Below are 113,016 nucleotides of genomic sequence, written 5' to 3' on the forward strand. Positions count from 1 at the left end.
GAAGTAAAAGTAAAATAATTTCTTGAAAACTGTATTAACACTGAAATATACTGTATGAATGGACTTTTTTAGAATAAGAAATAGAGGAAAAAGAGTGAATGGACTTAATAACTTTCTGCCACTGTTAAATATGACAAAAAAACATTTTTTAAGTTAAAGTTGATATTGAACATTTTCTATGATTATAGCATTTATCTAAAAAAAAATCCAGGGAAGTTCTGGGGTATTTCCAGATATTTCTGGCATCTATTTGCCTTATTTTTTGACTTACCAATCACCACCAAACCCACGGGAAGTAGGCCAGCCCTTTCATTGTTACACCTGAAATAATGCAAACACAGAACCAGAATTAATCAAGATATACAGATAACATACAGAAACAGAAACATTTCGGGGGACAATAGTCAGGGTTTGTGGAGCAGGTGGACCCAAGATGCAAAAAATAAATAAACAGAGAGATCTCTAAAAGCCTAAGCTGAAAAAACATAGAGCACACTGGGGAAAACAGAGATGGAGAGGAAGCAGAGAAATGACAAGCACAAGAGACGAGGCAAAAATGACAATGAACCAACGGAAGCACAGAGACTTATACACACAGGGAAGGCAGGGGCAATTGAACACAGGTGGAACACATGAGGACTGATTCATCTAATTTCATTTACAAGAAGCAGACTTAGTGATTTCTGGTACATCTTCAGAAATGGCATGCGTGGAGAAGAAAAACATCTAAAAACTCCAACATCACATGTAAAAGGTGTCGGTGGGGTTTTGACATATTCAGACTTATAAGCATCACTAATCGACTAACACGCATCACATGATATATAAAGTTCACCAGTTTGCTTCAACGGCGCCAAAATTTAAGCCACTGACTGATTTTCGCCATTTGCCAATGTTTGTTAAATAATCCTTAAAACAACCTTAAAAATCCTTATAGTTTAATATTTTAAAAAGTTCTCACCTGAACCAGATTAAAGTGGGATCTGGATACGCGGCCTCTTGACGGATGCCAAGATACCAAGTGATTTATCACACGTCAGAACTTTGCATGAGGCCAATATCTTGTTAGGTTACAGAAAATGTCAACATGTAAAGATCTTGCTTGTATCTTGGAATGGATTGTTATCTGGGAAATATCAAAGTGAAGTGTTAGCTTCTGACAATAACGGTTATTAAATGCATTTTTTATGTGTAGAACCATGTTTAGCTCAAGTTCAGACTAAAGTTTTTACTCATATGAAACTCATGGGTCAAATATATTTATCAGTTCTAGAAGAGTGTGAGCAACAGGTGGTTTCATTGAACTCTCAGGGTTTGGATTTTTCTTTTTAGACACTCAAAATCAATTCTGAGGGCCAATTCATGAAAACACTCTGAGTCGCACTCTGTCCTTATTGTCCAAGGACTGTGGACACAAGCTAAAACAATGAAATCACATATGAGTTACTTTGGAGCAGCACCTTTACAATAGGTGAGAATGATTTAAATGTAATGAGTCTGTGTTTGGCAGCTGCAGAATGGGTTTGTGATAAAGCTGCACATATCAAGGGTGGTGAACGGTTTATACCCTGAGGACACACCTGAAAAACCTCCTGCAACACAAAACAGAACAATCAAATATCTACAAGAATTTATTTTAAATGTGGAAATAACTTGATAGTACACAATAAAAGAAGATAAACCTGCTTGTTATGAGATCTGGGGAGAACAGTAGAGATTCAATGTTTCAACATTAGCTAAACAGAACAATGCTGACAGCAGGAAAGATTGTGCGAGAGAAGTTTGAATTTAAGGGAGTGAAAAACAATGAAAGTGATTCACTGACATCGAGTGAGTGCATCCATCGTGCTCATGTGCAGAAAGTCACAACATCAGGAGATGTTTGGAGAGTGTGAACCATCCTCTTTGATAACAGGATGCACACTCAGACAGTTTTTGAAGGAGTAGAGAAAAACATATCAAGTTTTGGGTGAAAGAAAAACACACAGGTTTTAATAAACAGGTCAGTGCCACGATAAAATATTTCCCTGTCAGCTTTGGCTTCTCATTCCACCAGCATTGAAGTGTTTTCAAGGCCTCGGGAACTTTCAGTAATAGATGGGTATGTTGCACATGTCAGCAGATATCAGAGATCAAACTCTTTTTCCAATTTATCTCCTCAGCCCTTTCAACCCCACTTCCAAGCATTGCACACCCACACACTCACTCCCCTCGCCCATATATACTGGTTTTCTTATCCGGTCACATCACTGGAAAGGATACCAGAGATAAATCTGCCTTTAGAAAATCCTACCACACCGCCGTGCAGCCATGACTTCAGCCGGAGGTCTCACAGGACTTTGGGTGGTGGCTTTTCTGACTCTTCATGTTGCAAATTTTGGAGGTAATTTTAGTTTCTTTGAGTATTTACACTTGATGGCTTATTGTCACGCTGCCTGTCTAGATACCAAGTTACCAGCTGATTACTTGTCTCTGCATGAAGGTATTTATCTTGTTAGGTGCCAAGAAAATGTCAATGTTCCAGGATCTTGTTCACGGCTTGAATGAAGGTGCATTCTAGTTTTTTCTGAAGTTACTCATGAGCTGTGGAGCAACGGATTCATATATGACCCATATATCTCGGGTCACGACCTGTCTTTATTGTCCGACACCATGGATACAAGTTAAAGCATTAACAAATGTGGCTGGTAACTTTATACTCAATATATTCTTCCAATTATAATGATGTTAACCTCTGTGTATTTCCGGAGAAACCCAAAATGCCGCTCCCAATAAGGTTGACGTTCCTTTCCCACCCGCCCGTCCCACGGCCCAGAACCTGGCGGCCATTTGCCATCAGGGTCAGGGTCGACCCAGGTACCCGGCAAGCTTCTTCCCAAGATCCGGCTCAAGCCACTTCCGACGCCGTGGAGATGCCATCAACCGTCTGGAGTCGTGGTTCCAGTCGTGCTGCAGTGGCCAAGCGTCAGAGCAGAGTCACCAGATCCTGTGCTGTGCCCAACAAGCTGTGAGTGTTTGTGAGGAAAATGACAGACAGATGTTAAAATACAATTAATGTTTGAGATGGGGAAACCAGACTTGACTGTCAAAATACATACTTTTTTAGGATTGAGTAAAATAAAAAATTGTAGGCTGTTAAACAGAGTATTCCATGTATACAAATATACTGCGTAATCCTGTATATTTTATGTCATAGTCTCCAGAAACTCTCCTAAAACATCTCAACCTTTTATCAAAAAACTGCAACATATTTTTGGCAACTATATCAAACACCCAAGACACAGAGAGCTCCTAGTTTTAAATATTTTTTTGTTGTATAACTCTAAACAACAGAAAAAATAAAGATGGACGTAAATGTATTCTATATATAATGTTTTCACACAGGAATTCACCAAAATGACCAGTTTCCTCCACATACATAAAAGCAATAAAGATTTACCTGGGTGACCAAAGTGTGCTTTTGTGTGTTTATCTTTAGCTGAGGCTCTGAGACAATATTATGGTTTTTTTTCTTGCAGTGGAAACAAGCTCTGTCTCAGTTCTGTGTGGAGGAATATTCCACCATGACTGCGGCATACCTGTGCTGCAGGAGCCAAGGAGACGCTCGGTGGACGTGCTTCGACAGCGAGCTGCCAAACCCAGACTACAGCCCAACACCAGGCTACACTGCTCCCCACGTCCCAGAGGAGCCAGGATTCACCTACAACACAAATACTTGCTAAAGTAAAGATTAAAATAATGTGTTTAATCCATTTGGACAAAAATTACAATAGTATAAAAGAGTTTACAATCTTTTCTGCAGGTTTTTGTTTGAGCTGCTCAGAATAACTCTTAATGGCTAAACTAAAGATTTCACATGCTATTTTATGATTGAACACACAACTCTATACAGTTTGGCAACTTCAAATAAGAGAAATAATAGTGATTTTGAGACACACTTATCTGATTATTTTCAATCCATACATGTAATAAAAAGTTCACAGATGCAATAAAACAAGTGTACAACTCAATAGTCGAGTGTGTGACAGTTTTCCGAATGACAAAGTCACAAATAAACACTTTGAGTTATGTCATTGAAAGTAAATAGAAATGTTGTATCTTTTTTAAAGATTTCTACACTGCACTTCCTGTTTGGCTTCAAAATAAAAGTGGAACACTCAAACACTCTTTTGTGTTTTCCTTCAACATGATTGTAATATTTTTATAATTGGGATGTGTGTCGATGATGTTTGACAAATCTACAACAATAAAGCCCCAAACATGTATACTTCCACCTGTTTCAACACATACATTTAATCATTCTATAATATCTTGAAATTAAATAAATGAATAGATGCTCTATTTGTTTTGATTGGGGGAAGTGTATACAGTTAGTCCTGGAAGATAAGAATATCAACAAGTAGTGATATTGTGAAGGATTTTTAAAACCGGAAGTGCTGTGCTAGCTCCTGCTAACAGAGCTGGGCACAAAACAGCCGCTTCCGCACTGCTTCCTTGTTTATTAGTTTCAGGGAAAAGTGTTTTATCCAAGATAGAATCAAAACTTGTCTTTTCTCTCACAGACAGACGGAGAGAAGTCCCTGGCAGGTTTCCCGGGTGAGTGAACACTTTGGTGTGTGTCGTTGCGGCTCAGTTATCGGGTCAGAAACATCTTGGGTTTAAGTTTAAAACGTTAAAAGTTGGAGTTAGCAGCGAGCTACCTCCCCTCTGTTTGGTTTAATGTCGCAATCCAGACATCCTGGTTGTTGTTGTACGGGGCCTGTTTCAACATGCACCGCAGCTCGCGCCATTCAACAACAACTTCCCTGCCTCCATTAGACAGAACTTTGTGTAACCCGGGTCCGCTCCTCCATCAGCTCGGCAGGTCAACGTGGCTGGAATCAATATTTGTGGCGTGAAGTCATCGGGAGTGGTTTGAGGTGACGGGCTTTAAACTTTGTCTTTCGCAGACCTCCTCCACCCAAACCCCCCGAAGTCCTCTCTCTCTACCGAGGAGCGACTGGAGATCTGAGCTTCACCTGAAACCAGCGTTGAGTCCAGTGACAGCTCTGAATGGCCACAGCTGCAGAGGAGCCTCCAGGGCTGCAGGGCCACACTGGCAGTGAGTACTTTGTTTTTATTCACTCCCTCTATCTACCACCTGTGGAGAACCTGTGGCTTTCTACAGTGAAGAAAACAACAATTCGTACAATGTAGATTATTACACACCAGTGAAAACACCACTGGGTTTATTCTATATTCAATTACTGCCTATAGATCCCTTTCACCTTAATCTTTCACACAAGGTACTTGTACTTTAATACATTTCGTAGAGAAATATTGTACTTTTTACTCCACTACATTCATCCAAGAACTGCTTCAAGTTACTTAATCAACTAGCAAAAACTAATAAAACTAAAATATTTGTCAATGAATGTATCTATGCAAATTGATTAATTGAGCATTGACAGTAAAATGCTAGTAACACATTACTGTCACAATAATCAAACGTCATCACTGTCACAGGCGACCGAGTAAAGAATCTGAAGACTACCTCCAGCACCGACACAGGTACACAAACATTGACTAACTTTGTTAGCTGATCCTGTTGATGTACTTGTTTTCAACCACTCCGGAGCCTATCACATGGCCAGTGAGAGAGATGATTCACTATTCAAAGCTCAACATACAAACCCTGTGTGTTGTTGGGTGGAACCTTGTAAATATACAAATGTTTACATACACCCAGTTACCAGTTTATCAGTTTATTATTCCCTTTTGTTATTATTTAGTTCTCAATTAATTTTTGTTGTTGAAGCTTCAGAGAAATGTTGACTGAATGTAGCGATAGTTTTGGAGGATTAGGTTTGTTGCTCTGTTGTTTAATTATTTCATCTACCCTCACTTTTATAAACAGATATATAAGATACATTTACAACTGAGAGGAAATAAACAGCTGGAAATGGGGCAATTTAATGTAAAAGGTTCAGTTCAGCCCAGAGCAAAGGTTTTAAAGGGGCACAGCAGGAATTTCCACCTTTCCGTTTTGCTTCATGTTTCCCTTTGTGTCTTTTATTATGTTCAATTTTGTGCTTATGTGCAAGTAACTACTGTATTTTGACTAATAATAAAAAATAATGTAAGGTGTCAGGTCTACACAATACTGCCCTGGATTTTATTACAGGATAGTTCAAGCTCCCAAAGATACATCTACCATAAACCAGTAACGTGTTTTTAGAGGCTTTCTACTTGACAAATACCCTCAATACTGAAACTCTACACCCCCCGTTTGTAAAACACTTTTTAAAAGAATGCTAAGATGAGATCATCCTGATGACATCACTGCTAGATGATCAGGGCTACACTTTCAATCGTGAACAAAATCCTCCTGCATTGTCAGTGGCTGAACAAGCTCAACCATTAATAATTAACATAATAGTTGAGAGTAACTTGGAAAGCAGACTGTGTTCCCTAATAAAAGTTATCTATTCACTACCAGGGACATAACTTGATGAAAGAGTTTAGCACATGCTTGTATCAGATTGCACTCTCAGTTTATTACAAGCGTATTATCCTTTCAAGCCTTGTTTGATATCTAATGTGTTTTGTGTATTTCTTGTGTAACTTATATGTTTCCTCCATATTCTCTCTTCAGATTCGACGGGGCCTCGTAAAAATGTGAATCCAGAGGTAAGAAAAACACAGGAAACACACATTGCATTCATCTTAAGCAGTTTGGAATTTACCGATATTTAGCTGACACATCCTCTTTTCCTTCCTCTTTGAAACGTATTGCTGCAAACTCTCTGTGAATTCTTTTTCTCTTGTAATTCTCCAGTCTGCCTTGTTTCTTTTGACAGGGTCCGAGCACGAGCATGACTCAGGCCCAAAAAAAAACAATCGGCCATCGTGGAATTGATCCCACTGGAGAGACCACGTACAAGAAGGTGGGAGATCACCTCGACACTGACTTTAAAACGTGCACTGTGAACGTACATTCAGTGATAGTTACTTTCCTCTGTGACATGCTGAACATTCATTTTCATGTTTTTTTCCCTCTGTCTTCCAGACGACCTCATCGGCCCTGAAAGGTGCTATCCAGTTAGGCATCACGCACACGGTGGGCAGCTTGAGCCAAAAACCTGAGAGAGACGTCCTGCTGCAGGATTTTGAGGTGGTGGAAAGCATCTTCTTCCCTGGGTAAGGAAACGATTATAATGATGAAGTAAGGATACAAGGAATGTTGATAAGACAATTAAAGGCATGTGTCAATTCTTACATCTGGATATCGTGTCTAATTTTCTGGACCTCCTTTTGTATGTGGTGTAACCTTGTGACTCTTTTGTCTTTTATCGGCAGTGAGGGCAGTAACCTAACCCCAGCGCACCACTATGGAGACTTCAGGTTCAAAACATACGCCCCTATCGCTTTCCGCTACTTCAGGGAGTTGTTTGGCATCCGGCCTGATGACTACATGGTATTTTTGATTACTCGGCATGTTTTGTGTTCAACAATGTTCAAAAGGCTAGCGGGGGAGTAAAACTCCACAGAAAGTGAAAGAGCTGTAAAAATAAATGAGTGGCTGAATGAATGACTGGAAAGTAGGAAAGTATGGAAGTGTGACATGACCAAATAAAGGCAGAATACTGATGATTCCTATAGTTTCGTCTCTCTTGTTAAGTCCTTGTTTCGTTATCACACATTTAACCACTGTGCTCTGCTCTGGTTTCAGTATTCTCTGTGTAACGACCCACTGATTGAGCTGTCGAACTCTGGAGCCAGTGGATCTCTGTTTTACGTCTCCAGTGATGATGAATACATCATTAAGACAGTGCAGCACAAAGAGGCTGAGTTCTTGCAGAAACTGCTCCCAGGATACTTTATGGTAAGCGCCATTGAACTATTTGGAAAAGTCATCTTGGGCTTTATGTATTTTGAATGGGAAAAAACACAAAATGACTAATCAAGAAGATTGGTCATGTCGCAACTTGAGTAAAAGCTCATTTCTCTTTCTAGGCAATGAAACTGACACTTGTTTAGTGCTGTTATTATTTCCACTCTTTCCTCTTTCCTCCGTTAGAACCTGAACCAGAACAAGCGCACCTTATTACCAAAGTTCTATGGACTCTACTGTGTCCAGGCAGCAGGTAAAAACATCCGTATTGCAGTCATGAACAATTTACTCCCGAGTGCAGTGAAAATGCACCTCAAGTTCGATCTGAAGGGCTCCACCCATAAGCGACGGGCTTCAGCTAAAGAGAAGGGCAAGGCTGTGCCCACATACAAGGACCTGGACTTCATACAGGACATGCCTGACGCGCTGTTACTGGAGGCAGACAAATACAATGCTGTTTGCAGGACCATTCAGAGAGACTGTCTGGTGAGAACTAATGAAACATGCAACGAGCAAGATATTGTTAAATTCATTTTAGATTAAAACTCCCAGTCATACAACAACAATCCACATTTCAAGTTCACCTGTAATTCGGTCCCCGGTCTGATTCAACTTCTTCTTAATTGCCTTTCAGCTCATGCAGAGTTTCAAAATAATGGACTACAGCCTCCTGGTGGGAGTCCACAATGTAGATCTGGCCTGTCGAGAGCAGCTGAGTGAAGAAGCCGGGGCAGCGGCCATGGATCAGCGGAGGCCACAAGGCCAAAAGTCCCTGTACAGCACTGCTATAGAGGCCATCCAGGCCGAGTCAGGGAGCATGGGATCCCAGGACACTGAGGACCAGTGAGTGTCAGGGATTCTGCAGCCAGAGAATCACCCTGTGAGGCAACAATCAATTTTGAACAGAGCGGTATGACTGAGGACTAAATTGGGTTTCTTTTTTGTTTTATTTTACAGAACTGGAGGAATACCAGCACGGAACTTGAAAGGCGAGAGGTTGCTGGTGTACATTGGTATCATTGACATTCTGCAGTCCTACAGGTAAACAGTAGATATGAAATGGTCTGTCAACAAACTACTCATTCAGTCTCTGACACCGACACAGTGCCCACATAACCCAGCAGTAAAAGCAGCATGATAGCAGTGCAGCTGCAGCTGTCCTCCACCTGGGTGAGACTGAGATAGTGAATGTGATGCAGTGGAAATGCATCACATTCACTATCTGAGCCAACACCTAGGTCTGTTTGTTCTTTAAGTGCAGGTTCGAGGTGGATTTCAGTTGCATGTGTCTCGATGGTGAATGTATTATGTGGAACTGCACGTGTCTGACCACCGAACCTCTGCAAGTAATCTGCTGTTGATTTTCAGATTCGCAAAGATGCTGGAGCACTCATGGAAAGCTCTGGTTCACGATGGGGTAAGATTCCTCTGCCAGCCTCAGTTATAGTGTTTTGAATAAAAAAAAAAAAAGACAGATATCCATTTGTAATCATTCCTTTCCTTCAGGATACTGTGTCAGTGCACAGACCAAGCTTCTATGCAGAGCGATTTCAGAAGTTCATGTGCAGCACAGTCTTCAGGAAGATCCCATGTATGTATATACTCAATGTGTCGATGAGCATGCGTAGATCATGTCAGACTCTCTTAATGAACACTTTTCTCTTGTATCCAGTGAAGTCCTCCCCATCTAAGAAGCGGCGTGCAATGACCCATGTTCCTATGAGAAAACCAGCGGGCTCTGGGCCTTTTCTCACGTCACAAACCAGCAGCAGCAGCAGCCAGCCAGCTTTCTTCCAACGTCAAGGCAGCTCTGACACCAGAGATGAAACCGATGGAGACAATTGTAAATACAGGAAAACATGGGAACAGTGGGGTTTCAACTGCACCCAATGAACTAAAATAATGTGCACTGTTAACCACAGAGATTAGTTATCCACAGAGATTACGCATGTATCAGCCTGTGAACTTCTTCTTTCACAACACAGCACTAACAGTTTCTCCGCCCTCTTGGTACAGTAATGGCGTCAGGTCGTCCTGACCTCCTCCCTAAGGCCTCCCCACCCAGCAATGCTGCTAGCAACGCTGCCGATACCACATTCTCCTCGGGCTCCTCCTCCTTGGAAAACCCTGGTTTCACTCCCACAACCACTCCTGTGACTCCCTCCCAAGACACATGCAGGTCAGTCGGAGTGGATTTAAACAGCATGTTGAGTAAAGCTATGGAACGCAGCACCCCCAAGAGGTAAGAGAGAAAAATGGACATGAAGATTAGTATTTTAGTCAGAGATCCAAAGAAATCACTTGATTTAAAAAATTCAAAATCTTTAAAAAAATATATAGCAATGGTGAAATACATTTTCCAGTTTTAAGAAACAGGATGTGTTCACGCTGCTATTGGCCGCACCTAACCAGAGTGCGAGTGTGTCAGTTGTAGACCTGTTGTAATGCTACACAGACTGGGAGTTATGGCCTTACAGTATGACACATTGGCAAAAACTTTCCTAAACCAGATCCTCAGGAAGTTCAGCATGAATTCAGCAGTGCAACATATTTAAAAAGGGATATCTATTGGCAAATAACAGGAATCATTAAGTGAAAATTTAAACTTAGTTACAATGTCCTTAAGTCTTTCTGGACACCTTTTTGATTCACTCCTCTGTTTCTTGTTTTCAGAGCTCCGTCTTCGTCTCTTGAAGAAAGTGCTGGTACTGAGGGTGATATCGCTCTCAGTGACATTACTCCTAACACAAGCAAATGTTCTGTAGGTTGATTTTCTTGAACTTCTCTGGTTTTTCTGTGACACTTTTTACTAACGCCAGGTGGTTTTCTAACCAGGTTCGTTGCTTTTGGTTTGCAGGTATAAATGCGGGGAGATTGAAATAAATCCTGAACAAGCTTGCAGGATGTTATGAACATGGATGAAATGTTACAACGCCCCTGTGTGGGATTTGAGGTACCTAAACTGGAAAAGGGGGGAACAAATGGGATATTTTTGTTAATACTTTTGCACTTTTCCAAATCTCAACATGGGAGGAGCATGTTAGTATCTGGTCATGTTCTGACACTAATAATTGTTGGTATATTAATGCTCTGGTTATTGAATGCTATTATTCATCTAATGAAATGAGAAATGCCTCAACCAAAGATGGTTCATGGCACAGATATGCTCAACTAAGCAAGTGTACGGTGTAGAGTTTAACTCGAGGGCTTATTTAAGAACATGACTTCCTTATTTAATCCCAGTTATTTCAAAATTCATTATCTAGTTTTGGGAATTGATTCCTCATTTGTACTTACCACATTGTTGCACATCCTCATGCATACCTGACTCTTTATGAGAATAAAGACCAGACTGCTGTTCCTACCATATGTTTGATCCAGGGACTTTAACACAAAACTATATTATCTGGATCGGGAACACAATTTTGAATAAAGGGTTTATTTTTTTAAGCTAATGCTGTTTTCATACATATTAATGTGCGGTTTCTTAAGTGTACTCTTAATGCAAATTGTGCTGGAAAAGATCTGTGATCCTCAACCTGCAGTTTTTAACCGACCTGTTCTTCTGTCGAGACTGTGATTCTTAAATTTCATCTCTCTTGTTCTGATCAAACTGTTATTTTTACTTTAAAGGATATTTTTTAAATACTTCTACACGGTACGATCTGATTTCAGTCTCAGGTTAAGTGTGCAGACGGTTTATGACCAAATGTGACCAACAAACTGATTCTCGGACGACTGTGGACAAAGTAGCACAATAAACAAAGACCTTGTGTCTGTCTCGTGAATTACCAAGTTAGTCAGCTAGGAGCGAACTCCGTCTTCTCATTTAGTGGTTAGCCATAGTAACTAAGGCCTCTGACCAACCCTGGAAAGAGCAGTTAGTAATAATGAGACCGACAACCTCACTAATCAAGTGCCAAAGACAACATGACGACTTTATTACAAATTCGCGTACAATCACTTTGTTTTATTTTCATTATTATGATACCGGCAATGTATGTATTAATAGGAAGTGTTTACAGTAGAACAGCGCCCCACCCTGGCTAACAAATTGTACCAGCAGGGCCTAGCTAGGTAGGGACAGTGCTTAATATTCATCTAACAAACTAACAACTCAGGTGCATATAACAGAGAGACACTGTCATTGATGCACGATACCGGGCATTAAGACAAACCAGCAGCAGTTTCAGATCTGCAGATAAGGAGGACATGCTGATGTGCAGGGAAATAAATAGCTTGAGCATTTCAGAGACAGCTGCCACCTTTAAGCCAGTGAGTTCTGTAGCTACTGTAGTTTTTAATGTCACAACATATATTCCAGGACAACGTAGAAAGATTTACACAAGTGTCCGTGTCAGTTCTCAGTTGTACGAGTTAGCAAGTGTCGTCTTAATCTGAGTTTATATGTCCATAACAACAAGGGTGGTAAGAGATATAACTGTACTTCCTGATATTAGATCTATACATTTGGGTGGCACTGCAGGTTTTTTATTGTTTTTTTCACTATTTACTGTCGCCGGCTGCTAAAAGTAGAAAACAAAACTATGCATTAAGTATAATTATCATGGATTATACACATGTTACATTCCACTCACGGTTGCAGATAGCCTAGAGTTGAAAGCCTATAAATTTCCACACTGATTTATTAAGTATCGCCTTTATTGTTTGACTGTGATTCATACCTGTTCCTCCTTTTTGTATTCAAGTGGTGTGTTTAGTACTTCCTTAAACAGTACTCAGTTTATTTTTATTACAGTGTTTATAGAAAATGTCTTGTTGAATTTCCCACACAGTAACAGAGATTTTCAGCGCGTCTCTTATTAAATTCCCTGTTGTTTATTTGGTGATGCTGCATGTGATTGGCTTGTAATTTAAAAACCTGTGTCATGTGCACAAGCTCACAGTTGGACCGGTGAACGCAGCCGGTTGTGTGAGCGTTGTGAGATGGGTCTTCTTAAATCACAAATGTGTTGTGACAACTTTTTTTTCACTTGACATATGTGGTGATGGCTGCATGACGGTTAAAAGGAAACTGTTTGTCTGCTTTTTTGTAAACTAAAACTGATGGAATTACTGTTGGTGATCTAAAAACTGTTTTGTGCAGTGTTTTAACATGATCTGATGGTTTGGTAACTTTAACCATACTGTGTGTGTTTATGTGAATGAATATACTGTGCAATACTCTACGTGAATTGACAATTTTCCAATCGAGATGTGATAAATAAACATAATTTGGGCATTATCAGTCAACCTTTAAATTGTACGTATGAGTTGTTCTTCCCCTCTGGCTGACACATGAAACAGTCTCAAAACATCGAAAGTTAAACTGTGCCTTATGACTAAACATGCAGCCCATGAACCAAATATGTTCATATTTATCATAGTATTTATTACTACATGTATTTCTCTGGGTTCGAAAATGTGTATTAATGGTGGCGATGAATTGAAAATGCACCTTTTCTTAAGCACAACAACCCTGTGACCGAGGCATTAAATGTAAACACTTTGTGATGATCATGGTTGTTATCTTAACAATTAGGGAATCTTCCTGCATCAGCAATAAATGTGTGCATGTCTGTAAACGGGGACCAGACCAGTGCCTTTTTCACAGAATATGAAATTACACATTTCCTTGCTCTTTTGGTGGTTGTCATGTTTTTGTACAGTTATATATGAAGTTATTAAAGAAAAAGGAAACACATGCAGCCTTTGTTTGACTATTTTTCATCATATAGATCTTCAACTTTCTGTGTTTGGTGATAAAGAAATCCAAATTCATTTTTATTGGTGTATTTACCGCCTTGAAAGGTTGTTTCAGATGAATACAAAAATTGCAGTTTTTATAAATGTGAGATTTTAACTTTCAGACACTTAAATGATCATCATAAGCTTGAATAAACACTTGAAAGAAGACAAGATAAAGGAAGTGGACGATGGGATCATGACACAATTGTTATTTGTAAAGGCATTATGGGAAACCAAAAACATTTACCAATCAGATTTCACCTTGCTCAGCCTTCAACCAATAGCGGGTGAGCTTGCGAGATTACGACAGAGAGCAACAAGAAGTTTCCAAGATGGGGCTGGAAAGTACCATGGTCTGGTAAGAGCTGGATTAAGTTGGCTTTTCCTGTAGTTTTTGATCAGATATCTGTTCACACGACGACGTGGTGTTTATTTATTGTAATTATGTTGTCCGTAGAGCGGGATTTGGAGGAAATATCCCGGAAACTGATCCAATAAATGGACGTTAACTGTTAGCAGGCTAACGCGATGTCGACCGACGGCTGAGTCATTGTTGCTAAAAGTAGCTCACATCTCCTGTCGTAATGAAGATTTAGTCAATTATCCACGTTTTTAAGGCTCATTATTTGCGGCTACGTACGTTCTAGCTGATAATTGAACTGACAATCTTAAATATTTAGTTGTTTACAACGAGCGACAATGGTGACACCGCTTGCTAACGTTAGCTCCACTTGCTAATGTCCTAAAATCTGAACGGCCAGCTCGTTCACCAACTCCCCGGCGAGGAAGCCCCTTCACCGCGGAGCTGGTGACGAAGAGGACGATGCGTCACTATTGAATATAAGCTACTGGGCCGAATAAGGTCAAGGTTGACATGTTTGCTAATGTTAGCCGGTTAGCTCAGTGATGAGTGGAATTTGTGTTTTCTCCTCAGTGTGGACAACAGCGAATACATGAGGAATGGAGACTTCCTGCCGACGAGGCTTCAGGCGCAACAAGATGCGGTCAACATAGTGTGTCACTCCAAAACACGCAGCAACCCCGAGAACAACGTGGGCCTCATAACTATGGCAAAGTACGTTCATATCTTCTCATCACACAAAACGTTCACCAAGTGGCCACTTTCCATACACACACATCTGTAATGGAGAATCTAATAGGCACTCGTTATTTATTACTGTACATCAACAGATAAACAAGTGTGAAATAATTAATTTACTCCAATTAGGCCAGCATAGACTGATTATTTAATAACTGACCTAATGTGACTTTTATTGCATGAATAATAGTGTAGTGACAAATTCCCACAGACCAAGCTGACGTCTCCAGATATTAAGTTTGATCTGAACAACAGTCAGAAAGATAATTTAGCCTAAAATAGCTTAAATTATTATTTGTTGCTGATTTTTTTGTTGTTGTTTTTGTCAATGAAGTAGTAATTGCTGCTGCTCTGAATACATTGTTGTTTTTGTTGTGCATGATGTCAACCACAGGATGTTTCAGTACTGCTGTAACACTGACTCTTGTTTTCATGCAGTAACTGCGAGGTCCTGACCACGCTGACGCCGGACACCGGCCGCATCCTTTCCAAGCTCCACGCCATCCAGCCCAAAGGAAATATCACCTTCTGCACAGGCATCAGAGTGGCTCACGTGTGTAACAATTCCTGAGTTATAATACATTGTTTTAAAACAAGACCAGGACCCAGTAATTATGATACAGCAGAAGACTATGTTGTGAAGCCCTATTCTGATATGTTTGATATATTTTTTCCCCCTGTGTAGCTGGCCCTTAAACACAGACAAGGAAAAAACCACAAGATGAGGATCATTGCCTTTGTTGGGAGTCCTGTGGAGGATAGTGAAAAAGATGTGAGTTTGAAGTCTTGTATCATATTATGTATGAGATAAATGTTGTTTTCCTATTGATGATACATAATAGGTTTTACAATCTGTACCACTAACACTACATGACTGTTAATGTGTTGTTTCTCTCTTTATCTTTGACTGCTTCTCTCCGAACATGTCACTTCTTAAGCTTGTGAAGATGGCAAAGCGCTTGAAAAAAGAGAAGGTGAATGTGGATATTGTCAACTTTGGAGAAGAGGTGAGGAATCCCTTTGTATTTTTGTTAGACAGAGTGATTTTCAGACAGATTTTTTTTATCTTGCATTGAATTAAAAAAAAATTGGGAATCTGACACTTGTATGTATTTATAAAATATGTTTTCCATTGCCCTTACCCTCTTTCTTAAACTGTTTTATTTAGGAGTTGAATACAGAGAAGCTGACAGCTTTCATAAATACTCTTAATGGGAAAGAGGGCACGGGCTCCCATCTGGTCACCGTCCCTCCCGGGCCCAGTCTGGCTGATGCACTGATCTCCTCTCCCATCCTGGCTGGTGAAAGCGGTGCTTTGATGGGTCTTGGTGCCAGTGACTTTGAGTTTGGCGTGGATCCCAGTGCTGATCCAGAGCTGGCACTGGTAAGCAATATAATAACTATTAATATTATGAGTCTATGTTAGGACTTACTGTTTACATAGCAAATACATGTGTTGGCTCCAAAGAACCAGTCTAAGGTTAGAATCCACTGATCTACACATACAAATATAAACAATGTGATGCAGATGATATAGTAGGGCACTTAAATGGTATTAATAAAGAAATACATGCAGTATCTAGACTAAAATCCCATGATTGAAATGTTGACGTCATCTCTTATGCATTTTTCAGGCCCTCCGTGTATCGATGGAGGAGCAGCGACAGAGGCAGGAGGAAGACGCCCGCAGAGCTGCTGTCGCTTCTGCAGCCGATGTCGGCGTGACCACACCCAGTGCAGATGGTAATATGAGAACTGACTTCACCTAAGTGACAATAAGAATTCTAATAATGTTTGGGATTTAATTCAATTATATTTTTAGCCTTAAACTTAATTTAGATTTATTTTCACACAGAGTCAGAGGAGGCCTTGTTGAAGATGTCAGTTTCTCAGCCTGAGACTGGTCCAGCGGTGCTTCCTGACTTCAGCAGCATGACAGAGGAGGAGCAGATCGCATACGCCATGCAGATGTCTCTTGCCGGTGGAGGTGAGTTCCATTTGATTATCTTATGCTGTATGTATATTGTATGCTCTTGATATCACTTTTGGTTGCTCTTATATTTGCTGTTGTGTTTATGAAAATAGTGCAAATAAGATTTTTTTTTAAATCTGTAAGCAGAGTATGGTGAAATGGACACAGGAGCCGCCATGGACACTACAGAATCAGCCAAGGTGAGTCATCATCTATCCATCCATCCATTATTTACACAGCTTATCCTTTGAGGCTCGTGCTTAGATGAAGATGAAAAGCCCCTGGTTGAATCATTCATATAAATAACCACAAGACTGAACATGAAAATGTCAAGAGAAGAGTGAGGTACGACTTCAGAACCAGAGTTTAGTAGGAAACATCTATATCTTAAAATGAACAGGGAGACAATTTTTAGACTTTTTACAAGTGTAATAAGATGTTCAGCAGTGGATGAAATTTGGGTAGGAATAGGCGTGTTATAAGGGTTTTGTTACAGATCTTATTACAACTTGTGTAATTGTTTAGGGAAATTGAGGAGTAATTGAAAACTTAAAGCATTTTTACGTACAGGAATGACATAATTTGAGGTTTCCTATTGAAAATGAGCGAGAATATAATTCATAAATTCTCACCTGTTTACCTTAACATGAATCACGGCCACATCCTGGACCCATTAGATGTTAAAACCTAAAAGAAGACCCAATGGACCCCACTGATTGTTATCCTTTATGTAATTGAACAGGAGGAAGATGACTATGATGTGATGCAAGATCCAGAGTTTCTTCAGAGCGTCTTGGAGAACCTCCCCGGGGTCGACCCGAACAACGAGGCCATCCGCAACGCCATGGGCTCCCTGGCCTCCCAGACAGGAAACAAGCCAGACGCCAAAAAGGACGAAGAGAAGAAGAAATGAGAAGAAAGAAAAGGAGAAACTGACAGAGACTCCAGATGTTGACTAGATAAATAAAAATGAACACTTTGCAGACATTATTACTTTTTATGTATGAATAGATGCTTTCTCCTGCATGACGGCCCTGGGACCGACATTTAATACTGTCCTGTTTGAAAAAAGCACCAACATGCAAGAAATAAAAAAACTACGGTCTTGATTTTCTAGTGTGATATCTGACTCCCCAGTTACACACATTTATTTGATCTTATAAATAGGATTTGGGCCTCGTGCAGTCTTTACCCTTCCTGTTCCTACGTGGCGTTGTCACCCAACAATCCCCCAGAAGGGAAGAAAACAACCAGCCACACTCTCCTGTAAAGTCTTTGTTTTTGCAATAAAAATCTATACGTTAGTCCATTTCCTTGTGTTGTTTTTGTCCTCTGGTCCTGATGACTGACAGAGAACCATCAGATCCTCGCAGAGACAGGTGGCTTCGCAGGATGTCTTAAAGATTAAAGGACACAGGTGAATATTTCAAGTCGGTCCCTGCAGAAATCAAAACATACGTGTCGCCAGCAGCATCCTCCTCGGTGCGTTTTCCCAGCGCGATCACAGCCTGATAGGATGTCCCGGATCATGTGACGGGAAGCGCCGCATTTTCAGCTGAAAACGAGCTAGGATAGTCGGGAATCGCACATCCAGGTAAACAATCAAAATACATGAAATATTAAAAGAAACTCCCCGTCCCGGCCATCCTCTCCTCCGCCAGCGCCGGCCCTCCGGTCACCGGGGGTTCGCCGCTGTGAACCCACACCTCGGCAGACCGGCTCCGGTTGCCTGTTTGTGGCTGTAACGGGGATCGCTAGCTCGTTAGCTAAATGACCCCTCTGTCTGGGCTGGAGCTCAGCGGCCAGCTAGCCAGCCCCAGCCGTGTGTGTGTGTAGGGGGGTGGTGGGGGGTGTGGAATACCGCTAGCTTCAAAATAAAGCGAGGTCGCCGTCCGGGTTGAACCGAGTCTCGAAATGTCACCACCGTGAGGATGTTGCATGTTTTTCAAAGCTGGGAATGAATCGGAGTCTCTGCATTCACGGCGAATTGTCGCTAACCCCCTGGTTTGGGTGCAGAAACGGCGACGCTAGCATGCTAACAGGCTAATGTGTATGCTAGTAGTGCAGGACCATAACAAGCCAGCCTCCTGTCAGATTCTGTCAAACCGATGTGCTCGGGAAATGCACAAGTAAATATAAACACTTTAAAGACGCTGAGTGATTTTGTAAATGTGCTGCACGTTGATTGGTTCAGTGGCATGTTTTTATTGTGGTGCACAGAGTCTCACACAGGTTCACGTTGGATCCCTCCGCTAACATGTCTGTTGTGTTTTCACAGGAGGTAATCCCGGCATGGGGGACATGAAGACCCCAGATTTCGATGACCTGTTGGCAGCGTTTGACATCCCCGACATCGATGCCAAGGAGGCCATCCAGTCTGCCCCCGACGAGGCGGAGGGGCCCCATGGAGCCACAGGGGCCCCCCTGGGGAAGCAGGACGGTGTGGGGTCATCCCTGAGGCCGCCAAGCCCGGCTGACCCGCAGGCGGACACCCCCATTGTCAGCGTGATCGTGAAGAATAAAGTACGCCTGGAGACCGTGGATGGAGACGAGGGGGACGCAGACCAGGACCCTATTGATGTGATCGCCGGGGTGGATGTGGGTCCCAGACTGGGTGCGTGTGCCCCTGGGATGGCTGAGTCCGAGGCTTTGAACCACAACGGGTTTGGGGCGTCCGGTGTCTCCACTCCCCTGCCCCTCAGCCAGGCCCAGTCCAACGGGGGGCCATGGTCAATGAACACCCCCAAAGTGTCTTCAGAAGCAGCCGGTGCAAGTAAGGCTCACAAGCAAGGGGGGAACATTTTCAACAGACTCAAACCGCTCGTGGCACAGGGGTCTGGAGATCCGGTGGGTCGGGCCAGGAAGATGCAGCTTCTCCAGCAGCAGCACCAGCAGCAGCAGGACACAGGCCAGGAGAGGGCTGATGGGGTCAAAGCATCCTTACCGTCGTCCTCCTCTCTATCAGCGGGGGCTTCTCCTCTGGCGGCTGCCGGGCCCGTCGGACTGGCCTCACCTTTCTTTCCGCCCTCCAAGCCTCTGATTCCAACTCCACCCTCTGCCCTCTCCTCGCACCCGCTGCACTCGTCTCAGCCTTTTAACGGAGCTCCCAAAAGTGGCCCCGCTGGATTTCAGCACCAGCAGATGGAGGAGGAGGATTCGGACCCTGATCTGGGGAGTCCACTGGTGATCCAGGAGACCCCAGACTCCCCGACCTGCACTCAGCTGAGCCAACAACGCTACAAGTCTGACTCTGTCTCATCTCAGCCTCCATCCTCTACTACATCTCACCCGAAGCCTGGAGACACTCCGTCTGGGGCCTCTCTGACTTCCTCAACCCCCCAGTCCGGCTCGATGGAGAGTCCCCAGCTGGAGGACCGGCACCCAGAACACGTCATCGAAGAGAGAGACTCTCCAGAGAGTCCTGAGCCAGAGATCCCAAAATCAGCCGCTCAAGTCAGCTCAAAGAGGTGCTCCAGCCCCGCAGTGGCCTCCACGCCACCTCCTTCTGAGCTGCGGGAGCCCAAAGAGGAGGAGGAGGAGATGGAGGTGGGGAACGGGATCGATAGGGTCGCCGAAGGCAAAGCTGACAAGGGAGAAAACGCAAGAACGGCTGAGGAAAAAATGGAGGTAGATGATGGGAAGCCTAAACCCCCGTCCACTGATGTGGGAGATGTTCCTGCACCTGCTGCTTCTGGAGCCCCGTCCCGACCCCTGAAGGTCCGAATAAAGACAATTAAAACCTCCACGGGCGGAATCACCAGAACTGTGACCCGGGTGGCGCCTAAAGGGGCCGCAGCGAAAGGCTTGGACTCTAAAGCTCAACCGGGGGAGCGAAAGCTGCTTGGAAAACAGGCCCAGAAACTCGAAGCGTCCCCCGGTCACATGACAACAACATCCCAGAAAGTCAGTGCTCTGAATGCTCTGCCTGTGTCCACACTCGCAGCCAGCAGCGTGATGCTCGCCGCCGCCACCAAGGTTCAAAACAAAATGGCAGCATCCGACAAGGCCAAGGTTTCTGCTACTGCTGTGAGCATCACCAAATCTGCTGCTCTGCCTGCGACTCCATCTGTGACCTCCTCCCCCAAGTTCTCTGTAGCAGCGGGGGGGATCAGCGTGCGCACAACCACCAACAAGACGGCCAACGGGGGCAGCGGCACCCTGTCGCCCAACAAACCCGCCTCCATCGTCAACAGCACCGGCGCCGTCATCTCCCGCAGTCAGTCGAGCCTGGTGGAGGCCTTCAACAAAATCCTGAACAGTAAGAACCTTTTGCCGAGCTACAAGCCCGACCTCTCTGCCCCCCCGCCGCCCGAGTGGGGTCTCCCGCTCCCCGCCACAGGGTACCGCTGCCTGGAGTGCGGCGACGCCTTCGCCCTGGAGCGCAGCCTGGCTCGCCACTACGACCGGCGATCGCTGCGCATCGAGGTGACCTGCAACCACTGTGCCAAGAGGCTGGCCTTCTTCAACAAGTGCAGCCTGCTGCTGCACGCCAGGGAGCACAAGGAGCGTGGGCTGGTCATGCAGTGCTCGCACCTGGTCATGAGGCCGGTCACCGTGGAGCAGATGATTGGGCAGCAGGACATTACGCCCATTGGTGGTGAGTTGGGCTGCAGCTGACAAATATCTGTTTTTCAAATAATCATTTTCTTATTAAATTATCAGCACAATCTCCCAGAGCCTTTCATTTAATTTACAGTCACACAAAACATTTTGAGGACTCGGAAACAGACAATATAACAAGAGGACTCTTTTAGGGTCAGTTTGACTTTAGACGCCTCATCAATAGTCCAAACTCTAGAAATAGTCAACTTTATATTTTAGACCAAAAGAGAGTTGGCAAATATTCCAAAAAGAAAAAGGGGTTTTGCTTCCTTCTTTAAAAAAGTTATTACAAGATTATCAAAATAAATGTTCTGTTGATTGACTCATCATTTCAGCTCTACACACATTTTAATCTTTTATAGTAAATTAAGCAGAACCATTAAAACCTGTTTCTCTGCTGATATCTCACTGAAGAAACTTGACGCATCCTCCGTTTGCGATTCATCTCCATTGACCATGTCCCATTTGTCCCGGTTGGTTTCCGCCCTCCGGCTGAACAGGCCTGCTCACCTCTTCGTCCTCGTCTCCTCCAGTCTCCTCTCCCTCGACCACATCCGGGGGCGCCGCCATGTCTGCCAGCTCCAGCCCGATGAAGGACGCCTCATCTCCGGCAGCATCTCAGCCTCGGCCGGTCCGCCGCGCGCCTCAGGGTCCCCAAGCGCTGATGCCTCTGCCCTGCAAGAAGGCCGACGTGCTGCAGTACCACAACTTCAAATGTCCGGAGTGCCAAACACAATTCGCCGGCAAGGCTAATCTGGTCACCCACTTCCAGCAGATCAGAGCTGCGCCGAACTCGGTAAGACCTGGCGATGAGATCACAGGGTCAATGTGCTGCTGGTCTCTGCTGGAGGTAAAGGTTCGATTTCCTCCTCCTGTTTCAGACATGTACGCAGTGCTCACCTCCCATGATGCTGCCGAACTCGTGTGCGGTGTCCGCCCACCAGAGGATCCATAAACACAAAGCACCCCATGTGTGTCCCGAGTGCGGTGGGATCGCCCGGCAGGACAGCTTCCAGACCCACCTGGAGGAGGCGTGTCTGCACTTTGCCCGGCGCATCGGCTACAGGTGAGTGGACACCTCCAAAACGTAGTGTTTTTATTTATCTATCTTTCCATATTTTATCAGTAGGAACATTAAAGATCATTCATTATTTAGCTGTTTACTTAGAGATCTGTAAAATGTCTGAAAATGGGGAAAAATTTTATTTTCAAAAGCCCAGGTCGACATATTCAAATAGTTTTGTCCGGGAAACTTTGATAATCTAAGAATATAACATTAACTCTCAAAGACAAATAAGAAAACCAGCAAATAATCATATTTGTGAATCTGAAAATACAAGTTTAACTTACATTTATCCAATTAACAAATTAGTTAATTGATCAAGTTAATTGACCTTATAGCATCTCTGTCATTAGTCTTCCAAACAGTTTAATGCTAAAAAAAAAACAATCTGCAAAAAATGTATCCAGAGCTTTTTATGATGAACAGACAGTTCATGAAAATAATGGAGAATTAACAGATTTCACTTTATGAAGGTGCTCGAGCTGCCAGGTGGTGTTCGGAGGCCTGAACTCCATCAAGTCCCACATCCAGACGGCTCACTGCGAGGTCTTCCACAAGTGCCCCAGCTGCCCCATGGCCTTCAAGTCTTCCCCCAGCGCCCAGAGCCACATCAGCACCCAGCACCCGACGCTCACCGGGGGCCAGGCCAAGTAGGACAGCTGCTTCATCCTCAACCTGCACCCTGAGAAACATTACAATATCATTTTTTGGTCTCAGATTCTAAGAATATCTTTGTTTTTCTTCTTGTGCAGAATGATCTACAAGTGTGTGATGTGCGATACGGTTTTTACCCAGAAGCCCTTGCTGTACATGCACTTTGACACTCATCTAGCCAAGCAGAAAGTGCACGTGTTCAAGTGTCCGGACTGCACCAAGCTCTACGCCCAGAAAGGTTCCATGATGGAGCATATTAAGGTTTGTTTATTCAGGTATTATATGAATATTGTAGTTCCTGAGCCTTTTGCCAAGAACAGCAGCTATTGGAGCAATGGACATTTTGAAGGTGAATGAATCACGTCTCCTCTCTGTCTGTCTTCTTGTCCTCGCTCAGACCACACACAGAGGCCCAGCAGCCAAACAGGAGTCTGTGTCGGAGGCCGCTACCCCCGTCTCGGCCCCGACCCTCACGTCCAGCCCCTCTGGCCTCAAGTCCAAGCCCTCCGGAAAGCCCGACAACTCTGACGGGGAGGACTGGGGAAGGGAGCAGGAAGAGGAGGAAGAGGACGACGAAGAGGACGATGCCGACGAGGACTACGAGGCCCCGGGGGCGGCCGCGGCGGGGGGCACCGGTCAACTCGCTGCCCAGACCGAGTGGACCTGCCCCCAGTGTCAGTCCACCTACACCGACAACGACAGCTATCTGAGTCACGTGAAGACGGAGCACGGCAAGGTGGAGCTAACTACCTCTGTTATGTATTTGAATCTGATCATATTGAGTCCTTGTTGAGGTGGACACTAGGTCCATCAAATCAAACCATTGAACTTAGTGCTTGAAAAATTAGTGAGAGGGAGGCTGCTGTTAAATTCCTGTCTGTACTGTCGCTGGTTCGACTGAGGTTTAATATATTTTTGTTGTGTATCTCTCTCTCTCTCTCTCTCTCTCTCTCTGTGACCCTTTGTGTGCCGCCCACTTCAAAGTTCCCCTGTCGTATTTGTGGAGGCACGTTCAGCACGTCCTCCAGCTTGAGACGTCACGAGCGCGTCATTCACGAGGGCAACAAACGAGTCTTCCACTGCCAGTGAGTCCCCGAAGCCTCCGTCAAAAAAAACACGCTTTGGTGTTTTCATCACACAAACTGAAACAAAACCTTTTGTGTAATTGTTTTTCAGATACTGCACAGAGGGCAAGCGGACCTTCGGCAGTCGGTTCTTACTGGACAAACACATTCGTCTCCATCACAGAAACCCAGATGGACAGGTGAGTGAGGACAGGAACAGTCCTCTGCTTCTGGACGTAAACCTGAAGCTGCATCACCGCTGCTGCACAAAGAGTCTGAGTCCAACATTAACTCTCTCTCTCTCTCTTTTGTCCTCAGGCTGCCCCCATGACCAGGAAGCGTGCAGCCACTGGGGGAGAAGGTGCAGGAAGCTCCTCAGAACAAGACGGTGAGGGCGTGCCCCCTGGTGGCCGGGCGGGAGACGAGGAAGAGAACGCCACAGAGGAGGGTGAGGAGGTCAGCGCTCCCGCCAAGAGAACCAGGGCGGCCGTGCCGGCGACGTCCGAGCTAGAAGAGGAAGACAACGTTTTCCGCTGCGTCCCCTGCGGCTTCTCCACCGAGGACGGCGCAGAGTTCCAGCGCCACATCCCCCAGCACCGGGCCGACACCGCCTCCTTCCAGTGCCTGCAGTGCGGCGTCTGCTTCGCGTCAGCCGGCTCCCTCGGCCGGCACCGCTTCATCGCTCACCGCGTGCGGGACACCCCGAGTGACGCGGAGCGGGGCGCGGCGCGCAAGCACGGCTCCCCGGACGGCTCCCCCGCCTCCTCCCCACAGGCGCTGGGGGAGGACGGGGAAGGGAACCTGGGCTGCAAGGTGTGCGGCCGGCGCTTCGACAAGGCCTCGGACCTCACCACCCACTTGAGGACCCATGGCATGGCCTTCCTCACGGCACACAAGACGGACAAGCCCCAGTAGAGGCGGGGCCGGGGTCTTCTGAGACCGAGCAGGGAGGCGGCGGAATATGAATGTGGACGAAAACGGAGCTGCTTCCTCTGCTGTTGTTTTTTTAAAGCTACAGTAAACAGATTAAATCTCTGGCACCTCGTGTGTGATTGTTACTGCATGTTTGATCCTGTTACTGGTCACCTGACTGAACGCACCTGTGATAGTGGAACGGCTCTCAAACAGCCCCCCCCCCCTCATCCCCAACTAAAGCATTTCTATATCAGCCATATTGTTTTCCGATCACTCTGCACTGAGTGTCGCCACCTGCCTGTTACACCATGTATCGCATATTTTAATACACAACTACCCCCCCCACTGTACTCATGATCGCTGTAGTGCCGATATTTTTCTACTTTACATCGTTCTCACATTCGTTTGCTTCCAGTCGTCGCTCTTTGGGCTCACATGATCTCAAGCAAAAAAAAGAATCCCTCGACATCTGGCGAGCGTAGAATTGACACTGATTTTTTAAAATTGTTTTGCTATAATATTTATTTATATTGAACACATCACGACTCCTGGTATCTGTGCGAGTCGGTTGCCGATTCCCCTGCGACCCAAACACGAGCGGCGACTCCCGGACGTCATGAGCAGACGAGGTCACTGGAGGGTCGTGACCTGTGTAGTGTGAATAACGTGTGGTGATGTTAATCGTAAAGCTAGAAGAAGAGAGGCCAGGCTTCCTGCCCGTAGTGTACGTGTGAACCAGTTTTGCCGTGTAAATACATATAATGACACTAAAAGAAAAGCGTTCTGGTTTTAGTAACTTGTTATGATAATGTGAATACGTATAGTATTTGTACTTGTACCGTTCCTCCTTTTTCTTTTTCCAAAATCATTTGAAGTCTAAAAATGGAAAAAAAAGAACCCCCCCCCTACCCCCCCCCCCCCAGAGGTAGCTATACATTGTAATTACGAAGCAGAGTGAGAGCGGGGGGGGGTTGTGTCGTCTTAATGTGTATGAATACAAATGTTAAACTCTTGAGATGTTTTTTTTAATCTACAGAATCAGTGCTTGCTGTTCTCACGTTTCTTTTATATGTTTGAAAAACAGCCTCACGTTCATGTGACGGAGGCCGACGCGTGGAATTCTCTTTTTTTGTCAGTTTGTATCTTTTATATGTCATGCTATCATATTTATATAGATCAATAGTGGAAATGTCATGTCATTTTCTTTTTCCATGGTTGTGGTCTGCTTGCTGAAATGCCATACACTTTTGTGCTGTTTCGAAATAAATGTGTAAAAGAGACGATTGACTCGAGCGGCGCTTTCACCAGCCGGGAGGTTCGGAGCTGAACTGTTCTCAGATCTGTTCGCATTAAATTCACATCAGTGATAAACAAGAGCAGCTGAGTCTGACAGGAGGGTACGGAAGCCTAATGCTGCCAAACCAGAAAAACAAACAAACTAATAGTAATAAATAGTTGAAATACATTTTCTTTACGTCATATTTTCACATTATAACATACAAACATCACGTTATAACATGATTCGCTTCACAATATAAAATACTATATTAGTTTGTGTGTCTTACTAGTGTGAAAAATATAACACTGTCAAAGATCTGTTTAAGTTCAACTTCTCACTTTATAACTGATGCTGATCTGTTATTGTTTTACTGGCGTTGCAGCAACACAAATCTAAAGCTTGACCTGATTCTGGCACTAAGTGAAAATAACAGGGTCAACAAAGTTCATGGGATTCACTATCGGAGAACAATAATTGTCTGATTCAAATTCATCTTAAATATTTTATAATAACAGGATAATAGCATTTAGGGGCAGTTCTTTGTATAGAATTCCAAAGAAACAATCTACATGTTCCAAACACATAAACATTTACACAGTTTCACTTGGTATCACACGTTTACTGTTCATGACACATTTTCAGCTTCATAATTTCACCACATTCTTTTCGCAGCCTGGCTCCACCCCCTCCAGCCCCAGCCCCGTCTTGGTCTCAGACGCCTCCTGACACGACGTCTGGAGCTCGGTCAGAGGATGGTGGACTTCAATCATCAGCTGGTAGATCAGTGTCCCCAGCAGAGCTCCCACACAGGGGGCCACTATGGGCACCCACCACCAGCCTCCTCCGGCCCTGCAAAGATTCATCAAAAGTCATTAATGTGGAGCAACAGAGCAAGAAACGAGTGAAAGCTTTAACTGTGCAGACAAAACAAGAACCCCCGATGGGAGAGGACTAACGTGAAAACATCAACTCCCCAGCCGCCAATGTACGTAAACACCCGAGGCCCGAAGTCCCTGGCGGGGTTGAGGGCGTAGCCGCTGTTGGAGCCCATCGAGATGCCGATAACCAGCACGGCTGCTCCCACCAGGACCGGCTGCAGCCCATCAGGGACAGAGCCGTTCCTCTGGTCCCCGAGGGCCAGCACACACAGCAGCAGGGCAGCGGTTCCTATCACCTGGATAACATGGGAACAATGACTCGGTGTGCACACAGGCAGCTGATGCCAACGTTTCTATTTATTGTTTCTCAAAATGAAAAACCAGTGTCGGTGTCTGACCTGGTCCACGACCCCTCCCCACAGACTGAGGTAGTCTGCTGGGTAGGTGGAGAATATTCCTGCTGTGGCTGTGGGACCCGTCACGGTCAGTTCCCCCCCGCTGTACGACCGGATGGCGTCTGCAAACATCTCATCTCATCACGCACAAGTACATGTCAACCACGCCACTGCACTTTATATGCAATTTGTCGACAATGGGGGTGGGGGGGGGGGGTAGTGTAAGTTTCTGTTGGTTGGACCTGTGCTGTGATTGTGGTTTGTGGTGAACTCTGTTGGAAACTCACCGTAGTACTGCATGCCGACGGTGGCTGCAGCCAGAAAGGCCCCGAGCACCTGGAAGAAGACGTAGAGCGGCAGCTTCCTCCATGGATGTCTGCCCAGGACGCACAAACTCAGAGACACGGCAGGGTTCAGGTGAGCACCTGGGGAAAAGGGAAACAATTATATATAAAAAGGTAGAAATCACAGTTTTAATACCTTTTGTATGCACATATAATCTACCATCAATGAGTTTTAACCTGCAAAGTTTGTATTTCTGATCTGCACAGAGCATAGAGCGAGGGTTTGGTTGCTTCCCTTCTGGCTCAAGTTCAGAGATTTGATTATTTTTGTTTTTGTCTTTCCCTTCTGCCAGGATTTATAAATATGGTTTTACACATCACACTCCAGATCTGTAAAAAGAGAAGATCCTCTGTGCAGCAGGTTCAGAGATTAACTCTGTTTTTATTCCGAGGACTCTTGATACTGACTAAACCTGACTCTTGCGTTACCCACAATGCAACTCTGCTGCTGACTCTCTTAAATCCAAGATACAGATTAGAGACACAAGTAGTGACAAGCAGAGATGAAGCGCCGGATGCAGAGCTGCGGGAAACTCATTGTTCTAACTCGACAGATTGGTTTTCTCCAGCTGGTGCCGACTCTAATCACATCAGTTCAGGACATTCATCAGATTTTCTTTATATATATGTTTTTGCCGTTTGAATATATTAAGAACCCAGTGGACGATGCACAGTCTCTCACCTGAAACTCCACGAGACACAAAGACCCCAAACGTTACCCCCAGGGCAAAACCCAGATTGATTGACAGGTACTGCCCCTTCTTATCGTCGGTCGTGGTCACCTGGGCGACGGAGCCACATCCAAACAGCTGCAATCACACGACACATGGAAAATCTGTTATCGATGGAACGAGAGCAATAAACACAACGGATCCCCTGGAATGAAGACGACACATTTCACACACAATATCCTGACACAGGTAATTAACCTTCACAGTGTTGTCTCGGCCTAATCTCTGGTTTTATCAACTTCATTACCGAGGAACTGGTTTTTATGACTCCAGTTGTAAAGGAGAGACGTCGATCAGATAAAACAGAACCACACAAACACAACAAGCAGAGATGAAGAAACATCCCTGTCCATCTTTAAATAACACACGCACACACACACACACAACAGACACACACACGACAGACACCTGCAATCGCTCTTTATCCCCCCCCCCTTATCCTCCCCCTCGCTCACTGTTACACTCTCTCTGTCTCTCTCTCTGTCTCTTTCAGGCCAAAGTCCTCGGTTATGTATTGTGAAGATTCACTAGCTGCATCATAACAGAATATAAAAAGACACCATTTTAAAAACTTTGATGTTGATGAAGGGAGAACTTGAATGAATTGATATAGACGACATCTATTCGTTTATAATTTTAAAAGCTTATTAAAAAGATGCATTCACTGTAAAAGACCAAAAAGAGGACAGTTTCTGTATGTTCTGACTTCAGAGGGTGAATCATTTGCTGTATTTTACCATCTTTACACATTCAAAACAAAAAAGGAATACTTCTAGTTAACCTCATTTACTCTTTAACCTAAACCTATATTCTTTAAAAGATGTACTCACTATGAGGACGTAGACTCCGAGGCACTCCGCCATGCACTCCCTGACCAGCTGGTTTCGGATCTGACACTTCCTCAGCAGCCTCTCCATCCCCGAGGTCTCCTCTGCACCGTCCAGCCACAGGGGATCAGTCAGAGCCGGGTCGCTGGCATCCGGTGCTCCAGACCCGCACAGCCCTGCACCGCCGTGTGTCTGCCCGAGCAGAGTTTGCCCTTTCATACTGGAGCCGCCGGCTGCGTCACTCGCTTTATGGCTCAGCCGAGGGGCAGGCGGCTGAGGAGAGTAGCTGGCTTGGTAGGACATCTGGAACATAGATCCCAGCAGGACTGAGGGGAAGTAGAATTCATCTCACAGAAGTGGACCCTTCCACCTGATGCCGCTTCCCTTGGTTTGGTTCTCTGTGTCCTCACCTGGTTGGAATCGGCTCTTGATTGTTCTTCTCGTTTGATTGGTCCTCACAGGATCGGATTTTCCTCATTTCAATCAAGAAGATCCTTTCTGAGAAAACAATCCGAGTGTGCATCTTCCTCGTGTCACGACAATGTACATTATTTCTGTATCTTTATAATAACTTGTACTTTGTGCGTCTGTATAATTTATCACAACACATAAAAGCAGGTAAATAAGAGAGATGACTAGATTTCAGGTTTAGTTTCTTGTTTATGATGCATCAAGAAGAAGAGCTCAGAGTTCAATTACAGACATTGTCTATGGTCCTAAATCATTTCCAGTGTAGAATAAATGAGGATGACTGTATATTATGAAGCAGCCTTCATATGTGATATTTAATCTTTCTTTGTTCATATGATTTGTATCTGTTTAAAGAAAATGTTGATGTTGAGAAATAAACAAGTTCAAACCAAGAAATAGACAAATATCAGTGGATGTAATGTTAAGTGCAGATCATCTTTATCGTCAGGTGATTTCATGAGACTTTAAATTAAACAAGTTTCTCTAATGTTCCTTAAATCATTTATGATGAATCCTCCTTTTGTCTCAGTTTTGAAAACTAAGGCAAAAAATACGAGTTCACCCAGAGGGAATATTAATATCTGTATTGATTTAAAGCTTTTAAAGATAAAGACTCACTTTAAAAGAAAGGACATTCATGATTGTAGGAGCTTTCTGTGCCAGAAGGGAACAGACTTTTGTGAGTAGCTGAGGGAGAACGCACGAGTCAGCACCACGGCATTTAGTTTCTGTATATTTATTAACATGATTTGGAATGAAGGTACAATAAAGTCAAGGATAAATCCGGTTTTCCAAAGCAGCGTTATCTCCACTCCCCTCGTGAACTGACCACAGGAGCGACACCTCTCGATGTTTCACACGAGAGAGAACCTCGAGTGTCAGACTGAAAGTTCGTTCAAGCACAAGTTCAAAGTTTGAACTTGATTTGTCTGACATTTAAGAAAAGTGAGAAAGCTGAGTTCAATATATTAAGACCCTTTATTTGGTTCATCACACACTCATATACATACATACACACGGGTCTGTCTGCGGGACCATACAAAAATAAAATATGTAATTGTGAATTGTTCAATCCCTGACGTGTGGCTACCTGGTCGGGGGGGAAACCCGGCGTTATCAACGGGCTGGTGATCCCAAAAACAAATTTGGCAACTGTCGGTCTTTAAAAGTGTTCTGTCCACTTACAGATCTAACCTGTGGAAACTCACAGCTCTACTGACGCACTCGTTTTCAGATAACAAAGCTACGCTCGATTCGTCCAGAGAACAAATGGAGCAACATGTTATTTAAACCCTCCTGGGAAGAGCTGGGAAAATAACGAGTCATCATCCCGCAAGTCTGAAAAGGGCCGTTGACCACCTGGAATAAAAACACAGGGATACAGATGATTTAAAAGAGGAAGAAAAATCTGGGAACATGTAGAGTGAATCAGCTGAGAGTCTAAAAAGAGCCTGTGTGGATGAACTCACCGGGAAGAACAGGAACAGGTCGATCGTCGGGTCCCTCCCGGACCCCGGGGCCTCCTGAGCGGGTCACTGTGGTTTCCTCATTTCCTTTTCCATCTCTGACTGTTCTCCTCTCCTCCACAGTCTGACACACAAAGATGCACACAGGAACATTAACTCACATTGCAACTGCATTATGAAGGTCCAAACAGTAATGAAAACTACTCCTATTATAGTGGGATAAAATAAGCATGTGGAAATCTGCTGTGATATGCTGTATCAAGATTAACATGATTACCCCGTCAGGTTTCACCACCTTGCTGATGGAGACCGACTGGAAGAACGACTGGATTCTGGGCTGACTCGGTGCTTGACCAGCAGGGGGCGTCAGAATCTTGTCCAGGCCCCCGGCGGACACGGCAGAGTCCAGATCTGAAGACGATGGAAAATTTAGTTTGAAAAAACACCAGACATCACAAAGTAGATTGACTCAGTTTATTACAACCATCATTCACCTCGGTCTTCTCTGTGCTCCTCCGCTGGCGTTTTCTCAAGCCCCTGTCTCCAAATGTCGTAGAACTTAGAAGATATGAAAAAGTGTGAATGAGCCTCTGAAACTAGATCATGAAGGAGATATTGAAATGTTGGATAGAGTCTCATTAACCTTGGAAAAAGGGCGGCCATCAGGTCTGGGCTCTCTCTGCGGTCCGGGCTGGGGCCCTCGCGTGTCTCTGTCAGGGGCCTTCAACATGAAGTCTCTCAAGGGGTTCCCGCTGGTTCCCCCCCGTCCTTCCTTGAGTCTGTCCTGAGATGGCGGCAACGGTGTGATGTTGGGAACACCTTCAACATAAAGGGAACAGAGAATGAGATGAAACAGCACAGGGAAGCAGAAACGTCTTGATCAGGCTCCATCAACACCTGGATGATGATATTTAAAGGTCCAGTGTGTAAGATCTAGGTGAAAGGGATCTACTGGCATAAATTTAATATAAAATAATCCTAGTGATGTTTTCACGAGTGTGTTTCATCTAAATTTTATTTAGACTCTAAAATGGGCTATTTATATTTAAATACTTTATATTTACATCAGGAGCGGATCCTCTCTATTGAGGGCACCATGTTTTTTTTTAATTAGTCCAGACTACACATATTAATGTAGGACAACTGAAGCAGGTTCTCCTTCTTGTTTGGAAGGGGAGGGGGAGTTGAGGGGTGTTCAGCTGCAACGTGCAACTTCACCACTAGATGTCTCTTTATTCCACACACTTAACCTTTAATGCTAGGACCAGTGTTTGTACCGAAGTGTCCAGACTCGCGTCCCGCGTCCCACTGTCCCATCTGGGAGAAGATCTCCTCCATCTCCCGGAGGACGTGGCCGAACAGCGGCGGCTCCTGGATCCTCATCCCGTCCGGACCCATGCTGAGGCCGAACCTCCAGGCGCTGTCGAAGGGATCCTGCTGCTCCCCCCGGTCCCCGTCATGGTAGAAGCCATCCTCCTCTTCATCATCATCATCATCATGAGTCATGGCATCGAAGAATGGGTCCCTGAGTGACACAGTACAATCAGCAGAACTCATCACAAGCTCCTGATTAATCCTCATATGTTGATGTTGTTCATTCCCAGATCAGTGTGGATTTAGCAGCCGCCATGTTAACCAGTGGTTCCCTGTGGTTCTACTGGCAGATAAACACTCATCTCTTCATCCATTAACTAACGGATCCACAATCAGCAGCACCGACCCACTTCATGACCAACTTCTGTTAGCCTCTGATAGCTTAGCTTAGCTAAACTCACCTACGGCCGCGGTGGTGACCTCCGGGCACCGAGAAGAACCCGCGAAACAAATCAAAGACGCTCATTTGTGACCCGGCGGCGACTTCACGCTGCGAATTAATTCATAACTTTATAGAAAAACAATTTCAAACACGTGAGTTAACACCCACATCAAAGTGACGCAGCTGTCAACAGTGTCGTAAAGCAGTCTGGATACTTCCTGATGACGTCAGTAGTGGTAATGGCGCGTTACCGTAAGTATCCAAAAGGAACGCGCACACGAAATAAGTAAAGACACATCATTTGGTTGGGATGGAAAACTCAACACTTAAAGGTTCAGTGTGCAGGATTTAGTGGCATCTAGGGGTGAAGTTATATATTGCAGCTAACCCCATTTCCCTCGCCTTCTGATAACATTAAAAACACAGAACCTCTGTGAGCCATTGTGTGGTTCGTTCACTACAGTAGAAACATGGCAGCCTCCATGATGTGGACATACAGGGCTCCTCCGAAAGAAGCCTATCATCCGTTCTGCTGAGAGGGTGATTGGCTGCAAATCTGCAAACAGGCAATGTTGGCGTCCTAGGCGAGATTTCAAATTGGCGCCCCCCCCCCCAACATACACACACAAAATGTCATGTATCCCCAAGAACTTTTGGACTGTAAACAGATACACACACAGGCAGACAAATTTGTAAGCTATAAAATACAATAAAAATATACAATAAAAAATATAAAAAGAGTCCTGTACTGATAGCATATCATGTCATGTCGACACAAATAACCAGTAATGATGTCAACAATCGGGGTGATTCTTACCTCTATATTGTTATTTCTTATCCTCCTTTACTTTGCGGTGCTTTCTGAATTGTGCACCTGATAATTTAATCTTTTCTTGATTCATCAGGGACCCACCTGAGGCTGAAGCGCAAATTCTGTACGAGCCGCCGCCTGATTGTTCACACAGGGAGCCGTCCAGGAGGAGGTTTTAAATGCTGGCTTGCCTATTTCCTCTCTTCTTTTTTTTCTTTTCATGCTGAGATAAAGTGGATTCCCTTGGTCTGACGTTTTCGATCACATCTTTAAAAAACACCTCATTAGCTTCACTCTAAATGTTTTTTTTGAGAGAAGATTCCAGATTCATTCACTAGACTGGCACTCAGTAGAGCTCAACAGAGCCGTATAGGTTCATCTCTGATCCATGCAGCTTCCTTCTACCAAGTTGTGTGGTTATTGGTCCAGTAGTTTATTACATAAACCTGTTGACTGAAAAATCAGAGATGAAAACATAACCTCCTTAGCAGAGGTAATAAAACCTCCACCCATTTATCAAGGAAATGTCACCAACATTAATAATTATTAGAAACAGAACAGGAAATTAAAAATAGAATGAAATGTTTCGAGAATATCTAAATAGTTGACGGGTAATTTTTGGTTGGTCGACTTATCATTTCATTTATTAAAAGCTAATTTCCCCCTGCTACTTAGTCTATAGGGTTTTTATATTGTGTTTTATTTACATTGTATATAGTGGTTTATTTTTGTCGTGCACTGATTGCTGGTTGTACATCAAACTGCCCTTGAAGGATATTAAAGATTTTCTTTTATGGACAACTTTAGTTAATCACAAGCTGCACAAACCAAGGTAGAGCAGCAGAGGAACCCAGCAGCCAGCAGGGGGCAGCCTAAGGACATAAATACCTTCCGATTCTGAAATAACAAAAACAATTAAGTTTCCGATATGCTACTGAAAATATAATTCTGCTTATGAGCCTCTAAATCATGCACACTGTACCATAACGTTTGAATACCATTACCTGTACGGAGGAGGTTTATACTTTGGTAGAGGACAAAAATATACACGGCACATTCAGTATTAAATAATTATTTCCTATGTGTTGCTGTTACTCTCCTGTCCGGACCAGCAGACTGTCTGTATACTGAGGAGACTCATCACTATGTAAAAGTTCAAAATGGATAGAAAGTGAATCTTTACAGGAGGTAACTGGCTGCAAGTGTGTAACATCCTACATATTTAGCAGCTCAGGTCTGTTCAGAAGACGCTGTCAGAACCTGTGATTTAGATGTAAAAAGTGAATACAATCTTTTTAAATAAGTTTCTTGAGAGCTGCTGTGTTGGGAGTTTAGTCTGTTGCTGCTGACCCCTGGAGTATGTTAGATAACTAAGTCTATAACAGAAACCAGCTCTGAAAGCCTGTCGGCTGGTTTCTGTTGTGTTTAACGCTCAGTTCAGCAACAACACAAAAACTGAGCATCCCCGTCGACCCACAGGAAGATGATCCGCTGCCTTTACGAGCCAAATGAGAAGCAAATATGGTTTCTTAAAAGACATTCACATCCAAAATGATGGAAACGTCTCCCTCTTGTTTATTTACTTAATATTTATATATTTTTACAAAATAAAAAAAAGGAAATATGAGACAAAAAACTAACAAGTCGGCGAGGATCTGAGAAGGAAAAGGAGAAAGCCATCGAACAATCAGGGACTACAGTACTTGTGTTTTTTTTATATATGTACAAGACAAGTTTATCCATTTAAATTTTTTTTAAAACGCACAGTACAAAAAGAAAAAATAAATCACTGACAAAAAAAACAAAACAACCCATAGTACAATTCTGTCCATCAGTATTCAATGCTGCAATTTCCTTACAATGTCGGGGGGCAGGTGGTGGAGCTAGGAGGAGGTGGGGGGGGGGCCCTCAGAAACAAAAGAACACACTGGAAGGCAGACTGGGTGTGTATTGGCCTTGGAAATCATTCTGAACATCTCCTGCAGAAGAGTGGGACCTTTTATGCAACGTATGTATAATTCATGGGAACGGTCACTGTACACGTGTTGGATAATGAAAAAATCCTGTGCTAGGCGAAAACACAAAGCACCGTACACAACCACGGCCCTGTGTGTACAAACATGCACGCAGTCACATGACACAAACACACAGTCCCTCACAGTCCAATCCAGTGAGCTCGCTTATACGTCTTTATATATAATATATCTATATTTGGTAAAAAATAAACTTCACAACTCTACCAATTGAGAGAATTGTTTCTTCAAACTTAAAATGACATAAAAATGAAAAGCAAAACATTTAACAGCAATCAGCCAAACTACTGCGTTTGGATATTTTATGTGGGGATGGAAGCTTTTCCAACTAAATTAATGGAGTGGGGGAGTTGAGGGTGTGAAATACTAAACCAGTCTGGCCCCCCACCTTCAGGTATTACTTCAATCCTCCCCATCAGCAAGAAAAAAGAGGGGGAAAGACAAAAGAAGCACAGGAAATGTTCATTCTTTTAGAAAACAGTTCTATGTTACATACAAGTGAAAGAAAAAGGGAAGGGGCGGAGGGATTAACATTATACAAATTCCCAACACTCAATATTTCACCTCTTGACGGTGTGTTTCTATAACCATTCAGCTCCGAAGACTCCTGTTCTAAGCCCCCTCCGGACCCCCCCACCCATCCGTGCATCATGACGGTGCTCGTTCTCTCGGCACAGCACCTCCTCTGACCGCGGCCAGAGCTGCAGGAGTGCTGGGCCAAGAGACGGGGGGAGGGAGATCTCTGCAGGAGGAACAGGGAGTTTTATACGTGGAGACGGTTTTTGCAGGAGGAGCCATGAAGCCCCTCCTGGCGGCGGGTTGGTGGGAGGGGCCGACAGCGGGTGTTAGTTTGCGCCCCAGTTGTAGCTGTTGTACGGCGACTTGTTGATCTGAGACTTCTGCTGAAGGGAAGCGTTCTGGCTGCGCTGTCCAGTGTTGCTCTGTGGGGGGAGAGAGGGAGGGAGAGAGAGAGAGAGAGAGAGCAGTCACATCGTGTGCTCACTCAAATCGGCTGCAGTTTAATTACAGGAACATTTATAAAGTCAGGACAGTTTACGCAAGAGGACTTGAAAACAGCATTTTAACTTTAAAAAGGAGGCATTCATTTATTTTATAAAGTATGTTTGTGCCCTCTAACAAAACCATGTAAAGCAACAGGCAGGCAGCTTTGTATAGGCCCAAATGAAACACACCAACTAAAGTTCATTGTGATGTGAGTGAGGACAACCTGCAGCAACAGATGTAGACAAACTACAATAAGAGCCTGTGCACTACCTGTCCATCCTGCTGCAGGTGGTGGTGCAGAATCTGAGAATGTGGTTGTTGGTGCGGTGCCAGGATGTGCATGAACGGAGCAGGGGCGTAGCCAGCGGCCGCCGGGGGGTTGATGGGTCCCCCGCTCGCCAATGCCGAGGGCAGGCTGAACGAAGCGGTCGGTGTTCCCGCGTGGAATGCCTGCTTCTCAAACGACTGCTGGAGGGAGACAGACAGAAGAGAAACGTTCATCTTTGATCAAATTCTATGGGGGGGGGGGGGAAAAGGTCCTTGCCTTTGAGGAACATTCATCTTAATATTGACATTATGCATTTACCTGCGTCTTTGTGTAAACGGACCCTGAAATATCTGGAACCCCGGTGTTGCTTGATGTCACAGAGACTCCTGCAGAGACACAGGAAACAAACCGTCCCAATACAGGTAAACTAAACATGTAAAGTTAACACAAGGTCATGGTGAGATTTTGACTAATGTCAACAGCAAGGAATCTAAATTATGCAATTCTGTTTGTGTCAACACTTTCTCCAATCAACACGGTAACCTAAAAAACTAAGAAAGCTATGAAATTGAGAGGAGATGAAGAGAAATGATGAAGAGAAAGATGGTGTAAGAGCTCATCCGTTCCAGTCAGACACGGTGGTTTGAGTCTGAAAGTGGTGTGGTGGTTACTGCTCAGGTTGCTTGTGCACGCACTGTGCCCCCCCCCCGTATCGCCTTGGAAATGTAGAGCGAGGTCAACTGGTGTGCAAAACAAACGCCTCCGAACAGGAGAGACTTTCCTTCTAATGGTGGTTACATGACAAAATGTCAACCTCTGTAGCAACTCCTCCATTTGTACAGAGACCATTACTGCAGCTTTTCAGGCAAAATCCCTGTTTAGAAACTGAAGGAAATCTGAATCCATTTCCCTGATCTAGCAAAACCAAATCCCTTGGTTCGACATAGTAGTTGTCCCCCCCCCGGTATTCAGATCAGAAAATGGAAACAGCAAATATTGACATGAAATGATGGAACCAGTAAATTCTTTAGGTCAACTGACTTTTACAATTTTAACACTGCATTCAACCTACGGCCTTCCATCAATATCTTTGGCAAATGAAGAAGCAGCTGATGAGGAGCAGCTCAGTACATCTGCAAAGTTTTCTGCTCAAAACAGACCTCATTTAATAAATCAGCAGCAACTTAAGGGTTTCAAAGTTAACATAATAAAAACTATGATCAGAACACAATGAAGAGAACTAAGTCTCATGCTGCCATTAGTGAGGATAGTAAAATTTTGTACCATTTTCTTCTGTCTTCTTTCTTGGTTATACAATGAAATGTGTTGAACTGGGTTATTTCCATGACACAACAGCAGCCACACCGATAATAAAACCCTCTTTACAAAGCAAAATAATTGGTTTCATTCTGGTATCCTCTGTGTGTGTGTTTGTGTTTGGTTGAAGCTCGTCATTTAAATCAAGAATGGCAGAATATCTGTTGCCTCGTCGCTCACAGGGCAGAAGGCTTGTTACTCTCTGGAGACCGACACACCAGCAATGACAACATGAGTGAAGAGCAAGCAACACGGAGGGGAAATGGGACGTCACCAACCAGAGTAACTCATCATCAGTTAATGGTATTCACAGCCACATCTAAGCATTGTGTCTATAACATATCAACCAGATTGGATTGTTGATGAGTTACCCTGGAAGACAACAAGTAACACACATGATGACAAACACAGACTGCCTGTGTGAAAGCACATGTAGTGACGGGTCAACCCACAGGCACAGCTCAACAGCAATGAGGGAAAGGAACGAGAGCGAAGAGAGGGATGGTTGGTGACACAAGGAGGAAGACGGGAGGGACAGGGTTTTTAATTCTCTCCCTCCTTTCGTTTTAATTCGGCATGTGGCGGCACTCACCGACTCCAGGCCCGCTGACAGAGCTGGCTGGCTTGTTTTGTGCAGAAGCGGCAGCGGCCACGGCACTGCCGTATCCGCCCTTACAGAAATCCCCACTCCCTGAAGCCTGGCCCACATCCTCATAGCCTGCAACAGTCAGACACACAGCCGCAGCCCACAGCGTTAGACACACCAGGCAGGGGGAGGCAGACCTGCCTCAAGTAGCATTCGCAAATGATTGAGGCGTTTGTTTTAAACTGTGCCACGTGGACAGGTTCTACCAAATCATGAGAATGCAGTTAGTGTCAAGCCCTGCAGGAAACACCATAACTAATAATCTGAGCTTTGACACTAATTCCATTGTCTTGCGTGGCAAAGCCGTCCCATTTGGTATAACAGGCAGGTCAGGTTCAATGCCAACCATCATTTGCAAGTACTACTTGACTCAAGTCTGAGGGGGGGGGGGGGGAGCAGGTGGGAGAGTGAGGGGGCAGGCAGGGGGTGTGTGTGGGAGGGAGGAGTGAGCTTAAGTTGGGTGATGGCAGAAAGCAGCAGATGGTGCAGCTTAGAACAAACAGGTGTTGCATGTGTGACCAAGGGGTTGATACTGAATGATGAATTTAAGCAAAAAAATTAAAAAAACAGCGTCACTGGAATAGCTAACAAAAATAATATAAAAAGGCAATGGAGCAAAATCCAGAAGCCCACTAGGAAAATATGAGACCGCTGAGAGAACAAAGGAGTCATATTAGGAGATCTGGGAGAACGATGATGGTGCAACGTTTGTCGATGTGTTTACGATGAACGTGTGTGTAGGAGATGGGGTGAATGGTGAAGCCCTTGAGCAAACTCCACTTTTAGAAATGATCACACCAAGACCTGGAGCCAATCGATAATCCAGCCCCTCTGTTAAACATGTGTAGCCAGGTACCACTGAGAGCCCCTCCTCTCTTTTCTAATTGGTCTAAATGTCAGCCCCATTTATTTTACCCCGAGAAGCCATTTATTAAAAGTGACTCACAGTATTGTGAAGCAGCTGAGGCATGTTTCTTACATGTACAGGCGATATAGATTTACAAGATGCAGAAGTATTTCCCTTGTCAACACGAGAACACTTTTTGAACTTGGTCATCAGTTAAAAGAATAAATACACGAGATTGATTTATGATCCACTCACATTTCGTTCTGACACAAGCATCGCGTTGTGCTTGCTGATGCCGCAGAGCACAAAAATGAAAAGGTGCACTCCACACCAATGAGAATTCAATGGGCTCCCTCTAATTATCAGTTATAGGTATGAGAGTATACATGACCCTTCTAAACATGCCGCTTCCACATGGTTTAGTGCCTTACCAGTGCTGTATCCATGGGAACCATATCCACTAGCCTGCTGGAAAGGCGTCGCTGAAGCGTTGACGCCGACATTCACACCGTGCTGCTTTGACGAGGTAGGAGCCACCTGAAGGGAAAAGAAAACATGGTTATGCAATTTCATCAGGTCAGCGGGAAGAACTGTTTTTAATAGATGAACCCAGAAAAAGTGCGTCAAAGTCATCCACCGTTCTGTGGAATATTAATACACACCGCTAAAATCCTGCCACTTGTTTTCCTCGTAATGAGAAATTAAAAGCACAATAACCAACTCGGTGTGGGAGCAGGGACACTAAACTCCAAACACATTAGCAAAGTTGTGATAAGTCTAAAGTTCTCTCACCGGAAACACAGCAGGGCCGTACTGGAAGGTGTTAGGGAGGCCTGGCATGCCAGTGTAGTATGGGAGGCTTGTGTAGCTGTAGCCAGGCGGCAGGGCCGGGTTGAGGAAGGTCTGCTGTGTGGTGTGATGTGCCTGGGTCTGGTTCTGTTGGGTTTGAGCTAATGTGGTGGCGGGAGCCGGCGATGAAGCATCACCTCGACCGAACTTTGACAGGTCGCCTGCATGGGAAGGGACAGAGCGTGAAATCACTGAAAGGTATGAAAGAATAAAAAGGCAGCGGGTTAGAGCAAAAAGAAAATTCACATTTCAGATAAACAAAGGACATAAAGACGAATGTTCCGAGATGCCAGAGTCGGCAATGTTTCACCATTGAAACATAATGAGCTAATCCTCACCAAAACAGATTTATATCCATCCCACTTCCCTTAAAGCATTACATTCATATCATACCGCTAAGAACAATAAATAACAATACTGGAAGTGCTTTTCATGAGGCCATGGGATCAATATTATCCTATCAAATTAACGAGTGACCACAGCTAAGTTCACCGTCATCCTGCCAGGCTCACGTTTCAAAAACCACAAATACAATTTCAGTCAGTCAAATACATTTAGTCAGAAATATCATATAACATGTGGTTATCAAGTGCTGCATAAACCTTCGACATGCAGCTGCCTCCTGAACAGACAAACTACAACGGTGAGCAGATGACTCACCAGAGTACGGGTTGTTCGTCAGGCCGCCGTCTCTGCCAGTCAATGCAGTTGCAGGAGTCGCAAAGGGGATGCTGTAATAATCCTGAGGAGAGATCAAAACAAATATACATTTTTCACAAAATACCAATAATGACATACGACTTTTAAACTGTTATTAGTTTTAGTTTATTCTTGCAGCACACTCACCAGCGGTATTCTTGTCTGAAGCATCTGTAGGTCATCGTAGCCGTACACCTGAGGCTGAGATGAAACGAGAGAAGTGGTAGAAAATTATGAACAAAAATGATCAAATCTGGTAAACACCAGTGACTCTTAGATATTGCATTAACATAGTGTTGAACTTACAGGGTAGGCATGCAGTAGTCCCGGGGCCATGATGTATGGGTTGGGCAGTAGAGGGGGCACTCCAGGTGGCAGGTTTGGAGGTGCTTTCCCTGTACGCACAAAAAAAAAAAGAAAAAAAAGACATTGATTTGTTGTGGCACCCAAGGCTATAAAAATCTAAAACACTCACAAGTCTGTGCACTGTAATTATTTATCATTCCACACAACAGCCTTGAAGCTGACCTTTGACCTCTCGGATATCGAATGTCTTCCCTTTATAGTTACATTCTGTTTAATATTTATCTGAAATAATATTGTAATTGGTGCATTCATTCTACAATTGTGGGTCAGGTGTATGAGGGGGTTTCTTATACATTTCATTTTTTCTGTTGCATCAAAACAAGCCATGCTGCATCAGTAAATGACAAGACTGCAATAAAAACACCCTTATTTCTGTCCTCTGTGAATTGCTTTATATTTTCTCTTTTTGTCCCCACTGACATGTGAAACATCCTTGGGCCCTTTCTTTGAAAGGCGCTGCATAAACTCAAGCTATTAATACACCAGTAGAGGGAGCAAAAGGAAAACATGTGAAAGAATGAAAAAAAAGAAGTTTCAGAGAAGCAGCACACGGAGAGCAGGATGAGTCAGAATCATGGAAACACGGTCAGTGATGCAGAGGAAATGAAAACCAATCATCTAACCCCAGACACACACTCGCACTGGGCTCTTATCAAATATAAGATCAGTGTGTGGCTGTTTTTCAACTCAAACACCCCCCAAGGTTTGGTTCAGTACAAAAATGCTAAAGCATAACAAGGAGTCATTTAATAGCAATATAGAATTGTTTGGTCCTAACCCAAGTAAAAAAAGCTACCATTAACTCAGTTGTCCCCCAGTATACAGTTAAATTAGTAGTACTTCATACTGGATGAGTTCATTGAAAACACTGTTGTGCTTGTGTTTTAAGTCCAACCTGAGGATGCTGCAGAGCCGCGTACAGATGAGGAAGCAGCTGCAGAGGGCATGGATGAGGCAGCCGTGGACATCAGAACTGCGGTGGCTGCTGCAGCTTGAGCAACCATGGAGGCTGCATTGAGGCCCATGGCCAGACTGCTGACGGCCCCGTGGCCGGAAGGAGCCGAGACTGTGGCACAGCCCATCGAGGAGGCCTGAGGGGCCCCTAGGGACACCTGTGCAGCCATCGCCGCTGAGGAAGAGGAGGGGACGGCTGAGACAGAGGAAGGGAAGGAGGAGGAGTGCAGGCTTGAGTCGCCGTCTACGTTTGGATGCTGCGAGATGTGGAGGAAGTAGGAGACAAAGATGCAGTCAGGATTGATGCAATTACATTTCCATTAGTGAACAGTTATGTAATGCTTTCGCCTGTCATCACAGGAAATGCAGCTTTTAAAATGCTCAGACAGATGGAGGGAGATACACTCTCCTGCATAAACATGTTACGGTGCCATTTTATCTGTCTGGTTAAAAGAAAATCTGATGCTCTGTTGCAATGGTTTAATGAAAGTTAAAACAAACTACTAGTCCCGCATGAGGTTCTGGTATTAGTGTGGATATAAACATGGAGAACAAACCATTAAGCTTGTGTTGGATGTCCGGACTGAAGATGGAGCAAGGCTGTTCTGTTGTGATGGGTGAGAGCTGTAAAAAATGACAAGACGGTTCAGTCCAGGTTTCACAGATCAAATCACATTTACTGATATTTATGTTTGCCAGGAGGTAATAACTCAAGACATGTTAATTTCCCATGTGTTATGTGTGTTGATTTAGTAGCATCTCACTTATTGTGGTGAGGAGGAGGAATGGTGTTTGGAGACATGTCTTCGCTGTGCCCCAGAGCGCTATGGGATGTCTGATTGGATGTCGTCATCATGGAGGCAGGACCACTGTCTGTCAAAGTACCCATGCTGGAGACCGATGTCTGCGTGACTGAATCAGAGGCTGGCTTGATTGAGACTGCAGAGCCTGCTGCAGCTGCAGAGAGGGATCAGGAAAAAAGGCAACAAATCCCTGAGTGTGTGCATCTCAATACCTCAAAGCATTTCAACAATGCTTGTAACAAAAAGAAGAGCTTTGTAAATGGCCACTTACCTTCCACAGATTGCGATGCTTGCATTGAACTGAAGCCATTCTGAAAAACCAACAATGAAGGTAAGCTCACAGGTTACTATAGAAACAGGCCATTGATAACAAGTTGAAGGGTTTGTGTGATATTAACCGTAGGTCAGGTTTGAAACCAGTGGAGCATTAAAATGAGCACAACCTAATAAATGAAGAGCTGGAACAATGAGGAGATTGTTCAGTTTACTAAGAGCACCTGAATAACAGGGTGACACAAACTAAAGAAGGAACCTTGAGACTGCTAAAATATCATTTGACAAAAAGGATGTTGATTTCAATGCGTGAGGGGGTTCTGTATCTTTTACATTCAGCTCACACAGTACAACAAACATCCAACTAGGCAACAGTCTGTATTTACTGAGCATTTCAATCATATAATCTTCAAAGTAAGATGGATGCACCGGGATATTTTTGCATCAGACCAAAGCCTTTCATCTTTGGGACCAAGTGGGGTTTAAGCAGCTTGTTTAAATGAAAAAGGGTGAATCTTTGTCCTTACCTTGGACTGCATGTCCTTCTGAGGGGAGGAGGAGGCTGAGGGAGGGTAGCGTCGGGGCTGAGGCGCTCTCTGGTCGTACAGGTCCATCTGGCTGGAGTTGGAGAGAGCTGGAGTCGACTCACTGCAGAATGTCATGTTTCAACAAGACCCAAGTTTGACTGGTTCATAGAGAACAATCAGTGGTTCTGACTTATATTTTGAGAGCGTTTTTAGACCCTAGAACACACATCGCTTCTGATAGATTGTGCAAAAGGAAATGGTGCAATAAATGTTCAATGCAAAAGTGGATAGGTTGGGTATATGCAATATTAGTACTCATTCCAGCAAGGTGATCTTACATGGAATAACCAAATCAGTGTATTCAGTTGTTCTAAGGTTTCTTTTGACCTTCGCTGAAGTTAAGATGTTGCTTTTCTTCCTGAAATATTCCCATTACATCAATAGCTAGTTTTCAAAGCTAAGTATTTGCAGTTTTACCAACCTGCTGGGGCCCGTGTAGAGACTGTTCTGAACCTGGTTGGTTGGTGCTGTGGTGGAAGGGGTGGAGCCATACTCTGGTAGAACTGGTTCTGACCCAAACTGCAGCGCTCCAAACTGAAGATTAAGACCTGACATGTCTGATGAGCCTGGCATCTCCACTGCCATTGCTGGAATCTGTGGAAGATGTGGAGCATAATGTGATTCTATGTATGCATATTTAAGCAGGAATGATGACTTTTAAAACCAGTCTATATATAATGTAAAACAAAATAAAGTAATTTAAATCTTAATGTTACCTTTGTTGTAATGGAGGTCCTCTTCTTCTGTTGTTTGAGTTTGTGTTGCTGCAAAGGCAGCGGACTCGAACCCTGGGCATCAGAAGAACTCGGAGAAACCTGCTGACCGAGAGAAGGGACTGGTGCCATTCTGGGAAGGGATGAAGCAGGCGGAGGCACCGCATGGGTTAAGGAAGACGACGAGGAGGAAGGAGGCAGGCCTTTGTCATGTCGGAAAACATCCAACATGGACGACGCTGAGGTGGCGGCCTGGTAAGGCTGTCGCTTCGAAAAGGGCGAATGAACCCCAGACTCGGGCTGAGTCTTCATATCTGAACAGTGAATGAAGAGAGAACATTAAATAGAAAACCCTGAAAGCCTTTGATCGTCCCACACTTCAATGGGCTTGAACAGAGTATTTTGTTTAGGTTGTGACCTCACCGTATTGTCCAAGTGAGGTGGCACTGGTGTCCCAGGAAGAAGGGGTTGTGTTCGGAGGTCCAGTCTGGGAATGCTGGGCTGCCAGCTGGGCCAGTGCCTGAGCCTGAGCGGTTTTATACTGCTCCAGGAACTGAGAGCCAGTGGTCCCTGTGCTGCCTCCTTTAGGGTCCCCCACATCCCCGAATCCCTTACTCAGCATGCTGACCTATAATATTACAAGATTATGAGACACTTATCACAATAATGCATATGTTGCTGCTACACTGGTAATTTTAACAGGATGTCAAAGATCCCGATCCTTTCCCCAAATCTAAATTTCATGAAAAAATGCTTCGATATAAAAATCGGCAACTCTCACCATGCTGTGCTGGGTGTACGGGGCGCTGGAGGATGTTTGGGACAGTGGCGGCCCCTGCTTGGAATTACTAAAAACCAGTGACTGGGACAAGGAGGGGGGCTGGGTGGCCTCCATTGGGGGGTTTTCTGTCTCTGAGGAGAAGGATGGAGGAGTCTTCCCCAGGAGCACCGCAAGGTCAATCCTACAGCAAGGAGGAAGGATTACTTATGGCGTAATGGACATTTAAAAGTGATCTTGTCAACTGAAACTTAATTTTATTCCAAAACACTACAATTAATTATGTCAGGACTGCAAATATGTTTAACTTTCATCGTTGATTAATCAAAATTACAAATGATTTCGTTGGACTTACAACTTAATAAGGTATTCAGTCATAGTTTAAAGATTTTCTGGCCTGTTAATCAATTTTGCTTAACAACAATGAATTAATCATCAGAGTCTGAGCTTAAATTTCTGAAGTTAAATCAAATGTTGACATTTATATTTTCCTTACTGACAAATCCACAGCTCTAGATCAAGAAGTTAACAGTGATATGAAGGAAATTTCATGCAACCAGTTCCCGGAAAAGCAATTTGTTGGAAAGTGCAAGTTGTGGTAGTAAAGTGCATTAATGACCCACCTCTGTCCTTTGGTGATGGTAACATTCTCCTGAGCCGGCGGCAAGGATGCCACACTGGAGGATGTGAATATCTTGGTCTCTGAAAGCTGGAGAGGAGATGGAACAAGTTTGAAATAGTGGAGGTTGGAAGTGCATCCAGAATTAAAAAGGAGAGCTGGTCCTCCATCAGTGAAACTACATTAAAATCTCAGAACTTCAAAAGTTTTTTTAACAAGTGCTCATTTAATCTTATTTTAGAGCATGAGGCATAATCATGAAGTTTAACTCTGAAACACTCACATCCTCATTCCAGTCTTCAGTGCCCCACTCCTCTGTGGCAGACCTCCAGGCACCTGTGAGTTTAAGATAAAGCGTTTGATATTGTAATGGGAAACTTGAGTGCCAACAGAATAAATAATACATAAAACAGGATGTGAAGGCAAGTTTACCAGGAGCGGAGTCAAACTTGGGTGGGTAATTGGTTCCCTCTCCTGCAGAGTATTCCAACCCTGGTGACAACGGAGAGGTGGGGAGATCATAGTTGAAAGTCAAGTTCTGATGGTTATACTTTAGTCAACTGTGCACATGGACATCGGGATCTTTTAGGAGGATGGCGAGTCTGGGATTCGGGTATTGGTGAACAGTTTGCATGGTTGATGAGGAAAGCATCTGTGTCTAGTATCAAAAAGCGAGTCTTCCAGACATGACTTTCTAATTATTTGGATGGTAAGCAGATGCTTCACTGATTAGATTAACGTCTCTTGTTGGAGGGCAACCTCTGTAAATTAACTTACTAGTCGACTCCTCCAGCTCCATGCTTCCCGTGTTGTTCCAGGTGCTGCCCCCTCCATAACTCTCTTCTGTCTGGGCTCCCTCTGTATAGTCTGCAGGGTTGAAGGTCCTGTGAAAGACAGGGACAAGAAGAAAAGAGTTGAGCTATGAATTCACACATGTATAGACCATTTCCAGTAGCCACAGGTTGGGAGCTCATACACAAAAATCTGATGTACATTAATCTTACAAAGTACATCATCTCTTACGTCAAATTCAAGAACTTTTCAAAGACTTCAAAGGCCAATTGTAACTACAATTAAAAGAGGACCCAAGACAGCACAGTTTGTGACACACCTCAAATTGAACTACTGCAAAACACCAAGATTTAACTAGCAGGGTCAGCAGAGGCTCACAATTTAAAAAAAGGGGTGTGAATGCGTGAACACAGCACAGAAAGAACAATATATTTAAGTTGAGATCTTGAGACAAATTTAGGAGTTCAAGAGCTGAGAGGCAGCAGGAGACATGCAGTTAGCGATATTTAGCCTCGTTATTTAAGTCAAAAAAACTGAAACAAATTAAATTTTGTACTAAACATTTGATTTAAGGACAATGACTCACATCTACTTGTGAAAAAATGTCAAACGCCTTGATTTATCCCCCCTAAGATTTAGAAACCTTCAATGAACTGTTTTTAAAAAGGCCATGTATGACCAAATCTGTCCAGAGGTTTGAAACATTACTTATTTTTATGAGATTAACTTTCCAGTGCATCCGTACTGTTTTGTCCTTAGCATTACTTTTATCAGTACGCATTTTACTTAATACAGACGTAGTAGGAAGAGAGGAGGGAACGACATGGGACGAAGGTGACACCAGTACTGTCTTTGAGAGTTTGTGCAGTGACATGCAAATGAGGAGTAGTATCTAAATGCTAACTTAGCTGTTCCTCAACAACTCGTTCCGATATTGCACTTCTGTCTTTTTAGTCAAGCCAAACATGTATATTATTCATCTACATATCTTCATGTTCAAATTTAGAGAGCATTTATTGTTTTCATGAATAGATTAAATACTGACTTTCAGGTTAGGTAAAAATTATCTGACATCCTCTTATTAGGATGAGGTATAATATTTAGTTTTAATAATGTCTTGAATTACATCATCTCATTTAATGGCACTCAGAAGTCTCCCTAAAGAAAGCAAGAATAACAGACACACCGGAGGCAATTCACTCACCTCTCACCTCCAGCAATATCATATGTGGGCCCCTTATCAATCTGGCTTTAGAGGAAAAATAATGGCAACAATTACAGGAAGCAAAACAGAGTAAACGTTGAAGATTTTGTTTTTTAGACCACCATCCTTGAGCAGCAGCATCTTAAGCAAAATGCTTTTAATCTACCTGTGTCAGTGCTGTTACAAACACACCACACTTTCATTCACTTTGCTATGCAAGGCAAGCCGGTGTGCTTTTCATTACGGTTCAAGAAATCCAACTCACCAGAAGTGTACACAATGCAACCACAAATATAAGCGCTTGCTTGAAGAAGGCATGAGAATACATGTGGTAATCCTACTCATACGTGTGGTGTGTCCTGAAATCTACCAATACAATCATTTCACTTTCTTGCTATGCAACTCTACTTGTTACAGACATTCAAACTTTACATAATGATTCATATGCTTAACTTTGAAATGTCTAAAAATAAATCCTCTTTCTGGGGATGTGCAACTACAATTCCACAGTTCCTGTAGCTGTGACATAAAATACATCAAAATTCAAAATGCTAATATTGGCAAACAAGGAGGGGCCTGTAAGGACACAACAAACTACCATCTCTTCCCTCAGCTTCTTCTCAGCTAATTCAACAAGAGAATTCAAATACAAAGGCTGCTATTACATGCCCCATAGAAACAGAACTGTAAATGAGCCAACAAACGTTTTGCTACAACTGCAAACCACTGGCTGTATAATGAATGGAGCTGTGTTCCCTCGTTCTTAGCAATATCTTGTCCCAGTGTTGAAAATCTCCTTCAACACCATTGGTGGAAACATGATGCATTCCGTATTTAAAAGCCAATACAGTTTTTTTCTTCTTTGCGCAAATAAAAACTAAACGGCTATATTTTTTACTGTAATACTTAATATACCTCCTATCGTTCTACTAATTTCACAACTTTGGAACACTTCCACGATTCCATCAGTAACAAATTAATAATTTCCCATGAGCGCTCACAGTATCCACCAAGGTGGATTTATGCATGCAAAGATTTATTTTGCGTGAGGTGAAGGATACAAACTGCCTTAGCATCATATCGAAAGCAATAGCACAAGGTGCCGATGACAACACTCACACACAAAGCTTTTCACACCATCATCTCGCACAATAAAAAAACTGATCAAACACCTGATCTGTTTAAAGGCGGCTTCCTTTAAAGCTTTGAGTGCTTCTTTAAATAACTTTGTTTAAATGACACTGAAGCCAAGCTGATAAACCGTGACTTTTGGCAGCAGGAAGCAAAAGTGATCACAGATCTTGTGGTGGGAGTTTAGGTTACATGAAAAACACATGAGCTTGCAACTTCAGGCGGGAAGCCCCTCTCACCACACACACCTCTCAAGACATGCATGTCAATATTTGGGTTAGACAGCGATTATGTGTACCACCGCTTTAACGCGTGCTATATAAGCAAAGCTCTTCCACCTCATGAGCCTCCGTGTACCAATGTAGTTTTATGGATCTCACACTAGCTTTGAAGTTCATATTCAATGCTTGTTTAAGTAAGACAAAATAATAGTCAGCCTGCTCTTGGTTAAAGCTGCTCAGCTCTTGACCTCCCTGAAGAAAACCGCATTATGTCGCATACACTACTTCAGCACATCCCAGGGGGATTTTAAAATCTCTTCCTGCAGAGTAACATTACATTACACTTGACTGATCATCAACAAACAAATTTGTTATGACAACTGGCGTCCTACTGCGATGCTGCCTATTTTTTAATTACAATGACGTGAATCAAGAACGCCACCACAGTTGATAAAAAAGTGCATCATCTGTTATGACACCTTCTGGTGAAGATTCCAAATCATAAACTGAATAAAGCTCCAGCTTAAAGCCAGAGAGCAGACACTGAAGTAAGCTGGTTGGCTCCCTGACACTCCTCTCAGTAGGTTTATCCAAATTTCACTCTAAATAAAATGGGTATACACCATACACTCTCTGAAGAGTCTTATTCAGCCCACACAGTTGCATCCCATTGGTTAACGTATGTCCTTCCTCCTTTGGATTAGGGCTAGACAATAGGCTGGGGTCCTGCTCTCTGGTGACCATGGCAACAGGTAAAAGTGGAACAAAAGACCCACTGGTTTTAGGCAACGCAGGTGTTCCCTTACCCCATGCCCTGCGCTGAAAACCGGCCTCCTCGCCGTCCAGATACTCCTGAGGAAACAATGACAGCTTACTTAAATGTTTAATTATAAATAGTGACATGAGAAACACTGGCAGCATTTCATGTAAAAATAAAACTCAAGATTAAGGCTGTGCGATATGACACTACTATAATGATAGAGATGATTGTTTCATAATTATTCTCCGTCATTTATTGTGATGCGCCACAAATTACACCAATTTGTCACACTTTGGATGATGCTTTTTGTTCTCCATCTACACTGTGGAGATGCAGGTTGTACTAACACACATAATGGAGTGTGAATATGACACAAATGGGGAATTATGAGGTGGGGATATTTCTGTTGCATGTATGTAGTTTGGGTAAGATAAACCTGACACAGACCAGAAAAATGTACTTTGCTAATTAAATCCTGGCTCCAATTTTCCCAGACGATGAATGTAGGGATAACAAGTAGCGATATGAAGAGATGAACTGCCTCCATCTGAAAGATTTTGGTCATATCACACAGCCCCACTCAACCACCTTGTTTTGATTCAATACATTACCTTGACCAATGAGTCTGACCAAAGACAATTACAGCCACTTACCGACAGTCCCTCTTCCTCTGCCTCTTCCCCTTCGGCCTCGCTCGGCTCCTCTTCCAACTACTCCAGCCTTGCTGGCATCCAAGCCATTCTCCTGACCACGAACTTGAGTTGAGAGGAGAGAAAATGGCATCAAGTTCAGACACAAAACAGCACACACATATCCAAATAGCCATTTCATAGAGAAATAAGTAATGTACAAAAGCCTAAATAGCCTCTCATTCAAAATAAACAAAGACTCTCCTACTGGCTATGATTTGCTCTGGTACACACAGTATGTGGAAACGCAGACAGATGCAAATAAACAAAAGCTTTAAAATAAAAACCAATAGATGAGTAGCTGCAGCTGTGTTGGCAGAGATGGACCACACAACAGCCAACTTGTAAATAGCACTGGTATAGCAGACATTAGTTGCAGTGAGGCAGGGGATAATGATGCTGACCTATGACATGTTGCTTCCATCAAACAAAGATGTGTTGTGATGCATCTTTAAATATTTTAACATGATTTCATGCAGGTGATCTCATGAAACAGCTGTTTTTAATAGACGCTGCATTTTATTCTTTCAGCAATTTTTGAAACTTTTCACATCTTCAGCTAACTTTATCTAACAGAAGAAACAAGGTTTTTTAACTTTGAATCAGATGAGTCTGTATTGTGCATGGAGTCCCTCAAGGGTCAGGTCTTGGTGCACTATATGTTGACAGTTGACCGCATTGTTCAGCAATCGAATAATTATTATCACACCTATAATGATGACAAAGTTATACACGTCTATGTCTTAACATTTTCGCCCAGTGCATTGATGATATCAAATATTGGTTGGTCAAAATAATTGAAAATCCTCCGCCTGCACACAAGGCTCTTGTCAGATTGAGTTATTGGTATTCCATCCAAATGAGTATCTAGCATTGATATTGAGGGTAAAATGCTCCCATTTAGTTTTGAAAGCAAGTATAAATAAGTAAACCCATAATAGAAAGTCGTGGTAAACACTCACACTCTCGTCCCCTGCTGGCTCCACGGCCCCTGCGTGGAGCTCCACCCCGACGACGTGCAACATCTTTCTCTCCTCCTTTCTCCCGGTTCTCTTTTCCTTCCTCTCCGGTTTCTGCTTGGCTGGTCTCCTTCTGGCCGGACACCCCTTTCTTCTTCCCCACCATTTCCCAAGAGTCCTTAGGAAAGGAAGCAAAGACAGAACCACAGTGTTAAGTCAGCGTACTGCTGAACTTACTGACTGTGTACAGTCACCAAAAAAACTAAAATTTAGACTAAAGACTAGTGCATCTGAATATTGCTGCCATTAGAACGGGATAATATACCCTGCAAAAAAACGAATAAACCATATACAAGTATATATGCTATATATGTATATAATACATGTTAAGGGATTTATGATGATCTAGAGTCAGTATGACACGGACTTGGGCTACTGATGGGTCATCAGTTAAAATTTTACTAGGGCTACACTTGCAGCAGTGACATACTGATCAAAAGGAGAAGTATAGAAATGTGTTAACACTGAATATCTTACCACAATTTTTTTCATTTCTATGCAGAATGGTCTGAGATAGGAAAACAAGACTTCTCCACGTAATGTTCTAATCTATACCTTCACAGGAGCATTACCTGCAGAACATAAACCGTTCATTACTATATATTTATCTAACCCAGAGTAGCCCTGATTTCTCCAGAACCAGGCCCTCACAGTGCTAAGCCCTGAAACAAAGCCAGTACTCACAGTGTCCGGGCTACCCTCCAGCAACGCGTTAATAGCTCTGTTGACATCCCCGTTGCAATCGTGCAGTGCGATCATGGACTCATCCTGGTCTTTGCCTGTGATGTCAATCAGCTGGAAAAGAGGGAGTAGCATGATCAGACACAGATGGGACCCCTGGCTGAAACTCCTAGCATCTAATCTATCGAAGGGCTCTTATGCACAATGTTTGAACATATACATTCCAGGATATACCAGAATTAAACGCAAGTTCTTCCACGGCAGCAAATATGTAAAATATCTCCTTAAAAACGTATTTCAGAAAACAGGGTAAGCTACAAAACAGTACAACCACCAGCAGAGATTCTGTTTCTTGGGCAGGACACTTTTGCACAAGGTTAATTTCCCGTGAAGACTGTGAAATCCTGACGTCTTCCACTTTCTCTGGAATTATTACACAATGTGATCAACTATGCAAAAAAGTCCTTATCAAATGGTGACATCAGGAGCTTTTAGACATATTGGGTTCTTGCTTATTTTATTTTTTTACTTAGAAGCGATCATTAGTGTAGGCAGACCACATAATTCTGTCAGATTCTTTATAATGATACTGAAGATAAATTTAAAGCCATATGGGTATGATAAAGTGGTTATCTGGCTTAAATATAGAAATGTAATGAAATCTATGATGGAGCTGAGCTAGAGCAGATCAGATCAGTATTTTGCCCAAATATAAAATATATATTTTTAGCTAAACAAATTTACATCCTTTCTTATCATTACAATAGTTCAGTATCATAATTTACAATATCTTTGAATAGTCTTTCCTTGAGAATATGATGATTGACAATCCACCCATATAGCCTTGAGATTTAGCATTGAATGTTGTGTCACTAATTTTCTCTGCTTGATATCTGACAAACCAACTAGACAAAGCATTATAAAAGAGACATGCTTGTTCACTCAATACAGACACAACAGATTTAATTCTAAATGCATCAGTGCTAAACCACATAAATCCCCTCTACCCCTTTTCACATAAGAATGAACAACTGTACAGGAAAGCTACGTGTGGAAGAACTGGGACACCAGGAAACTTTGCATCTGCTCACCTGTTTGACCTTCTCCTCAAAGTCGGCATCATTGTGGTCTGAAATCATCTGCGCGAGTCGGATCTGCTCTGCGGTGGCCTGTTCCAAGAAGAGGGACAGCTCCAACATCATGTGTCAACAAGAAATGACCCACGCATTATTCACTATTGACACTTTTCTTTGCTATTCTGTCCTGGCAGTGGGCAGAGATGCTGTGTCCACTTGAGGCCCACTCAGCTTAAGACTACGTTTACATTAGTGACACCATGGTTGGACGCACTGCTGCCAGTGGCTATGTAAATTCTTGTTGGACTCTACAAGCACAGTCTAGATAGTAGCTTTAATCACAAAGCCGAAAATCTTGGATTCGCTTTGCAACTGTCAAAATATGGTGTTACTGTCCTGATTAGCGTGTAGCACGCTCTGAGCTTTAGTCAACCTAAGAAACTTATTTTATAGGGTTGTAACTGATACGTTATATTGATTAACTCCCCGAGCTATTGTTTCATGCACAATTTTACATTTGTAGTCAAATAATATTAAAATATTCCTGATTTGCCAAAAGTGATTCTTGACATAAATCATCTTGCATCTGGGCATCACGACAGGTGGTGAGAGTGAGGGTACCTGAGGCCTCTGCTTGTGCTGTGTCTGGCTCTGTGTCTGTCCCTGTGTCTGCTCCCAGCTGCCCCGGGCTCGGTTCCCGCCCATGGACGTCATCATTTACAGTATATACAAATAACAGTATTTACAAAGGAATAACACCTAAGGAGAGAAAGGTGAGAGAGGCGTTAGAGAAGCAGTGACCCATTTATATCAAACACACACGTATAGTGCACATGAAACACCACTTCCTCTAACTGACTGGTAGCTTATTGCCAAGTGGGGGGTGCTCAGAGATAACAGCGGGACATCAGCAGCTTTGATTTCGAGACGTCTGGTGCTTTTTCAGTCCATATCTGGGCCAATGTCTCGAACCTCAGCCGGAAGAGGGTTCGACCCGCGGAGCCAGACTGCCACGGTTCACTGGGGTGTTGATGCACACCACCCTCACAAGTGCATAGTAAAGCTTATATATATATTTCTACCTCTTAAGAATATTATGCAACATCATCTATATCAAAACAAGCCCCAGTGCTGTTTCCCATCCTATATTGGGAAACGAAAATCGATCAAACAGCCGATAATTGATGAATCTATACAGAATTGGGCATCAAATGAGGATGCGAGGATACAATCACATTGCAATCAATCAGCCTCATCTCTATTCACGACAGTAAACTGTTAGCCTAGCGATCTCAGCTACTCCTTAATCTTGCATACGTTACGTAAAACCCTGTGTGGGCTAGCACACAAACAGGGCTAAAAACCAGGCCCCGTCGGGCATCTCGAATACCAGTAGCCAGCCACATGGCCAAAATGCTAGCCAATTGGCTAATACTCGAAGGGAAGACAACCAGCTTACGGGTCTTGGTGGGTTTCCGCTTCTCGCCGCCTCACCTCATGGCGACTACGATGCTAACTCTAGGAACCGCTAGCTAGCCCGCTTACCAAGTAACTGGCTGTGTATTGCTGGGCGGTTAGCATTAGCCAACTAAGTGTGGTTGTCAACAAGTCAACTAGCTAGTAATCAGCTAGCGAGCAGCGAAGCTCTCGCGTCCGACCGAACAAAACCCCAAAACGCCCATGTCACTGCTAGTTATCTGCTAATTGCTGGTAGCCATGCTAACTCCGCGACCTACCGTCTCACAAACCAGCTTCGGCACGTTAGCTAGCTAGCCACGTTAGCTCCAGCAGCGCCTATATAAACTGCACCGCTTCTCTGAACTAGTCCCAACCAGTGCGGCCCAAATGTGTCACCCAACAGCCCGGGCTCTCGACGTGGGAAACACCGAGGCTGATAACAGGCCCGCAGGCCCCTAACATTGGAAATAAATAATCAGGCGATACTGACCAGAAACCCGGCGCAATATTAACACCGCTACACCACCGACCGACAAGTGGCCTCGCCGTCGACCTTCGAAGTCGGATCCGAGGACAGGAATTTTGTTTATCCCCGAGCCCCGAGCGGGTGTCGCTAAAGTTGAGGAAACACAACGACGCCGACTCGCTGCCACAACAAGCGAGAGCCAGTGAATTTACCTGTTTCTTCTCCACTCTGACACCGGGGAGAGCCGCGTCACGTGGTTCACTCCGCGCTGAGAGGAAACTGGAGCCACAACATGTGATCACGGTCTGATACACATTTATATCACCGACCAGGGTCTGTCAGTGCTGCTGGTGCACAACAGACAGGAAATATGTATATTTAAAAAATAAGATTAATGTTGTGATCAATTTGAGATTCATCCCGCGTGTTACAACAACACAGGAGACAAAGAAATTCAGAAAAACGGATGAAAATCAAATAGTGGAAAGAAAAAGAATCATATATATATTCAGAACAATACCTGTGAGCTGGACTCTATACAGGAATTGTGGAAATACTATAGAAATGTAGTTTGTATTTTATAAATACAAGTGTATAAACAAATATAAGTGTACATGGATGCTTGATATTTATATATTTATTGATGTATTTACACTCACTATATTCTACTTATATAGTAAAATATCATAGCTACATAAAAGAGATATACATATGAAAAGTAATACATATTTATAAGAATTATAAACATATATTTATTATAATAATGGAGTCAAATATGTAATTACCACTGATTATAATATAATAATTATATATAAACTGTTGTTTTAAAGTACTGTTTCAATAGGCAACCGTTTTATAGCCAATAAGAAAAATCAGAATAAAAAAATGACCCTTCACTGTGTGTATATCCAGTTTTGGATGTAACAAGGATAAATTCACAAATATTTATAGAAATGATAAGAGTAGATTGTAGTTGAAATATTCCACAACCATGGAGCACAACACATAGAATGAAAATAAACTCCAGGCAGGTTCATAGACAGGACTGGTCCCTACACTGTTATTACGGTAATGTGGAGCGTCGTAAATGAGCTGCAATTGTCGTTACTCTCGGAGCTAGCAGAAGCTAAACTGCGTAATTTCACGCAAGATGTCGACAAGCGTGAACAGGAACATTAGTCCAGTCACCGCGTAGTTATTTATCTGTTTAGTAAAATCCTCTCAAAGCTGCGGTGGGAACAACAGCTTCTCTTCTGCGCTACAGGAAGTGTATTATTAAAATGAACCGACTGTTAGCTACCAGGCTAACCGAGCAGCACAGCGTTGAGCGTGTTTGCTAGCGAGCTCATCGACCTGTGGATGAAGTGAACACACTGACAGCCAACATGGCCGAGTCGGCCCCTCTCTCGGGGGTTAATGTCGTTTTGGTCATGGCCTATGGAAGTCTGGTAAGATGCTAGGTTCTGTCTGCTATCCGCTAAGCGCTCACGCAACGACGCTAACCTAAACACCCTGTGCTGTCATTGTGTGTCTACAGGTGTTTGTGTTGTTGTTTATCTTCGTGAAGAGGCAAATCATGCGGTTTGCAATGAGATCCCGGCGGGGACCCCACGCACCCATCGGCCACAACGCACCCAAGGTAAAGCGGGTGTCCTCCCTGTGCTGTCGACTACACATCATCCACTGCTGCTGCCACAGATCATGAGTGTGTGTTTGTGTGTGTGTGTGTGTGTGTTTATTCTGATTAAACTGATCTGCAGGGTCTGAAGGAGAAGATCGACTCCAGACTCTCTAAAGTGCAGGAGATCTGCTTCGAGCCTCGTCTCCTGTCGGAAGAAGATGACAGACTGAAGCAGGGATTACAGATCAGTGAGTCATTTCTCATCCTCACGTATTCAATCTCTCTGCGTTTGCATATTGTCCATTTTGTGTAATAAAACCCCCCCAAAAACCTGTTTTTTGTATTTCACAGGCTGCTACAACTACCTGTACAGAATGAAAGCTCTGGACGCCATCCGTGACTCAGGTAAACCTGTTCAAACTTATTGATGCTTGTAGCTGATTACATCATTCTCACACTCGCTCATTAAAAATACATCATCCCTCATGTCCTCTTGCAGTTTAAAATCCCTTTTCTTCAATAACAATCTCAAACCTGTACTTTTAATATGATATATTGCACATTCTTTTTTTCTTTTCTTGTTTTTTTCAGTTACCCAATTTCTAACCTTCACTTCTTGTTCCTTCCTGTCTGGATTTTCTCAGGAATTCCTCTGCAGGAGATAAGCCGCAGTCCCAGTGCGTTTACAGGACGCAACTTCAGGAGCTGGCTGCTGGAGCTGCGAAACTCCCACTCTCTGATCAAGAGCAGTCACAGCGCTCTGATCGACCGGCTGCTCGAGGGCTATGACAGCGCTCGCCACGGAACTGGGGTGTGTCCAGGGTTTTTTTTGTGACCTTCTTTCACTTGTTAAACTTTAACTGTGGTCCAGGTAAATAGACACTAAGTAGTTTACTCAGCAGTGAGTCGTAAACTGAGGTTACAGACGCGTATCATCTATTTGAGTTGAGCAAAGCTAATTGTTCTATGTATAAAATGCATTGTGGGATTGTTTGCAGGAAGTTTGTGCACATTCCAGCATAACTTCCCTTTTTAATGGGCATCTACGCCTCTGCTCTTAGTAAATACATTTTTGGCAAACCCCATGCTAAATAGCAAAACATAATATCTTCAAGTTATCTCATTAGTTGTTGTAACATGTTACTGATTTGACCTCCTCTCTGCGTTCCAGGTGTTTGGGGAAGTCGAGTTTCTGGAATACCAGCAGGCTCTTGACGAACTGGCGGATGTGTGAGTGCCAGTTCAGACTTGATATTGTTTAAATGGTTCTAACATGTGTTGGGTCTCCTCTGCGCACGCTGACAGGACAAGGCTTGGTGCAGGCCATTAACTTCATGGTTTTAACTTGTGGGAAAATTCAAGTGATGGGATAAAACGACTTGATGACATTTGACAACAAAATCCTAACAAAAAGGGGGTTTTAGTTAAATTGTGCAGATTTTTTAAATGTATCTTATGATCTGTGGAATATATAAAACTGTAGATTGATGTAATTTGGTTGTAGCCAAGAATTCAAACTTGAATCCATCTGCCAGTTGAATTTCTTACATTTAAAAAGTTAGCTTCAGGCTGTCGTATCCATTTTACAGAGTTAACCTTCCTTTGTGTTTTCCCTCTCTGCCCACAGGGTGAAGGCCTACTCCAACACCACCAGTCTGGACCAGCATCACCAGTCGGCGGCCAAGGACCTGACGGGGTCTCCCGTTCGCAGCACCCCCTCCACCATCCAGGTCACCTACCTGCCCTCCACCGGCCAGCGCAGCAAGAGGCCCAAACACTTTCTGGAGCTCAAAAGCTTCAAAGACAATTACAACACGCTGGAGAGCACGCTGTGAAACACGTCGGCGTGGTGTGTGAGCATGTGTGAGCTCAATGGTGACACAGCCTGCTGGGAAGCAAGTACTTGGAACAGACTCTAACTTTAGTTTTCAAAGTGAGCTGTGGAATTTTCATTGCTTCCCCACAGTCCTACAATGAGGTCTGAACGACAAAAAAACTTTTTTCAAAAAAATATGTCAAGTCAAACAATTTTTCAAATCTTGAGGTCACAAGATTTACTTCCTCTCATTGTGATGATGCACGCTTTACACCAAAGCCTTTTATTTTGGAACTGATGAGTGTGTTCAGAGGACAAACATGATTGTAGCTCACATGGCAAGATTTTCATTGTCACTTTTGTAGAAATTACAAATCACCTGGATTCATTTGTATTTGTATTTTTCATCAACAGCCCAACTGTAAATATGAATGTACCATTTGTTGTGTTTGTGGACATGTAAGATATTTATATTGACGGGTATTTAATTGGTACTGTGTGATTTTTGTATTTATGTGAGGTTGTTTACTTTGTGGTTTGAGATAAAAAAAACTAAAACATCTTAAATACACTTCTTTATGTTCACATTCCTTAATATCCCCACTAGGTGGCAGTAGAATGTTGTGGATACAAGGAAGAGTTCACAAATGAGTTTTGATAAACCAGGCCATTTATTATATTTAAATAAAAACGAACAAAATCTACAATAAAACACAATCGGAACTAAAGTGTATTTATCTACAAGGTTCACAGTGAAAGGTTATTTGGTTTATAAAAATGCTCATTCTCTACTACAGCATAAAGTATTTTACATAGAAACAAGGTCCATACAAACATAACTGTCAACAGGTAAGTTCATCAGTTATTGTTGTTAATAATCTTATTAATAATTATTAAATAAAACTTTTAGCACAAACAGGAACAGCTGCTGAGGCAGCACTTGGCAGCAAAGATCAGAATTAAAGTTGTAACATCCACTCGCTGCTGTCTCTACATGCAGCCTCTACTAACTCTTTTCTAAGTATACTAAAGATGTCAAAAATAAAATGATTAATTTCCTCCTGTCTCACCTGAGAGTGAGTAAAACGTAAATCACGACCAAGTGCATATCTGCTCATTGGCAACTTGGTGCAAAGCACTGAGGAACGTGACCCTGAACCCTGACGCTGAGGATTGTGGTCGACGAGGCTGTCGGACGAAGAAGTGCTGAGAACATTCAACACAACCTGACTATTTGTACATTTGTGTAACAGAGACATGAACAACACAATAACTGATAACAATAATAATGTAATAATCTAAACCCACCCTTTACACTGACCTGTTGAAACATCGTAAATAAGAATCTTGGTGCGAGAGAAGTTCAGGTTGAAAACTTGACAACACAGTGAAACTTTATGAACTCCTGCTGCTGCCACTGACTCCTGAAGACTCTCTGACACGGAACACGCTGCTCAGACGTGTGTCTATGTGCAGTAAATCATCTGAAGTTCAACTCTGCTCCTGCTCCTGCTCCTGTTTAAGGTTTCTCCTGTGTTTGGATCCCAGGTCGAATTCATACTTAACCTGTTTGGATTCAGTTTGACTCTGAGGAAGCTTTTCCTTCGTCAACCTGAGATCTGGTTAATCTTTTTTTAATCCATGCAAACCTTGTTTTGTGTTCTGGAAGGTGGTTGAATATATATATATATACACATTTGAGTTTTTACTTCCAATCATTCCTTTAGTTGACCCTTCATTCAGGACTTGATCTCAATGACTTTGATGAATGGCAGGGGTTTGTTGTTCGGTGATGTTGGTGTGAGGGTTTTACTGCACAGAGGGGGATGACAAATAAAAAGTTCATGTTATGAGGTGCACTCGGACATGTAATGAAAGCATGAGCAGTAGAGACAGAGATCTTCTCAGGTCACCTGTAGACGATCTCTGGCTTGTTCTCAGTGGGCGTCAGGGGAGGAGGGTTCTGGCCGGCCAGGAAATACTCCATGTGGTCATGCATTTCTCTGTTCTGCAACGAGAACAGGGTAATATACATTAAAGTGTGTGATGGGGGGGATTTAAGCCTTTAGTCTACGAAGTGTCACGGTTAAAGTTTTAAGGATAAGACTTCTATTATTCTATTTTTCAACGATTTGCACGAAAAGACCAAATCAAACAAAGTTTTAATCTGCCGCTCAGTGCTTTCTGACATTCCTGTCCTGTGTAGGTTTCAGCCCGAAGGCTTATCTGTGTCTAATGAATCCATATGAATACATTATCAAACAGGCCAAAATATAAAAAAAAGGGATTCACCAAAAAGAAGTAAACAGTGCATAACCCATATTTGATTTGTGCTTGTGTATATCATGATGAAGTAGCACCCTGGTGCTTCTGGGAAAGCTTTTTGAAAACAATGGACGTCTATAGCACAAGGGAATAAGCTCTACGAGACACAGTCAATACCGAGGCTCAGTGACAGTAAAGATGTCTAAGTGGGAACGACACTTTAGTGGATTAATCTCTATATTATTTAATGAACGCAGGGATATTGCCGGCTCCAGACCTCAGCTTCCAGGAAAGCCACCTTCTCCTCCAGGTCCCCGATGACTCGATCTCTCTCCTGGATGACGGTCCGAGAGTTCTGCAGCTGAATCACAGACACAACAGACAAAGTGAGGTACTCTGGAGAAACAGCCTCGTCCAACAGGCGCAGACGCAGCATCACTTATTGTTTAGTCTCACCACACATATCCGCTCGGCTCCACTCCCTCGAATCAATAAGGCTCTTTGTGTCCGCCTCCTCTAAATCTAATATCCTCATTAATGGCTTCCTGTGTGTGTGTTTGTGGGCGTAATAGACATCTCTTGCATTGTGTGTGTCTGTGTGTGTCTGTGTGCACCTTGCATACAGACCTGTTCGATCATGTGGCGGACCTTCCTCTGCTGACTCTTCAACATGTCGTCCAGATGGTGGAGTTTCTCCTTTAGGTTGGCCAACTGCTTCTCCAGCTCGGCACACCTGCAAACACAAAGATCGTATGAGGGAAATCTCTCAGACTGATAACATTATTTTGTAATCTTGACTAGATGAGGGCACGCTATTTATTTCTATTTAGCTACTTTTGAAGTTTCAATCCAACAGATTCATATTTAGGATTAGAGTCTCTCATACCAGATAAAATATCAGGGAATTTACCTTTATTTAAGTTGACACATGATACAAATATAAGCGAAACAAATAACAATATAATCTTACAACTTGATGATTGTTGTGTGTGTTCTCCATCTCACCTCTGCTCCCTCTCCTCCCCTTCCTCCCTGCTCGCTCTCAGCTGCAGCAGCTCCAGTTCCCCGGCTGCCATCTTGTCTTTGAGGACGCCGCTCTCGTTCTCCATGCCTCCCAGCAGCCGCTGCAGCTCCTCCACCTGCAGCCCTCTCTCCTCCGACTGCTCCTCCGCCTTCTGCAGCCGCTCCGACTGCTCGGCCAGACGAGTGTGGTGCTCACTGCACTCGGCCTGTGAGGGAAACCAGAGTGTGAGGACGGGTTAAGTTTATGATAGACACACTATTAGGCTGGAATGGAACGCAGGGGGGCAAGACAACTTAAAACTTATCGTTCCTTATAAGTACATGAGCTGAAGCATAGATACTAATTTAAGCAAGTAAAAAGTACATTAATACTATAATATTGCACTGGAAAAGGACTAAAATAAAGTAAAGACTACTAAAAATAGTCAGTGTGCAAATATAAAAATATGGAGAAATTGCTCAAAGCTAAAAAAATATATAAATAATTGTATTAGTGGAGACACAGCTTAAGTAACACCCCCGAAAATTCCAAACAATTTTAGTAGAACATTTATCAACGTATAATGAATTTAATATTGACAACATAAGTTAATATCAGTTAAAGGTTAAAATAAAATGGTTAAATAAATGTAACTAACACAATAAGGGTTGTGAACAAGGCCATCGTTACAGCACATGACGGATCAGCCTGTTGTTAATTGTTAGACTGTGTCCCTTCATGACCTGACACGTTAATGTACAGCAGAGCAAAGACCCGAACACAGGGGCACAGGAGGAAGGAGGATGAATCCTGACATGACACTGAGAGATAATGAGGAAGACTAAAGAAGGAGAGAGCAGCAGCAGAGAAGTGACTCATCGCTGCCGACAGGAAATCGAGTCATGTTACTCGTGAGCCAGACCTTCAGCCGCTCCCTCTCCTCCTGGTGCCTCTTCTCCATCTCCTTCAGCTGCGTATACAGACGCTTGGTCACCTCCCTCAGCTTCACGCTCTCCTCCTGGTTATCTGCAACCTGAGAGAGCAGGAGGACAGAAAGTGACGTGCTTAATTAGGCTTATCCCGGCAAAACCACTTGAACCCGAGGGCACAGCAGGTGCTAACAAACAGCTAGAGGCGAGGCCACCGATGTGTTTAAAAGGCTGTTTGGTCGAGCCTGAGGTAACACAAGCATTTACCAGACGTCTGTTAAACAGCGGAGAGGTAATCTTTAATCTCCAGGCTCTGCTTGAGGTGGTCAAAATACTTGTACTCGTAAACAAAAAGTACATGTTGCAATCTGGAATAATCTATTTAGAAAGTAGGGCAGCGTAAAGTCACCCTAGTTTACTTAAATATGACACATACAGGTCAGTATGTGTCATATACTCACTCCCTGCTACAACACTCACTCCTTGCAGATAATGGTGTTGTGTTACAGGAGATGTACAGAGTCGAGAATAGTGCACGAGGAAATACGATATCCTGTGTGTGTGAGTGTGTGTGTGTGTGTGTGTGTGTGCGAGCGTGCCCTATTAGAGTGTCAGTGAGCTTTTTGCACTTTGTTATCATCTTCAGAGAGTCTAGCACCCAGCTCTGAGGAGTTGGCTGGAGGGCCAGACATTTCTTATGAACACTGTATCTGTCACTTCAACACACATATGAACGCAGCAAAGCTTGTGTTGAGCTGAAATTACTTTCTCATGGTTTCATTCACACGAAACCGATGAATAAACACATCTTAAAAACCACAGCAACACTTTTCTGAGGACGTCAGAGAAAGAGCAGAGTTGTGATGAGCTTACATGAGCGTTAGAGGCAATGACAACAGTGTTGCTGTTAGGGACGGCCGGTTGGCTGCTGGGCAGATTGACCCTGAAGCCATTGGCGGGACTCTGAAGAAGAGAGCAGCGGCTGGTTAGTGGGGTTAGTCATGGGTTTCTTCTTTTGTGAAATGTACAAATGCTACGGTGGCTGAGAGCTCAAAGCTCTGCAACAGGAAGAGACACGTCAGATTCCAGACAGATTACAAGAGGATCTTTATCCGCCACATACAGAAGCCTCAAGGATTTTATTTAAATTAAAAATCTAGATAAAAGCAGAAAGTTCTCACATTGGAGACGAGGACATATTCGGTTTTTCACCTACAGTTTCAGCTCCACCCTGAAAGTCAAACTTCTCTCCCACTGATGCAGAAGGTGTTTACCTTGTTGTTGTTGCTGTTCTGCCTGGCCACCATCTGCTCTCTCAGAGACTTCAGACAGTACCTCACCTAGAAACACAAACACATCACGCATTAAAACAACGCGTGTGTGTGTGTGTGTGTGTGTGTGTGTGTGTGTGTGTGTGTGTGTGTGTGTGTGTGTGTGTGAGGTGCAGAAACATCACCATGTCCTTCACCTTACTCAACACGTACGTTTGAAAAATAATCCTTAAAACAAACACACACGGAACTCCACTCGTGCCTGAATGTTGACTCATTGTCTAATTACGGTTACAGGAGGGATTTCCCAGCTCCGCCCGGCACACACTGACCTCCTGAATCTGCGACACCTCGTCCGTGAGCATCCTGACGCTCTCTGCCTTCCTTGGACAGGATTCAAGGTAAAACTAGGAAGCACATCGATGAGAGCACGTGAGATAACACAGGGAGGTACAGTTTAGTTCGGGTAAACATGAAAGGGTTGACACACAACTACACACAACAGGCAAACATGCTCAAATACCTTTACGACTTCAACTTTTTCTTCAGTGGGAGTGATGGGCTCATGTGTTTCTTCCAACGCTTCTAGTTTCTGTGGCAGCACTACTGCTATGCTGTTCTCCTTCATTCAGGAACAAAAGAGAGAAGTTCAGAAAAGGTTCCACCCTCCACTCTTCTTCTTTTAGTTCAGCAGACAATGAGAAAAAAGTAGCTTCCCCTCTTTTCATCTCGTACCTTGTTGCCGAGCCTCTGCTGGGTGCAGCCGGACTGATGCTGATCTTGTAGAGTGAGTCTAAGCCGCCTGCATCGGTCCTGAAGTGAAAGATGAGAGGATAAGAGAAACTAGATGAGTAAAATGGAACAGGAGGGGGGCGGGGGGGTGGGGGAGTTTACGGGAAAAACAACCAATGTCGAGAAAGGCAAGGGAGCCTGAGGAGAAAGTCACCAATAACAAAGAGGGCGGAGCAGGGGACAGAGGGAGGGGGGGGGGGGGGACTCTTTTTGGCCATAAAACTTCTCCACACTGAAGTTCCTCTGTGGACGCCTGAGGAGTTACACTGGGAAACCATAGCAACCAACGCTGAGGAGACATTTCCACTGAAACCACAGGACCCAGTCTGGTGATTATGACCAAACACTACACGACTCACTGGAGAAAATGAAAACAGTCCGGCAGAGGCCAGAAATACCGACACGCAAAAAAACATCAGAGACGACTGAGTCACTCTCAAACCAACTCTGTCGCTTTGACAACACAAACTTATCGTGTAATTGTCTCTCATGTTTTCATAACTTTTAAAACAACACATGCAAACTCTATTCTGTATACAGAGGCATGCATATTATTCCATGTGAATGTTTTTTTATCTAGTGCGCTGCATCCATCTCTCTTGTACTCTCCTATTATAGGCCATTGTGTAGTTATAGCTTTTATATTTTATTCTATTCTATAAATACAGATGATGATGACTCATTCATTCTGTGGACTTTTCTATAGCTCCTTTATTTTTAATTGTACACTGTTCATCCCTCAGTTCAGGACATTTCTATTTTCTTAATAACAAGCAGACACTTTATTGACTTTGGGCTTTGAGCTAATTCATCTAATCTATTACTAATCAAGTGCAACTGATTTGATTAATGCTGCAGAACTTAATCGAGCTGGAACGTCTTCAGATCGTCCACTGAGTTTTGTCTAATGTTATAAACAAATATATAACACATGGACGCATCTTCTGTACAGATAACTTATTCAGAATATTGTTTCAGAGATAAACAAATCATTTAATAGATAATATCACAATAACTTGCTGAGACATGTATAGTTTAATACACAACCCACCTGGCCCTTTTTTAATGTATAGCTTTCTTACATAACAAAAGTACAAAAGTACAAAGTGCACGTCCCAAAGCAAATACTACAAATAAAGAGACAACGCCCATTCAGTTGTGTGTGTCTTTTCTCTTGAATGTGCAGAGAAAACAAATGTTTGACTCTTTGACAAAACCTCAACTTCAGGTGGACAATGATCCAGGTGCAGGTGAGTTATGTAACCAGTGTGTCTTTGTATGTACTGTACACGGAGCACACTGGAGCTGTATGTAACGAATGTATGTTATAAAAACTCAACTGCTATTATCAGTCATTATGATTCATTATGGTTTCTGTCATCAGGGGCTTTAATTAAACATTGTGTGGGTGTTTGCTCCAGACTCATCTCATAATCAGACCAAAGGCTAAGCTGCACAAATAGAACATAATTTAACAGCTAAGACAAAAAAAGTCCTGTAGACAGCGAGACAGAAATAATCTTTACTTCCTTGCTGATTTCTTTTTATGGTGTTAGTCTACTGTTAAGTGGGACTTGGTGGGAATCCTCAGTGAAAGACAAATAATAACAACACTTAAAAATATATACTGATGAAGAAGCACACAAGTAATTAGAGTTAAAAGTAAAACCAAAGTTAAAACCAGCTTCAGACTCACAGACAGTTCATCATATGAGTGACTGCTTAGAGGATAAGCTTAAGATGTCTTAGTGACACCGTGTTGCATGCTGGTTTGTTTTTCTCCTATTGACTATACATGTGACAGCAGAACACTATGTGTTCACAGTAGCTCTGTGTCAAACCACTGGCAGCTGAAGCTTCACCCATAATAAAATTATATTTTCCGGGACGAGCTTACCATTTTCCACCAGAGAGGTATTTTAACAAGCTTGACAGGCAGGTGTGACTCTTACACGCTACATAAAATGCAAAGAGAGACAGATGTTGTTAAATCCTGCAGAAGGACGTCATGACTCATATCAACTTTGTCTCATCAATTAAACTTGCATTACAATTTACATCCACACACTTTAACACCCGTCTCCATAACATCCCATGTTTAAATATCACCTGTACGTGATATGTAACGTGGCCGACTGAACTGCAGCAACCCTCTGTGATGCTGTTCACACGGTGTCACACTGTATTCCTCATTAAGTCATGATACACACCTTTAATTGCTGCCTGTGTGAATGACATGTGGGGAAAGTGCAGGGAGGGTAACGAGACACCGACGCGTTCTCGACATTCCAAAGACTGCTGTCAGTCTGAAGGCTGAAGACGACGACACAGCAATAAATCTCCACAGTGAACTGTACCACAGCAAAGCTCTGATTTGAATTAAGACGCTTATCAATGCACCAGATTGGTGTTCCCATTCTAATACTCGAATTTGCAAAGACCAATACTGGAGATCTGTATTCCAATTCCCATTGTCATCACTTATATTGGTATTGTTGGTATGATTACATGAGGTTGCAGTAAACCACACACTTGTAGACAGGAGGGTGCAGATTGTCCTATCAACAGAGTCTTAATGCCCAAAACAATAGTGGTTGCATAAAACTGTATGTTGGTGAAAGAAATCCCCTATATATTCATATATCTGAGGTATTCTTTTCAAATGAGAAAGATATATTCAGTAGATTATAGAACATTTGATCCTTTTTGTCACTTTGTGTGTTTGCGCACCACACATTAAATAAACCAGCGTGTAAATGAGTCGAAACTGTTTTTGATTGTGTGTGAACAAGTCGTACAGACGTAGAAGAACAAAGCAGAGCAACCCGTGTGGAGAACATATTTTAGCTTCATACGTAAGGAACCAGTTCAAACACAGGATAAATGCTTCAGTGTGTGATTGGCAGTTCTTTGTGTGTAATTGCGTTGTTTGAAAAAAACCATCAGAGCCGGGGCGGCAACACGAAGGCCAGTACTTCACTCTGAGGTCTGAGGGAGTGACAGCTCCAGGGCTTCTCTCCCTCAGAGACACAGGAGAGATGATGGTACAGAGACACACCCAGGGGGGGGGGGGGGGGGCAAACTATGCACAAATACACAATGTTCTGCACCCCCACCAAACGCGTTATTCTGGAACCAACATGTTTTCATTTCACAATATAAATAGATCAATTATAAGTTACCGGTTCGCATTATATTCATACCACAGTCTCAGTAGATATTTATATACTCGATGCATTTTGGTCATGTAATGTTTGAGCAGGGGTCTGGGAAACTAACACATTTTAAGGAGTTGAGGTTTTTCCATTCTCCCCCAGGAAACTCCTACTTTCCACAGCATCTGGTGAAAATAAAATCCTTTGCACAGGTAAGTGGATCAAAACTCCCACACACAGTCTCACTCTCTGCGATATATTAATTTGCGACGTTTAGGCAAAAACCATCTTGTTCTAGCACCAAAATGTTTCACTATAAATAAGACCGTGTGCGGCAGTATTTATAAAAACCTGTAGATTATTACCACCAGGTTACAAAGGGACGGTGCCAACCCTGGGAGCTTACCACCAAAACAAACACTCTGTATAATCATCATGTCTCCAAATTCCAGAAAAACCAAAGGTTTGATGCGTCACTGCTTCAAAATCACTGGCTGCATGGACTGTGTGTATTGGAGACAACATCAACAAAGGGTTATTAAATAAAGTAAGATTGATTTATGACTGCTCCCATTTAAGGTGATCATTAGGTGTCATTACAGGACTGCAGAATGGGCATGTGCAAACTTATGCTTTTCCATCCAGTATAATGGAATCAGGCCCTTTCATCTGTTCAAAGCATTTACAGTGTAATACATATCTGCCTTGAGTGTTGAGGAAACAGGTAGAAACTTCTGATGGGCGGAGGCCTGTGCGTGCAGCTCAGGTAACGCTTAATTAACATTTCTACAGAATTTCCAATCGAAGAGGAAGAGAAAACAGAGCTTTGAATAGCTGAAATAGCTTTGAAGATCATATCAACAAAAGTAATCGAAGTGTTCAGGTGTTAGATTCTTATCAGGTCGATAAGATCAGAGAACAAAACACCCCGTTCAATTCTCGTGAATTCTTTCACAAAACTGCACAAAGACTATCACTTACTTAAAAACAAGGAAACCACAGCTACTCTTCACAGTGACAAACTCATCAGAGCACATACCTCAGCCAAGGCCATACAGTCTGCTTACTTTAATTCGAGCTGCACCAAGTTTCACACACTCATAGACATCAGCCCCTTATACATTTGTTTACACGTTTCTTTCATTAAGATCTATGAATTATCTCCTGGGAAAATGGAGAAAATGACAAACACACCATCTTGCAATGTTGAAGAAAGTGAGTTTAATAAATCCTGCATCCAACCAGGACCCGGGAAGAAAGAAAGTGTTTCTACAGCGGCATGCAGACACTGCAAATAATCTGTTCCATCTTTAACGTATGTAATTAATGATTCATGAAGGAAACTGTCAAAAACGTTGTATGAGTCGGTCTTAATGTTCATGTTATGTGCAAACAGGAAACACAGGAGGACTGATAAGTGAATCAGAGTAAAGTGCAGCAGATAATTATAAAGATAAATGTCACATTATAAGTTTAAAGATGGATTTTTTGCTCCTGAGTGAAAGTTTTGCTTTTAAACTCTTCTTTATGAGAACAGAATAACAAACACATGTCAAAACATTTTACAAATCTGATGTGGAGAAGATCGATATGTATTTACACAATGCACAAACATTGTCGTGTTGCTATTGATTCAAATTACATTGTGACAACTATTGATATCATTTTATTGCGCAGCCCTAAGAGGAACCAAGTACATCAGGCACACAAGCTTTGAATATTATAAGAGTGGAGGGATGAGTTTGGAAGAGTACAGCCTGATCCATAATTACAGATATGGAAGTGACATCACTGCTTAAGAGTCAGAGTCTCCTCATCCAGTTAATAACCTTCAACAATCAATACAACCAATCCCAGTAATGACCTCTCAACACATGATATCACTGCTGTAAAGACACAACAACACTGACTTGGGGATCGACCAGACATTGCTATAAATATGTATCCATGATTATTTTAGCAAAGCTAGAAGAAGAAAATTGGCCTAAGATCAATAATTTGTATTATGACGACTATTTGCAGCAGCACATCAGTGTCAAATCTTTACTTCTGTCCAGACGGCGAGTTCACATCAAAGTGTGAAGATCCATCCATCTCTAAACTTCTGTCATAACAAGGTGCGTTTTATAACCAGGCAGCAAAACGACACATGCTGCCAACGATAAGTCCTAAAACACAAACAAGCAACAGGGCTGATATCCACATCACCAATAGCCTGTTACACACGCTCATCACAGGCTCGTCCCTTCTCATGATCTGCAGTGTGTGTCATCGCTACAGCAGAAAATGAGTCACTTTTCCTCAGTATAACTGACAAATGGGAGGTGAGACTAAGAAGTCTGGTTCCTCTTTGTCAAATATAGTAGATTTGATCCTTTTTTATTATTATTATCATCTCCTTTGATCTCTTTAACTCTTTTCATTCTGCTTGAAAATTGCTTAAAACTGTTTTTCTGATTCTAAACCGATCTGTCCCAATGTTGTCTCCGTCCCGGTGCAGCACCTTGACTCGACCTCTGGGTCCTGACATGTCTGCATAATTCACGTTAACCTGAGAAAGTAAAACGAGTTGTTGTCTCCATATTTGAAAATATCTCTTGTGTTTCAACGGTGAAAGACAAACCAAAATGAATCATACAACCAAACAAAACAAACCATAAATCAGACAAAACCACAGCCCCGAGTACCATCCTGCGTTTCTCTCCACAAACCCTTCACTCTATCTGACAAAGACCCCTCTTGTATCTACCTGGGCGGACGGAGCTGAGCGGGACACGTCTCACTGATGTTCAGGCAGCTGCGATCCAGAAGCTCTGTGCATGTGTGACTAACTGCGTGAGAACCCTCGGCTGTCTCGCCTTACAAGGCTGGGTGAGGCTCTGCCAGCTGCCCAACCCTCTTTGCCTCCAGACACGCTCCCCAGTCGCTGAGCTACAGCACCAGGGTCGCCCAGCGCTTCACCTGCAGGACGGTGACGCCTCATAAACAACGGAAAGAACTGGAGGAAACATTTTCCACTGATTAGATTAAAAAACAGTCCTGTAAAAAGAAAGGAGAATCTAAACTGTCACATTTTGAAATAGTATTAAAGATGGAATATGGAACAATTCTTCATTAAAAGGTCTCAAACGATGAGATCTATGTTTGTGAACTAACCTTTTAATTGCATCATGTCTGATTTACTTGTGGCTTTTCCACTTTCTGATGTCATTTCCGAGGCAACAAAGTACGACAACTGACACACAATGCTAGCCTGTTAGCCAGTCGACTGCTTATTTCTATCCACTATTTGTACTCATCTCTCAAAATGGACGACGATTATTCATTGACGTTTGCTGCGTAATCTAAATTTGTGAATGTGATTTGCACCTGAGGCGAGTCCGGTGGATTTCAATGAGCAATGGTGGCGAAGACAACAGCTCCCATGATCCCACTCTCTTTCACGATGTCATCAAACTAGGTCTTTTGTTATTTTCATTTTGATTGAGGGACCCCTAGGGACCAAAGTTACATACTGTACGTTTTTACTTATAGAACGTACTTTAACTTTATCGACCAAATAATTTCCTCTACATTTATTTGAATAACCCGAAAAAAACACCGGACATGTGGCCAGTGATTCTGGAAACTTTACACCTATAATCTTTATCAAACAGTCTCAATCATTCAAAGTCAATGACTGACCTGGTTAAATAATAAATGTGTGCAAAAACACACTAATCTATAACTGAGGAGAATATGTGAGCAACAGATAGAACTGTGGAATGAGGACGGCCTCAGTTATCTGCCCCATGGTGACAGTGGTAGGTAGCAGGACAGTGAGGAATGTGTGCTGTGGCTTATGTAAGAGAGAGATTAATGAAGCGTCTTTATATAACAGTAACTGGCTTGGTGAGTGTGTGCTGTATAAATACAAATGTGCAAACCAAAGTCAAATGCCACAGTTCAAATATCCTCATTCCTCTGTATGTTGGTGTGTATTTGTGTGTGTGTGTGCGTGTGTGTGTGTGTGTGTGTGTGTGTGTGTGTGTGTGTGTGTTTATGTGTGTGTGTGTGTTTAGGTATCAGAAATTTCAAAGGTTAAAGTTCACGTTATACCATTTCTTAAATATCATCAAATTAACAGATTCATAGAGAATACAATTAGCAGATTAATTTACAGTACAACAATAATGCAATCAATGGTTGCAGTCAAAATCAAGGTTAATCAATTTACAATTATATAAAACCTTTATATTCCGCATGTGTGACCCTTGGTATGTTTATAAAGGTGCAGGACATGACAGCTCCCCAAAAGGGAAGTCAAAGCGTCTTGATTGCCCCCTGGTGGATGACTGCAGTGTAGATGATAAAGCCCACTTCTTCCATGTTAGTACCTTAAAAAGTACAGTAAATTTTACGAATTGCTGATTGGTAATTTTGGTTGGATGTTATTTGATACTACAAGAAAGGGGTGCTATTTCATGATTGACAGTCTCTGGGATAGTTTTGCCTCATTAGGGAGGAAGTGGAGACGTGTTGTCTATTGACCTCTATAGTCTACGTTATGACATTGTGTCCTGCTGATTGTTTTCAGTTTTGCGTGTTTGCTCTTGCTTGATAAGCAAACTTCCAATATGAGCAGGTGATTACTAAACACACCTTAATTTCCCAGGGCTGCTTGTATGTAGCCGCTAATCTTTTGTTGACAGTGCAAACAACCCATTTAACAGTGTTGCTAGCACAGAAAAAGACTTAGAGAGGATCTGTCTGATGTAGCCATTTAAAAAAAAAAAACATTACAATCCAGCAAAGCTAATTTATTTACATGTTTTTGCTCCTGTCAGTTTGTTCTCACACGGTGACACAACACACATGAACCAAAACGCAATTTGTCAAGATCAGGGAGAAAATGGTTTCACTCCTAAATGTGCTTGACTGGAATAAAAGGGGAGTTACTTTTGAAAACCGCGAGCAAGAGTGCACGAGAGGCCGGCGCTCATGTTTACAGTGTAATGACAGGACTGACAGAATAATAACACATTCCTCTGCAACCAGCGACAAAACAACACATCTGACTTCATTTCTTGGTGGCCTCCTGCTATGATTAAATCTCACGGAACCTCACAACAATCCAAAAGCACAAAAAAACAACCTCAGACACTGTTTTTTATCTAATTAGTTGTTGCAGCCAATACAAACTGACGTCAAAGAAAAGAAGGCTTTTGCATCACGAGTCTGTATTTGTCCGAACACGAGCGGCGGTACGCTCCCCTTCCTGCCAGATGTCTGACTAAATAAGTGATTTGTCGATGCATGCAAGCATCTCTGTGCGCACGAGGCCATCAGGACAAGACACAACAACCATATGTTAATGACTGCCAGTTGTGTTTTGTTTAAACTGTTTTTTTTTAAGCAAACTCCTGGTCTGTGTGACTTTAGTAGACAGTCGTCAAACTTGGACAGTTACAACATAAACTAAGGTGAGCCCTGAACATTGCCTCGACTTATTCAACAATTATTTTTAAGCACCAAAACATGGCTGGAGGGCGTAGCTAACGATTTTAACATCTAAACTCAATTTGAAGTAGGGTGTTCAGACTTGTTTCCACATACCAATTCAATATTTAATATATGTAAAAGAGCCTCAGCCTTTCTTTGCTGTATCTGATAGCAGGCTAAAAGTGTCCTGTATAAAATGAATAGGTGAAGTTAATAAAGATTCATAAATAAAGTGATGTAAGTGATGTTTAACTTGTGTGTCAGCGCGGTCACACCTTCTCTTTGACCTACATTGTCAGCATAAAGAGATCATGAACCATTTGGGATCACTGGATCCCTTTGAGGGGATCAGGTATATCAAGTCATCTCAACTCAATTCAACTTTTTCACAAGTTCTAAAACACAATCATTTGAGTCATGACATACAGCCGCTCCCACTATGTGAGGTTCAAACTATAATAGAACACACCGGCCATTTTGGCTCGATCATGTTACCTTAGTACAAAATAAAATGTGAAAATAAATGTGAAAATAAATCAAAAACGTATCTATATTTAGACTTATTGTCTTTATATTTCCAAAATTGGATCAATTATTTGAATTGTCCCCCTCATTAAAAACTCTTTTTACAGATTATTTATGGCACTGCTATGACTCCATACATCCTGATACCATGTGATTGGTGCTGACTTTTCTTATAATGTAGTTTTTGGATTCAAAGGTCACATTTATACATGACGTACATATTAAGCTATAAAATGTGGCTTAATAAACATATAGGGTTTCCAGTTTGTGTCTTTGTAGGTAAAATAAAAGATGTGCTTTGAATTCAGAGAGTAACAGAGTCCACACAGGCTGATGAAGTTAAACTCTGTCATTGTGACTGACAGGTTTAAATAACACATGTACCTGAGCGGCGCAGACACGTTACAGTTACATTACACCGGACAGAGACAAGTCAAAATACTTTTTAATCGTTCAAACTTTGTATCGTTACTCACGTTACTGGAGTTTTCTTCTTCTCCTCTTCCCACCGTCTGCGTCACGCCTCCGCTCATCTTCTCAGCCGGAAACCGATTCAACACATAGAAAAATAAATTAAAACTTAAACAGTCACAGATTTAGTTTCTGTTTCTTTCTTCTTTCCGCTTCTTTTCCCCCTCCTTCGTCTCGCGCTTGTTCTGCTTCTGCTTCTACTTCTGCTTCCTCTTCTCCTTCTCCTCCTTCTCCTCTTCCTCCTCCTTCTTCTCCTTCTGCCTCTTCTTCTTCTTCTTCTTCTTCGTGTGGCCAGGTGGAGGTTGAACCAGCAGGTCCTCTATGACCGCGCCTCATTTCAGTGGAATGTACTGAATCATCACTAAAGACGCAGCAGGCTCTTTGTACCACTTCCAACTAACACCCTTCATTTGAACAATTAATAATTTATTTATATCTTACATTAGCTCTAATTGGCTTTAGATACACACGTAAACGTTTTCCTTCCTGAGGCAACAAAGAAATATAATTGAGGCTTAATTTTTTTCAAATAGTTTAACCATTAACGTCATCATAAATAACTTTGAATGAAAAGAAAAGGCAAACACAACAAAATATATAGGACTTGAAAGAGTCATTAAGAAAATCAACAAATACTTCAAATCTTTTCTGTGTTATTTATTCTGTAAAATAAAACAACAAAAATATTTCCAGGTGTGTCCAAAAGGCTCATATCGTCTGGTGTCATCAGCCAAACAATAAATCTCTCAGCCTCTCGATACATAAGAAAAACTCCTCTCGATACATAACAGTTCAATTCCATCAAAATGTCTTATTTATACTGGGAATCTACAGGGATGATGAAGACTGATTCACTAGTTATAAACATGTCTGACCTCAGGGAAGATGGTGACCCCTCCGTCCGGCAGGCACCTGGCGTTGCCGCCGCCGAGCCGCAGCATTTTGCCGTCAGTCACCTGCCTGATCTTCTTCCACATTGTGCTTTCTCTCCTCATCTGTCTCCTTTCACCAACTTCTCTTCAACCTCTCTTCTCCATGTTTCCCCTGCCACTCCTCTGCTGGTGTAACGCCACAGACACCAGGAGCCTCCCGGTGTCTGTGATCTGCTTCCAGCTAATTCTGTGTCAGGACCTGCAAAGAGGATATAGTCCTGTGTGTAAACAGTGCCGTCACATGTCAGCTGGCTCCGGTGCCACTTACACTTGTGCTTATTGTCCTGTTTGGCCCGTGGCTGAACTCATTACCCTCTGCTGGCATATGGCTGGAAACTTTCTAGACACGTCTGACACATCAGCTCAGAGTACGTGTCCCACTTTCTGCAGTTGACAATGTGCTGTTGCTGGGATGAAGTGAGAACATTGTTGAATAATGGATCAAACCACTGAGAAATGTACTTTTTGGTAGAAAACTTTATAGAAACCTTGTTTAATAGTTCCAAGTGTTAGGAGACTAAATTAGTACAAAACTCGGTTAAAGCTCATTTGACGGTTTAATTTAAGTGTATTTGCACGTGGTGACTTGCCTTCAGGGACAAGTGGCATAAAAATAAATGAAAAGCCATTTCCGCACAGAGACCAGCATCTAATCCCCAAGTCAACTTCCAGCGTTCAAGCCTCTCACTTCATCCTCTTCATCACAGGGTTTTTCCACTCAGGTTGACATCGTGTAATTATGTTTTACACCTCGACGTTATAGGTTATTTGCTCTGCGCTACCGGCAGTGACTCTGTGCGCACCAGTGAATTCCAATAAGCTGCTGTGAATGCGGCACATCTGCTTCTGTCTCAGGCGCCTATTAAAGATAAATAGATGAACGACACCGGTTCAGAAGGAAGCTCGTGGTTGAGAAGCCCGGCCCAAGGTAAACACGCACCGACGATTAATGACTTTGGTTTTGTCAGATCAGAAGACGGCTTTGTATTCTATACAATGCAATGTGTGTTATTCTAAACCTCAAGTTTTCCACTGAACAGGCTCAATGCACATTCAGTTGTGGTACATTTGCACAACATTTGTTTAAAGTTTAGATAGAGGTGAATTAACAGGCATGGCTTTTCCATTATGTTCTGAACTCACATTCAAACTGAGCTCAAGTTTAAACCAATGTGTGTAAATGTTAAAAGTGTCATTTGTTCTCCCTTTTTTCTTGAAGGGTTCTAACTTCAAAGATCAGTGCTGGTGTAGAAGAGCATTTCTGCTTTGTCATTCAAATTCACAGCCAGTGACAAGAATGCTGATCAGTGAAGTTGTAAACTTCTGCTCATTTTCTCACACATCGAGAAGCTGCACTCGAACATACCACTAATTCTTTGAGTACTGTAAATCATGTTGAGCTACAGTTGAGTACAAAAAAAGCCATAATTCACTTCATGGGCTGAACTTTAAAAACCAGATATACTAGACACACAGTCAGGTTCTATCAGGACTTTGGAGGCCCCCGGCAAAAGAGACCAGAGGGGCCCTACATCAAACCAAACTGAGAACCCACCGCCAGGAAAAACACGTGGTATCGTGCAGGAGGCAGCACTAAGACAAGACAGTTGAGAGAGCTTCTCTGTTTTCGTGACATCAAACATGACTCACATGGAAAAATTTAAATACAGAAATGCAAATTCCTCCTGCTGGCAAAGGGAGAGGAGTCCCTTAGGAAATCTTTTAGCAGGTTCTCCCACATTATAAAACACGTTCACCTCCTACTTTCTGTGTAAAAGGCAAGCAGGGGTCTCAGGGGTTTCTGACCATGGCGTCATTCACCAAAAATGGTTTCTCACAATATTGTAGTTGCTGTGGATTGGCTGTTCCCAGTAACCCCGTCTCAGCTCAGGGCCCAGGCTGTTACGTGCTTCACCTTCCCTGTTGTAACGCCCCTACACAAACTCATTTATTTTCACTGACTGAACTGAATGGACATCATATTGAAATTCCTCACATTAATAATATTTTTTGATTTGCTTATGTAACACTTTTCACCAAATTATAAGCTTTAAAAGGGAGATGCAGGAGACCATGGATAAAATGAAAGCCTTTATTTTTTAAAGTACAAAGTGAAAGAAGAGAGAAGGTTCTTATTAACCCTGTGAGGACAGAGGAGGAGCCGATGAGCTGAGGTCAGAGATACAGAGGTGAGATGAGGTGGAGTCGTGATTACAGCTCCGTGTCTTCTGTAATTACAGTAAAGGATTACAGCCTCTGTGTGTCCGAGGGGGAAACTCAGCTCGAGCGTGGGGAGAGACAGTCGGCTGCCTCAAGATCCAGATTCAACAATGTCTCACTGACTCCACACTGATCTGATGAGGCTGGGGAAGGCCTGTAGCAGTCAGCCCAAGGGACTCGGTTCTTACAATATATTTTTGGATTCTGCTGAACATCAACATTAATTGTCACCTCATCGTTTGTGACCCCATGACCCCGCGATGCTTCCTGACAATGTACGGAATTCTATCTGACAGTAAACCCCTGAGGCCTGCTGGGTTGGTTGGTAATGATAAGCCGTGGAGGAGCGGTGAGCTGCACACAGACGGAACAGCGGGACAGCAGCCAGCACTGATCTTAGATTCTGTGTATCTCTGTAAAGGTGTGAAGTCGCCTCAGGTTTAAGAATATTTTGAACTGGTTTCTGATGTGGAGCAAAGTCCCTGCACGTGTTATTCCCTGTGTCTTGGAGATCCAACATTTACGGACATGCTGTCGTTATATCTGTACAACAGGAAAGTGGAGCAGTCTCATTTGTGGATTTTGCATTTTTCCTTTTTTGTGAAGATTTTCCTTGTTCTCTTTGAGGTTTAAGTAAAGAGGAAGTCGCACCTTGTTAAGCCCTTTAAAGGAAAGTGTGATTTGTGAACATGGGCTATACAAATAAAACTTGATTGATTAACTTTGTTCTTTGAAGGCAAACCAATGTTGATGTGAGAGTTTATGTACAAAATCCCATTGCTGTGTGTTTGAGGTGAAATGTGGGAAGAAAGTGAATTAATAGGTTCTGGGTTCAGGCCTGTCGATGCCTGGCGCTGCTCCCACAGAGTACACAGAGCCGGCAGGTATGAGGCAATGACCACACCCCTCCGATAATGTTAGGAAGATTAATTATATTAATTTATTCATATGTACGAAGTAAGTATAATCAACGGTTCATGCTGTCTTGTCATTACGACCCACCTCGTTAAATATATAGTTTGATAATAAATAAAAAATTACAAGATGATCATATTTGTATGAAAACTTGACTATATTGATTGTATTATTATATAATCTTAATCTACAATGCAATACAGTTCAACTCCCAGCAGTGGTACGTTTCATTTTCTCTACGTAATGAAGACAAACATGTCATGAGATATTTTTCAAACAGAACATTTTAATAGTCAATGACACAGCTCATTTGTATTTACATATTTAAAACCAAAGACTGAGAACTTCAAAATACCAAATAACAAAGCCATGGTCATGCTCTGATGACCTGGTTTGGTAGTTGTGCAATCCACACACTTTGTGTCCTCGGCCTTGTTCTCTACCAATAACTTATCACATTCCCATGCACCCTCTGTTTCTTAAACTTGTCTCCAAATCCAATGAACCCTGAGGCAACAGGGGCTGTGGGGGTGGATACAGTCTTAACAGCTGAGAAGGCAGAGGGAAGAGTCAGGGAGGGTTTAAGTCCTGTCCCAGGTTTGGCCGTTTCACAGGCCACACACTTCCATCACAGTCCCAGGTTCCAACAGGTTTGGAAAACATGGAGCCAAAACCTGTGGTGGTCGTAGTGGAGGAGATGGCCTTCGTGCTGCTCTCCATCCAAACTGAGGTCGTGGCTGATGGCTTACTGTCCATAGATTTGGATGAGGATTCCGGCGGTGGGGTACTACAGCAAACACATTTAGCATCTGATGGCTTGTTCGGCACCAAGCAGACTTCACAGGTCCAGTTAAGTGGGTTGATATCCCCAAACCCTGTTGATGGAGAGAGGGGGGTGGTGGTTGTGGAGCAGAAAGAGGGGAGAAGCTGAAGGTGGGGAAGGTGGAGGCGCTGATGGGTGTGACATGCGCTAAAATGACAGCAGGATGCGTCTGGCCGTGGCACTCGTCACCCCAAAGGGCTGAGCTCCATAAGGCTTGGCCATGATCTGTTTCCTCACTGGGGCCTATGGATCAGATGAGCCAAATTAGTCTCCAGTTTAATTAATAACATCCAGTCGCTGTCATGTCAGAAATTCATTGCTAACCTACTCAGGGATGACAAACGTATGACATTGAATGTACACAAAGAATGACTATAATTAACTAATGTTTACTATAAAGTAACTCGACTCAGGTTTTAATGTGTATGGTTCTCACTAGCGTACCTGGTATGGTGTTCCAGAACGTGTGTGAAGGCTCCTGACTGCCGCTGCCCCTCCATACATGGTCTTCCCAGGGTAGAAGGGTGAATATCCAAGTTGGCTGGAGTTCAGTGCTGTGCTGTTTAATGTCGACTGCAAGACAAAGGCTTACATTAGTCAAGGTTTGAGCAAAACTCGTTCACTGGGTTATTAATTAATGGCATCGTCAAACAAAAAAAATAGTTTTTCAATATTTCCCATAGATTCTGATGCAGATCGTGTTTGGCCAATAAATAAACTCCTGAGCTGTGTGGGTGGATAGTCTTAACATGTGAGAAGGCAGAGTAACCCAAGCAGCTCGCTACCATGTGCACCTCCAATGATAATCAGTTCACAGAAGGGGCTGGCGTTGACTTTTCTGCCCGCCTGCTGAGGTGAGTATAAACCTTACAGTCCAGTGGGCCACTGATATGACGGGATTTCTCCCGAGCTCCTAATTCTTGTTTTATTATAAAACTGTGGTGGGCTGATTGCTTCTACTAATAAGTATAACATCCCATAATATTTCATGGGATGGTAATATTTTTATTATACACTGACAGACTCACAGTGAGGATGAATAGACACCCAGATACTCACATTGGAAACGGGCAGTCTGTATGGAGGCCTTTTCAGACTGAGCTTGAAAGGCTGAGGTCCAGAGTTTGTTTTGTTCAACTCTGTGGAACAAAGCTTGGGAAGTGATACCGTTTTTGAAGTGCGGACATCTGAAAAGCAAAAGGAGATTCATCTCAGACCAGTTCGAATTCAGTCTGAATTCTATCTCCATTCATAGGAGAAATAGAGTCGCAAACACCAACTAAACAGGAGCCTCTACCTACTGCAACACAAATAATTGATGACATTTTCAATCTCAGCCAGTGCAAAGAAATCCTGTTCAAACCTGTTCATCACACAAGACCAGTGATGAATGCCATTTTCACAGAAAGGATTCCAACAGTGTCCCTAAGAGACTCAACGGACTATAGGTTTTTATTCCAATCAATCACCTGGGCAGGTGATTTAACATCTATTTAAAAGGTGCATTAAACGGAAGTTGGATTGATATTACCTTTGTCAGAGGCTCGGGAAGAGAACCCACTTGTGGTGGGCTCTGTGCATGAAAGGGAAAATTACAGTTTAGTATGCAGGCACTGAGGACAAAGTGAAAATGAAATTCTCATGCAAGAGCTTTACTATTCCAGATAATCTGGGATGACCCAAGAGACTGAATGACCCCTCACCTATGTAACTAGTGCTAGGTTCTGGTGAGTCACGTCCATCAAGATGAGGAGGTCCCTCTTCATTGCCTTTGGGAGGAGGAGGAGGCGGCGACTGGCAGTTCTGGTCTGTCCCTGGTACAGCACCCTCTTCTTCAGTTGCATCTTCATTCTTGAAGTGTTTCTGCAGCCAGGAAGGAACGATGCTCCTGACTTTGTCTGTCAACCAGCGGATGATGCCTGAATGCTGCTGATGAAACACAAAGAACTATAAACTTTACACATCTATTTGATTCAACACCCCCACCCTGCCAAACAAGGTATTGATGATCAGCACATCAAATGTGTGTAAATCAAAACCATCTCAGTAAAAATGTAAATGCTTAAAAAAGCTGATTATCATATGGAAATTATTTCTGAACACCAACTATAGATAGAATAGATCAGTATGGTCACAAATAGGTATTACAGGAACTAAAAAGGAAAAACAAATTGGCCATTGTGTACAACAAATTGTCCATAATCAGAAATGTGTGGACGCCAAATGCCATGTCAAGACGATAAAGACTTCCACTGTTAAGACTAAGTCATCAGGAAAGTGGAGTGATGAATAAAGACTGTGATGGTGCAAACACTGCATGTCTTATCATGCTCCTGCTTTATAACCAGCAGAGTTGAGTCAACCTCTCTACAGCAGAAAAGCTTCATATTTCAAAGCCAATTGAGCATAAGAATGGGATAATCAATGTGTATGGCTCAGACAGGCCACAGACATTTGTATGTACTTCAGACACTTCCGCATTGTTAGCAACTTAGACAACTACAGGAGCATTATTAAATAAGCACTTACTGGTGACAGGGGGGATGAGGCTGCAGCTGGGACTCTCTTGGCATCCTACAGATGAGGAAAAAACAAAATGAAATATTTTAAGAGAACAAAATTATCAAGGAAAATGCTAAAATATTATGAAGCTAAGTTGACATTAACAATATAGAAAACCACTGATGCAGCTTAAATCAAGTTTGATCTGCAGAGATTTGGAATATTCATCCATGCGTGTGTGAACTCACAGCCACACCAGGAGTGACAGCAGTGATGTCGGAGGCAGTTGGTAAGGTGGAGGCGCCGAGGGGAAGGTAAATGGCCGGAGGGTCTGACACATAGACCATCTAAAGCCAGAAACAAGCATGAGAATCGCTGGGCAGAGACAACATACTCTACATTGAGAAATTGCACACCCAGAAAATGACTCTGCCATTTCTGAGGAGTGTATTTATCAGGCTGATTATGGAAAGAGATAAAATCGTGTATGATTATCTCATCTGTATTTAAGACTTTTGACTTGATCTGAAAATAAGCCCTGGTATAAAAGTACATTGCATAACTGTGTATAAAAATGATAAACACTGGAAAACTAATTGAGAGTTAAGATATAGATAATAAATAATGTATTAGAAATTAATAACTTATCTTGGAAACACAGTCATGGTTTCTTTACCTCAACATCCTCGGCGCGTTTTATGAAGGCCTGTGTTGTTGATGATTTAATCATCCTCTTCCCTGGTCCAGAGCCACTGCATTTGGCTGCAGGCCTGCTGGTCAGAGGATTGTTGGGGCTACACGGGCCAATTGTCCTGATAGATGGGTAACAAGGGTACAGTAAGTACCGAACTTCATAAACTTCACAAAAAGAAGTCGGACATATGCAAAACGTTTGAAAATCGTTGTTATTGTCTTGCCTTTCATTTTCATTTCATTATCATTGTTGGAGCTTATTACTACAAAAATGTTGGGGTAATTCTCTTGTTTCCATTGGAAACGATCGCAAAAGACAAGATTTTGAAAAACAAAATAATTATAAAAGGAAGACGACTTGTTGACATTTAATCTATAGTGAAAAAAGTTGACAGAATTTCCAGCAATCTTTGAAATAATAATAATTATTATATATATTGTTTTTATGGTATAATTACTAATGAATTTTGGTGTATTGATACCAAAACAATCAGAGCATCTCTGATAGTGTTCTATCAGTACCTTTGATATAGACCTAGGCCTGCCCTACGTCGTGGAGGCGATTGCCTTGTGGGCTGTGGGAATAAAACAAGAACATAATTAGCATCAGAGAATGTGTTAGACACAAACTAGTTATATTTAGTGTGTAGGAACAATGTTGTGGACAGAAACACAGCATTATGTGTCTGACTGTTTCTCTTGGGGTCCTGTCCTCATTTTGTCTTACTCCAGGACATTTTTGTTGGACATTACTGATCAAATTAATTCAGGTGTTTGGCCATCATCACAATTCATTTGAGAATATTAGTCACCTGCTTTCATAAGGTGTTAAAGACATTATCAAAATAGAAAACCACTGATGCAGCTTAAATCAAGTTTGATCTGCAGTGTTCATCCTTGCGTGTGTAAACTCACAGCCACACCAGGAGTGACGTTTGAGGCAGTGGAGGTGGTGGGAGCAGAAAGAGGGGAAAAGTTGAAGGTGGGTAGGTTGAATGCCCTGATTGGTAGAGGAATTGCCGGAAGGTCTGGCATCTCAACCACCTACAGTCAGAAACAAGGATGAGTATCGCTGAGCTGAGACAACATATTCTATATTGAGAAATTGCAAACCCAGAAATGACTGCCATTTCTGAGGAGGGCATTTATCAGGCTGATTACGGAAAGAGATAAAATCATATATTATTATGTCATCTGTATTTATGACTTTTGACTTGATCTGAAAATAAGCCCTGGTATAAAAGTACATTGTGTAACTGTTTATAAAACTGATAAACACTGGAAAACTAATTGAAAGTTAAGATATAGATAATAAATAATGTTATAGAAATTAATAACTAATCTTGGAAACAGAGACATGGTTTCTTTACCTCATTCTTCTTGGGGCGTTTCTTCATCTTTCCTCGTCCAGAGCCACGGCTGCTTGCTGCAGGCCTGCTGTCCTGAGGATTGTTGGAGCTACACGGGCCAATGGTCCTGAAAGATGGGTAACAAGGGTACAGTAAGTACGACCGAACTTCATAAACTTCACAAAAAGAAGTCAGACATATGCAAAACGTTTGAAAATTGTTGTAATTGTCTTGTCTTTTATTTTCATTTCCTTATTATTGTTGTAACTTATTACTACAAAAATGTTGGGGAAATTATCTTGTTTCCATTTGAAACGATCGCAAAAGACAAGATTTTGAACAACAAAATAATTATAAAAGGAAGCACAGACGACTTGTTGACATTTAATCTACATTGAAAAAAGTTGACAGAATTTCCAGCAATCTTTGAAATAATAATTATTATATATATATTGTCTTTATGGTATAATCACAAATGAATTTCATGTATTGATACCAAATCAATCAGAGCATCTCTGATAGTGTTGCATCAGTACCTCTGAAATAGACCTTGGCTTGCCCTAGGTCGTTGAGACGATTTTCTTTTGAGCTGTGGGAATAAAACAAGAACATAATTAGCATCAGAGAATGTGTTAGACACAAACTAGATACATTTATTATGTAGGAACAATGTTGTTGACAGAAACGCATTATAATGTTTCTGACCTCTTCTATTGGGGTCATCTCTACATCTTGGATTTGTAATCCAGAATCCATCTGAATTCAAGAGGGGCAGATTAGAATCATAACGACCAAAGGTGATTCCTTTTCTTAATAGTCAACTATAAACTTAACACATATATTTTATTCAACCCCCCCCACCCACCCAAACAAGGTTTTGATGACCAGCACATCAAAAGTGTGTAAAACAAAACCATCTGAGTAAAAATGTAAATGCTTGAAAAGCTGATTATCATGTGGAAATTATTTCTAAATACCAACTATAGAGAGAATTGAAAGTTAAGATATAGATAAACATTTTTTTTATAGATATTAATAACTAATCAGTGCATCAGTACATGTTGTTGACAGAAACGCATTATAATGTGCCTTACCTCTTCAATTGGGGTCATCTCGACATCCTGGATTTGTAATCCAGAATCCATCTGAATTCAAGAGGGGCAGATTAGAATCATAACGACCAAAGGTGATTCCTTTTCTTAATAGTCAACTATAAACTTAACACATATATTTTATTCAACCCCCCCACCCACCCAAACAAGGTATTGATGACCAGCACATCAAAAGTGTGTAAAACAAAACCATCTCAGTACAAATGTAAATGCTTGAAAAGCTGATTATCATGTGGAAATTATTTCTAAATACCAACTATAGAGAGAATTGAATGTTAAGATATAGATAAACATTTTTTTTTATAGATATTAATAACTAATCAGTGCATCAGTACATGTTGTTGACAGAATCGCATTATAATGTGCCTTACCTCTTCTATTGGGGTCATCTCGACATCCTGGATTTGTAATCCAGAATCCATCTGAATTCAAGAGGGGCAGATTAGAATCATAACGACCAAAGATGATTCCTTTTCTTAATAGTCAACTATAAACTTAACACATATATTTTATTCAACCCCCCCACCCACCCAAACAAGGTATTGATGACCAGCACATCAAAAGTGTGTAAAACAAAACCATCTCAGTACAAATGTAAATGCTTGAAAAGCTGATTATCATGTGGAAATTATTTCTAAATACCAACTATAGAGAGAATTGAATGTTAAGATATAGATAAACATTTTTTTTATAGATATTAATAACTAATCAGTGCATCAGTACATGTTGTTGACAGAAACGCATTATAATGTGCCTTACCTCTTCTATTGGGGTCATCTCGACATCCTGGATTTGTAATCCAGAATCCATCTGAATTCAAGAGGGGCAGATTAGAATCATAACGACCAAAGGTGATTCCTTTTCTTAATAGTCAACTATAAACTTAACACATATATTTTATTCAACCCCCCCACCCACCCAAACAAGGTATTGATGACCAGCACATCAAAAGTGTGTAAAACAAAACCATCTCAGTACAAATGTAAATGCTTAAAAAAGCTGATTATTATGTGGAAATTATTTCTAAATACCAACTATAGAGAGAATTGAGAGTTAAGATGTAGATAATAAAAAATGTTATAGATATCAATGACTAATCAGTGCATCAGTACATGTTGGTGACAGAAACACATTATAATGTGCCTGACCTCTTCTATTGGGGTCATCTCCACATCTTGGACTTCTACTTTAGGATTAATTGAAGGCCTGATGGACACAGAGCTGTCTCTCCAGGTTGAGAATGAATTAGGAGCCGTCATTATCTACAGCGCTGGGAAGTTAGAATCCTCCTTCTTGGGACGTGTCTTCTTCTTGGTTCCTCCACAGCCACCGCTGTTGGCTGCCGGCGTGCTAGACAGAGGATAGGCTTGAGCTAATTGTTCTGGTACATAGGATACAAGGGCACAGTAAGTACGTGGCGCTTAGACCCTAATTTACATGTGGATATCTTCAGGTCAGGATCCTGATCATAGGTAAGAATCTGGTGGCCGAACACTTCATAGGATTCAGTAAGCAATTCATTATTTGGTGTCAGTTTGCTTTGATGTCACTGTGTCAGTTGTGCTAGATTGCTTTTGATGTCTTAGATGGAAAGGTGAAAAATGTATACAATCTGAAAAGAGAAACAAGTGTTTTTGACCTGAACAGATCTATTAGTCTGTATAATGTGGTTTCACTAGTGTGTTTCACCTAAATTGTACAAATTGTTGTTTTCTTCACCGTAAAATGAGACCTTTATATTTAAATACTTTTTCTTTACATCAGGAGCGGGTCCTCTCTACGGAGGCCCCCATTTTTTACAGTAGTCCAACTTGACAAACTAAAGTCCTTTTGAGTAACTGAAGGTTTTCAAAGGTTCTCTACCATGTTGGGAAGGGCAGGGTGAAGTGAGGGGTATTCAGCTGCAGCATAATACTTCACCACTAGATGTCACTAAATTCTACACACTAAACCTTGATGGCCCTTCCATTAGAGTCCAGTCAGCTCTTTGACCTTTGACCTAGCTTTGTTAAGGAGCATTCAGTAATTCAGGTTTTTCCCAATTAAATAGTTTTTGATCATCACAGATCCTTATTTAATTTTTTCCTTCGTTACCTTATGAATAAAAATCATTTTTGTATCACTACCCTTCTAATGCACAACATGGGTCAAAAATGACATGTATATATCCATTGTGTTATTTCATGCATGAGTGCTTCTTTGCTATATGTTTGAAATAAATACATTTTATCATTTAATATTGTAAGTTTTCATACATTTTTGATTACTACAATTCATTATTTTTCTTTCCTACTTCATAAGCAAATGTAAATGTAGTTTTTTACATCACTTTTACACACATGGGTAAAAAATGACACACACAGTATGTATTCACTAGGGGAACACCTTCCATTCATTGCCACCTGCTTCTTTTTCCACATCTGATGCATGTAAGTTTTATTTTACAATCCATTACTAGTGCGAATAAAGAAATATGTACAAGACTAACTAACTGTTAGCTAGCTAGCTTTTTTTCTGGCTAGCTAACCATAGCTAGATTAACTAAATAAAACTCTGAATTTAACAGTATATACTTAATAGACTCATTTATATGCATTTGAAAATATGTTTTTGATTTTCTACATCCATAGTGTTAGTGTGGCTGGTTGCAATCATTACAGACTTACCGTTTAATGGTCTAGAGATGCTGTATGAAGACCAGGGTGAGGATGATGAGGAGGCCAATTGTTAGTCTACATTCTGAATCTGAAACCTTTGATGCAAAGGACCTAGACAATGTTCTGAAGGATCAAGCTGGAGTTGTGGACTCATTTTCCATGTCATCAATGGCTCCTTTCAAAAAGCGATTAAGTGTGCAGTGAAATAATAAACAATTTGGGAGAGAAAGGAAGTGATGCAATGTATGACATGATATATGATATTAAAGATATTATTGACACTGTTCTACTCTTTGCATTTCACTTTTTACTTTACTTTTTATATCTTTTATCATTTATATATATTTTTTTATATTTATTCTATTTTATTGTTTTGTCTTATGTGTGCTGAATTTATTGTGTTTTATGTTTTTATGTTCATTTTATGCACCAATAACCAGAGCAAATTCCAGGTAGGTGTAAACCTCCTTGGCAATAAATACATTCTGATTCTTATTCTGATTCTGATTCTGATATGATATGATGTCAGTGTGGCAAACACCTGATGAAGTGTGTCAGTGCGTGTGACAGTGTGTGAGTGTGTAACACAGCCAATGAAGTGTGTCAGAGCAGCTTCCCCATCCAGTGTTGACTGTGTTTTTGTGTTTCCTTGTTCCTGTGTGTCGCCTCTTTAATCGGGTCACATTTATTGTAGCAACGAATGGAATTAAAGCTTCACATGTATGAGTGTTACTGACTCGCTTTACATGGTTGATTCGTGGTGAATATGGGATGTGGCAGCTCCTCGGACACCGCGGTCATACCGCTCACACGAGAGGAGCCGAAGAGAGACGAGGTAAGTGCCGAGTCACAAATTCAGTCTGTGCCGTTTAACACCAGGTCCCTTTCACCGACGAAATCCAAATAGAGTTTTTCAGTTATTATAATAATGGTTACTCAATAAAAATGTTAAACAACTATTAAAACTATTCAGCTATTGAAATACTATAACATTTAGTCTCCATATTTGAGGTGAACTTCTCAATCTGCACCAGGTATGTTATTTAATTACAGGACGTTAACTTATTTAAAAAAAATTTAAATTAAAAAAACAGTAGTTGTTGAAATATGTTATGTGACAATATTAAATAAAAAAAACACATTAAACGAAATATTCAGGTTCGTAAAAGTAAAAAAAAAGAAGAGAGTTAAAGACCTGTAAACTTTTTTTTTATATATGGTTCGGATTCAGAATTTCGCCTCATATATCAAAACCAATTTATTTGCCTAATTTATAGTCATTTAAGATGGTTCATGTGCCTGTGGACTAATAGAGCATATTTGTATCTTTTAAAGTGATACAGTTTAAAGCAAACGTCGTGCAGCAGACATTAGGGCTCCCAGCGATCTCAACAGACCACCGTCATGTTAAAGACTAAGAAAGAAATTGCTTACATGACAATGAGAATTTCTAATTCAGTTTCAAACATCCATTTCTTTTGGGATTTTATAAAATACATTATTTCCATGGTGACTTTTACCAACTGGTGAAATATACAGAAAATGATATTTACATAAAAATACAGTGTCCTTATAGTATATAGGAAATACAAAAAAAATAGTAAATGTAATTTGTATATTGAGGTCCCCCCCCGGATATGAGGGTTAAGATGGCGTCCATAAACCACATGGTCCCTGCTTCACATTGCATCTTTTTCTCCCCATTTCCTGTCATATTTCTCCTGTTTATTTTAAAAGTTTAAAATACCCACACTGTACTTAAAAAGTGCATTTCACAGTCTAAGAAAAGTAACAAAATAAGAACATACAATGTCCCTCTTTTTTATTGTGTACTCTTTGCCATTTATCCAATGTTACCAGCAGCTCAATATACAGACTCTAAATATAAAGCATCCTTTCTTGTAATTTGCCCTTATACAAATCTTCAAAGTGACACGTTTAAAATATAATAACATCAATAACTCATTTGGGAGATATTAATCAATATTCATATCAAGGAGAAATGTGGAATGTTTCTTAAGTTAAGTTAACGCACAGGAGATGCAAGCACAGGCGAGCCAGTGAAATACTATTGAAAACATCACAGCAGCAGCAGCAGCATATAAACACAACACGTGCAGCGAAGACAATAAGTGAAAATAAAGATACAAGTTCATTTTTTTAAGGCATTCGAGTGAAAACATGCACGAGAACCGAGCTGAATACACAAAGATACACATATATAACGAACCACGTGTAGAAATATGATCATTTGAACAGTAAATTAACCTCTGAGGATACACAGTGTCACCGTACGCTTATTTGATTGTCATGACTAACAGGTATGCACATCTAGCACACTGTAACAAATAATGGAGGCTCAGTTTAAACGGGCCGTTACTGTCACAGTAAAGGTAAAAAATATACATATATATATATTTCCCTTAATACATAAAGAAAACTTGGAGCTATAACAACACTGACAGATGTCAATTATCATGCGCAAGCAAACACAAACACAAACGAAACAGTGAGACAAAACAAGAGAAGAAAAAAAATCTATATATTTTTGGTTTCAAATAGGTTTAAATTTCTAAGAAAACTTGTGAAATACCTGGTTACCTGTGAACATAAACCCCAGTGATGTGCTACCACAGTATCATACAGTAAATGTGAACAGAATTAAAGCTGTGAAGTAAAAACCTTGTGTTTATAACTCTTCGTCTAAACAGAGAAACAGCACGTCTCACGACAGAAAGAACAAAACAGCAAAGACACAATCATAATCGCAGCTGACGGCTCAAACCAAATGCAAATCTAATTATCCTGACGACTTGTCTCCGTCTCGCACCGCTGCACTAAAAATAAGAATAAGAGCAACAGAGTCCTTCACACAAGCGGATCCTTCATGCCCCTGAGTTTCCTTCTCATCCTACAAGTTTTTTTGCACTGAGTTTTTCCCACAGTGGTCTCGTTCTAGCTGTTGTTGTTCTGCAGGTGGCTCTCGTGCAGCATGGAGTTGATGTTGGAGTCAAAGAATCCGTCCTCGTCCTCGGAGCTCAGAGCGGAGGGGCCCTGAGACGCACGACGCGTGTGCTGCGACTTCCTCCTGAGAGGAAGCAAACCAGAGAAGATTCCATCAGCATGACTCAATGAAAACAGGCAGGTCACGCTAGTTACTATTTACTGCCACCTAGTGTTAAGAACACACATGGTATCGATAGGATCAGTTAAGTCAAGTACATATATGATGTTTGTGGAAAAGTAAAACTGTCAAATATAAAACAACTTAAAGGTTCAGTGTGTAAGATTTAGATGATAGGGTCTATTTGCAGAAACTTAATATACAATAATCCTTGTGATGTAATATAATCATCTAAATTGTACAAATTGTTTTCTTTAACCTAGAACGAGCCTTTTATATCTAAATACTTTAAATTTAGATCTTTATATTTAGAGCTGGTCCCCTCTATGGAGGCCGCCATGTTTTACAGTAGCCCCGACTGGATAAACTAAACACCTCTTGAGTTTTTATGACAACTTTCCACTGGTTCTCTCTCATGTTTGGAAGGGGAGGTGAGGTGAGGGGTGGTCAGCTGCAACATGCAACTCCACCACTAGATGTCACTAAAGTCGACACACTGAACCTTTAAAGACCTGTTGACTGAACGGTTGAGTAAGGTCCTACTTGAGATCAGTCTCCAGCGCCGTGACTTTGGCCTGCAGCGCCTCCTGGAGCTCCTGCTGCTCCTCCAGGTCTCGGAGAACCTTGCGGCGCACCACCTCCAGGCGCTCCACCTCTCCTTCGCTCTCGTCGAACTGACGTTTCAGGGCCTTCACGCGCAGAGACAGCTGGGGATGGAGAGGGAGAGCCATGAGGGTTAGAGGGGAGCAGAGGAGGTCATGGGTGAAGATGAGGGAGCGGAGGGGGGAAGAAGCCAGAGAGGTAGGTGTTCAAACCAGTTAAGGTGCAGTTAAGGCTACTGAAAAAAGAGGGAGGTCAGCGAGCCTTCTGGTGACCGAGTGAGATTGTGTGTGTGGGTCAGGAGGAGTTCACATGAGATTATTAGTCCTATATAAAAAGAAGCAATTAAACATTGTTTGAACTGTGGGATGATTAAACAGCAGACGCAGATCAAACAGGACCTATTGATGATTCCTGCTGCTGCGTCGAGGACGTAAACCAGCACAAACACAGAGTCAGCAAACTTCACACAACCACATTTGATATTTAGGAGGAGTAGGTCTCACCGACATTGAAAGATAAGTTTGACTTTTTTTTATTGGAAAAGAGATGCAGAGAAAAAGATGAGAAGACTGAGACCACTCTTGTTATAAAGACGGAGGATATGACAGCTTCCCTCAGTAGCTGGCTGCAGAATAGATCATAAACCCTGCCTCCTCCATGTTAGTGGATGGGGAACCCTAACCCTGCATGCTGGGAGGAAGTGGAAATGTGTCGTCCATCTTTACACACAGTCTACACCCTGTTATCTTACAGGTGATTATTGGTTTGAACCCTTTGAGCATCAGCATTTACTATTTTAAACAACAGAGATTAAAACAAAGAGAAACTTTATTTTCATAAAATGGTGATATTTACCTGATCTCTCTGCTCGACATGTTGGATCCTCTCCTGGTCTAACGTGGCGTTCAGCTCCTTCAGTTTCCTCTCCATCCGTCTCTGAGAGGCCTGGATACTGGCCTTCTCTCTGCGGGGACAAATTCAACACTCAGTCAATACCACTGCAAAACTTAGATATAATACAAAGTTATTTAAGTTATATTCTGTATCTTTAATACATTTTGCCTCCCTAATTCCTCTCCTTGTTATATGTTATGGATGATTTGATTTGAGTGTGTATATCTACAGTAGAAACAGGTTCGTTATCATTACCGACAAGGATGTAATGTTTTTTCATTGTGAAAGATAGAACCCATTAACTTTTGGAGCAGATTCAATTAAACTTAACATTTAGTTTTTCACTTTCATTAACATTGTGAGATTGGTTCTGAATTTCTCAAGAAATAATAAAATAGGAAAATAAGACACTTTCAGGGGATTTATCTGTATGACCAATTTGGTGTAGCTTGATTGAAACTGAAGAGGCTGTTGGCCTTGGCCGAGGTATTTGTTCTGATGCCTTATTAAAACACAACCAACATATTTGAAGTCCGTACCGTTCTTCACTTCGAAGTCTCTCCTCTAACTCCTGAATTTTGTTTTCCAGCAGGCTGAGTCCAGCTGTGGGCCGAGGCTGTCCCTCCATGTCGGCCATACGAGACTTCAACTCCTTCATCTTGAAGAGGAGCGGTGCAGTGACGTGAATAAACAACTCATTCTTTAAAAACTCTACATGTGATTGTTTGTGTATTAAAACACGAATGACTGGACAGTACCTGTCTCTCTATTGCGCTCTTGTCCATCTCCAGGTCGTGTCTCGCCGAGCGCTCCTGCATCAGCTCCGAGCGAAGCTGATCCACCTGAGAGGAGCGTGAGGAGGATGTGTTAGTTGACCTGTTATCAGTTCTACCGCTGCATAAAAAACACATTATCCTCTTTATTTGCATGATATCGCTTTTAGATATTTCTTTATATGGCACCTGATCTCTGCTCCGTGTGATACGGTCGTTGAGAAGCTCCACGCTGCTCCGCTCCTCGTCCAGCTCGATCTCCAGCAACTTTATTTTATCCTGTTAACCCACAGATAAGTAGACTCATTCATTAAGCTTGAAATGCCTGTACTATTTCATACCTCCACTTCACATGCAAGACTCCCTCAACATTATTCTACTGACGCACCCCTGTATCCCCAATTTACCCCCACCCGTCTCTGGAGTCCTCAGTTCATGACCTTTGACCTTGAAACCTCACCTCCAGGCCCCTGATCTCCCTGGTGCGATCTGTGTGGGTGCTCTTCTCTGACTCCAGTTCACTGTCCAGGTGTTTGAGCCGGTTACTGAGGAGGTCTCTCTCCAGCTGGGCGCTGTCCCGCTCCTCGCTGCACGCCAGCAGCTCCTTCTTTAGGCGGGAAACCTGGAAGAAAAAGGATAAAAGGATCATTATGTATGAAACTTTATAGGAACTCTCACTCGTCCTCGTACATTTTCTGCTTTTGTAATTCCCCCGAAACTCCACTTACAGTTTGTCTGACATGCTCTATATATAGAGCCCTGTTACTTGGCTCAGACTTTAGGGAAACATGAAGGGAAAGAAAGAGTCATAATATTTCAAGAATACAGTTTTTATTTCAGCTTATGTTTTAGAAGAGGAATATCAGAAGATCAGCCTGTCGCCTGCGTAAAATGAGGAATCTGGAGATTTTTGTCGAAGTTATAGTTTAATATCAGTTTCACAAATGACAAAACACCACATGAGTATGAGAAGAATGTGCAAGAAACTGTGTCTATTCTGAAGAAAGAACAACACAAACCAGGAGGAAAGTGCCTCTTTCCAAGTGTTTGGTTGAATGCAGAGCTATCTTAACATCTGTGTGATATTCAAAGAGGTTTCGTTGTTCCTCAAGAAACGATTTTGGATCCAGAGGGAGAAGAACTCCAGAGAGCCTGGGTTAGCCTTGAAGATTATTGACATAATGTTTGTCTTTTTCTCAAAATATTATGTAATTTTTTTAATTAAAAAACAACTTTATTCTTGTTATATAACAACTTTCTTCAAATTATTCTCAAAATGTCAGATACTTATATTCAATTTTACAGTCCTTTAATACATTGCAAGCAGCAGTTTATCATCTTATATCTTATTTGTTTATACACTTTAAACACTATATTCTTACACAACTAAGAGTATATAACCATATGTTTACAGCTCTGTGTCCAACATTATGACGATTCTATCATTACATTTGGAAGCTGTGATATTTACCATGTTAGTTAGCACCTTATTAGCATGCTAACATTTGTTAAATAGCTGCAAACACAAAGTTCTGATGGAAAGAACTGTAGTTTTGTGGGCACTGGACAGATTTAATGTTTGTCCAGATGATGGCGCTAAATCAGGAATAATTTCAGGCAATCTTTACAGTTCATTTACAATTCTGAGGATAGGAAAGTATGTAATATATATCATGTTAATATATACTGAATAGAAAAATAAACAGTTTTTTTAGATACGTCAGTCTTGACAAAATCCTTGACCCACAGACCAACATGGAGATTCCTAAAAACCATAAAGCTTGCACAAATAAAAAAGCTGAAGAATCAAAGTTCACGGTTACATTTTAATTGTAAAACCTTTTTTGCAATTTCAGAGGCTCCTTCGTGTTTCTGTCTTCTTCATGTCCTTACCTCTTCCTGCTGGGCCTTCAGGTTGTTCTGGCTTCTCTGCAGCTCAGCCAGTCGCTCCTTGCAGTTGCGCTGCGCCTCCAGCAGGTCCTTCCTCGAGCGCTCCCTGTAGTCCTCGAGCTGCGTCTGCAGGGCGATCACGGACTGACGGGAATCTCCCATCATCATCTCCATCTGGTGCAGCGGTGGAGGAGGAGGCACATTGAGGAGAAACACGGTGATGAACAGCTCTTTATAGTGTGTGTCCAAACCCTGCTGTTTATCTGACACACACCTCTTTGTTGATCTTCTCCAGGGCCCGGTCCAGCAGCCTCTTCTGCTCCTCCAGGTCGCTCTTGCCCCTCCGCAGCGCCTCCCTCTCCAGGTCCCTCTCCTCCAGCCGCCGGGTCAGCTCGTCCCTCTCCTTGCTCATGCGGGTGGCTCCTCGCTTGGCCTCCTCCAGCTGAGACTTCAGGGAACGGTTCTCATCCTCCAGAGCCTCCACCGCCTCATCTGTGTCCGAGCTCAGGGACACACTGGAGTGAAGCCTCGTCTGTGTAATGAGAGAATATCTATGTTTAGCCTCCACACCAGTGACAGCCGGTGAACCGGGGGTATTGTTTTCAGGTTGAACGTCTTTCTTCTTGTGGGAATTACTTCTTCTAATAAATTTACCTTATTACATAGCAGAGGTCAAAGGTCACTGTGACCTTATATGAATCAGGAAAAATAATGTATGTAGACTAAAAACAGAGCAAACCCATTTGTATTTGTCAAGTATATCATAATTTGCCATAGATACATCTATTATGTAAAATAGGAGGAATGATAAAAGGCTTTCAGTCCATATTCAAAATATTATTAAAACAGGGACTTTGAATTTGATTATCTTGATTTCAAATGTTAGAACTTTATTTTCCTCTGTATCCTTGACATAATAATTTGTTAATAGCTTTGCACATATTCTAATTGGTGTACGATTCCACTCGTCACATGAGAAGTAATAAGATTAAAGCTCGTACAGCAGCTATGAATCCACGATATTCTAGCGCACATGGTGCACGATATACATCCCATGCAAATTCATCTCAGAGGGATTATTCCCCGAGCTCACATGTTTGAGATTTCCTTTGGCTCTAATTTACTTTAAGTCTCCCAGTTGAAAATAGCGTCTGTGTGGGAGGCCGTTCCTTTTGTACCGGTACAGTATGTGGGTTAATATAATTTTGTGTGTGTGTACAGCTGTTGGCTGCACTGTCTTGTCTTTGTTTGTACGGTACCATGCGTGCCAGCCTCTCTCTGAGGCGAGCGTTGGCTTCTTGCAGCTCCATGTTGGCTCCCTGGTCCACCACAGTCTTTCCAGCCGACGCCTGTAGAGACGAGGGTCAAAGTAAAAAGAGGAAAAGAGGAAGGTGAAACAGAAACTTGATATGTGATGGAGAATTTACAGATTATACATGAAACACTGGCACTTTTCCTGTTAATTTCTGATATTCATACAACAACTCTTTGCATTAGATCCATTTCAGAGAAGCAGGAGTTGTCTCTTTCATTTTATTTATTTATGATCAATTCACTTATTTCATTAGAATCTAGAGGCCGCACCTCCTTCGCCTTGTTGAGCGCCTTTTCCAGCTCGCTCTTGTCTTTCTGCGACTGCTCCTTCATCCTGCTGATTTCAGACAGAAGCCCGGCCTCTTTCTCGCCGCTCGCCTTCTTCAGGGCCTGAAGTGCTTTGCTCTTCTCGTCCAGCGCTCCCTTTTGTTTGTCGAGATCGGCGCGAGTCCGCTTGAGATCCTCATGGCAACGCTGGAGCTCCTTGGGATAAGTAATCAGAGATGAATAATGCGTGTGTGAGCAGGAGGAATGTGCCCGGGCGCATAACAATGTGTTGATATGGGTAGTGGGAATGTGAGTGTGCGACTTTCAATGTGTGTGTGTGTGTGTGTGCAGAAAAGATGAATGGAAATTTAAAAAAAAAGCGAGATGATCTAAACTTCATCCAAAAGAAAACCCACGGCCGCCTCACAGCGCCGACAGATTAGAGAGAATAAAAAGCTGAGCATGGTGTAAAACAGGAAAAGACGAATCCCTGCACTTCACCCACACGGAGAGAAGGAGAATCTGCGTCGTGACGAATGTGAATTACCTCGGCCACAGAGCGGTTATCATCAGAGGCAGGCCCTTGTTTCTTCATGTCGACGAGTGAATCCTGCAGATCCTTTAGCTTTCTCTCAAAGGCTTCCCTCTCCGAACAGGATTTTTGCAGGCTGTGGAAGGAAAAGTCAGATTTTAAGGAAGTCACAGGGGTGAAAGTAACTCTGAGAACTACAGACAGACAGACACACACACACTGCACACAAGGGTTGGGCACAAACACATAACTAAGAAAAAAAACATAAAAACATCACTACAAACAGAATCTGTCAGTTGTTGCAGGAGAAGCACTTATAAACTAGGATTACATCTTAAATTAAATACATCAATTAATCATTTACTCAAATCTAATCTCTAATAGAGAATTAAATGTGATCAGATGGTGCTAAACTACAAAATATTGATGGATTAATATAGATTCATTTACGTATATTCTGATTATTGATTGGCTTGTTATGATTGGGTTGATTATCACCACAGCACTGCTAGTAGGGATCCACCAATCTAATGATTAATACATGTCATTGGATATAAAATCCATGAAATGAAACTAGGCGGAATCTACTGAAAACGAAACACAGTGATTCTCTCTCTCTCTCACATTCCACCGCTGTCGGGCGCCCCGCTCCTGCCGGATGAAAAGTACAGTGGAAGAGCGCATGCATTAGAAATAACTTGAGAGGAATGTAATCTTATAGGAGCAAACCAAAAACAGTTCTTCAGATTCTTTGAACTAATCCTCCAGCGTAGAGGGGAAAAAAAAAATCAAACACGACAAAGGGTGTTTGATGCTTGACCGAGGCTGGAACATGATACCGCTGCCAGTTCAAAGAAATAAACAGAAGTTGTGAACTAAAGTTGTGTTTTAATGTCTATCTTTGTCTTTTTACAGATTCTAAAGTATTGATGTGGCTCCATAACAAAATGCTTGAGCATTCAATCATAGATTGATATGCTTCTATCCTACATATTTGAAATAAACATGGGTTTATCCACGTATTTGAAAGTTACTTCAAGGTTGTGTATTGGTTTTGAGACACATTTGAAGTTAGATACAAAACAAACACTAAAAATTCATACATTTCAGAGAGGCTTCTGATGCGAGTTACCTTATTTACATAAAGAAAAATAATATCTTAGGAAATAGAGCCATATCTGCACAACGCTTTAAAATCCTCCTCCAGTAGCTTAATAAATCCCCTGAATCCTCGTTCTGCTCCTCAAACTTACATATTTAAAAAAAAGTTTATCATGAAAATTGTCCCAAAGTGGTCTTAAAATGACTTTAATGTAATCCTACATGTTCCTTCCTCATTCCTTGACTCAAATCTATGAATACGCAAACACGGCCCCGCCCCTGCCCCCGTCTCCCCGCCCTCACAGCGCCACCTGCAGCTGAGGAGCCACTCCCAGCTAATGAGCCCCACCCACAAGTTGACACGATTGGTTTCTTTGATTTGTGACATCACATCAAAATCAATTGTGTGGTCTGTAGTCTATTTGGGTTTCTGGTTGTTGTTGTTGTTGTTCCTCGAAATATATATTTTATCATATATAAGGCTCAAGACGTACATGTTGACATGTATTAAATGGTTTTCATCACTTTAAACACTGACATGTCATTTATGCTGAACAGCTTACAAATGTCATCGATATTGGCATTTTTTAGGTCGCCTGTCATATATTCCTGTGTGATGCAATAAAGAAAGTATGACTTGGAGACACTGACTCTTCTCTGGTGTTGTGCAGGTCCTGTGTGGTGACCTCCAGCTGCGTCTTCCACTCCTCGCCCTCTTCCCTGCAGCTCTCCAGCTCGTCCTCCAGGGTCAACATGGAGGCGTTCACCCTCTCCCTCTCCTCCTCGATCTGCTCCTGGGACTGACACACGACCACAAACATGCACACACACACAAGTAAGTTCATTTATCTTCCTCGTTATCATGACAGCAAATCTATCACATCTTCTTTTAATTATGTTTCTTTTTCACAAAGAAAAGACACACAGATTTCTCATCTTATTCTTTAATCCACACGTCTACAATCTTCTAAAAAGTACTTGAGTTGTAGGTGAGACATAACGCCGCAGAATTTCAGACAGCGATCCAACTGCTTTAATCCTCCTCTCGCCAAATAAAAATCACATCATCAAAAGCAGCTGACAACCTGTCTGCTTATTTCCTGCTCTCGGGCTGCGTGTTATTATTTTCTTTCACCTGACATCTCCCAGACCTGCATAATGATCTATTCCTGTATGTGCCCGTATGCTTCACATTTCTTTTTACACCGCGTCCTACAGTGCTACGGAAATAGTCGACAGAAGCTCCAGAATAGAAATGTCAGCAACTGGAGAATGTTTAACATCTCAATCCCAAGCAGAAGAACCTCTCTGGGCTCTGAGCTTATAGTCTGACCCTATGTTACCTTCAACGCCACAAACTGACACATCGAACAGACTGATAAGACAAAGCCCGGGTGTATAATATAGGCAGATGCAACATGAAAGTATCCCCTCAGTAACAAATGACTGTTCTGTATATCTGTAAAAGAGCTCATCTGATTAGGGGGGGGGGGAAATGTACTGGCTGTTTCTATCCTCAGGCTGCATTAACAGATGATGCAACAGAAATAAAAAAAAAAACTTCAATGATAAGAAGCCGAGAAATGATCACTGTGCATTGCCGCATTGCAGATTCACCATGGCAGGGAATTTGGTTAATAATCCTTCCTTGATAAGTGAATTGTAAGCTGCACGCTCTTATTTTGACCCTGAAACAATATAACGAGGATGATAATGCAATAAAATAAAGGTAAAATATATGCCAGGGTGCAAGTTTATGTTGAACAATAACACAAATGTAAAAAGCTTACAACAAAAAAGTGGATGTAACTTAAATGTATTTAAACCGGGGCGCCCTTAGCTCGGTTGGTAGGGCGTCCCCCCCATGGGCCTCGGCCAGCAGCGGACCCGGGTTCGATTCCAGCCCGCGGTCATTCTCTGCATGTCACTCCCCTCTCTGCCCCATTTCAACTCTGTCTCTGAAACTATCAATAAAGCATAAAAAATGCCAAAAAATAATCTTTAAAAAAAAAAAAAAAAAAAAAAAAAAAAATGTATTTAAACCAAACCTCTGCATAATTTCTGCTTCTTTCACATTAAAGTTTATGATCCCAACAAACTGTTATCAAGACTTTGTGAAGAAACACATGAGAAGGAGCCGTCCTTTCCTTTTAAAGTAATGTTTCTTGTGTGTCCAGCTCTGTGTGTAAACAGCGTCTTGTTTGTTCTGTCTTCAGTTAATTGACTCATTCGCGTTTGTGTTTGTTGGTTCAGTGACATCAGAGTTACACAACCAACATTTACAGTCCTTTTACTGCTATGTTTTTCTTCTTTTTTGAAGTTCATCTGGTCAACAGACATTTTTTTCTCAAGTATGTGCAAAATGCTTCTGTAGTTTAACTGATGAATTTTCTTTGAACTTTAAGAATCAACATTCTTGTTGTGCACCATTCTTCCCCTGCCGCCTTCAAAAAGTCCCTGATGACATGTTGAAGCTGCACAGTGTCTATTCCTTCTCATCTGTTTTAACCGTCTTTGCCGATAAGATTAGTCGTACGTCTTAACTAATGACACTAATCAAGTCAATTTCAAAACTCTTGTGATCAGAGAAGTCCCATTGTAACTGAGGGGCTGCGACACGGTAACGTTTTGTGCGACGGATGTGATGCACAAAATGAATCAAAGAAAAAACTGTTGCATCCACCTGTGTCACCTGCTCCATGGTTCTTCTCAGTTTGGCCATGTCCTGGCTGTACTGCTCCCGGAGGATCTCCATCTCTTTGTCGTGACACTCGACCTCCTCCTTCAGCGCGCCCTTCAGCGCCGTCAGCTCCCGCTCGCGCTGGTGGAGCGTGTCCTCCTGCCGCTGACGCAACATGGCCGCCTCGGCCAGGTCAGCCTGCAGAGTCACCACATCCTGTGAAGAAAGAAATGTACGAATTAGTATGATATATAAGATCGGGAGTGTGTGTGTGTGTCAGTGTGTGTGTCAGTGTCTGTGTGTGTGCAGGAGGTCAGTACCGTGTGTAATGAGCCGGAGTAAGGGGAGTTCTCTGAAACCCTCCTCAGATCCTCCTGAAGCTCAGCCAGCAGATCTTCCTGTATACGAAGACGAGTCTCTGCACCCTCTCTGGCCATACGCTCCTCGGCCAGTCTGTGCACGCACACACAAACACACACACACAGACACACACTCATTAGCATGCCAATCAATCAGGTAATAGTGCAATGATCATTTCACAAAAAGCCACAGGCGTGACAACTGGAAGATTATTGTCAGCTTTTAAGTGCACACATGCAAAACCACACACATTGCACTTTTGCCCACATTACCACTACTTGCATAATCTGAACTTTAAACCTTACCTCAATCTTAGCCCTAATCGATGAACAAATTGAGTCATCAAGATCATTTTCACTTATTAACCTTAACCACTGACCCAAATATCTGCTCTATCCCCAAGGAAGGACACATTTTTTTATCCAAATGGGCAAGCTGCTGCCTCCCCCCCTCACAGACACACACACACACATACCTGGGTTTTAGTGTCTGGCCACAAAGGAAACATATAACAGACATAGACAGACAGACAGATCCTTACTCATCATAGGCCTGCTGCAGTTCTTTCTTGCATCTATTGAGTTGCTCCTGAAGTTCCTCAAGACTTGCCTTCTGGGGTCTCCCATCATATCCTCCATTCTGTGCACACACACACACACACAGTGTAGAAGAGACATAGGACAATGAGTGAGCACAATACACAGAGACATAGAGAGCAGGACTGGAAACATTGCAGTGTCACTGTCAGCCTTACATTATGCGCTCTGTGCTACTTATACATTAAAAGATATTGGGGGGAAAAAACCTTCCTTGGATTTTTTCTTGCCCTAGTTTCTGACAGTGAAAAAGTCTGTGTGATACAGGCCCTGCCAGTGAGCTCCGACATCGTCAAAAAGGTTCGATCCCCTGCACATAAACAGCAGCCGCTGACAGGCTGCAGGGGAGCCGAGCCGGAGCGGCGGCTCGTTTGTCGCCCACACCGCTCATCCAGACTCGCTCTCACTGAAGAGGAGGAGGAGGCGCAGCCTGCCCATGAAACCGCTCTCATCCTCCTACACACCCATTACAGGGACGCACAGCAAGAGGGACGAGAGACAAAGAGAGGATCACGGACAGCTTTGCTCCTCGGGGGGGGGGGGACACTCACATTTCTCTAACTTATCAGAGATGGATTATGAAGACACACTTTGTACAGATTTGTTTCATTTTCCTCACGTCCCCCGCACGACGGCTCGGAGATAATCACGTTCTGGGACGTTTCAGTTTCTCTCCGTCCCCACAAAGAGAAAATTAACACGAGATAACATAACTGAGAATATGAATAAGCTCTTAAGAGTGAATTGCATCAGCTGTGTGTTTACAACAAGGACAGACTCTCCTGCCATGCTAAACACATCGGAACTGTTTGGACACAATGTGATTACATATTGCAAATGAGATTCATTACACCACGGGTCTAGATAATATCTGTTTGATCCGGATAGGCTCTGGTCTGCTGGTTATCAGGATGGGGGTCAGGCCCCAGTGATTAGGGGCGGGGGGAAATAAAGCAGAAAACAGTTCCTTGTTCTATTTGTGAACAAAATAAATGTTTTACTGTTACCAAATCACCAAAGTAAGTGAAATAAAAGATTACACCAGCTATTAGTAGTAAATATAACAATTTTAAGCTCAGTATTGGAAGTTTCTTGAGGAAATGCACCTGAGGAGTCAGAGTTAACGAGCAGCAGCCATCAGTGTTCACTCTCAACACAAACAAACACACACATCCTGTCTGGGACCGAGTGAATCCAACAACACAACAGCATATGAGCCTCAGTTAACCCCGAGAAATCCAACAGGGTGTCAGTGCTTTTACTCATCACTCTTCCGCTGACTTTCATCTACTGAAATAAATCAGTCAAAACACAACACCAGCACTTAAGAGACAGCCTGAGACATTAGTGGGACAGAAGGAATGTGAACCCGCTGCTTCACGTAACACTTTGAAATGCATGTAAACATCTGAAATGAAGGCTGCAACCACGGTTCCAGATAGGATGCATCACGAATGCAGAAACACTGGATGAGCCCTTTAGTTTACAAGGACATTCATCATCTAATCCTGCTCGGATCTTGTGTTTCTGGGTTTTACACAGAGACGAACAATGTTTTGGCTTTTATGACCAGAGCTGAGAAAGAAATAGCTCCAATAACAGTTTCCCCTTCATCCTGCCGTCATCCTGCCCGAGAAATCAGCTCGGGCGAAGAGCACAACATGGCGGATGACAAGAAAAAAAGGGAGGATTTGTTCAGCAAGGACCCCCGTGAGGAGGATCTGTCCCACCCGGCAAGCCAACCCCCAGCTGGTGCAGGGTTCCAGTCCAACTCAATTATTAATGGATCTCAATGACTTTGCTCTCAACACACGCCGAGCCCTCAACAGCTTTCCTCTGCAGGTGCATTGTTGCCAAGAGACAAGGGGGGGGGGGGCAAATAATTAATAAGCAGCCATGGTCACAAACCCGCTAAGAAGTACATAACAAGGGATCATACATAATCAAGTGCAGGTAGTATGAGAAGGTGAGAACACAAAGGGATTACTTCTGCATGTAGATTTATGCAAAAAATTGCAAATTTAAAGGAAGTACTCTGTTCATCCTCATCAAAACCCAGATGCAGTCTATTTTAACAAGGTGTCAGAGGAGCACAAAGGAGCAGAGACGATGTAAATTGACGAGAGGAAGACTCAGCATGGCCCTTAATTTCCAAACCAGGATCCTCTGAGGCAAAGTTGAATAAAACAGAAACTTCATAAACACTCAGAACAAAGCGGCGGCTGCCAAGCATCTGCTAGCTTCATCACAAGAGCTGCTCGGCTGAGGAGAAGACCAGACCTCACTGTTCTCCAACCTCGGTCGAACACACGCACTAAGATGTTTAATAAAAGGACGTTTTTATTGTCATCTGTGCATTTCTTACTCTTTACAGTAGTTCTTCTGAGCGTTAGTAGGGAACGTTTGGGTCGGATCATCTGAAAGTGCTTTTTTGGTCATAGAAAAAATAAAACCTATATGTCGCTTCTTCCCATAGAAGCCAGGTTTGGTGGAAGTCGCTTTAGTAATTTTTGCAAAATCCTGCAAATTTGTATTAGCTTTAGACAAAGCTCGCCATTTCCCAGAGTTAAACTTTGTGTGTCACGCTAACTGGCTGCTAGTTAAAGGATAATACTTACTGTACGGACACTGAACTATTTCTTTTAATCAAAGCAAACAACCATATTCCTCAAATGCTAAAAGGCACAGTAATGCAGTTGAAAACTAAAAAAGCCGGGAAGTAGACACTTGAGTTCCCAATATTTAATTGATTAATTCATTTAAGTTTGTGTCACAAACGCACAAAATACAACCACATATAAGCAAAACATGAATGAGCTTTAATGCCTTGTCGTACCTTCAAACTGCCATTTGTCTGATGATCCGCGTTGACCTTTCTTTTGAGGGATCCCTCGCTCTCACTGTTGCTGGGGGAGAAAACAGGGGATTAGATTGGAAAAGCCCGCCCCCATGTTTGTGTACAGAGCAACATGGACGCTCTATCCATTCAGCAAATCTTGTTTGTATTTACCTGTCTTTAAGGTGGTTAAAAATAGACTGCTTGACCTGAGCCTCTTCCCCACGAAGGACCTCTGTGCTTCTACTCCTCGGAGGAATCTCCTTGGAAGAGAAAGTAAACAAAATGGAGGTATGAAACAAAGAGACAATTTAATACCTAAAAATAACCTCTAATCCCTCCCACGGGTGGTACTTACAGGCTTTTTAGCTATAGATGGAGGGTAGTTCTTAGCAACGTGCTTCCCCGGAGACCTGAGGCCGGGCCTGGGAGCCTCGAGGGCCGACACCTTGGTGACGGATGCAGGGCCTCTTCCCAGACTGCTGGGCGCTGGGGCCTGTGACAGCAGCGAGTTGGAGGAGGAAGACAGAGGAGCCGCGTAGGGATTCAGAGTCTGGGAGATGGGAGAGCTGTAGGGATTCAGAGTCTGAGAGACGGGCGATGTAGGAGAGGACAGGGAAGCCTCCGACTGGACATCCTTTCTAGCGTCAAGACTTCTGGATCGTCTGCGCTCGTCAAACTTCAGCCGCTGCCTTGCTCCGGAGCGGCCTCGGGCCTGAGGGGCGCCGCCCGGCGTCCCACTGTTAAACTTACTGATAAGCTTGTTGATAGGAGCCAGGGAGTCGGTGACGATGGCCAGGAGAGGCTCCTCATTGGGTGGTGCTGGTGCTGGTGCTGCTGGTGCTGCTGGGAACGACTTTGCAGGGGAAAACGGGATGTGCTTTTTCCCACTGTACCTCCCCAAAGAGCCGGTGAAACCAGATTTAGTTGGCTGGTACCCTCTGGGTCCGACGCCATTTAATTTGACTGGTTTCAGCCCTGCTTCGTTGTACTCGTCCGTATAATCTCTGCTGTTCTCTACTTCACTGGCTGTTGCTTTGAGATGGGGTTCGGCTTTCTGCTTTTCCACCCGCCCTTGTCTTCCAGCTGCACCTTCTTCCTCCCCGTGTGTTCCTGCTTGACCGTCCCCTGGAGGTCGCTTGAGAGGACTTCCAAAAGTCTCCTGGTCCTCGTCCTCTGCTGGAGAAACAGGGGAGCGAGCGGTGTTTGCAGCAGGGACGTAGGGGTTCGTGAAATCTGCTGGTTCCTTATTAGCCTTGGGGAGGCTGTTGTAAGGTGATGGCGACCCAGAGCTGGAGCTGGGAGTGTTTAGCTGAACTCCATATGAGTCACCTTTATCGCCATCCTTCAGGACCACATAGGGCTGACCAGAGATTCCCTGCACCCGCACCGCCACCCCATACTTATTGGTATTAGGAGTGGCCCCGTTGGTCCCTCTGGATTTGTCGGCATAACCCCCGCCTGTGTCGTCGAGGTCTTTGATGAAGCGGATCTGGACGCCGTAATCCACGAGCGGCTTCCGGTCAGTGGAGAGAGTGCTCATGTTCACCGGCCTGGTCAGGGGAGACATGAGAACAGCAGAAATTCAAATCAGGTTACGTAAGCAACAGGACTACGGAAATTATATGGGCTGAGATTTGAGGAAGCTATAAAGAGCAGATCTGGATAAACGGGCAGATCCAGGAAGCTGTTGGCCTCAGTGGATTTTCACAGACTCTATGTTTCAGGCCCTGTACTCATAAGTGTTTCACGTCATTTTTGCTATTTCCATTTTTTTACAAAAAAGTTTATGCACCCTAACTAATCTGCCACCTTTTGACCCGTGTCCCGACTTCTTCATAACCTTTTCCTCGTCTCCTGTGTAAACTCCCTTCTTCCTCGTCCCAGGCGGAGTCACTCTGACTCAGCTGAAATATCAGACTGCTGGTATATCTTGATGAAGCTGTCATCTTCTTTTGCTGCTCGACAGGTTAAAATTCCTTCTCAGCCCGAATGCATTGTATTCATGCCAGGCCAAATATGCCACTGGGGCATTTTGAATCTCTTTGTACAGGTAGAGGCCGACTTTTTATTTTCCCAGGGTGTGTTCGGAAACCGGGGAAACACAGGTAGACGGATCAGTTAGTGTCTTTCAGACACTTCACAAAGCCAAGCTGGAGCCACTTTATGTTTTCTAATCATTAACTGGCTCGTTGGTATGTTCATGTATTTGAACAGCTGGAACGCACAGAGGCATCTAAATATCCGTTTGGCTGATACTGGGAGCCCAGAGGAACAAAGACCTACTGTATACTGTAGGTGTGTGGCTGGTTGATGGTAGATATTTGCACTACTGGTGGCCACAAGGGCAATTGAACACCTGATACTGACAGTTTGTGTTGTATTTTACAGAAAATCTAACTTTTGATTCCATTGATTTTACACATGAAGGTCAGATTAGTCGTCACAAGGAGGCGAGTTCAACAATATCCTCTCCTGATGAGCTTCTACAGTCTATGACAAATAACCCAGATGATGTCACCAGGGTTATCTCAGCTGGGGCTTGGTAGATTTTGCATAACAAACCGAGAGCAGGAAGAGTGTGAAAGGCAGGGTGCGTCAAAGTAAAAGAGGCTTTTGTTACAAAGCGTTTGTCATTCTCTGCTCATAAAGACGAGTTTAAAACCACAACCTTCACTCTGGAGGAAAGAAATCAGTCGTTAAACTTAACAGAAAAGATGATGTGAAGTTTATTCTTATATCGATATTGACTGAGATGAACATTTTTAAGTTGATACAATGTTTCCACCTCTACATGAAAGTGTAACATTACATTTCTGGAGAACCGACTCTTTTAAACGACACTTAATCTATTGGGGTTTCAAAAAAATGACTGAAATTTAAATTTGAACTCTGGATTAACCTTGATTACTGTCTCAAGCTTTAGTCCACGATGACATCTTATCAAACCATCTGTTCAAAGCTGTTATAGTGTTATATCCTACATGACAATGAAACAAATCCTTATAGATTTGACATATTTGCCTAAAAGGGGAATCTCCTGTACGATGAATTGATGTTTAAAGTACTTGCCGATTAGTTTTAGAGTTTATAGACTCGACTTACACGGCTACAATGAGAGTCGTATAACCTACGCGTGTCCACCTTCTGCTCTGAAAATGAGTTTGGTGATGGGGCGCTTTGAGGAGGTGAATACTCTTGCCTTTGTCCCGGCTCTGTGGAGCATTAAACACCAGGGACTAGATCAGGAATGGGCCTCCCCTCGGTCTCCCTGCCTCTGCCTCAGTCTCCCCAGTCACCAGACTTCAGAGAAGAGTCACTCAGGCGTAGACTGTTTACTTTGAGCCGCGCGGGCACACACTGCCTTGCAAGCACGAACACACACACACACACACACACATTTACTTTATGCAAGGTTGTGCACATGAGGACAAAACCTGCTGTGCATTCCCCTGCAGGTGACTGATCCAATGAGCATCACCCTTTTCAGTATCTCGTTAAGTTACGTGCACGTTCTTGACATGCATTTATCCGTATATTTAAACTCGGTGGATTTCCAGCCTCACACTGGGAACCCCTGTCTATTTCCTGACGTCCAGCGTTTGCAGATGTGACTCCCACAGGACTTCAAATGTAACCAGCTCTCTCTCACGGCCGGTTATAGAGTAACACGCTGCACCTCGACTAGCAATGAGGTTAGATTAGTGAATCAAAGTCAGCCTTTGTCGTCCCCCCCCCCCCCCTCCCGAAAAAAAATAACATTCTTAGGATTCCAGTCGTTGCCTTTACACTTGGCATTGCGCGTGGTTTGCATTTGTATAATAAGGACAGATTAAGACGGAACTGAGAACTGGGGCAGCATCAACCGTAAAGCCTACACGTTGGGAAACTGTCCACATAGGCAGTAAATAAAAAGTGAAGCGACTAATTAATAGGATGACAAACTAACTGGAGACTAAAAATACAGCGTGAAACAAATTAATTCTTCTGTCCTGACATAACCGCACGCAGGTTTCCAGACCACGTTGGACATATTATGAATCTGCGGGTTAGGAATATGGCCTGTGTCTGTCATTGCCGTTATCAAGATGCTCGAGGCCTCAGCTCCTGGTCACTGGTCACACTGAATGCCCACAGGTGTAATATATGCTCCTTGGGTAAACACAGATTTCAACAAGAGCTCAGTTGTTGTTGTGCACGTTCGGCAGCCAGCAGCCGAGCGCCGGTTTGTGTCAACTCTCGCTGTCTCACTCCGTGTCACAAGTGAAGGCTGTGTCAACAGAGACAGGAATGTCACCGAACGGGCCCGTCAGCCGCCGAGCTTCCCTTTCCTTCTCGACCAGCATTCCCCCCTTATTTGGCTCTGGCCCGGTTCTTCAAGTCTCTTCTGCTTCCAAGCGCATATCAGAGGTTCAACTCCCTCAGTTTCTCTCATCCCGCGGGCATCTGGAGAAAATGGGTTATTTGACCCTCTAGGGACGGCGTCAATTGGCTGAGATCAATTATTATAATATATTATTAAAATATTTTAACCGAAACTATGAGTCAAATTAAATATAAACTTAGAACTAATTTGCATCATGTTTGATAATTTAAAGGGTTGGTTTAAGGTTGTTGAACTCAATATGGGCAATTCCTTCTTCTCTATTTGTTATTTTAGTTGGACAAAAGTAAAAGAATTAGGAAATCACCTGCAAAATTGTGATGAGCATATTTCATTTTATGACAATCTACATGATAATCCAAGAAAGAAGAATAAGGGTATGTGAAAAATACACAAAATGACATAACACATTTCAATTCTGTTAAAGATTTCACATGGAAGAAACTAAACACGATAGTTTGGTTTATTGTTTGTGTTTATTGCTAGAGATAAATAATTTACCTAAAATACTTTCTTCAAAAGAAAAGGACGTACCACCCTTCGATTACACTAAAAGTCTATAAAAGATAATACTAAATCATAATTTCAACATGATGAGTTTATTTTGGATGAGTATAATTCATTATCTACTAAACAGCAAGGTCTCACTGAGCTAACGATTATGGTTTTGCAGTATTGGCTGTGTTGTGGAGGTAGGGGAGGGGTCTCTGGGGTCAAAATAACCCAACCCTGGAGACACGTTGACCCGCACACACACACACACAGGTGAGCTGCATTAGCCCATAACATCTTTAAACTCAGGATTTGAAGTGGATGAATTTATTTAAACGGACTTTTAGAGAAGGAATAAGTTCGCACATTTCACCAGTTATCACTTGTAAACTCTGCTGTTGGATATGAGAGATTATCACGAGGCTGATCTCACTTCTCAGCCAAACAAATCTAAGTGCCTCCTTGTCGGGCGTCCCAGTATTTACACATGCACTCACTCATTAAATGTCGCATTGAAATCCATATCAACAAAAGATAAAAGACCCAGAAACCATTAGAGCAGCGGAGGGGGGGGGGTCACCTCTAAAAGCACCTGTCTGCTCCCGGATGGTTGCGTCACACCCACCTATCCGGTCAGTCAGTATCGGTGCTCGTCGAAACCAAACCACCGGGTTGTTTACACGAGATCCGCGCGTGGGAATAAACAAACAAACAAACAAATAAACAAACACCTGCCTCCCAGCGACAACCCCTCGTGTCCTCTTTACGCAGCGCGCTCGCATCCAATTACAGACAGGCGCGCACGGAGCCGCATCCAGGGGGAGACTTCCAGCCCTGGCGTTCGCTTCTTTTCGTCCATTATCGCGAGCAGGAAAAAGCCGTGCGCGAGAAGACCGCCACCCAAATCCAATCACAAAGCCACAGGTGTCCGTCTATGTTTATCCAAAGATTACGCAACGCGCACCGAGGCGCAGCAGCTACTCACACATCCGGCCACTTGTGCGCAAAACCCAACAAAAGTGCGAGAAGCTGTGTAAACATCCTCAGGAGTGGGATATGGCTGTTGTTGTACTGTACCTGCAGATAATCCAGATCCAGGAATACCCCTCCCTGCTCGGTCAGAGGTTCAGTGTGAGTCCTCGCAGCGGGAAGAAGAGGAGGAGGATCGGGTTCCCTGCTCGGAGTCGAGTCTGGATGAGATGAGTGCTCCTCCACAAACTGAGGACATGGGGCAGATTCACCCCCGCGACCAGAGCAACCTGTTGCCAGCGCATCGGAGTCCTGGTCCCGCCTCAGCACCGAGCTGATTGGTGGGAGGTTCCCCGAGGAGGCGGGGCCTGCTGCGGGATAACTAACATATCATCTGCGCACACATACACAAACACACACTCCAGACACAGCCAGTGTGTGTGACCCATTTCCACAGCTGTGTGATGGGAACTAATTTGTCGATCGATCAGAAAATGTCTGCATGGCAGAATGGAGCTGTGACCACATCCGATACACAAGCAGGTCAGGGCTGGGGCGAGGGTAATTAACTATTGACAGGAAAAGAGTGAAGTCCAGTCAACAATGTACAGTAAAGTGTATATGACCCTTACATTGATATTGTAACTTATAGGGAATTAACTCATCTTGCACTAAAAGTTAGTTTATAATCTTTCTTTTGATATGATCATGTCTTTTTAACATCTAGCCTTAACCCAGATATAACACTGATGTTTTTATTCCTGTGTACTTGTAAAATGTCATTTTATTCTATATATTTTTTGTTGTATTTTTTAGTTTCTTTATTTTTATTTTTGTATTCATATGGACCTGAGATTTATTTTTGCCAAGTAACCCACTATTAATATTAACTAGGGCTGTAGATGTAACACATAATCGTTCCACCTGACATTAATAAAATGTTTTGCTGTTTATCATCATCCTCTGTTCACAAAGAAGAGTTTATAACCATGACCCTTCACTCCAGAGCAAAAAGCTGTCTTTAAATTTAACAGAAATAATCATGACTTTTATGGACTGCTAAAAATGTATCTCCTCTCTTTTGGCCACATTACCCAAAGCCTAATCATAACAGATTTCTACTGTTGGCTACTATCAGGCTAATAACAGTCTATTATGTTACTTCTGAATGAACTACATCCTTAGGACACTCACCAATACAAAAATAATTTCCTACTAAATAATTTAAGTTTCTGTTTTTAGACAGAGCCTAGTTTGGGAGTGACTACAGGCAAAAGGGAACAAAAGTTTGACTTGTATTTTCAATGACCACAGTTCTTGGTTTCCAGAGATTTCCAAGAGTCAATAAAATATCATTAATTTATTGCTGGAAGATTAATACTCTTAGAGAACTTCATTGGAATTTGAACCCTTGAAAATTTGATTTCAGTTAGTGCCTAATTACGTTTTTATAAACATATTACTAAT

General features: G+C 42.6%; 10 protein-coding genes across 28 annotated transcripts; 5 read left to right on the forward strand and 5 right to left on the reverse strand.

Annotated features, from left to right (window-relative positions):
* The first annotated feature begins 2,226 nt into the window (after positions 1–2,226).
* Positions 2,227–4,273, forward strand: ecm1a (extracellular matrix protein 1a). 2 transcript variants are annotated; one of them, XM_053447507.1, is made up of 3 exons: positions 2,227–2,383; positions 2,751–3,007; positions 3,519–4,273. In XM_053447507.1, the coding sequence occupies exons 1-3, from the start codon at positions 2,311–2,313 to the stop codon at positions 3,720–3,722; spliced, it is 534 nt and encodes a 177-aa protein (XP_053303482.1). In that variant the 5' UTR covers positions 2,227–2,310; the 3' UTR covers positions 3,723–4,273. The 2 variants fall into 2 exon arrangements, with proteins under 2 accessions (XP_053303482.1, XP_053303483.1); XM_053447508.1 differs by having other exon boundaries at positions 2,247–2,383; positions 2,816–3,007.
* A 152-nt stretch (positions 4,274–4,425) lies between these two features.
* LOC128462203 (phosphatidylinositol 4-phosphate 5-kinase type-1 alpha) lies at positions 4,426–13,577 on the forward strand. 4 transcript variants are annotated; one of them, XM_053447501.1, is made up of 17 exons: positions 4,427–4,596; positions 4,857–5,101; positions 5,506–5,550; positions 6,635–6,669; positions 6,840–6,926; positions 7,049–7,179; positions 7,339–7,456; positions 7,712–7,864; positions 8,060–8,359; positions 8,508–8,716; positions 8,831–8,914; positions 9,242–9,290; positions 9,380–9,464; positions 9,546–9,716; positions 9,890–10,115; positions 10,547–10,634; positions 10,731–13,577. In XM_053447501.1, exons 2-17 carry the CDS (start codon positions 5,053–5,055, stop codon positions 10,734–10,736), a joined length of 1,836 nt encoding a protein of 611 aa, XP_053303476.1. In that variant the 5' UTR covers positions 4,427–4,596; positions 4,857–5,052; the 3' UTR covers positions 10,737–13,577. The 4 variants fall into 4 exon arrangements, with proteins under 4 accessions (XP_053303478.1, XP_053303476.1, XP_053303475.1 ...); XM_053447500.1 differs by having other exon boundaries at positions 4,950–5,101; XM_053447504.1 differs by having other exon boundaries at positions 4,428–4,596; positions 4,950–5,101; positions 9,890–10,052.
* A 297-nt stretch (positions 13,578–13,874) lies between these two features.
* LOC128462205 (26S proteasome non-ATPase regulatory subunit 4) lies at positions 13,875–17,996 on the forward strand. 2 transcript variants are annotated; one of them, XM_053447505.1, is made up of 10 exons: positions 13,875–13,979; positions 14,556–14,696; positions 15,159–15,273; positions 15,406–15,492; positions 15,659–15,727; positions 15,889–16,104; positions 16,355–16,463; positions 16,576–16,707; positions 16,837–16,892; positions 17,435–17,996. In XM_053447505.1, exons 1-10 carry the CDS (start codon positions 13,954–13,956, stop codon positions 17,603–17,605), a joined length of 1,122 nt encoding a protein of 373 aa, XP_053303480.1. In that variant the 5' UTR covers positions 13,875–13,953; the 3' UTR covers positions 17,606–17,996. The 2 variants fall into 2 exon arrangements, with proteins under 2 accessions (XP_053303480.1, XP_053303481.1); XM_053447506.1 differs by having other exon boundaries at positions 16,840–16,892.
* A 132-nt stretch (positions 17,997–18,128) lies between these two features.
* On the forward strand, positions 18,129–26,270 carry znf687b (zinc finger protein 687b). The gene is made up of 10 exons (XM_053447499.1): positions 18,129–18,286; positions 18,971–21,298; positions 21,954–22,090; positions 22,176–22,360; positions 22,831–23,007; positions 23,110–23,272; positions 23,409–23,747; positions 23,996–24,096; positions 24,188–24,275; positions 24,394–26,270. Exons 2-10 carry the CDS (start codon positions 18,985–18,987, stop codon positions 24,988–24,990), a joined length of 4,101 nt encoding a protein of 1,366 aa, XP_053303474.1. The 5' UTR covers positions 18,129–18,286; positions 18,971–18,984; the 3' UTR covers positions 24,991–26,270.
* Positions 26,271–26,913: 643 nt separating this feature from the next.
* Positions 26,914–29,747, reverse strand: aqp10b (aquaporin 10b). The gene is made up of 6 exons (XM_053447485.1): positions 29,448–29,747; positions 28,569–28,695; positions 27,830–27,967; positions 27,546–27,664; positions 27,226–27,443; positions 26,914–27,118 (listed from the first exon to the last, which is right to left on the reverse strand). Exons 1-6 carry the CDS (start codon positions 29,745–29,747, stop codon positions 26,914–26,916), a joined length of 1,107 nt encoding a protein of 368 aa, XP_053303460.1.
* Positions 29,748–30,874: 1,127 nt separating this feature from the next.
* On the reverse strand, positions 30,875–33,369 carry hax1 (HCLS1 associated protein X-1). 2 transcript variants are annotated; one of them, XM_053446624.1, is made up of 7 exons: positions 33,157–33,369; positions 32,659–32,906; positions 32,025–32,200; positions 31,876–31,939; positions 31,659–31,792; positions 31,385–31,505; positions 30,875–31,274 (listed from the first exon to the last, which is right to left on the reverse strand). In XM_053446624.1, the coding sequence occupies exons 1-7, from the start codon at positions 33,219–33,221 to the stop codon at positions 31,198–31,200; spliced, it is 885 nt and encodes a 294-aa protein (XP_053302599.1). In that variant the 5' UTR covers positions 33,222–33,369; the 3' UTR covers positions 30,875–31,197. The 2 variants fall into 2 exon arrangements, with proteins under 2 accessions (XP_053302599.1, XP_053302598.1); XM_053446623.1 differs by having other exon boundaries at positions 32,632–32,906.
* Positions 33,370–35,470: 2,101 nt separating this feature from the next.
* On the reverse strand, positions 35,471–56,553 carry ubap2l (ubiquitin associated protein 2-like). 10 transcript variants are annotated; one of them, XM_053447557.1, is made up of 30 exons: positions 56,415–56,553; positions 54,900–55,037; positions 54,294–54,371; positions 53,206–53,316; positions 52,465–52,639; positions 51,467–51,568; positions 50,860–50,905; positions 48,702–48,746; positions 47,483–47,589; positions 47,138–47,197; positions 46,989–47,041; positions 46,710–46,795; positions 46,090–46,270; positions 45,732–45,936; positions 45,312–45,622; positions 45,017–45,189; positions 44,536–44,656; positions 44,007–44,046; positions 43,697–43,889; positions 43,490–43,556; positions 42,874–43,189; positions 41,919–42,007; positions 41,760–41,813; positions 41,574–41,655; positions 40,857–41,074; positions 40,496–40,601; positions 39,164–39,289; positions 37,573–37,640; positions 37,257–37,454; positions 35,471–36,922 (listed from the first exon to the last, which is right to left on the reverse strand). In XM_053447557.1, the coding sequence occupies exons 2-30, from the start codon at positions 54,993–54,995 to the stop codon at positions 36,827–36,829; spliced, it is 3,603 nt and encodes a 1,200-aa protein (XP_053303532.1). In that variant the 5' UTR covers positions 54,996–55,037; positions 56,415–56,553; the 3' UTR covers positions 35,471–36,826. The 10 variants fall into 10 exon arrangements, with proteins under 10 accessions (XP_053303532.1, XP_053303534.1, XP_053303533.1 ...); XM_053447559.1 differs by lacking the exon at positions 56,415–56,553 and adding an exon at positions 56,227–56,408 and having other exon boundaries at positions 44,536–44,626; XM_053447558.1 differs by lacking the exon at positions 56,415–56,553 and adding an exon at positions 56,227–56,408 and having other exon boundaries at positions 37,257–37,451.
* A 721-nt stretch (positions 56,554–57,274) lies between these two features.
* On the forward strand, positions 57,275–60,213 carry LOC128462242 (protein C1orf43 homolog). The gene is made up of 7 exons (XM_053447569.1): positions 57,275–57,650; positions 57,740–57,841; positions 57,963–58,071; positions 58,175–58,228; positions 58,468–58,634; positions 58,995–59,053; positions 59,451–60,213. Exons 1-7 carry the CDS (start codon positions 57,588–57,590, stop codon positions 59,656–59,658), a joined length of 762 nt encoding a protein of 253 aa, XP_053303544.1. The 5' UTR covers positions 57,275–57,587; the 3' UTR covers positions 59,659–60,213.
* A 74-nt stretch (positions 60,214–60,287) lies between these two features.
* tuft1b (tuftelin 1b) lies at positions 60,288–75,830 on the reverse strand. Of its 3 annotated transcripts, none has more exons than XM_053447566.1 (12): positions 75,537–75,829; positions 65,843–65,920; positions 65,631–65,729; positions 65,440–65,514; positions 65,111–65,176; positions 64,710–64,799; positions 63,830–63,940; positions 62,910–63,133; positions 62,532–62,637; positions 62,182–62,265; positions 61,553–61,647; positions 60,288–61,451 (listed from the first exon to the last, which is right to left on the reverse strand). In XM_053447566.1, the coding sequence occupies exons 1-12, from the start codon at positions 75,591–75,593 to the stop codon at positions 61,379–61,381; spliced, it is 1,158 nt and encodes a 385-aa protein (XP_053303541.1). In that variant the 5' UTR covers positions 75,594–75,829; the 3' UTR covers positions 60,288–61,378. The 3 variants fall into 3 exon arrangements, with proteins under 3 accessions (XP_053303541.1, XP_053303543.1, XP_053303542.1); XM_053447568.1 differs by lacking the exon at positions 75,537–75,829 and adding an exon at positions 71,804–71,945; XM_053447567.1 differs by lacking the exon at positions 64,710–64,799 and having other exon boundaries at positions 75,537–75,830.
* A 14,704-nt stretch (positions 75,831–90,534) lies between these two features.
* cgnb (cingulin b) lies at positions 90,535–111,857 on the reverse strand. 2 transcript variants are annotated; one of them, XM_053447206.1, is made up of 21 exons: positions 111,658–111,857; positions 106,063–107,257; positions 105,879–105,967; positions 105,705–105,774; positions 102,814–102,911; positions 102,233–102,365; positions 101,916–102,128; positions 99,884–100,032; positions 98,756–98,782; positions 98,147–98,267; positions 97,603–97,815; positions 97,278–97,367; positions 96,293–96,550; positions 96,022–96,192; positions 94,589–94,750; positions 94,318–94,407; positions 94,114–94,197; positions 93,895–94,013; positions 93,317–93,425; positions 92,402–92,565; positions 90,535–91,822 (listed from the first exon to the last, which is right to left on the reverse strand). In XM_053447206.1, exons 2-21 carry the CDS (start codon positions 107,245–107,247, stop codon positions 91,690–91,692), a joined length of 3,678 nt encoding a protein of 1,225 aa, XP_053303181.1. In that variant the 5' UTR covers positions 107,248–107,257; positions 111,658–111,857; the 3' UTR covers positions 90,535–91,689. The 2 variants fall into 2 exon arrangements, with proteins under 2 accessions (XP_053303181.1, XP_053303182.1); XM_053447207.1 differs by lacking the exon at positions 98,756–98,782.
* Positions 111,858–113,016: the final 1,159 nt, after the last annotated feature.

The sequence above is a fragment of the Pleuronectes platessa genome, chromosome 18 (assembly GCF_947347685.1).
Source record: "Pleuronectes platessa chromosome 18, fPlePla1.1, whole genome shotgun sequence".
Taxonomy (NCBI): Eukaryota; Metazoa; Chordata; class Actinopteri; order Pleuronectiformes; family Pleuronectidae; genus Pleuronectes; species Pleuronectes platessa.

Coding starts and splice junctions, on each gene's coding strand:
- LOC128462205 (XM_053447505.1), top strand. CDS start 13,954: ATGGGGCTGGAAAGTACCATGGTCTG. Junction 13,980..14,555: donor CTGGAAAGTACCATGGTCTG/GTAAGAGCTGGA, acceptor TTTTCTCCTCAG/TGTGGACAACAGCGAATACA. Junction 16,464..16,575: donor GACCACACCCAGTGCAGATG/GTAATATGAGAA, acceptor ATTTTCACACAG/AGTCAGAGGAGGCCTTGTTG.
- LOC128462203 (XM_053447501.1), top strand. CDS start 5,053: ATGGCCACAGCTGCAGAGGAGCCTCCAGGGCTGCAGGGCCACACTGGC. Junction 5,551..6,634: donor TACCTCCAGCACCGACACAG/GTACACAAACAT, acceptor TTCTCTCTTCAG/ATTCGACGGGGCCTCGTAAA. Junction 9,291..9,379: donor AAGCTCTGGTTCACGATGGG/GTAAGATTCCTC, acceptor CCTTTCCTTCAG/GATACTGTGTCAGTGCACAG.
- hax1 (XM_053446623.1), bottom strand. CDS start 33,221: ATGAGCGTCTTTGATTTGTTTCGCGGGTTCTTCTCGGTGCCCGGAGGT. Junction 32,907..33,156: donor GGTCACCACCGCGGCCGTAG/GTGAGTTTAGCT, acceptor TGTGTCACTCAG/GGACCCATTCTTCGATGCCA. Junction 31,275..31,384: donor ACCTGTTCCTGTTCTTCCCG/GTGAGTTCATCC, acceptor TTTTTATTCCAG/GTGGTCAACGGCCCTTTTCA.
- LOC128462242 (XM_053447569.1), top strand. CDS start 57,588: ATGGCCGAGTCGGCCCCTCTCTCGGGGGTTAATGTCGTTTTGGTCATG. Junction 58,229..58,467: donor GGACGCCATCCGTGACTCAG/GTAAACCTGTTC, acceptor GGATTTTCTCAG/GAATTCCTCTGCAGGAGATA. Junction 58,635..58,994: donor GCGCTCGCCACGGAACTGGG/GTGTGTCCAGGG, acceptor TCTGCGTTCCAG/GTGTTTGGGGAAGTCGAGTT.
- ubap2l (XM_053447557.1), bottom strand. CDS start 54,995: ATGATGACGTCCATGGGCGGGAACCGAGCCCGGGGCAGCTGGGAGCAG. Junction 47,198..47,482: donor GGAGCTGGAGGAGTCGACTA/GTAAGTTAATTT, acceptor CGTTGTCACCAG/GGTTGGAATACTCTGCAGGA. Junction 41,656..41,759: donor TTCAGACAAGAATACCGCTG/GTGAGTGTGCTG, acceptor ATCTCTCCTCAG/GATTATTACAGCATCCCCTT.
- cgnb (XM_053447206.1), bottom strand. CDS start 107,247: ATGAGCACTCTCTCCACTGACCGGAAGCCGCTCGTGGATTACGGCGTC. Junction 105,968..106,062: donor CATCTATAGCTAAAAAGCCT/GTAAGTACCACC, acceptor TTCTCTTCCAAG/GAGATTCCTCCGAGGAGTAG. Junction 97,368..97,602: donor CGCTCAACAAGGCGAAGGAG/GTGCGGCCTCTA, acceptor TCGTCTCTACAG/GCGTCGGCTGGAAAGACTGT.
- aqp10b (XM_053447485.1), bottom strand. CDS start 29,747: ATGTCCTACCAAGCCAGCTACTCTCCTCAGCCGCCTGCCCCTCGGCTG. Junction 27,968..28,568: donor TGTGTCTCGTGGAGTTTCAG/GTGAGAGACTGT, acceptor CCTTTTCCCCAG/GTGCTCACCTGAACCCTGCC. Junction 27,665..27,829: donor CGTCGGCATGCAGTACTACG/GTGAGTTTCCAA, acceptor AGATGTTTGCAG/ACGCCATCCGGTCGTACAGC.
- znf687b (XM_053447499.1), top strand. CDS start 18,985: ATGGGGGACATGAAGACCCCAGATTTCGATGACCTGTTGGCAGCGTTT. Junction 23,273..23,408: donor CCATGATGGAGCATATTAAG/GTTTGTTTATTC, acceptor GTCCTCGCTCAG/ACCACACACAGAGGCCCAGC. Junction 23,748..23,995: donor TGAAGACGGAGCACGGCAAG/GTGGAGCTAACT, acceptor CCCACTTCAAAG/TTCCCCTGTCGTATTTGTGG.
- tuft1b (XM_053447566.1), bottom strand. CDS start 75,593: ATGAGCGGAGGCGTGACGCAGACGGTGGGAAGAGGAGAAGAAGAAAAC. Junction 65,515..65,630: donor AAAAAGTTGAAGTCGTAAAG/GTATTTGAGCAT, acceptor TGTGCTTCCTAG/TTTTACCTTGAATCCTGTCC. Junction 62,638..62,909: donor GGGGAGGAGAGGGAGCAGAG/GTGAGATGGAGA, acceptor TTGTGTTTGCAG/GTGTGCCGAGCTGGAGAAGC.
- ecm1a (XM_053447507.1), top strand. CDS start 2,311: ATGACTTCAGCCGGAGGTCTCACAGGACTTTGGGTGGTGGCTTTTCTG. Junction 2,384..2,750: donor TCATGTTGCAAATTTTGGAG/GTAATTTTAGTT, acceptor GTATTTCCGGAG/AAACCCAAAATGCCGCTCCC. Junction 3,008..3,518: donor TGTGCTGTGCCCAACAAGCT/GTGAGTGTTTGT, acceptor TTTTTCTTGCAG/TGGAAACAAGCTCTGTCTCA.